Genomic DNA, 114,949 nt, shown 5'->3' on the forward strand with positions numbered 1-114,949 from the left:
ATGGTAATAAGGAACCGTCGCCAGTGGTGTATTTGCGCCGACGTAGCAGCACCAATCTAGGGGTCTCCACAGCCGATCCTATGGAAGCGGCATGCGTACACCTGAATTGGAATCGACATGAACAAGCACTTGAACATTAATTCTAGCCAAATCTCTTTCTCTCGCCACTTCCCTCTAGCCTAGTTATTCCTGTAGGAATCATCCCTCAGCCTCCAGGACCATGCCTGCCTCCCTTGTATCAGATCCAGGGTGGGGTAAACAAGCCAAGCCTGTCACAGTGAGAAATCAAGTTTCAGTTGGTATTTTTCAGCTGGGTACCTGACACCTGCTATTAAGTTGTGTCAATAGATAATCACTGCCATCTGTTGCAAGCAAACAAGCCCTAGCCTGTTGGTTTTTTTAATGGTAAAAGCCACAGAACAGAGCTGAAATGAGAAGGATATTGAGTTGCTCGTGATAGGTTATGAAGAGATTGTACTATGTAGAGATGTTGTAACAAAAAAGACTGCACCTCTGGAACAGATAGACAGCTACATCAAATCTATCTCTGCTATGGTGGCCAGATCCTACAGTTCTTACTTAAACAGAACTCCCATTAAAGTGGAATGATTAGAGGGAGAATTAAATCTGGGAAAAGACAAAGCAAGTCAAATTTACAAAGGAGGACTTGTTGTTAAAGGTTAATTCTTTAATGTAAGTGTGTATCAATAAGAGTGCTGCTATATTAAATTTTGACCAGGATAATCATTGCTTACCTGACTTAATTGTGTATTAACATTTAACTTTATAGTATTTAAATCAGGGGGTGGGGAACCTAAGGCTCAGGGGCCAGATGTGGCCCCCGAGGCTCAGGGCTCTCCCTCCCACAGCATTGGGGAGCCCACACTGGAACTCCAGTCCTCCGCACTCCTGCCACCTCCACACGGGGCTGGAGTGCACAAAATGTATTAGCCTGGCCCACTTTGGCTCTGGTGTGTGAGGGGAATGTGGGGAGTGTCTTTCTCCTTCTCAGTTAAAGGCCATAGCACTGTGCGCGTGTGTGTTTGTTTTGCTTCTTACTTATGTGTGGCCCCCAACTGATTTTTCTGTGTATCAGCAGCCCCTGACCCAAAAAGGCTCCCTACCCCGATTTAAATCCATAAAAAATATTGTGCTTGTTTATGAGAGAGACTCTGTACCAACCTAAGCTGTGGAGTTATATTTACCTGATTTCATCTCAGGAAACTTAAGGGAAAAAGCCTGTTACCTATGTTACACTTTGATCCAACTTGTAATGATGGTTATGTCCCTTTGGCTATTGGTTAGTTAGAATGTTGAATATTCAAGAGCCATGCATCAGAGGGGTAGCCGTGTTAGTCTGAATCTGCAAAAGGGACGAGGAGTCCTGTGGCACCTTATAGATGACGGGTATGTCTACACTAGCCCCCTTGTTCTCCTCATTCCTCCTGCAATGAGGTTTACCAGATTTAGGGCTTTAATTCGGAATCCCGTTTCACTGCCGCGTGTAGACGCGGGCAGTTACTTTGGGCTAGTCAATTTCTAAAATGGCGACTGGCCGGGAACATGCTAATGAAGCATAGAATATTTAAATCTTGCGCTTCATTTGCAATTTCGGTCGCCCTCATTAGGCTCCCTAGATCGAACTAGGGGGCTAGTATAGACATACCCAAACAGATTTATTGGAGCAAAAGCTTTCATGGGAAAAAACCCACTTTGTGAAAGCCTTTGCCCACAAAAGCTTTTGCTCCAATAAATCTGTTGGTCTATAAGGTGCCACAGAACTCCTCGTTGCTATTAAAGAGCCATGTGATCTTCAGGAAAACCTGCTTCAGTCCAAAAACGAGTGAATCAAATTTACTTAGTGTGACTACATTGGTTTCATTGGATTTAGCCAAAGCTGTATGAAATAATGCATCAGTTTACATATCAAATATTGTGTCCAAAAATAGTACAATAGGTTGAGATATAAATAGTATCAATCATCAGCTTGTGGTTTTTTTAGTTATGCCTCCTTTTCCCCTGTATTAGCAAAGCTAGTATTAACTTGTATCTTACACAGAGTAAATGTAGCAATTAATTCCATTGGGGCATGTTCCAAGGGACTTGCTGTACCATAGTTTACCATAAAAATATCCAAGTTAAGTTCACATCCACTTATTATTTAAGCAGTACAAAGCATGTCAGGGAGAATGGTTATTAAAAGCTAGTTTTATACAGTTTCCATGGGGATTTTTCAAACAGCAATAACAAAAGGCATAGATTTGTTTTCACTTAGGATGATCTTTAAGTGCATTTATGGATTAGAAAGTACTATGTTTAAACTGTAATTTGTCCCAAATGACCAAACAGCATAAAATAACTACATGTAAAATCTATAGGGCAGTATTGTTCAGACATTTCAGAAGACCACCAAAAGAGTTCTGAACATGTTGCTCAATTTTTTTTCACAGTCAACATACGCACTAGAAAGCAAAAATAGTTCTGCTCATTTAATATTGCTTGTAATCTACAGATGGCACTACAATTTTTGCATTAGACTACCTTCTGGAATGCATTTTGGCGTTGCTGTTTCATAACAAAAGTTCAGAAGTTTATCATGAAGCACTTAAAACTTCCTGACAATGAAGACTAGACGTTTGGCAACTGTCCAAGAACCCCACAGCCAGTTGGAGTTATAATCTTACAGTTTAAAGGAAGAAATCAGTGCATGCAATCATACTATTTGCTCATACGTCTGGCTAAATAAACATTGAATTGCTTCTTGTTTGAGTTCACCAGCAACTGATAGCTTCAGACAATAATGTTTCTGTAGTTATAAACAAGGGATGACTATGGGCCATCTTATACAGGCTACATGTTACAACTTTCCAGGCTGAACTTTGAGGTCGCAGGCTTAATCCATCCATGTTAGCCATTACACATTGTAGAATGAAGACCTTTCCACTTTGTGGGGTATTTGACTATGGTAAATGTGAGTAAACCCATTTGTGTCAAAGGAACTGCACAAGAGTTTAAAATTTTTCACATGCTTAAATGGTTTCCTGGATGAGGACCTAAGTATTGATGGATCTAGCACACACCAGTGAAATTCATCTTTCTCTCCATTTACTACATGCTGTACCAAGAGGGTTTGCTGTCTTCATTTACACAGACGTGATTTGTCATATGCTTAGGATATTTGGGACTTAATCCTTTAAAGTGCTAATTGTTCTTCATCTCTGCCTTAGCACCTTGCAAGATTGGCCCCTTGAGCCCTCATCCTCAAAGGTAGGTGTCTAACTTCTATTGAAATTAATTGGAGTTAAGTGTCTAAATACCTTTTGAGGATCAGGGCCTTAGTTGTCAGGAATTGCCTTAGGTTTGCACCCTATGTACCAAAACCCTATAAAACCTTTTCTAAAATGGGACCAAATATTTATTTGTTCTTTAGCTGTGAATTACAAATATTGCAGCTGGACTTTTTTCTATAGTTAGACTCCTTGAGAAGCTGTAAGTATGTACTGAGATTGACATTTATTTCTGATTTTGGCCTTTGGGTTTGATGTAGCCTACCAGTGTCAAAGCCTGCATCTCTGCTAAACCCCTGCCTATTCCCTTTCCTTTGGAGACTGCTCCTACACAAACCTTTTAAGTGTACTCAGAACTGCGAATTGGCACAAAGGGTTTTCTTTTGTTGTATAATATGTTTTATTTTGGATGACTGAGGTAAGGCTAGGAGGGTATGATACTCGTATTAAAATTTTTTTCTGGATGCCTTTCTTTGTCAGGAAAAACATAGCCTCACATTCCAGCAGAACTATGGGGGCAAATCGTAATCCACCTCAGATGAGTGCATAAGAACAGCAGTTCTGCTGGTGTGGAGAGGATACACAGAAAACTCTACGCTGCACTGTGATGGTTCATTCCATGGCACCACAAAGGAAAGACTAGAGATATTAGTATACCAGGAAGAGACTAGGTGACTACAGAGATCCTTAATCAAAAATCTCCATGTGGAGGACTGTGTAAGGAGAATTATTTCCCCCTTCTCAGCCTGTAAAGGTCTGTTTTTCAAATCTCACTTACTCAGACTTCAGCCAAGATATGGCCCTGGACATTATGTGGGTGGCATATAGGTCTTAAGTGTGTCCAGAAGTAAAAGCTCCCTGCACCTGTTTTTTTTCCTCAATGTGTTTCTGCTGATTGCACTAGACTTGCACTTGTATAAAACAAGTGTAACAGAAAGTTACAGAAATTTTGGCAAATCATGTGTATAGCTAGCACCTGCGTGGAAAGTCCCCATTCTCACAGGCAAATTTCAAGCAGTAATATATGGGGATTTTGCTAAAACTTTTTTTTTTAAGGCACATTCTCACCAAGGGAAAGTGAGCGATGAGCATGACTGTTTCCCCTTTAGTTAGCTGCTCCATCAGGGTGCCTCTATACTGCACCATTAGTTCAAAATAAGCTACACAATTTGAGCTACACAAATTCAACTGCTATTCTGAAATATCCCTTAATTCTCATGGGCACACTCAAAAGACGTGGAATAGCTATTTTGAGATACTTCCAGTATCCCAAAATAGCTCAGCAAGGTAGATGTAGCCTCACTCTCCTCAGTAACCAGCTGCAGCTGGGTATAAAATTTGTGTGGATCCTGGGACTAAAAAAACCCAATGGGAATTGACAAGATACTTTACATTTGTTCATGGAATCATCTTTAGAATGCTCCATCTTTTTGTTTTGAGCTGGCTTTATTGAAGCACTGTATAAATGTCAACAATATCTGTCTATTTCATCTATTCGGTTGCATGTCCAATACGACCATCTTAATATCAAAATGCCATACACAGAATTAAAATGCACATCATGTGCAATCCAAAATAGTCCTAAACTTTGTATTTCTCTCATTATAGCTGCTCCCCTGAAATCATCTTAGATTAAGGGGACTGGAACAAAACAAGGAATTGTAAATACATTGGTCTTAGTGGTAACAATAAGTCCATGAAAATCAATAAATAGTATAATCCTCCTTGGCTCAGAAGAGAGGTATTGCCATAAGGAGGTCAAATATTACATCTAGGGAAATTTTGTCCTTGTACATATTGTGGCTGGCCTGGTTTAAAATGTCTCACTTAATCATTCCCCTTGAGTCTTCTTCTGCCTAACAGTTCTCACTGCGAGGAAAGACTTCCCAATATTCAGTTTAGGTTGCACTCTTATGGATTATTCATAATCCATAAGGGTGGTTTGTTTACTTGTTTTTAGTTGGCCTTACCTAATTACTTCTTGATGTCAAGTTTTGCTTTTCTGGTGCATCTGTTTGTAATTTGACTTCATTCTCTATTTTATAAGCTTCTCAATCAGCACCATCTTCTAAGGTTTGAACAACAGTGGCCTCTGCAGAATCGGACACTTCTGCTGTTGTATTTAAAAAAGCACCAACTGAGCAGCGATGTATGTTTCCACTGCAAATGTCACTGTTTTCCTCCACCCACTTAATGAAAGAAGGGGGGCAATTCTTCAAATCTCCTCCCCCCACCACCACATTACCTTGAGGCATATATACATTAGCAATGGGGGAGGGAAACAATTATTTTTATTCATGTTTTTAAATTGGACCGACATGGTCCCTCTCACTACAACATCTGTTGTAAATTAAAGCTGAAGGATGTCTCTGAAATCATGCCCTTACATAGAGTTCATAGCTGCAGAACTAACCAAGTCTACTAATGTTCGGTCAGTCCAAAGAGATTTTGAAGTGTTTTGAATTACATATCAGAAATACATATTTCTCAAACATACCTGTTTCCCTGTAAATGAATTACATGTTCAGCCTAGAAGTTTTGAACAAGTCCACTTCTTTGCCTTATGAAGATTCTGCTACGTCTGTATGTAAAGAAAATGTGTTCATTTCCTGTATCAGTTACTTTAGTTAAGCCATTTTCTATAGCATTTCACTGGAAGTTTACTTTTGCTATTTGCCTGAAAGTCTGTCACTATGCCTTGATTTATGCTTTTTTAATACTTTTTATGGAGCACAGGATATGTCTGGACACTTCCTCCCACCCCGACCCCCAAAAAGACTAAATATTTTACAGCTGTCTAGAAAGCTTTTGGCACTGTGCATTGAATTTACATCAGTTATAAACCATCCTAATGCACCCATTGTAGTAAGATAGCATTCATGTGTAGTCCCACTAAAATTAAGAGACCTGCTTGTGAGCAAAATTAAGCACACACAAGTATTTACAGGATCTTGGCCAAGGTTTGGAATACACACACACACAGTATGATTGGGACAGATAGCTGAGTAGTAAGGTATAGTCAGTCATGTCTGTGCTAACTGCCACAAGCAAACCTGTCCTCTTTTTCCATAGAATTTATGAAAGATCCTTCCATCAGAATAATAGAATAAATTTAATGTGGGTATATGATTTTTAAAGTTTAGATGCTCTGGGCAATATTTTGGATACTATTAATGAATGTTCATATGTATTTAAAATGAAAATACTATATTTTAAGATAAAGTTTTGTCATTAACTAGGTAATTGATTTATGGCATGATCCTATTCCCAGTAAAGGCAAAGGAAAATAGTGACTTTAATGGGAGTAGAATTGAGCCATTATAGACAAACATACCAGTCCATCATCAATATAGCCAATTCTCTGTACACTTGCATCCCCAGCATGTTTCTCTAGTGTGTGTTTACATATTTCTTTCCTGTTAAGTAGAGAGAAAAACATTAGGGCTACGTCTAGACTCCATCCCTTTTTCATAAAAGGGATGTAAATTAGACGTATCGCAATTGCTAATGAAGCGGGGATTTAAATCTCCCCCACTTCATTAGCATAAAAATGGCTGCCACTTTTTTTCGGCATGGAGCTTTGCCAGAAAAAAGCGCCAGTCTAGACGCTGATCTTGTGGAAAATAAAGCCTTTTCCGAAAGATCCCTTATCCCTCTCTGAAATAAGGGATAAGGGATCTTTCGGAAAAGGCTTTATTTTCCGCAAGATCAGCATCTAGACTGGCGCTTTTTTCCGGCAAAGCTCCATGCTGAAAAAAAGTGGCAGCCATTTTTATGCTAATGAAGTGGGGGAGATTTAAATCCCCGCTTCGTTAGCAATTGCGATATGTCTAATTTACATCCCTTTTACAAAAAAAAGACGTAGCCAATGTGTAGGATAGTGGATTCTCTCAACATACCAAAGCAAAACACTAATTCTCACCCTGGAAATTTCTATGCATTACCTAAGAATGCCCTGGAGGAACCAATTTTTTCCCTCATTTTACATTGTCATATTCCTGTGCAATCTCAAACTTTGATTTGTTGTAGGATAAAATGGGTTTGAACAACATCCTGATTTTTGTCTTTCTGTTTCTTGGTGTTATATGCTTCCTAATAGGAGGAAAATCCAGTTTATTGTTGATACTTTCACATTTCCCACCATGTAGGCTAGTTGTTCTACATTCCAAAATTATTCCCAGATTAATCACTTGTATACTGGAAGGACTCTATTTATTTCTAATGCATTATCTATTTTTATTATAAAAAGTCTTGCTTTTCATTTTTAAAAATCTACAATAGTTATTTGAACATTCTGTTATATGGATGGGGGTTTGAATCTCCAAACTATAAAAAAGAGGGTCTTTAAAATCAGATCTTGTTTTCTGGATAAAATCATAACATTAATTTGAAGAACCATTTCAGAAAAAATATATGAATGATCGATCGCAGGGATTTCTATGGGGATATGAGCAATTCTGAGCAGCAGTAAGGTGATAAGATCAATATATGGGGCAGGGGGTGAAGAGGAAAACGGAATCCAGATTACTCCCCTGGGAGAAGTAGTATCAAAGGCAGCGTTGGAGGTAGCTAATTCAGTAATGATAGAGCAATGGGGAACAGTTTAACATGGAATTAATTATAAAAGTGAAAACAAGAACATGACACCCATGTTGCAACATTTAAACAGAGACTCATTCATTCTCAGTATACACCAATATAAGCACAAAAACAGGGCAGCTGGAGCTGGTGTTTAACTTAATTTACCTACCCCATTGATAAGTATATATTTTGCCTTGCAGACATACAGTTCTCAAAGGGTACATCTAGACTGCACTCTAAAACCAAAATAAGAGATGCAATTTGTGCTACGTAAACTGTGTATCTTATTTCGATTTTATTTCGAAATAGGCTATTTCAAGATTTGGCGCATCTACATGGTGCCAAATTTCAAAATAAAGCACTATTTCAATTCATCCCTTATTCCTTGTGGAACGAGGTTTACAGGGATGCTAAAATAGTGTGTCCATTATTTGCTGCAAAGATCTTTGTGCTTGAATGAATCTGGGATGAGTGTTGGCCAATGCTCAAGTTGGCAGTGCTCAGCAGAGTGGACCACATTTTATATTCTTCATATAGCACTGTGTGTCCAAGAACCTACTTTTACACAACTGTTTACTAACCTTGTGAGCAACACAGCAGCAGCTCCTAACAAATTTCTAGAACATATGGACTGTCTCTGACAAGCTGCCAAAGACATATTTTTAAATGGCATAGGAAAAAAAATGGTAGTCACTGAAAGCAGAGTGAAAGAAATGTATAAGGGGGATTAAAAGTTCTTTAACCACTCATCTATCTAGTTTTGTACAAAATGAAGGAGCAGAGTGGAGAAAACAGCTTTGGTTTTGTTTCCAGTGGTTACTGCCCACCATTTGTTAATTATCAAATGAGCATTTCCTTCAGCTGGGACATTTCATTTTGTGCTTCATGGCTCAGTACAAGAAAGTACCAAAGGCAAGTGTTAGTCTTTGGTGAGCAGATAGAAGTCACTTCTACAATCACAGAATATGACAGGGAGAAAATCACACAGACTATGACAGGGACAAGAGTCTGGCAAAGCATTTGTCTGACATCAGAGTCCTATACATGGTATGAGAGGATAGATATTCAGGTATATGAAAAACAATGAGGAGTCCTGTGGAAACAGGACCACAGGACTCCTCATTGTTTTTGCAGATACATAATAACATGGCTATCTATCCCTCTGAGAATTTTCAGGCATATGAAGTCACCTGAGAACCAGGGTGTAGCAGAAAATATAACAACATACTTGCCTTTTGGGGAGGTATAGGAGTGTAAATTTATGCCTATTTTTGGCAGCTATGAGTGATCAGAATAATAATGTGACTGAAGTAATATTATTTCAGGTCTCCTAAATTACCAGGAGGACAGGTGTGTGAAACACAGTGGTTTCTAAATGTTAATCTTGTGACCCTAGCAATCAGACACCATAAAGCTTTGTTGTAAGATGATGTGAGGGCTGGGACGAAAGATAAAATAACAAACTGTGACTAAACTGAACACCGCCTAGTGTCTCTAGTTACTGCCTCCAGGAACCAGGGTCCATAAGGTAATATTAATTGAAAAGACAGTTCATGCTAAGACTAAAATTGATGCCTGAAGTCAGTTACTACAAGAAGTTGATTCTTTAGAATAAAATAGCTTGATATGTTCTGACTGTATTCTATTGTCAGTCTGGGCATTTGCAATAAAACTTGATATGTTCTGACTGTATTCTATTGTCAGTCTGGGCATTTGCAGCACTGGGCATTTGCAATAAAACATATAGCCCTTGCCCCCTCCCAATCTGAAAAACACTGTTTATGTAAAGCATTTACAACTATTTGAAAAATTAAAGTTATATGAGTGGATTCTAGATATCTTCTAGAAATGCCTAACCTATGGTACATACATTCATTAGAAAAAAATGCACAGCATATTATTATTGCATACATGCCATAATATAAAACACATGACCTATTGTTCATTCTATGGTGGTATTAAACTTCTTGTCTTTATGGTTTATTTCTGGCTCTGAAAATTGTCAAACCTACAGTCTACGTTGGGCTCTTGTCAGTGACCGTCTCCTGTCCCAGCTGCTTTGCCACCCCAGATGTTACCTGGAAAACAATACTCTGAATCTCTAGTATATAAATGATCTGTCCAATGGAAGTCTTGCAGAAGCCAGCGTTGCTTCTCATCCTCCTCTTAAATTGCTATGTGCATTCTTTGGATGAAGCTGAAAGTCTGGGCCACTTTCTTTTTCTTTCATTTATAACACCTTTGTTTATAAAACAGTTCCTCTCTTCCAAACACAAAACCCCCTCTTTTAAAATGCACCAAAATTAATTTATTATTATTTTTACTTTCATGAAGAAGTCCCTAGCCTTCTACCTGTGAACACAAAATACAATGAAACTTGTCTTAAACAATCAGTTAGACTAAAATGTGCTTAAATAAGGTGTTCTTCTATTAGATGTAAAGCAGAATTGTATACAGAAATTTTGGGGGTATGCTTGTATGGAGTCAGCTAAAATAGAAGAGTGTCTAATAATCATGGCCTGTATCATTTCTCTGTCTAAGAAAGAAGTATAAGATTGGGATTGTCATGAGTATTTATTTTTCTTAACCGCAAAACAGCTAGATTTTTATGAAATTTCAAGATTACAGACATGTCTAATCTTGAGGTCTCTACTGAGACAAAATTCCTATTGATTTCAATGAAACTACTTAGATGTTTAAAGTTAAGCACGCACTCATGCTAAAATGGATTGGGGGTCTTAATTTTTTTCTATTATATCTACTAGTTTATCTACATTTTCTCAGTGTATTCTTTAATCTAAGACACATTTTTTAACAATACTAACCAATAAAAACTTTAATTAGAAAATACACTTGTTGATCTTTTTTGTGAAGTTTTTTGTTAATATAGTATGTTTACAAAAATGCCTTTCAACTCTACAAAGTGTTTCTAGAAGTCGAAAATAGACCTTTTGAAAGCTGTTTACAAAATGGCGCTGACAGGGGAGCAGAGGGTGAGGTGTAATATAATATATTCTAAAAATGTCCAGGCATAAAACAAAACAAAATTATCAAGGGTGGTGTGTGTGAGAGAGAGAGATCTAATACCCAGTCAGTATTAATCATCCAGCAGGAATTAAATCGGTTACAAAGTGCTGCATGACATGTTTGTTTTTCTTCTAATTCTGATGACCCATACCACCATTCTGATTGGCTCTTTGCATGGCAGCCACTACTTTAGACAGTTTGGGAAGCATGTGTGTTCCCTTGGAGTTCTCAATCTGAACAGTGAAATATTTTGAATTGTTGGTAGACTTAGGCAAAGGCTGCCAAGCAAACAGTGACTCGGAAACAGAAAAATCATGTAAAGATGTGGCAAGCTTAGGCTCTTGGAAGACTCCTTATCTCAGTCATCTCTCCATATAAAGTGGAGTGTACCAACCTTCATATCACCTGAATACAAAAAAAAAAGGAATAGGTCCACACTAGTCATAGCCCATCATCAGGTTAATGGTTTCTTGTTAGCAAGTGCCAGTCAGAACTAATCCTTGGCTTGTGTGAAATTTGATCCTTAGTGCAAAGCCCTACCTTTATAATGACTGCCTCACATTGCTGAAAGCTGGGAATGTGGATGGAAATCTCCTTTCTGTGATTGAGATGGTTAATATAGTTTAATAATTTCTGGATAATGGCTTTGGTAGGACGTGTAGCTTCTTCTTATATATACAAAGGGCAGTCACTCTTTCCTTTTGACTCCCTGTACCTGAAATGTTCTGCTTCTCTTTCTAGTTGAAGCTTTAATCTTCCTTTTTATTTATAAATGTTCAGTAGTTGTGGCAAGGAAAAAAAGCAAACCCCAACACATTTCTAATGCATTTATTTTAGTGTTTTTATTTTATTTTTTCCTTACCCTGTCCACTATTTTAAGAACAAATATAATGTAAAGGTTCAAGTAGAAAATGGGGGGAAACAGGCATTATCATTTCCAGCCAATACATATAGGCTACGTCTACACTGGCCCCTTTTCCGGAAGGGGCATGTTAATTTCAGAGATCATAATAGGGAAATCCGCGGGGGATTTAAATATCCCCCGCGGCATTTAAATAAAAATGTCCGCCGCTTTTTTCCGGCTTGTAGAAAAGCCGGAAAAGAGCGTATACACTGGCCCCGATCCTCCGGAAAAAGCGCCCTTTTCCGGAGGATCTTATTTCTACTTTGAATAAATATCCTTTGAAGTAGGAATAAGATCCTCCGGAAAAGGGCGCTTTTTCCGGAGGATCGGGGCCAGTGTAGACGCTCTTTTCCGGCTTTTCTAAAAGCCGGAAAAAAGCGGCGGACATTTTTATTTAAATGCCACGGGGGATATTTAAATCCCCCGCGGATTTCCCTATTACGATCTCTGAAATTAACATGCCCCTTCCGGAAAAGGGGCCAATGTAGACGAGCCCATCATGTATTGCTCATCCCCACTGTAATGTTTTCTTTTCACTATCTATAGTATTTACCTAGAGCAAGATTTTAACTGGCCATAGATCTGTTCCTGAGATACTCTACATCAGTGGTAGGAAACCTGTGGTCTGAAGGCCACATATGGCCTATTGGGGTACTATGCATGGCCCATGGACATTTTGTTTTTCATTGCCCATGTGCAGGGTTGCCAGGTTCCTCTGGTGTCCATACACTTTTTTCCTACCAGTATTACTAAAGTGACACACACGTAAAGCAAGAACGTGTGAAGTGAGATGCATGCGGATTGCATGAAACATTGAGAGAGCCAGGCACTCCCCCTGCATCCAATCAAAGCACTGCTAGGGTTCAATCTGCACACCCTGCAAATTCTAGGCACGCAAGTGCCGTTAGCAAAACTACCCTATCCTGGGAGACTGTTTTGATTGCTACAATCTTGCAGCCCACTGAGAATAAAGGAGGGCCACTCATGCAGCCCATTCACTAGTATAGGTTGCCCATCGCTGCTTTACATGAAACTTCAACTGTAATCGCTGGGAGTTTTGCACACAGAAAAAAATTAAGGATTTTCTCCTTCTTCATTATTTTTGGTGGGTATTTGCTTTTTTGTTTTCTGAATCAAAATAGGCTAGATCTTCATCTGCTCTATATCAGCGCAGCTCTGCTAACTTTTTTGGGCTGAGCTCTTCAACTGATGTAAACTGGAATAGCTCAATTGGCTTCTTTGGCTGGATTCTTTGCTAGTGTCGTAAATTGGCATAGGTCTAGCAGAGGCAAAGATCTGAATTTTAAAATATCCATTTCTGTTGACATTGGATTGTACCATCACAGCAGTTCAAACATCTCAAACTGGGGGGCATTTGGGTCTGGATCAAAATTTTGTCCCTTGAGCCCATCGCTAAATTAAACAAAACTTTGTGGAAGTGAATTACTTTTCCCCCTAGAACCATTCTTCATTTAATTTCAGATTCTAATTCTTTGTTATTTATCAAAATGCTTGACCTGCATACTTTCTTATGACATTTCCATCTGTCTCTAATAAAGCACCAACTCCCTTCTGGGACAGAATACAGTTGGGGTTTTGAGACAAACTATTTGTCTTCTAAGCTAGTTAGAAGAAGGTATCAGAACAAAGGTGTTTCCTTGCTTTTAGGTTAACAAAGTTAAAACTTTCTTCATAAACTTGATGTAAAAGCAAAACTTGTTGCTCTTGCAAAGCCCTTATTAAAGTGAAAACAACAGAAGTATTGCTGACCTTGTTTAATAAATCCCAACATGTTCTAGGGGAAAACATACTTAGAAAGATAGTCTGGTTTTGAGGAAAGGAGCAAGGAGAATAAATTAAAGACCTTTCATTTGTACCAACTAGAGAAGGAATGTAAAAGACTGGGTTTAATTGAAGTATATGAAAATGTTAAATGGTTTAAGATAAGATCAGCAAGGAGAGAACTGCTTTCAACACATACAATATAATCTGAGTACACCCAGAAGTTCAAAAGAAAAAATTCAGAACAGACTTAAATAGGGGAACAGTCCCAAGAACAGTGAAACTCTGGAAACCCTGCTGCACCAAGAATCTTAAGAGAAAAATACCAGTTTCTCAAAAAACTGTCTGCTATCAGATGGACAAAAAGTGAATTAAAATGGGATCAGAGAACAAACGCCAAATGGTTCTTTCTTAAAGAAAGCATAAATTTCACCCAATGTTTTAAATTCTATCGAGATACCTTGAGGGTCATTTAAAACTAGTCACATTAATAGCAAAACCTTGCAACACTAGGAAAGATAAATACACAACCCTCAGTTTCACCAACCTAAAATTTCTTGGGCTATACTGGATGGATATTTTTGTAGCAAGTTACATAAAAGTGTTTTCATCAAATCAAATATGCTTTTAATTGCCTTTCATTGTGATTGCAGAAGGAAGGTAAAAAAGAAAGCAAGATGACTAAAACTATTTCATCTTCAAAAGAATATACTGTTCCATTACCAGCAAAAGAAGTCAGAGAGAGGGGTTTCTACAAAGAATCATTCACACATGCATGCACCTCAAGACTAGTCCAGACAATTGCGCTGTCATATATACTGATGCTTCTCATCAGAAGAACAGGAAATCAAATCCTTTTCCTCTCTGGATCAACAACATAGCAGTTACCTTGAGATCTAAATCAAGGTAGCTCGTCCACATTAGGGAAGCCTGCTTTGGTCTAATTTTGAGGCTTCCCTGTAGTGTAGATGCACTATTTCGAAATAAGCTATTTCAGACTATTTCTTCCGAAATAGCTTATTTCAGAATAAGCGTGCAGTGTAGATGTACCCTAAGGGTACATCGACACAGCAACATTAATTCAAAATAACTAGTGTTATTTCAAAATAACGTAGTCCTTGTCTACACAGCAGGCCGTTATTTTGAAATAATGTGGAAATACAGTCAAGCTGGAGGACTTCTTGCTCTAACTCCTGTAACCCTCATTGTACGAGGAGTAAGGGAAGTGAGAGGAAGAGTGCTCTATTTCGAAATAAGTGTTGTGTAGAAATGAGCTATTTTGGAAATAAGCTACGCAATTGATGTAGCTCAAGTTGCGTAGCTTATTTTGAGTTAAGCCCTGCTGTGTAGATGCACCCTAAGTGTGTCCTTTATCTGCTGTCTCATTTTGACATTCAATTATTTCTTACTGTATAATTGTTTCTGTCATGTTAACTGATTCCCCTCTCTGTCTGACTGATCCGCCATTTATCTTTTACTGTGTTTAACCACTTTATATATTGATTATTGCCATTTCATCACTTTTGTCAATGAAATGATTTTGCCATTTATTCTTTAACCCTGCCATCAGCTCCCTTGAAACCCATGAAATTGTAGCATAACTCAGACTGTCTCTTGAACTGATCCTATCCTCAATTCCATATTCTAATCTCTCTGTTCTCATTCCTGGTTGCCAACATCTTAACAAACATCTTTAACAGCTTATGTTATGCTCTTGTCTCTGAATCCTAGCTTCTATCTTTACTTGCCCTATTCACTGCTTATACCTTCAGTGTATTAAAAACATTGCAGCTAATGTAATAACCTCTCTCATTCACTGCTTGGCCCATGCTTGTTATCTAGAGATTTCAAAGCTGTTGTGTAGATTGTAAACCATCCCCCTGGTGATCTGGAATAACACAAGGCCTATCACAGGAAAAGAAGGGTTGTTGCAGGTCAGGTTTTAGGAGCACTGGTAGAATTATGTGAGGAAGGTTACAAGGTGCCTGTCTGTGCTATGTCTGGCATTTTTCTAGTGCCCAGGGTCCATTTATTTCATTAGCTTCTTTTAAAGTATTTATACATCTTTATTGGGTGTTTCTAAGAGACACACATTATACAATTGGTCTTAAAATAAACTTGCTACAATATGTTTATAAATGTTGGCTTTAGCGTCTCTAGAAATATCCTCTTGGAAGACAGGAGTTTATACTGAGGTAGAAATACAAAATAAAATAAGAAGAAATTCTATTTTAGTTTGAAATAAACTAAACACAGTGTGCTTTAATTAGGAAAGGATTGCTAAACCAATGTTTTTTCTTTCGTTTCAATATGTAGCTTAGGCAGAAGCTTATTGATGAACATTATGTGCCCTGCTGCTTAGTTTCCATTTTTTTCCCCATCTAGACATGCCGAATGGCAATGCCTGAAGATTCACCTCTGGATCCTGCAAGATCTTATCACTTTGACCATAAAGTATAGGGGGTTCATCTCTGGGGGTTAGCATAAAACTATCTCTAGTTTTTTATTCAGCAAGTTTTAAAATACATCCATTCCTAGAAAAGTTCACAACTGATGGTTTTACCCAAATCCTTTTTGCTTCCAGTCCTTATACATACTGGCTATGTCTAGACTGGCATGATTTTCTGGAAATGCTTTTAACGGAAAAGTTTTCTGTTAAAAGCATTTTCAGAAAAGCGCGTCTAGATTGGCAGGATGCTTTTCCGCAAAAGCACTTTTTGCGGAAAAGCATCTGTGGCCAATCTAGACGCACTTTTCCACAAAAAAAGCCCCGATCGCCATTTTCGCAATCGGGGCTTTTTTGTGGAAAACAAATCTCTGCTGTCTACACTGGCCCTTTTGCGCAAAAGTTTTTTGGAAAAAGAATTTTGCCCGAATGGGAGCAGCATAGTATTTCCACAAAAGCACTGACAATCTTACATGAGATCGTCAGTGCTTTTGCAGAAATTCAAGCGGCCAGTGTAGACAGCTGGCAAGGTTTTCCACAAAAGCAGATGATTTTGCGGAAAAACTTGCCAGTCTAGACACAGCCACTTTGAATAATGTTCTGAAAAGTAATTTGGTGCAGTAGGTGACAGTCTGTTTTAAATTGCAGTGATAGGGGCTCTCAATTCAGATAGTTAGCACCATCCACCTCTTGAACACGAGGGTGAGGTGCAGTGAGAAATAGGCAAAATCTGTAGTTGCTGGCCAACACCACTATGTATGCTAATATAGATACCAGCAGTAACCCCCCAACTGTTTCAGCTTGCCTCCCAAGGGAGACATAGCTACTCAGCTTGTCTGAGTCCTCCCAGGGCAGTTTGTGCACCACCCTTACTCAAAGCTGTACCTAAAGTCACAGTCTTTCCCCAAAGTAGCTGTAAACTGCTATTGCATAGATTTTCTATGTATAGGTTGTCCTGCTATGTCCAACCATGATGGAGTTTCCACATCTATCTCAGCCTTAATCTTCTTTCACTGCTCATTTTTCATAGGGGTTTCTTATTTGCTTTTGATTCAACTGTTTTAGAAATTTAATTAAGAAGTCGGGGGAATAATTTTTGTCTTTCTCAATTGCTTTAAATATTCAAACCCTGCCCTGAACAAAAGGATAATTCACAGGGAGCAGTGGGGGAGCATTGACTATTACAAGCAGATAAAAAGACTAGTCAGTGGAGTATGATATATTCACTTTCTGTGCATAACATCATCATCTGCTGGCTCTAAAATGCTGATAATAGGCAATTTAGAGAGATAACATGCCCGTGATAATGCAACTCTTATGGGCCAGATTCTGTTATGGTTATATTGATTCGGCAACTTTAATTTCAGAGGGACAAGTCATAGCGTAACAGTACTACTCAACATGAATGTTTGGCAGACTAAGTAGCTCCATCATCAATTTGGGCTGCAGGAGTTAGATCAAGAGCAGAGCCACAAAAATTACACAAGCCTTGTTGAGTAAGAGTAGGTAGAGAGAGTTGAGAGAGATATCTGTATACATAGGGAGTGGTGAACTCGTCTTGTGGGGAGTATAGAGCAGTTCACAGGAGGAAATTAATATCACAGTTTTGTTGGCTACGTGGTATTGTTAAATATTTTATTTAATAAAGATTACATGCATTTAAAATCAGTATTTGGTGGGGTCCGATTGAAAAGGCCTTTTGGTGTTTTAAGGGAAAGTAGCCTGAACTTCAGATGGAAAGGAATTTGAAAAGGTATGTGATATGGTCCTAGATCAGGGTGGAGACCGAGAGGCTGACTGACTGGCTTACTAGAAGCAGTGTTTTGGGTAAGCTAGATGGGAACAAGATGAAAGAGGTAATAGTGACAATATAGGAAGATTATTCCTGAATGGGGGCAGAACAGTAACACCAATAAAATCTGAGGTTAGTGGAACTCAGAGTCTCCCACAGAGATATATAAAGATTTGCTTTTGAAGAATGAGCAGAAATGAAATCCTGGGTAGCACTATAGCAACTATCACCAGGGATACCAACACAAATCAGAAACATACTTATTCAGAAGAATTACAAGCTGTGTAGAAGGATGACAAACTCAGAAACAATATTTAAAGACAAAATATTATTACCTGGTAATGCTTATGGTATGTGAATGTGATGCTTGTGTCTCAGAACTGAAACAAAGTTGTTGTGTTCTTTTTAAAGATACTGTGTTCAACAATCCCATGCCGTAAAATGAGTCTGACAGAAAAAATAGGTGGATGTACAGAACTGCCAACCAACAGAGGCTATGGGTGTTACACCAGCATAGTACGAGTTGCTATGTATTTTTGTAAGACAGCAACATTTAGGATTGTATGAAATAATATACCAGTGATAAAATAAGAGCGATCACTGTGCTTGTACTGACACCAACTCAGCTATCACTGCTAATAATAATCCTCCTAATGCAGAATCTAATATATAACCAATAACTTGGACACTATAAGAGCTACCGCAACCAAACTTTGCGTGGGGTAACCTTTCCTCCAGGAGAAGGTTTTAAGGTACTTTTGGCAGTGTGGGGGAAGCAGTGGGGACAGTCACTCACTAAGGCCGGTGGCAGAGGAGCGCTCCGAGCAGCAGCTGCCTCACTCGCCTCTACCAGGCCGTTTCACTGCGCAGGTACGTCTGGGGCAGGGGAGCCCCCTCCTCCCTCCCGCCCATGATGTCACTCAGCCTGGGCCCCTCCCCTCTGGCAGTAGCCAAAGGTTGCTGAGTGGTGGGTTGGAGCTTGCAGCCACCGCTAGGGGGCGGTTGCGGGTGCATTGGAGCGAGCCCAGCGGGGAGGCAGCAGTGTTGGCAGCGGTGCTGGGAGCAGACTAAAACAGGAAGTCCAGTGCAGCTTCCTGGTTGCGTGGCAGGGAGCCCGACACCTGCTCACTGCGGCCCGCGGGGAGCCCCTGGCATGGCCCCATGGTGCAGCAGGTAGCAGGGCAAAAGTTTTGGGGTGGAGTCGTTGTCCCTCGTGCCACCTGCAGTCCCAGGTGTGAGCTTGGCTGCCCTGCCCACCATAAGTCCTGTGCTTGCCTTCTCCCGCCCGCCCCGAGCAATGCCGGGTATTGTAACTCCAGCTAGTTCAGACTAAAACAAAATTGAATAAACTCTCTTCAGCCCTCCATTCCCAAGACCAAAGATGATCCCCTGCCTTCCTTCCTTCCTTCCTATTGTGTTGTCCCTTCTGGAGCATGCAAAGACATGTTTAATCCAAGTTCAGCTGCACTTCTGAACGGCAAAACCTCTCAATAATATACACATTTACATTAGACTGTTTTCTTCTATTTAAAATATAGTTATGGCCCAAAACTTACCTGATAAGAAGTATATTTTCATAACATACTGTATGGTGTTCCCTAGTTGGTTGGTTTGCTTGTTTTGTTTTGCTGCTTACTTTGTGGACTTTATTTACTTTGAAATAAATTCTTACTACTTCTGAGACAACACAGGTATTGGAAACCAAGTGAGGTTTCCTTTTGCTAGATGCACCAGTAAATTCTGATGATCTAGCAATAGGACTTGACACTTTATACAGAACCTTTAATTTGAGGATCTCAAAGCACTTTACAAAGGCACTTATGCACTTGGTTCTTCTTTTACAAACAGAAAATGGAGACACAAAGCATTTATGTGATCATCTGTATATCATACAGTAACTCAGTCACAGTTCTGGGAATAGAACTGAAGTCTCTTGATTCCTAATTCCAGGAGTCTACTGTAGTCACGGAGAAATCATTCATTTTTCACAGGTTGGTCATGGCATCAATAGCACATTTCATGGATATGTTCATACCAAGCCACCCTTATTCCTGTGCTGCTGGCAGTGGCACAGTCTTCCAATCTTGAGGCCTCGCTAGCAGCTGCCAGCTCTGCAGGTAGTGCAGAAGTAAGAATGACAATATGCCACATCCTCCACAACAGGCTTGCAAACGCCTTTCAAGATGGAATTCCCAGTTTAAGAAATGCTGTGTACTGTTGGTACATGCATTTGGTAGGGCCTTACCAATTCCTTACTCTAACCACTAGATGACATTGCCCAAATTTGTTAAAAATTGAATCTTGGTTGAGACCTTCTATAGCAAGTACCAACAAAAGAGGTTTACTTTGTGTTCAGGTTGCACATTTCTGAAGAGTGAAAGTAGTGACACAGAATATTACATGTTCCAACATAATTATTTTATCGCTGAGTTTAAATACTTGTACTATTAATTTTTTATTTCCCTCATCCAATTTTTCTTGAAAAGCTATTTAATTTTGACTGTATTGTCAGCTAAGATACAGTGAAACTCTGACAGGATATCCATTAGTTTAATACCTTTCATTCTATTATCAAGTCATCACTAGAATAGACAAGGAATTGTGTATAATCAGGTTTCATTTGCAAGAGGCAAAAAAGATTCAAGGTTGAGTTTGTACTTGAGAAAACAATCTTTTCACTTCAAACTGTGCAAAATTTGACATGAAAAATAATTAAAATAGAATAAATGTGAACTCTAAAATATTTTCTAGAGAATTACTTTTCTGACTTATAATTGCCTGTTACCCTATGATACTCTAATATTTTAAATCAAATCAGCATTTTGGTGAAGCCCATCTTTTTTTCAGTGTTTTGAACTCAGTCCTGTTCCCACTGAAATCAATAGAAAGCTTATCATTGGCTTCAGTGTGAGCAAGATCAGATCCATGGTCTAGGGGATTAAATGAAATCCCTAGATATGACAGGTCTTGGGCAGTGTAAAGATGCTCACTTTGTAACATTGTTAAATGGAGAGATCCAATGATTATATTAATGCACATTAATGTTTCTTTATGCAAAAGTTCATATCTCTGGTATTTATGTGATTAGGATTTCTAAACTTTCTAAATAAAGAAATACTTTAAAAATAAATAGTTCTGGAATATAGGAGTTTTGGATTCTATTGCTGTCCATCATTAACACACCATGTGACCCGGGCAAGTTATTTATTGTGTCTGCTTCTGTTTCACCATCTATCGAAAACTTACCTACCTCCCAGCTCTGAGGTGGAATGAATTCATACTTGTAATAGTCATGTTATTTTAATAAGACATGCTAATATACAGTACTTTTAGAGGTACTGTCACTTCCACTGAATGGTCTAAATGCAAAGAATTATATCTAACCCAACTGCCATGGAACCCTGTTGCCTTAATCCCCTACAGCTGAGTTTTTAATGTAGGATTCAGCCCTCAGTGTTTTTCCTCTAGTTGAAGATACTGCAACAGCTGCTGTCTTTGTCTAAAAGATAGTTAATGAAGGTGACCTGCCTAACGTGCTACTGTATAAAAACACAGGTTTATACTGAAAATTCACAGTTAAAACTAAAGATTTTGTTTCTTTGAATGTTGCTACAGAGATGTGAACAAAAGACCCTTGCAAAAGATATTTTTGGTGGTTAGTTTACAGGCATGTGCTTTAGTTGGTATGTGAAAATAGTTATAAAATAACCAGAGGTTAAAGATTTAGATATTAATTTGAGTATAAATATTTGGATTTCCAATACCACACTAACAAAAACTGGAAATGTAACCAACTGGGGAGAGAAATGCAGGATAATAAAATAGAAGACTCAAACTAAGAAGGATTTATTTGTGTATGCATTTGTCAGTGGGAAATAAACATACTATCTCAGAACAGAAAAAGCTTGGTATAGTTTGTGAAAGTTTAATGCCAATTTCTTCGAAACTTTCATCAGTCTTCCCCATTCCCTAAGATCAATGAAGATCCCTGCATTAAGCAGATTCTTGACTAAAAGCATGCCACTTTTAGTCAAGAAAGGTCAAAATGATCCAAAAATACTGACCTCCAAAACCAACTGCTCCATGATGAGCTGAACTGCTCTTTCAAATGACATTTCCTCCAGAACCTTTATTCCTTTATTCTTTTCACACTCTAGTTCTCTGGAACTTGTCATAGAATATGCCGGGAGAAACGATAAAATGTTTATAACCTGCCAAAAGCCTTGCTCTACTGAGGTTCAAAATCTTCTGATTACTTTATGGGTTTCAATTTACTGACATACACGCAGTTTTGAGCTCACATAGCCAGTTCTGGCACTACAATGTGATAAATTGTGCCCACGGTTACACTACCGTATTGAAGACAAAGGCTTCTGCTGTGTTTTTTGGCCCAGTGTCTGTTTACTTTTGTCAAATAAACATTACATGAGTGCAAGAGACCAAACAGACTAGTGCAATGTTTTTGGATTTGAGGTTCTAGTTTGGTCCCTTCTTTAACCATCACATGCTCATCAAAACTGCCAGATATATTTTGTCCCTTGATGTTATGAAGTTAAGATTACAAAGCCTGGGCCAGTTAGCTCCTGAATGAAAGAAACATTGAAAACAAACCATAAAGATGGTGAAAATACATTTTTTACTATATATTTTAGAAATGTCTGTCTATCTGTCCAGCTGCCTGAGTCCATTTAAGGACTCCTAAATGGTAAGAATTAGGACCACCACTTTTGGTATGCAGCTTACACTTCTCATAGCTTAAAGCAATGTAGAGGTTTGGTTGTGCCAGGATAATGGGATGTGCCTGGAATTTGACTGTTTCTCATAAAATGGAAGGAGAAGGGTCTGGCAGGAGGGACAGTAATACTGCCCACTGTGGTCATTCTGCAGTAAGGGACCAGAGACGGGGACTAGGACAGCTATAACCCCATTGGGCCAGCAGGAGGCAGAGGTGGAGAAATGGACAGCTACATACTATTTCAGAAAGTGTGTCTCTGTCTGTGTCTCTGTCCCCAGCAGGGGGACACAGATCTCTTCCCCAACTGTATCCTCTGCAGTTGTATTTGCCATGAACAACTGCTTCTCACCTGGCTCCAAGCTGCTGTGGTGAGAGAGGACTGGAGTTGTCCTCTCTCCCTCAGGGCAGCCTGGATACTGAACCCCTCATCCCTGGTCCCACCCCAGAACAATGATTTAAATGAAGAAAAAACTTATTTGGATTAAGAAGGACCTGAACAACACCAGGTAAATCTTCTAGTTAAGAATATGAATTACTTAGACCAATATTAAAAAAAAATAATTGATAAATCTCCCACTAAGAAAATATACTGCATTGCACAGATAGGACTGCAGTTTTTCCTACAATTATTGTTCTTTTTGATTGACATGCACAATCCAGAGGAAACCAACAGCGTATTGGACTCAAACTATGTATTATTTGAATAGAGACTACTAAGCTTTTCTTCATAGAGGGCCAGATCATGTAGCTGCTTAATTTGAGGAACTGCTGTTTACTTCAATTGAAGATCTATGCACAGAGATGGCCGTTGTGCACGGGATAGGTTTGTTCATTATTTATTCAAGTTCCAAATTTATCAGAAATCCTCATAACAATATTTAGAGACATTCTTAATAAAGTAATGCTCTCAATGGAGATGTAGTCTTAGAAATACTGTATGTTTTCCCCAATTCTTATTTTATGTCATTAGAGAAAATCAATTTGAAAACTACCTGGCTATGTCTATACTGCAGGCTTTTTGCGCAAGAACAGCTGTTCTTGTGCAAAAACTTGTGGAGCGTCTATACTGTATGTGTGTTCTTGTGCAAGTAAATTAACAGTAAAGCTTCAGAAGAGAGGGCTTCTTGCACAAGAGTTATTCCTGTCCCCATGAGGAATAAGCCCTCTTGCACAAGAGGTCTTGCAAGAGCTCTTGTTCAAGAAGGCAGTGTGGATGGGCAACAGGGGTTTCTTGCACAAGAAACCCCTGTGGCTAAAATGGCCATCAGAGCTTTCTTGCGCAAGAGAGCGTCCACACTGCCATGGACACTCTTGTGCAAAAGCACATCTCTTGCACAAAAGCACATGGCAGTCTGAACACGCTCTTGCGCAAGACCTTTTGCGCAAAACAGTTCTTGCGCAAGAAGCCTGCAGTGTAGATGTAGCCCCTGATATTCGGGGATCTAGCATTTAGTTCAGGCAAACACTCCATTGCAGAGTGGATTCAACTCTGTAGTGTTGTGAGGGAGTGAGAGGAAGGCCTGGCAGTGCAGGGGCTAAACAAGGCTTTTTTGCCCAATTAGCCCCGCCCTGTTTTACCTGCAGCCAGTGCCAGGCCTGGAGGAAGGACAAAAGGAGGGAACCTGACTCAGTTCGGGCTGACCAGCGAAGTGGCAGGAGCTGGTTCTGCCGTCCGCAGGACCTGAGCCAGAGCTGTCTGCTGAGTCAGCTGCAGGAGAACACAAGCCTTCAACTCCCCTCTCCCCCCACTCAGGTGCAAAGGGGGAGAACCAGAGGGTAACCCCCACTGAGGAGGGGAAAACTGGATTCTTGGGGCCACACCCCAAACTGAAGGAGCAGACTTTGATAAGAAGCCAAAAGTCCTACACCCCGGGCCCCCTGCTAACATGAGGACCTAACCACTTGGGAACCCCGCTGCCCAGGAGACCCAGTTACAAGCGTACATTTAGTTTCCGTGTCTTGAGGAAACACTTAAACCTGTAAAAGCATAACATAAATTAACAGACGGAACTTAATGTTGTGCAGGATCTTAAAAACTAACCATATACTTTTTTCAGAAATGTTATAAATATGGACATCACAGACTGTAAGATCTTGACAGCATTCTGTGTAAATAACCATACAATAAAATTATAATCATGTCTATATATAAAAATATATCCTGCAGGATGACAGTATGATGTCATTCTGTGTCCTGCCGCCCCTCCCTCTGCTGTGCAGACTCCCACCCCCAACCCCTCCTGAGGAGCCAGGGGAGCCACTAGCTGTGTGGCCTCTCCCCTCACCTATGGAGCTGCTGGATCCACATCCCCCTCTCTGTTTGGGGGGGACTATGAAGCCTCCTCCCTTCTGCCTCCACTCTGCTGGGGGGGTGGGAGCTGCACAACCATCCCTCTATCCCCTCCCAGGTGCTTGGCTTCTGCGGGGAGGAGAAAGCCTGGAGGCTCTGTGCCAGATCCAGCTTGCATGGAAATGCACGCTCTGTGGGGAGGTGAGCTGCCAGGATGCTCTGGTTGTCCTGGAGGTGGGTGGGGAGAGGATGCTACAAAATTTGGCTGTGACATTAAGTGGACCCTTGTGAGAGCTCTCTGGCCAGTCCATCCCCACATTGAGACTCTTGGGCTGTGTCTACATTGGCAAGATTTTGCGCAAAAGCCTCCAGTTAGTACCAGTTCTGGCAGGATTTTCAGAAGGGTATAATTTGTCTAGTGGGAAATTGGAGTGTGACCACCAAATTATTTCATCCAGGCAATCACACAGCCATGACATGATAACAACATGTGGAAACTATTGACCACTTCTTGCTTTCAACTGGCAGTCTAAAGGTGAAGGCTCTCTAACTTCTAACAAGTCTCTAGAGCCATCCAGTCTCTACAAACTAAGAACTTGATAGCAATAACCTTTGATTAAAGGTATAATCACAGTGGGCTCAGCTGTGAGTCCTGTTGCATGGCCATGCAGGGGAATAAGGGTGATTACTGCAAATCTCTAGACAGGTTAATAAGTTTGCTGAAGTACTGCCCCTTGGGTGAAATTACATAGACTGGTTCTAAGTTAGTACAGAAAGCCCAGCCACTACAGAACAGAAAATTATATAAAGTGGGCAGCCTACTACAGAAGAGCTTTGACCTTCACTTGATGCAAGAACTCACACAACTCTATATCCATGAGGGCACAATCCTTTTGGAAAGGTGTGAAGGACTTTGAAACCTACCAGGTTTTCCATGTGGAAGATGGGTGATATCAAATAGGGCAAGCATGCATCGAAACTGCATATTGTTTTCACAATATGGCTGCTCTGTAATGTTTTTATCCTAAATAAATATACTGTGCTTTGTGAGTGCTGGCTAATCACTCATCAGCCTGCCATAGCCCTTAGGAGATAACAATGCTGACGCAACCTGCTAAAGTGATCACAATGAAGAAGAGAAGGAATTGCACCCTAAATCTCAAATCTGCAGGGAGGACACATGTTCCCTCCCAGAGAAAGGTGGTGGCCAGGGACCTAAGTAGGGGTACTCTCTATGAGGCCAGGAAAAGATCAGAGGTGTAGTTACTCTGAAACTGTGAAAGCATGCATAAATGTTTGTAGGAGCAAGGCCATAGAGAGCCCACGACTGTCTATACATAAGCACATCAAAACGCAATCAGAAAAAGTTTTGAATTTAGGCAGAAGAAACATTAATACAACGTGAGTTGGTAGATACTGATACAGATACAGTCCCTCTCAGAAGTGTCCTCATTTTTGAAAGTCAAATATGGTAACCAGAGTGTGAGGGGCCTGGAAAATGATAAGTAGCTTCATGTAGTGGAGAAGAAGGAGCTAGTGTAGGCATTTGAAGACTGGGATGACCCAATCAGGACAATGGGCAAAAAAAGATAATAGCAGATGTTTTCTGTTAATGTGAGGGTACCCTTTCAGCATCAGGGAGGCTGGAGACGAGAAGGCTATAGACCATAATCAGGAAATGATGCTCCCCATCCATTCAAGCCTGCACAGACTTTTCCTGCTTTTGCTAACCTTTCAGGCTCTACTTTCCAGGCTGAGTGACAATGAGCCTTGGAAGGTGCCAATCTATATTTAATGAGCCTTCTTGTGAACATTCAGACCAGCATGGGGGCAATGGCTTATACCTGTAAAAACTGAGTCATGCATGGACAGGTGACTTGCCCATGTGACTTCAAACACCATCTTGCTGCAGTAAGAAAAATGGGTTTCCCTCACATAGCAAAGGATATGAAAAGGCCTTGGAAACTCTTTAATTTTGTCTTCAGTTTTGCTTCTTACCTCTGAAGGATCTTTGCTACAAATTGAAGCACTAAACTAAGAACTGAATGACCCACCCAAGCTGCAGATGTACTCCACAGACTTGACTTAAACCAGCAATGTATTCCATCCCTGCTACAAGCCTGAACCAAGACCTTTTGCAATTGAATTGCTGTATGTATTTAACAATTTTAACTCTTGCCTTTTCTTTCTTTTTATAAATAATCCTTTACATTTTATTTACTAAAGATTTGGCACAGCATGATTTTTGGATAAGATTCTACATTATAAATTGACCTGGGAATGTGGCTTTCAGAATGGAAGAACCTTTTATTTGATGCGACTGCTGCTGGTGGTGATACAGCGGAACTGGACTGTCTGAGGTAATTGCTTATATGACTTTTTGTTAGACAGCATGGCAAAACAGAAGTTCTCTTTTTGATTGGGTTGGTGTGTCTTATAATAGAGAAAACCCAGTCTTGGGCTGTTTCTAAGAGCTCACCCTGAATTGGAACTGTTCAGAGTGCTGGGGGGAGGGGGGGGCACACGACACTTACACCTACATACAATATGAGTGAATTTGGCCCTGAATTATCTTGTGTGAATTGCTTAGCTACTTTGTTTTATACAATACTGTGATGGGATGTCTGCCCCACACTGACCCTTTAAGGCTGAAACCCAGCCCTGATATTACCAATTAGGGCCCAGCTGGGGGCTGAATAAATAAGGGCTCCAGGAGGGAGGAAAAGAGAGACTCTTGCTGGGGAATAGGAAGGACCTTTCTGCCATGGAAGCTGGGGGCTTTCTGAGACACAGCAGTGCTGGAAAAAGGCAGGCAGAGCTGGGGAGCCCTGACCTGACCTCACTTCCAGGCTGTAGGGCCTGAAACAAGGCCTGAGAGTACCAGGGCTGCAGGGAGGCAGCCAAGGCAGCAGAAGGCAGCAGGCCCTCATCTCCATGCCAATGATGGATGGCCATTGCAGGCTGCAGTTTACCCCTCTGGCAGGGGCTTGATGAACACTGGCAGAGTGTCACTGAGGCAAGGTGGGAAAGAGAGTTCCCTGGGAGGGCAGGACCCCAGAGCACAGAGACTGATGAACACCTCTGACCAAGAAGAAGGTGATCAGAGAGGGTGTGCGTCCCCTACTGGATGAAGGAGGTAACCTAGTGACAGATGATATGGGAAAACCTGAAGTACTCAATGCTTTCTTTGCCTCTGTCTTCACGGACAAGGTGGGCTCCAGGACTAATGCGCTAAGTGACACAAGATGGGATGAAGATGGACAGACTTTGGTGGGTAAAGAACAGGTTAGGAACTATTTAGAAAAGCTAAACGTACACAAATCCATGGGTCCGGACTTAATGCATCCGAGGGTTCTGAGGGAGTTGGCAAATGTCATTGAGGAGCCTTTGGCCATTATCTTTGAAAAGTCATGGAGACTGGGAGAAATCCCGGATGATTGGAAAAAGGCAAATGTAGTGCCCATCTTCAAAAAAGGGAAGAAGGACGATCCAGGGAACTATAGGCTGGTCAGTCTTACCTCGGTTCCTGGAAAAATCATGGAAGGGATCCTTAAGGAATCCATTTTGAGTCACTTGGAAGAGAGGAAAGTGATTAGGAATAGTCAGCATGGATTCACAAAGGGAAAGTCGTGCCTGACCAATCTGATTATCTTCTATGATGAGGTAACTGACTCTGTGGATGTGGGAAAGTCAGTGGATGTGATATACCTCGATTTTAGCAAGGCTTTTGATACAATCTCCCACAATATTCTTGCCAGCAAGTTAAGGGAATGTGGATTGGATAAATGGACAGTAAGATGGATAGAAAGATGGCTAGAAGGCCGGGCCCAGCGGGTAGTGATCAACGGCTCAATGTCAGGATGGCGGTCTGTTTCTAGCGGAGTACCCCAAAGTTCGGTTCTAGGACCGATTTTGTTCAGTATCTTTATTAATGACCTGGATGAGGGGATGGATTGCACCCTCAGCAAGTTTGCAGATGACGCTAAGCTAGGGGGAGAGGTAGATACGCTTGAGGACAGAGATAGGGTCCAGAGTGACTTAGACAAATTGGAGGATTGGGCCACAAGAAATCTGATGAGATTCAACAAGGACAAGTGCAGAGTCCTGCACTGAGGACGGAAGAATCCCAAGCATTGTTACAAGCTGGGGACCAACCACTTAAGTAGTAGTTCTGCAGAAAAGGACCTGGGGGTTACAGTGGATGAGAAGCTGGATATGAGTAAACAGTGTGCCCTTGTAGCCAAGAAGGCTAATGGCATATTAGGTTGCATTAAGAGGAGCATTGCCAGCAGATCCAGAGATGTCATTATTCCCCTTTATTCGGCTCTGATGAGGCCACATGTGGAGTATTGTGTCCAGTTCTGCCACCCTCCCCCACTACAAAAAGGATATGGGCGCATTGGAGAGGGTCCAGCGGAGGCAACCAAAATGATTAGGGGGCTGGAGCATATGACCTATGAGGAGAGGCTGAGGGAGTTGGGTCTGTTTAGTCTGCAGAAGCGAAGAGTGAGGGGGGATTTGATAGCAGCCTTCAACTTCCTGAAGGGAGGTTCCAAAGAGGATGGAGAAAGGCTGTTCTCAGTAGTGACAGATGGCAGAACAAGGAGCAATGGTCTCAAGTTGTGGTGGGAGAGGTCCAGGTTGGATATTAGGAAAAACTATTTCACTAGGAGGGTTGTGAAGCACTGGAATGGGTTACCTAGGGAAGCAAACATCCCTAGAGGTGTTTAAGTCTCAGCTGGACAAAGCCCTGGCTGGGTTGATTTAGTTGGGATTGGTCCTGCCTAGAGCAGGGGGCTGGACTTGATGACCTTCTGAGATCTCTTCCAGCTCTATGGTTCTATGATTCTATGACCCCCAGAAAGGGGCTGAGAGACACTGGAATTAGCACTGGGTGGGGAGCAGGAGCAGGACCTGGGGCAGAGGGGGCATTGTTTCAGCCCTCCTCCTGGGGTTCAGGATGAATCATGGGGGAGGGGGACAGTTTCACAGCCAATATCCCCCAATCCCTCATATCCTTCTTCACCAGTTTCCCTTGGTTTGGATTCTAGTTGCTGCCCTGATGAGATAGCTTCATTCTGCCTGGTTTTCATTCTGTTCATTTTCAGTTGTTCTCAGCCAAAAAAAAAAAGTTCCTGTTGGCAAGGTCAGTCATGTGATTTGAACAGGTACTGCTAGGTGATGTAACTGTATGTCTGTTCCACTAAACAACTGAAGGGCTGCATACAAAAAACTGTTTACTTCAGACACTTCACAATCCATTAAACCACCTGGGCTATGTCTACACTGCAGGCTTTTTGCACAAGAACAGCTGTTCTTGCACAAAAACTTGCGGAGCGTCTACACTGCACGTGCGTTCTTGTGTAAGTAAACTTACAGTAAAGCATTGGAACAGAGGGCTTCTTGTGAAAGAGTTATTCCTCTCCCTACAAGGAATAAGCCCTCTTGCACAAGAGCTCTAAAATTGCCATCAGAGCTTTCTTGTGCAAGAGAGCGTCCTCATTGCCAAGGATGCTCTTGAGCAAAAGCACATGGCAGTGTGGACACACTCTTGCACAAGAACTCTTGCTCAAAACAGTTCTTGCACAAAAAGCCTGCAGTGTAGACATAGCCCTGGAGTATACTCACTCAAGCAAAGCAAGCAAGTAAAAGATATTTAAAAATCAACAGTGCTGTTGAAGGAAATATTTTTTTTAAATTAACAGGTGATTTCATATTCAAAACAGTCCATAAACAGCCTGCATTAAGGAGCGTGTTACATCTCGAATAAAGTCCATCTACAGACCCAATTTTACTCTATTGAATTTAGTGCAAGCTTTGCTATAGTCTTAAATGGAAGCAGGATCAGGGCGCTTGTTTAAAATACTTGCAAGAAACCAAGAAAAACAAGCCAAAATAACCAACTTAGGGCATTATTTTATTTACATGTTAACAAACAGAAAAAAGCCTGTTGTCCTGTGTTACAACCTTGATATCAAACCAACATGCACATCACACCTCTGAGAATTTTATAGCTTTGTAACACATGTAAACAACTAGAGTGGACAGACACAAAACATTGTTACATCAGAATTCCATCTCTAATTGATACTCCCTGGAGACACTTCCCTGGGGTATCTGCAATTGAGGTACCTTGTTGCTACCTGCCCTTAGCATGTGTGTGTCTGCCATATGTCAGTTTCCCAACCCCACCATCTACTGCCAAAACAACACTCCCCTTTAGGCCTCACACAGACCTTCTGTTACTCGATAGGTTAGCAACATCCATCTACATGTTCTCAAGCTCTCCATGCTTCTCCCTGGCCTGTCCACTCTCTGGAAAGCCACAGTACCTACTGACTCTCTGCTTCCAAAAGAACAGGACAAGCCAGCTTACCTTTCCCGTGTCAGATCCCTGCTCCATGTAACTTACAGCAATTATTTGTTTCGCTATAAACAAATTATTCAACAAAGCACAGACTGATAGCAAGTAGAAACATTGGCAACAAATAGATATATAAAAAATCATAACATATTCTGGAGCTGGAACTTTATTAAACAAGTTACTTTCATCTCTAATAGAGTATTGCTCACCTAGGATCCTTACTGCATTTTACAGCTAGGTTGGCTGTGACTCTTCTTTCATGATGCATGCACGTTGTTAGCTAGTTTCCTAAGTGAAACATTCAATGTGTTTCTTTGTACCCATATAAATCAGACCAATCTTTATTCATAAACAGGACCGCGTCCCCTCTGTTTTTTCGACATGTGGATTTTCTCTCCTGTAGATTTTGAGATTACTCAATTTGCACCAGGCTTAGTGTGCAAATAGGCATACTGCAAGCAGTGTACAATATACAAATGAGCAGACAGGGCAGGAGTGTCAGTTACCACTTGTTTGAAAAGCGCATCTCTGTGATACGTCTCCTCCTGGTGACCTTTCGGAATTCCAAGACGCTAAAGCTACATCTACACTGCAGGCTTTTTGTGCAAGAACTGTTTTGTGCAAGAGTTCTTGCGCAAAAGATTCTTGCCATGTGCTTTTGCACAAAAGCGTCCATGGCAGCGTGGACACTCTCTTGCGCAAGAAAGCTCTGATGGCCTGTTGCCCATCCACACTGTCTTCTTGCACAAGAGGAGAGGAATAACTTTTGTGAAAGAAGCCCTCTGTTCTGGCGCTTTACTGAAATTTACTTGCGCAAGACACGCGTGCAGTGTAGATGTTCCGCAAGCCTGCAGTGTAGACATAGCCTAAGAGCATAATTTTCAAAATAGCTATAGAACTCCTTAAATATTATCCATGTATGGATTTTGTGGTGATTAGGACAACAAGTGGGCTACTTGCTCTCAGGAGAGACCTCACATGCCCCCCTTCAGTGAGACATTATGCTGATATTTAACCCAGGGAAACCCTATGCACCCCCGTGCCCTTTGACAGTTGGCATCCAGAGGTCCCTTGCTTACACTGTTCTCCTGATAATACCTAGCTCTTATCAGTAAGTCCCAAAATGCTTTAATGAGAAGGCACAGAGAGGAAAAGTGAGTTTCCGATGGCCATCTAGCAAAAAGCCAGAAACAGAATCTGTGTGTCCTGAGTCCCAGTGCCATGCTTTATTGAGTAGGCATGTTGCGTACGCTCTATAAATGATATACCCGTGCATGAGGTCTCACTATACCTGCTTTTAAATGGATCATGTGTTGCCCAATATTTAGATTGTGTATTAATTACACTGATTAAGAATCCCCAGTTAATTCCTTTTGAGGGTTGGCAGATTCTTGTCACAAGATCAGGCTTTGTTTTATTTAAATTGCTATTTAGCTGGGAACCCCAATGTGCACGACTGCAATACATACACTATAGGAGCTCATTTATTTGCAAATATGATCTGTTAATACATTTAGCCAAGTCACAAACACCCAAGTTAGTAAGACAGAGATACCACAGAATGTACATCTACACATCCTTATACTCCTAGGCTGCGTCTAGACCAGCAAGATTTGCGCAAAATCTTGCCGCCTGTCTAGACTGGCAGCAAATATTTGGGCAAGAACACTGACTTTGTACTGTACAAAATCAGTGGTTCTTGTGCAAACACTCCGATGCTCCCGCTCAGGGATAAGTATTCTTGCGCAAGGGGGCCAGTGTAGACAGCCAAGTTGATTTCTTGCGCAAGAAAGGCCGATGGCTAAAATGGCCATTGGAGCTTTCTTGCGCAAGAGAGCGTCTACACTGGCACGGATGCTTTTGCACAAAAGCACATCTCTTGCGCAAAGGCACATGCCAGTATAAACGCTTTCTTGCGCAAATACTTTTAACAGAAAAACTTTTCCATTAAAAGTATTTGTGCAAAATCATGTCAGTCTAGACACAGCCCTACAATCCCTTGGAGAACAAGCTGAAGTGTTAGCCATCACCTTCCCCATTGTCACTGGTGTCCATCATTCTGGCACCTCCCAAGGACTACATCTTCTTCTCCTACTGCCCTTGTGCTGGGATGCCGCTTTTATCATATGTTATGCTAACACCATTATGTTTGATGCATATTTAGTAGGAAATTTTTTCCCTTTTCCTTAATTGTATTTTCTCAACTTACTAAAATTGGAGTGTCTTTTTTCTTATAAGCTAGACTATCCATGATCTCAACTTATTATCTTATACAGCAATATTTTACCATGGCCCTTTTATAATTAGGTACCACATTTGTTATTGCTGTCTTAATTAGTTATTTTGGTTCTTTCCAAGTTGTGGTTAATTAAGTTTTAAAGGGGTATGAACTTAAGAAAGCCCCTAAGCAAAGCTACTTTAACACAACTTCCATGTTAAAGGTTGCACCTTTAACTTTATGATCCTTATGTTTTAGCTCATCATAGGGATGTTAAATATCAGTTAATTGAATCGTCTGTTAACCTCAAGAATTCTGTTCTATAGTCCCCAGGGGTGGGGCCAGCAGCCAGTGTGCTCCAGCCCCACTCCCGAGGAGCCCCCCACCACTCCGTGCTGCTGCCTCTATATCAGAGACAGCAGCTTGGGATGCCAGGCAGAAGCTGGTCTGTGAGGGGAGCCAGTTTTAAACCAGCTTCCCTCACGGACTAACTGCCTGTGGCCCTGTGCTGTTGCCTCTGATACAGAAGCAGCAGTGCAAATGGCAGCAGGCCCTGTTGAGGGGAGCGGAAGGGGGGGCTGAGCTCCCAGACCTGGTGTGAGCCAGAACTGAGCCAGGCTACCTGCCCACCTGGCTCCTAATACACTTTAAATGCAGAGCCACAGTGGGGATAGGTCTCAGACCCGGTGTGAGCCAGAACTGAGCCGGGCTGCTGGCCAGCCTTCTGAAAAACTTACTGGCAGACCATGCTGCACCCCAGAAACAGCCAGCAGCAGATTCCCAGCCAATGGGAGTGCAGAGCTAGTGCTCAGGGCAGGGGCAGTGTGTGGAGCCCTGTGTGTTCTCCCTTCTAACTAGGACCCCGACCTGTTGCTGGCTGCTTCTGGAGTGCAGTGCAGTCTGCGATGACAGGACAGGCAGGTAGCCTGCCTTAGCTCCCCCACTGATCACCCTGAAGCAACGAGTGCCTGACATTCCATAACTCAATACTGGATAGTGACCCATAGTTTGAAAACCACTGCTCTAATATAAACCTGTAAATCTATTAATAAAACAAATAATCAAGCCCATAATAAGAAACTTAAAAGATATACAGATATAGGCAAGTAAGCAGGCTGGCCTGTAGGCTACAAATGACTACATAGTAGTACCTGAATACTGCTTATTCTATTTAGAAATTAGACAACAAGAATGTGATTATGTATCAAAAATATAAAAATAACTAATTATAGTTACTTTTCTTTTTAAAAGAGGAAAGCTCCAGAGCTAAATTTAACAGTTTCATCTCTGCTACTTTCTTGGCTTTGGCCACTCTAGATCATTCCCAAATAAATAATTCCCTTTTGTGAAAAGTATAATTATGAAATAAACAAGACAATTATGAAACAGAAGTAAAGCAAGATCAGTCTTTGAAGTAGCAGTAAAGAGTCTCATGAGGGAAATTATCTTTTGTTTTGTATCTCCATTAATATTTCATCTTGATTATAAAAACTAACCCTTCCACACCCTTGAAATATTTAATTCTGAAAAGTATTTTTCTCTTTGATATACTGAATTTTATAAATAACCCCTAAAATATCAATGCCCCCAGAAACTAGTTTTTTACAGTATACTTTGGTACATTTCCACTGTAAATATTCTTAGCTTGTCTTTATAGCATAATACATATTAATTATAATGCTCCCCACTTCAGATTTGACTAGAGATTTCCAACATTTTAAACTCATTTGCCTCATGCCCCACGTAGGTGCATGGTTTTGATAGGAGGGACAGCATGTACATACCATTTTATAACCTTCAGTCAACAATACTCTTGTCCTATCACCTTTCTCTGTAGACAAACAGTGCCTTAACTCTCAAGGCCAGCTAAGAAAAAAAGTTTGAGTATGGTAATTTCCATTGGTTAGTATTCTCTAAAGGAAACCATAATAGCAGAGTCATTTTGGTCTACAATATGGCACATGCACTATTGGAGAAGATAAATCAATTCCTAGGAGAATACTAGTAAGCTGTATGGTGTGTGAACACAAACCATATTTGAGAGAAAAACCTAATGAAGTTGTAGTGATGGCAGGTCACTGCACTCCTTAAATACAGGAATTTTATAAAGTACTTCTCAGTTCTTTATCAGGGCTGACAATTTGTTCTTTGAAGGACTGCAAGTACCTTTCTAGAGAGCCCGCTTTTAACTCCTGATAGTCCCCTTTTGGAATACATAGGAAGCACTGCCTAGTGGTTAGAGTATAGGTCTGAGTTGGGGTGAGAGACCAGAGTTCCAGGTCCTGCTTCAGACTAGCTGAGTTGCTATGGATAATTCACTTACCGTTTTTAACATTATTACATGTACTAGAGCAACCACCTGCAAGAATCCTTCAGCTAGAACGGTTACACTATTAATTTGACAGCTGTGATTGGCCTACAGCTGTTAATTTATTTTACATTGTGTGATCATCTACGCCCTGATATCCAATTAAGTGGAATGATTAAATAATTAGAGTAAGTAAGACTGTTAATGAAGGGAATCCAGTTCAGTCTCATGTCTTATCACTCAGGCAAAACCAGCAAACAAACCTTTTGGAGGGCGGGTGTCAGCCAACAGTCAGGGCAGTGAGTCCCTTATGACTGGCTGAAGTTCTTTTAAATTGTGCTTGGTTCTGTTACAGCAACTGAAGGAGTCAGGTTAAAGCTTAAACAGTTACTATTTTATTGTTACAGGGTAAACTTAGTTGTTAAATGCTACTGCTGTGTTACAGATAACACAGCCAATACAAAGGACAGGACAGAAATTAGACTAATAAGTCACTTACAGGTACCATGAAACCCTTTTGGTTCTCTGAGCTCTTATTAAATGCATGCAAAATAGACATCTAGCAGGTATATATTCTCACCCCTGCGTTCCAGACTTGGCGTGGCCAGCGCCTTTCTCTCAATCCCTCGGGAAGAAGTAGGGCGAGGTTGGGCGTCCCACAGACCTCGGGAGATAATCAATACCTGCCAGCAGGTATAGATGATTGGAGCTCAAATGGGGTGGGCCACTAAACCCTCTTTATACCCCTTGGGTCATGTAGGCTTCTTCCTGGTCTCAAGTGGCCAATTAGGAAAAATGGCTTTGAACACCAAGTTTCCCACAAAGGGTGCAAAGCATAATTCACACCTGGGAAAATGAAGACAATGGGCACCTCTGGTATATGATGGGCGAAGATTCCTCTTCTGGGACAGTGCAGGTGTGTCAATTACTGGTACTAGCCATCAGGGCGACGGGAGGCCCCGGGTCGTCAGCTAGCCCATTTACTGTCTGGTTTCTGTTTATGGTAGAGTCAGGGACAGGCAGCACACCTGCGTTCCCAGGGCATCAAAGGCTGACTGCCTTTCTCTTGCTCTCTGGCGGGGGGGGGGGGGGGGAACAAGATGGGGTTTGTGTCTGGCTACAGCGGGGCGGGAGGGGAGGGAGAAGAATCACTAACTTGTAATAAGACTCAAGATTAACCCAGCCGCCCAAACCAGGAGGGTGAATGCCATCTAATAGGTATTATCTTATATGCAAAAGGTTCCTGTTGCCAAATCGTTCCTTAGAAGTACCACTTGTTACCTGGAAAAATATTAAAAGCCTGTTAATCAAAGCTTTCTGTGCATCATTTAGATATTGAATGTTATCACAAGAAGAATTTACTCAAAGCTATTGCATCTAAGAACTAGCTTGGTCATTTACAGACCACAAAGAGGACTGCCTAAAATGGTGGTGAGGTTATTCTCACCACTGGTATATTCAATAAACCCATATCAATATGAAAAGAATTTTACAGACAAGCTTGGTAGGGGCATGTTACAAGCAACGATGCCATAGGCAGTGATCTAGAAGAAATGTAAAGTGTTTACTAGACTTCCAACTTGGTTATCTCTTGTTTTTATATGGGTACAGGGGGTGAGAACAAGCAAAGAGGTAGAGAGAGAGATGTACGTACATACTTTACATTACGTACGTACATGTAGTTACATTAAAAACTGTGAGGTGCTGGGAATTTAGGGGCCGGGAGTGATGGTGGCTTACAATATGACTGATTGAAGGGAAAGCACAAGGACCCATATAATAGGTGGGAGGGAAGAGGTATTCCTGAATTTGGGAAAACTTATCTGTACAAGGTAGTTTTGTTGTTTTTTTTTTTTAAAATATGGTAGCTATTTGTACTCCCAGCTAGACCAGTTGACAGAAAGCTGGAGAAGCTTCCAAATCTTTTTGTTTACAATATGCAATGTAGTTATAGCTATGTGGAGCCCAGGCAAAGAGAGACAAATTGGGTCATGAATTTCTTTTTATTGGACCAATTTCTATTGGTGAGCAAGACAGGCTTTCGAGCCACAGTTGGCCCAGGACACACCTACTCAAAGTAGTGCCAGATTCTGCCAGAATAACAGATGCAAAAGCTGCTGTCACATCTTCACTCCTACAATTCACCATGTTTCCCTCCTCCTGTCTCCCCGCCACAACTTGCGTTTCAAGATTCATAGGTCCTACACATTTCTGTCACAACATGTGGTGTACTCATCCGGCACACTAAATATCCCAATAACAGCTGTGTGAGTGAAATCAGACAATCACTGTGGTCTTGAATGAACTCTCACAGGAAAATGATAAAAGACAAAAGCAGCTTATCACTTGTGAGTGAACACTTTTCACAAAGCAGCCATTCTGTATCTCACCTCCCAGTCCTCTTATTCAAAGGAAACCTGCTCAACAGGTTAGGACTTCAAATTTGTTACTCTGCTAGTTACTAAAAATTATGGGTTGAACAGAGACCATGGATTTATGGTTTATTACAACAATCTGTAACCTACTAATTCCTTTTTATCCTATGACTGCAGAGATGCTAACCAGCCACTCTACCTTGAATGTTCGCTTACAATAAGTGCTTACTACTTATGGTAAGCAATCTTTTCCACTTTGCATTTTTCTGTGATGCTAGGAGTAACTTTTCCAGACCTGAAGAGCTCTGCATGGCTCAAAAGTTTGTCTTTCTCACCAACAGAAATTGGTCCAATAGCAGATATTATCTCACCTACTTTGACTCTATGTATACAATATTCCATAGACAATTCTGTAGATCGGTTTTTGTGTATGTTTGTTCTGCAAACTTTATTTAAGTGTTAAACTGATTGAAATGTCACAAGATTAACATTATTGCTTAAAGTGCTTCGATCAATTAAAAATCAAAGTACATAATTAAAACATAAGGCTAAGCAATATTAGATACACAATTAAATAATTATACAAATACAGTAAATAGTACAGTTATTGTGAGAGAAGACAAATTAAAACATAACACTGATAAAAGGTACTAGAGTAAAATAGGTATAAAGAAAGAATCTCCTAAAATTCTAATATACATTAAATTGTAAAAGATAGTGCTCAAACTCCTTGGCCACGAAACAGAAAATAAGAGACAGAATGATAATGACCTGTTGTGGAATGGTGCTGAGTCACTGGAAGTTGCAAGTGGTCAGCGCCACTCAGAATCAGGCTCCAAGTGCACAATATTGTAACACATATGGGTGCAAATTTGTATGGAAGGTACTGTGTGAAGAAAAAAGCCATGTGTAATAAAATGCCCAAATCCTTTATAATGTTGGGTAAATGCCAATTCCATCTTAGTTCATAATTATAATTGAATTGAATTGTAATAGCGCAGCATTGTAATGCAATCAGATTGTATGGCACAAATTAAAAGGTAGCTAGTTTGCATAAATGTAGTGTTCTTTTGAACAGGTCTACATTAATGCAAACAATATACCTTTTAGTTTGTGCCAAGAACACAGGGCAGTTTGACTAACATTTTCGTGCACTCTGCAATTCACACCATCGTAGGTTGCACTGCAGCATAGACAAGCCCTCAATGTCTTTGCTAAATTCAATGCATAAGAGACATCTGCTGCTTTTTAATTTTAACTGTTAAGGGAGTCCAATTTTAAAATGTTAGTTTATAGAACCACATCTGTAACCCACTGAAACACAGTACATATTGGGATGGTTATATTTTATTTTCAACTAGATATTCTGCTTTCATTGATATTCCTTTCTCACCAATCCCTTCTTTTGTCCCCATCTACTATGTTAAAAAACCAGAAAATATATAATATGCTAACAGCTTGTTGGATATGAGCTTATCAGTGCCTGATAACACTTCCTTGAGTTTAGTGGAATACCAACAAGTAAAAAATGGTCTTTTCTATAAATAAGAACATTGTAATGAAATATGGAGATGAACAAGTAACAATGTTACATAGAAAATACATCTCATGCAATGACACAAAAGACCTAATGAATTTAACTCATACTTGGACCTATCCCAGTTGAAACTCAGTAAACTAAAAAAACTAATTTTAGAGGAGCACAGAATATTGTTAAATATCTGCTACTTTCATTTCTAAAATTGCTGGCTAAAAAAGTCTTGATTGTCCTAGCCTGAACTGATGATGATGACTGCATCATCACGGCAAATTTTTTTGATTGACTAAAATAAAGGTCATAGTGACATTATGTTCTTTATAATCTTACCATGATTTCTCTAAAATTGAAATCCAACAATTTATTTTCTACTCATGTTACATTATTATAGTAACTCTTTTTTTGAGCTAGCACATCCCTCTATTTAACAACCCTGCATCATTTTCATGTAACTCCTTTGGATCTCCCTAATGTATCACAGAAATGTTGTTGGACTCTTCTCCCCCTCCATAAAGTATAAAAAAGCTTGCCATAACAATTTTATTGACAAACAACAAACTTTAATTCTCTGTATTTATTATCCAACCTAAAGTCTTGTTTTGCAGCCTGGGGAAAAACAAAAATTAACATATATTGAATCTTAGATAGTGTTATTTAACTATTGCTGCAATACTCAGACCTTATTACCACACAAACCATTTTCTAGAATCTGACTCTTTTTAAGATAATTTCTTTATGTACAATTGTTCTTTATACAAACAGCAGTCCCAAACACTCAAGTTATATATTAATGATATTTTCTTTTGTTTTGTTGTAAAAGTTTAACACGCGTCCTAAAACTAGATGGCAGCAATTTGCAAAATACATAAAATTTGTCCAACCTTGGTTAAAATTTATCTTAAAAAGTGCATTTATTCACAAATCACAACCAGAATACAGTCTCGCTAGCCAGACAAAAGACAGCCACATTAGTAAATGGAAAGATGTGAATGTTCTTAAATATTCCATTAATGAAGCCAAGTCATTTTATGCACTTTAGGGCCTGATCTAGCTCCATTAAAGTCAAGGGAAAGACTGTCATTGGACTTCAGAGATTGCTGAAGCCTCAGAAGCACAGAACACTAGAACTGGAAGGGATCTTGAGAGATCGAGTCCAGTCCCCTGCCCTCACAGCAGGACCCAGTACCATCTAGATCAATGGTCACCAACCAGTAGATCTTATGAGGCCAATCTAAAATTAAGAAATATTATCATCCTGCATGGTAAAACTTGCATCCCACTGTGAGTAAAAGAGGGGAAAAAAGGTTTTGCAATTGTATGGACTCAGTCCTCCAACCTTTACTCATGTGAATGGTCACATTAGAGCACTTGAGGCTGGGGAGGTTACAACATGAGGGGAGGTTGCTCTAAGTTCTACAACTTCAGCTACATGAATGAGGTAGCTGAAGGTGATGTACTAAGGTCACCTGCAGTGTCTTCACTGTGGTGTCGATGGAAGATGCCCTCCTGTCAATTCCCCTTTGCACTTCTCATTCTGGTAGGGGACCAGAATCGACACAAGCAATTGGTGGTCAACTTATCAAATCTATACTGGACTCAATAAATTAGCCCCCACTGAATCAATCACAGTCTGTGAATCCAGCCAGTAGTGTAGACATACCCTTGAACTACTTGCATAATAAAAGCTGTAGGTTTAGATCCTGTGTCTGAACTGTTGGATCAATATAATAGCATGATAAATAATTCACAAATCCTTGAAGATGACAAAGCTGGCTTTGTTTTTCTTCCAAGGTAAAGTGCTATACTCCTTAGGTTTCCAAATGGCCACTGTTAATTCCAAATAAACTTCAAACCATGTTATAAAAAAGGCTAACATTGCATGCTCACTATCCTGTAACAAAAACAGTTTCACTTTCACTGTAGATTGCAACACACATTTTTTTTCACTCTCCCAAGAGAAACTGAGCTATCAGTCAACATTGTTTTAAACAATATTTGTTGAAATATAAAACTCAGCAACAAAATTACAGTTGGACTTCTAAAAGAGTACTGAAAGTGACACCTTCTAATAAATACACAAAGTTAAAATATGTAATAGTAAATACTGTGAGATGATGATGTTTCTTTCTAGACTTCCTCTCCCTTCTCCTTTTCTTCCTAATAGGACCAAATTCTGGTTCTGTTAAAGACAATGGTAGTTTTACTATTGTCTCCATTGAGCTCAGGATTTGAGCCTTAAAATCCATCCACTATATGGTGAAGTATAATTGTCAAATCCACCAAGTCAGCTGTCAGAAAATTATTCTCAACATGCTATCAATCCCTTCTCATGCCCTATTGATACTTCCTTTGACTCTCCTTTGCCAAATATTTCCAGTATTAATGGCATAGCAACTTATTAGTAGAACATGACCAGTGCCGACCAGGTCTGAAAAGAAAAACATTAATGATCACATTATGCCTTTTGATGACTCTAGAACCATGTACTCTTGAACTTTTCTGATACCACAGCAATTGAGATATTGACAAGCATGACTCCATCTCATCTGATGAAGTGTGTTTATCCATGAAAGCTCATGATCCTATACCTTTGTTAGTCTTTAAAGTGTCACAGGACTACTTGTTGTTTAAGTTACAGACTAACACAACTACCCTCTAAGACTTCTTATTATGACTACAGATGCTGCAAGTTGTTACTACATTACTGCAGGTATAAACTCCAGATTATCACATAACAGATGTTCTACATTAATAAACAGTGGACCTTGTCCTAGGTACCAAGTAACTGCAGTTACCACTGATGGCATTTGGAGCTGTGGGTACTTGAGCCCAATGATGGATGTTGTACCAATAATATTTACTTAACTAGCCTGTGTAATGCTGGCTCTGTTGAAGGAAATGTTTTGTGTCCACAATATTGGAATATTTGCAGTTTCAATAATCATACACATTCCGTTGTTCCTTTTGGCTGAAACATAAGATCACACCTTAAAAAAGTACCTCATATGAGAAACCTCTCCCTCTACTCTTCCCCACAAAACCCTCAGTGCCACTTAGAATCAAAATGACTAGATCAGTTTACCTGTGCGCGCTCATCAGGATAAACAGGAAGACTGTATCATTTTGCTTCAGTGTGATTTAACTCCCTTTATGTGAACTGTGGACTTGAAGTTACCCACTGAAAGTTTTTAATAACCCAAACCTTAAAGAATTTGGGAAGAAAATCTTTTTAGCTGTGGAGAATAACATGGGACAAAATCCCCTATGCAACCACCATGCCAACAGTTATGAACTAGATTTTTTTTCCTATACTTAAAATGGATAACAGTACATTTCAGTGTGTATTTAAAGGAATGCTTCTTAAAGTGATATTCCAAAGCTATGTAGAAAGTTTAAACAATTTGCCCTAAATGCAATGCATACGTCAATAGAAAATACTATTCTAGCTCAGTTGGATTTAAAAGATGACCCCAAATCCTGTAATCTGTAAATGTTAGTCCATATAAATTTTACTAAGATTTTACTACAATTCATTCTGAGTCATACTAAAAAAAACTGCTGCATGTCAGAAATGAAGGGTTATAGTCAAGAACACATAAGCCATTTAGTAGAAGATAAGATATATCATTGTTTGACCATTCAGGATGTGCTCTGACAGTTGACAGTTGTGATCAGTTTTCTCCATTTGCAGCATTTCAGAGTTCTCCAAAGTCATTCTCTTGATTGATAGAATAAAATATAACCAGATTCTGAATTTTTTGATATATCAGAGGTCAGTCCATAGAATTCTTCAATAGCTTGAGCATCTATTTTCTGCAAAAATAAACAGTTCAACATTTTTTCATCATCAAACATTTTAAGATTGGATTAAATGAATATAAAATGGCTAAAACAAGTATGTAGTTGTTTGCCTCAGGGTAATGATTAACACGTTTTGTTAGTGATTTTAAAAATGAGTTGGCAATTTAATATCTTAGGAGCCAAATCCCGCTTGCTTTACTCCCCAATGGCAATGGGAGTAATCCCTCCAAGTAATCCACACAGGATTTGCCATAATAGAGAGAATCTTGTTTCTGTTACATAATAGCAAACATGAGTAAATGGGATTTACATTTTCTAGTAACAGTAGACTGGTGCTAAAATTGCAATGCTGATTTAACTTTTGCCTTCCCCCAAGGGTTCTCTAATTACCTCCTTTTATTTTCATTTTCCTTATCACTGCCTCTTTTTGGGACAGATTTTGCTACCCTTATATTCAAATATCAGAAATAAGTCCATTGTTTACTTTCTCACCAGTTTTACTTTGCTGTGATGACAATTAATGTATTTCTAATTTACACTGGTGTGGGAATCAGAATCAACCCCTACTCTTGGCAACAATCTGCAGTGATTTCTAGTGTCATGGGAAATGATTAGAGGTTGAACTCTGCACTCCATAAACAGAGCAAAATTGTCATAGATGTTAACTGCAGTTTTGTACAATTAAGGGCTGCACAATGAGGCCCTAGACCTTGTAGGTTTCTGTGTATTTTGAATTGACTTTATTAGATTTTGGAGAAAAAAATCAAAATAACTTAAAACCCAGATTCTTAAGGAAAAAACAGAGTATGTCTGTCTGAAAGAAAACAAACTACACGGATGTAAATGGGAGTTTCTTTGAATTAGGTGTGAAGGCTCTATTATAAATCTTATATTTTAATGGAGATAGGCCTGCACCAGAACTCTCAAAACACCTCAGACTTTACAGGGTGGCAATTAGTACAAGAATTATAAGGTATATAAACTAGCTAAAGGGAGCTCAAAAGGTGAAATATCAGAATAGAGGGAAGTTACTAATGGACTTCCTCAAGGATCTATTTAGGAACCAATCTTATTCAATATTTTTATTAATGACCTCCACTTAGGAAGGAACAATCAGTTTCACACATACAGAATGGAAAGTGACACACACAGAATAGGAAGGAGTACTGGAGGAAGGGATCTAGGGCTCATAGTGGACCACAAGCTAAATATGAGTCAACAGTGTGATGCTGTTGCAAAAACAGCAAACATGATTCTGGGATGCATTCAGAGGCGTGTTGTGAGCAAGACATGAGGGCTGTGTCTACACTGGCCACTTATTCCGGAAAAGCAGCCGCTTTTCCGGAATAACTTGCCAGCTGTCTACACTGGCCGCTTGCTTTTCCGGAAAAGCAATGACGATCTACTGTAAAATTGTCTGTGTTTTTCCAGAAAAACTATGCTGCTCCCGTTCGGGCAAAAGTCCTTTTCCAGAAAAACTGTTCCGGAAAAGGCCCAGTGTAGACAGCACAGTAGTCTTTTCCGCAAAAAAGCTCCGATCGTGAAAATGACGATCGGGGCTTTTTTGCGGAAAAGCGCGTCTACATGGCCACGGACGCTTTTCCGGGAAAAGTGCTTTTCCGGAAAAGCATCCTGCCAATGTAGACATGCTTTTTCCGGAAATACTTATAACGGAAAACTGTTCTGTTTTAAGCATTTCTGGAAAAGGGTGCCAGTGTAGATGTAGCCGAGAAGTCATTCTTCCACTCTACTCTGCACTGATTAGGCCTTACTGGAGTATTGTGTCCAGTTCTGGGGCCCACATTTCAAGAAAGATGTGGAAAAATTGGAGAAGGTCCAGAAAAGAGCAGCAAAAATGATAGAAGGCCTAGAAAACTTGAGCTATAAGGGAAGAATGGAAGAATTGGGGTTGTTCAGTTTAGAAAAGAGAAGGCAGAGAAAGGACATGATAGCAATTTTCAAATATCTAAAAGGTTGTTAGAAGGAGGAGGGAGAAAAATTGTTCTCCTTGGCCTCTGAGGATAGGACAAGAAGCAATGGGCTTAAATTGCAACAAGGGAGGTTTAGGCTGGACATTAGGAAAAGCTTCCTGACGTTCAGGGTGGTTAAACACTGAAATAAATTGCCTAGGGAGGGTTCGGAATACTAGAGTTAGTTAGATGTCTGTCCAACCTGCTCTTATCAGGAATGATCTAGACAGTGCTTGGTCCTGCTGTGAGGGCAGGGGACTGGGCTTGATGACCTCTCGAGGTCCCTTCCAGTTCTAATATTCTATGTCTATGACCTTGGCAGAAAAAGTAGAAGTATACTACTGACATTTGCTGATGATACAAAGTTATGAGGCACCGTCAATACAGAGGAGGATGAAAATATTGTAAAGGAAGATCTGGATGATTTTGAAGATTGGACTAACGAATGGGGTAAAATTCAGTAGTAAAAAAGTGCAAAGTCACATAATGAGAGTTTAATAATAAGAATTTGTGCTACAAGCTAGGGGTTTATCCAGTGGTCCCCAACATGGTGCCCGCCGGGGCATTTATGTGCACCCACTGAGTGACCAGAGCCAGCCCACGCCATTCTTGTGCCCCGGGCTCACGGCACATGCGTGGACCCGCCCCGGGGCGCGCAGCAGCCCAAAAAGGTTGGGGACCACTGGGTTTATCAGTTGGAATTGATAGAGCACAAGAGAGAACTGGGTGTACAGGTCAATCACTGAATAACTATTAGCCACTAATGTGATGCAGCTGTGAAAAAGGCAACTGCGGTCCTACAATGTACCAGGGAAGGCATTTCCAGTGGAGATGGAGAAGTATTAATCCACTGAACAAGGCACCGGTCAGACCTCATTTGGCATACTGGGCACAATTCCAGTCAGCCGTGTTAATGAAAAATTAATTCAATCAGGTGCAGAAAAGATCTATAAGGACCTCCAGCTCCTTGCCATCCTTTCTTAGGAGAGGAAACTGGAAGAGCCTGGCTTCTAGCAAAAGCTGAGAGTGTGTATGTTTGATCTCCATAAATACCTCAAGGGAGTACATATCAGGGAGGATAAAGAGCTAAAGAACCATGCTGGCACAAAACCAAATGGATATAACTGTCCATGAACAAATTCAGTCTGGAAGTGAAAAGGAGATTCTAACCATCAGAAGAGTGAGGTTGTGGAACAGCTTCCCTGTAAGAGTTCTGGGGGAAACAACTTGGTTTTAAGGGACAACTGAACAAAATTAATCAGTGTAATTATAAGATGGGGTTGCCTGTGATGGTGGGGGGCTGGGCTCAGCAGCCCTGGGGCTCAGTTCCCATTTATGTTATGTTCCCAAAGGCTACCCCTTCTTATCCCTAGCTCTTGTAGGAGGAGGCCTATTGCTGTTTATATAACTGAAAAACTAGACTGCATTTTTGTACAGCAGGCATGTCAAACAGGCCTCTGGAGGGCTGCATGTGGCCCGATCAAAATTTTTTGTGGCCTGCCACTACGTTTTTATAAAAGAATAAAGTGAGGCCTGCTGGCCGCTCGGAGCACGTGGTGGAGTGAAGATCAGAGCCGGGTGACCAGCCGATCTGCTCATGGCCATCTGGGCACTAGATTGGGAAGGGGGAGGGGGCTGGGAGTGTCTGGCTCTGGGGGAGGAGGGAGGCATTAGGTCAGGTAGGCCTGGGGGGTACCTAGCTATGGGGGAGGGAGGAGGCATTAGGTTGGGGGGGGCCTGGCTCTGAGGGAGGAGGGAGGCATTAGGTTGGGGGGGCTGGGAGTGCCTGGCTCAGGGAGAGGGGGGAAGCACTGGGTTAGAGTGGGGAGGGGGAGGGGGCTGGGGGAGCAGCAGGGGATTGGGTTAGAACGGGGGTATGGGAATGCTTGGTTCTGGGGGAGAGGAGGAGGATATTTTGTTAACATTTTGTTATTTATTTATTCCTAAATAAAATCACATAATGTATATTAATTTTATATCGATAAATATGTAAATTTTTTGTAATTGTATGAATATTATATGTTTTTAAAAAATCTCAAACTTACAAAGTATCTGAAATTTTCACAGAAGCCTGTTCTATTTGATTAACCATGGTCTATACTTGTTTTTATTTCAACAAAACAAGTTATGTATCATATAAAAATTAAAAAGTACCTTAAATTTATATTTAAATTAAAAATTATCTTATATGAGCAAAACAATTTTACGCATCAAATTATTGTATTATATTAAAACAAAACCTGAAAAATTATATACTAAAACATAATAATAAATAATTATGACTTTCCGATAGAAGTACATTTTCTTTGGTGGCCCTGAAAGCTATCAGTTTTTGTTTGTGTGGCCCTCAGTAGACTTCGAGTTTGACATGCCCATTGCAGCATGGTTTTAATTCTTTGTCTTTCTATGATGTATTTGTTTTCATAAATTGGAGCAAAAGTGAAGGGGGAAATCAAGCCAACAAAAGCTGGTGGTCTCTGAATGGTAAGCCACACCAAATGGAAACAGGAATTTACACACCAGTAATCTGCTGCATACTGACCTCTACAATGTCATCATCAAACAAAAGCCAAAATCCATGACTTTTCACAATGGTGATATAATGCCCACGATTAGGTCCACTAGAAAAAAAAAGTATCAGAGACACAAAGGAGTTGTTTTTGAAAAGTTATATTAAATGTAAATAAAATACATTTCCACTGAAGCCTTTTGTAAGCTAGAGTTAAGTAGATGTGTGCATTCTTCTTTCTCCTTTACTGGGTTATCTAAAATGGGTTAGTCAACTGAAAATCAAATGCCCTTGCATTAACTTTAATATGGTAATTTATTAACCTAGCTAAAAAGTAATTGACAATTACTTGGTGGCAGATAAACTCTGTCAAATATTTTCAAAATTGCTCAAATAAATTTAAATAGGAAGAAAAGAGGCTGATTTTTAAAATGTAAATATAATTATATTTCTTCTTCTGGGCAGAGAGAGCAATTGTTCACATTTATTTAGAGCTCTAAGAAATCTGCTATTTTTTTCAATGCTTATAATCCCTCCCATCAGAGAACTCCTTATTATGGCTAGCATTCTTAACCAATCCTTAAAATCACCCAGCTAAAGCAATCACCATTTAGTAAAAAATATATATACAACCCCAGCCTCCTGCTGGAGTCTGAATATCCTGTCTCCAGATATTTCCAGCCCAATGGAAGAAAGACACAGCAGGCCACATTCTAATCTTTGTTACATTAGCATATAAACAAAGTAACTCAGTTTAAATCACTTGGATTTACAATAGCTTCATTTATAAAAGTCTGACTGACAGGTTTATCATATGGCAATGCACATTTTTACTGCTATGGTTGTGGGCTGTTGTTTAATTATATTTTTTTTGTCCTGAGTATTTCATAATAATCCAATTTAGGTAGCTTAAAGTTGGCACAAGGACATCCTTACTTTCTTATGCTATCCCATGGTTTTCAATGTGATTTTGAACAGTAGTAAAGGTCTGTAATCCCAAATGTGTTGCAACTCTAGGCCCCGAGTCAGTTTTCTAGAAATATGTTGTGGTGATGCACCCCCATGTTTTTATGGAAAGTTTGTAATATGAATGTGCATAACTTGAATATGCATTATACAAACTGAGCATGTGACATATCATTCAAGAGCTTGCGATCTCCTGAATGTGTATATTCTATTGGTGTGCATGTGTTATTCTTGTATATGAAGTTAGAAATATGAAGTGTACGGTCTTCTAAAGAAGGCCTTAGTGGCCATGTGATAGGGTCACTTGATTCTGGAAGTCATGCTAAACACTGTACTTTTCCACTCAAGGTGGGAAAAGTTTGAACTGAACACAAACAAGGCTTCCCACCTTGAACAAAATCTGTATAAGGGCATGAAACCAAACAATAGGGTAACCACCTAAGATAACTGCTGGAAACATCTAAGAATGAACAAGGGGAAGGATCAGGCCCAAGCTAGGAGGCTGCCTAGCTTGTGAGAAAAGGTGATTAGAACTACTGTTAGGGCAAGAAATGGCATGTAACAAGTTTCTTAGAGCATTAAGCTTATCTTGTGTATTTTGTTTCATTTATGTGAGGCTTTGGTCCCATTAGAGCTGAGCTGTACTCAGTGTCTCTGTCACTCCGCTGTGGGCTGGTGTCTCAATTCTGTGCCTTGCTGGTGAAGACCAGAATGTCTAGCTTAGCAAGACAAGGTGGTGCAGCTCCCCAGAGGGCAAGCAGGTGGGCTCAGTGGTATGATTAGCCCATCAGGTTACAGTCTCCTGGGGATCTCTGTGACCCACACTGTCACACAGTTATATTGGCAGATTAATCCTTTTCCAGGTCTCATTTCTCTAGTCCTATGACACTATCATCAAATAGAGCTGGGCAGGAAACAGAATTTGACATCCGTGAACCATTTGAGGTTTTCGTAAATTGTTTGGTCTTAAATTAAGGCAAAAAGCCAAAAAACATCAGGGTATTTTTTCAGAACTGAATTTTCGTCAGATCTTGTTTGAGAACTATTAAATGTTCCCAGGAACACTTTGGTGCCTCCCAAACAAGTTTTACTTCTAAGCTCCAAACAAGTTTTACTTCTAAGCTCCTGAGCCTGCCTCCACAGCAGGTTGCTGGGAATCCTCGGGAACCTCAGCTCCCAAACCCCTTATCCGGCAGACTTCTGAGGAGTCTGGAAAAAAACTATGAAGACAAAAGAACCCAAAATGCCTTTTTTAAACCAATGTCAGTATATTCTGAGGCACGACACAGGATTTTTGAATGTTCAGAATTGCCATTCTGAACACTGACCTAATAATAGCTTGGCTATACATGAATGCACTTTACCTGCCACAGTGAACAACAACAGCCACCAAGTCATACATGCGATCCAAATTGACAGCATCGCTGGATGTGTTGAAGAGACGTAGCTCCAGAGGAAAGACCACACGGTAAGAGAGTTTGGTGTACCTGTGTAACTGCTCCATGTACTTGAATCTCTTGAGATGCAATGCAAGGATCATTGGCAGCTTTTTTACTCTCATCCTGTGAAATCATTAATAATAATGATAGGCTTTAAGAAGCACTGATCAGTAGAGTGTTGTTCTTTTCTTGCAGTCCTATGCCTGCACATTATAAATGTACGTTGTAAACATGAGTATTCGATTATCAATAACTGGGGGGCCTACGATGTGTGCAGCAGCTGTGGCTCCCTCTCTTGGCTTCAAGAGAGGCTATGTGGTGTGTGCATGTGTGGGAGAGAGTTGTAGCCATCAGAGGCCAAGAAGCTACAAACAGAGCCAGGAAGAGGTTCACAGACATGAGCCAGAAAGAGGTTCACAGACATGAGCCTGGGAATGTTATACTAATCCAGAAGTTGGGGACTGGAATGTAGTTCAATGTATGAGTAAGTGAGCAAAACTATACTTCAACACTGACTTAAATAGCTACCAAGGATATATCTACACTATGATTTTAAAAAAAACTCACATCACCAAGCAGGATCTCAGAGCCCAGGCTCTAATCTTGGCTTCAAGCCTGAACATCGACTCTGTAATTTTATAGCTGCACAAGCCCAGGTCAGCTGACCTGTGGCAGCTGTGGCCATACTGTAGGTCTTATTGTGTATCCTAAGACCGAGCTCTTACCTGAACAGGGATTGAACTGCACTATTCTTTACCAACCTTTTCTGTGCCTCTTGTTTGCTGCAGCAAGTTTCACAGTAGTACTTCTGTTCACTACATAGTGTTTCTGTGTTGCTGAAGTCTCTGTAAATACATATAAATATCAGTTCTTAAAGAGTCCTGAAATTTCCTCCAATATTACACTTGGACTGATGAGTTGTGAAGCCAATAAACCAAAATGTATGAAACCCTGGCCCACTGGAATCAATAGGAGTTTCATCCAATTTCTAAAATATGCTATTTATATCATCGCTTATACTTACAAAAGCCTTGACCCAACAAAGCACTTAAACTGTACTTGAAAACATCAGTAGTCCCATTGACTTCAATGAGACTATGGTGCTTAAACCTGAGCATGTGTTAAAGTGCTTTGCTGGTGGAATATTAAAAATTACTTTTCTTTGTGAGGACTAAAAGTTTTGTGCTGCTACTTGTTTCACCTTTGCAATTACTTCAACAAATAAGACTTTTCAATATAGTCTTCTTTTTGCATGCTTTCGTGCATATAGCTCATACTGAAGTTCATGCAGACTTCTGTGTGCATGAAGTACTTCTGAGGGAATTCTGTGCCAAAAATAAAAATTCTGGACACAAATACTTTAACTTCTTCAAATTTTATTTGCAATAAATAGAAATGGAAGCTCCAGCATGCCAGTAGGGAGAACTAGGGATATTAAAATTAGATTAATCGACTAATCGAATAGTTGATGTAATTTCCACTAACTATTCAATTAGTCGATAAGGATGCTTCTGCTTTGAAATGTAGCAAGAGCCCACCCAGTTGTTGCTACATTTCAAAGGCGGAAGTGCTGCGCGGTGTTCTACCTTTGAAATGCCCCAGTAGGGGCTCTTGTGCATTTCAAAGATTGAAACTCTGCGTGGAGCCCAGTCCCAGCGAGGACTCTTGAACATTTTCAAAGACAGAACAATGCCGCTGCACCCCTGCTCCCTCCCATAGAGCTGGACCTGGGAGGAACCAGAAACAGCCCAGGGCCCTGCCAGGTGTTACCAGGTATGGGTAGGAAGACTCAGCCCAGCAGAATTCAAGTGTGGAGGGGTTTCATATGGGGGAATCCAGGTGTGGGGAGAGAGAGTTTTTTGAGGGGCCGTCTGAGTGTGGACAGCTCAGTGGGGAAGTCCAGGTGTAATCTGGATGCACAGGTGCTCATTGAGGGGTTCCAGGTACATGGGTAATAGGACTCAGTAGGGGACTGCAGGTGAACATGGCTGTAGCTCAGCATGTGGAGTCTGAGGGATGGGACTTGGGGAGGTCCATGTGCTGGGAGAATGGAGCTTAGTGGAATGGAGGTTCAAGTTTGGAGGGCTCAGTGGGAAGCGGTTTAGGAACAGAGTGGGGTCATATGCAGCAGGGAGGTCTGGGGGCACAGAGGTTCCAGTTGGGGGTCAATGTGGGAGTTCTGGATGCAGGGGGGTTGGGCATTTGGGGAAGCTGCTCCTTGTACAATCACCTCTGTCCCTACGGAGATATGAGGACAGGAAGCAGGGATGGAATGTAGAGCTTTCCGCAGCTGGGGGAAGTTCTGGAGGTGGGTCTGACCAGGCCACACTCCTTGCAGAGGAAGTCCTGTCCACTCCTATCCCCAGGCACAGCCAGTATTAACATTTGAGCCCAGTACAGTCCCTGGCCATACTGTCCCCAGCCCCTTAATGATTTTTTTCTCTCTCTGCTGGCTTCTTCTGGTGCTCAAAACAGTAAACCCATTCTGTCAGAGAGTAATTTTTCTTCAGGGAAGCAAAGAAATCTGCAGGGGACATGAATTCTGCATGCACACAGTGGTACACAATTCCCTCAAGTGTAATAAAGGCTGCAAGACTGGGTAAGATATTCCCAAGAGCTGCAGCACTCAAGACACTCCTAATTCTCCATGTCATTGACTTTCCTCCAAAAAAATAGACTTTGAATTCTATTTGTGTGGTTTTAATAGGGAACAGGGGAATTTTTTTTAGCTGCCTACACACTTGCACACACACTGACCCACTCCCAAACTATTTATGGATTAGCCCTCTCTGGATTATTTCTTTTTAAGTTTCTTTAGTTCTCTCTGCAAGATCTATTTAACAGTCAGAAATGTGCCTTCTAAAATAGAAAATGTGTTATTTTGTTATGCAGCCAATATAAATAATATTTTAATGGGATAAAATAAATATAACAAAAAGAATGGAGTTGAAAGTTGGGATCAAATAGACTGAGTCAACTGGCCTTTACAACTCTGAATGGAAATAAAAATAATTGATACATAATTAATTTTGTTGTTAGATGAATTCCTTTTCTATTCATTGCTAGACTTTGTACTCAAGAGAGAAGGTTTATGCTGGAAGCATGTATTCTTTGGAGCACTTAAAAACCTTTTCATCTGACCAAAGACAGAAATAACTAGAAAAAGTTTCATCTGTAGTGGTGAAGACATATTTTTTACTGAAATATTGAACAATTTCTATTTACTTGTTCTTCTTTTTAGCACAGTAGTAGTCACCTGTTTGCAAAAGTAGTTATTGTCATATAAAGCAGGCAGTGAAATTTAGTATCATAATTTGATGGTCCCTGCTGAAAAAGCCTGCAGAGGTATTTGTCCATTTTATCAGGAATGAGACAGTTATGCAGCTAGGGAAGGCCCGTGTTTTAGCTTTACAAATGTTTAATTAAGAAGAGGCTTTTCTCTTTTTTCCAAGGAAGGGAGATGTGCTTCTTGTAAAAAAGACCGTCACAAAGAATGACAATTGGGGTTCTCTGCCTTGCTTGTTTTGTAGGTAACAATCTGTAGGCTCCTTCCCTTAAAAAATTTGGAGTATTTTGTTCTTGCAATGGAAAATAGGCTACTTAAAGCATGTTGCTGGGTTTTAATTATGTCAGTACAGGTTGGACTTTCTTAATCCAGCACCCCTGGGACCTGAGAGATCCCGAACCAGGAAGTTTGCTAGACCAGGGGGGATCAGTGCTCCCTTGCTAGCTGTTGGCTCTGCTCCTGGGCTCCTCTCCAGGCTGTGGGCTTCCCACTCCGGGGCTTCCCACCTTGCCACTAGCTCTGCTGCTGCTGGCCTGGATGGAGCTCCCCAGCCACTGCCAGCCCCACTGCTACTGGGGAGTCCCAGCTGGCCGGGTGCCAGAGCTTTCTGGTTAGTATTGGCACCGCTGCCGCCAAGGCTCCCCGGCTGGGGTCAGTGCTCCCCAGCCATTGCCATCCTCGGTTCCACTGCAGTTTTTCCAGCTAGGGCAGGAGCTCCTTGGGCTGGGCTGGGCTGTCCAGCTGTCACCAGGAGCTGGGATTTCTAGGGTTGCCAGATGGTTTAACCAATAATACCCAAACACCTCCCCCCCCCCCCCCAAAAAAAACACTGGGAAAAAATTCAGCTAGTGCGCCCCCATTCCCCCAGCAGACCAGGCTTTTGTTGTGGACCCTGGAGTAGAGCAGCTAGGGTGATGCCGGATTGGTCCTGCAGGGACCTACCTGGCAGCCCGGCTGTTCTGTCCCAGGCTCAAGATTCAGCCGCTGTTGAAACTGATCAGTGGCTGATTCCAGGAAGCTGGGGGCAGACCAATTCTGCCTCCAGCTTCCTGTAGTCAGCCCCTGGTCAGTTTCAGCAGCAGCGGCTGAATCTGGAGCCAGTTCCGACTTACATACAAATTCAACTTAAGAACAAACCTATAGTCCCTATCTTGTACGTAACCCAGGGACTGCCTGTATCTAGTTTCTGTTTTAGCTGAAAGACATATGACATTGGCAAAGTGTATGAGGAAAGCAATGGATTGTACAGATTCAAATTACAGTTTTAGGAAGGCTCTCAGTTCCAGACTATATCCTTTATTGGGGAACTATGTAGCCTCAAAGAACTGTGATCCATTTAAGCAATAAATTTCTTATGAGTTTAACAATCAAGAGGTCAGAAAATATTAAACTCCATTTAGAATATCTAGTAGAACTTATTCTTGCAAATTTTTTATAGATGGTTAATCACAATTCTATTTTTTGTTTAAATCAAACAGGCAAGAGTTCAGAAGTATAATTCAGGATAGTTCCACATACAGGGGATTGATAGTTTTCTTGAACAGACATTTCAAACAAGTTGATCAGACTAAGATTTATACTCTTTGTATACGCTTTAAAGTTCAGTTTGGAGAATCTTACATGCCATTGGTAGTTTGACTGCATATAGCTGAATGAGAGATGATCAATAGTGGCACATATGGCTCAAACCATAGACTACTGTCAGGAGGCTAAAGTATCAGTGACATAAGACTGAAATACCAACACCAGGGATCAAGAACATTGTTCTAAAAGAACAGAAAAAATGACATCCTGTGTTCCAAGGCAAAGTCCTTTGTAGTCCCAAACTAGCTCCATGGGTGCAGACGTACTATGCAGATGAGCATCTGTACAAAACCCTAATACACACAGACTATAAATTGAAATGGAGAATTCTCCTGACTCTAGTGTTCTGAAATGAAATGGTAGTTACTGAGCAAAGCTGTGACTATGCTGCATAAGTAACATTCTGAAATGCAATAATAATTCCCCATCTTCCGTACTCTGTGGAATGGCTCACTTGTGTCTGATTCAGGAAGCTATTGATATCTTAGCTGCTGCTCTGTGTGTTTTTAGGTGTACTATGCTATATAAGGAGGTGTCTCTAATACTCTGAAGCTTCATTTAAAATTTATTTTTAAAACATCTAAGTAACTTTGGCCCTCAAAAGATAATTTTGGTCTTCTGATATTATTTAATTAAAACAACGTATTTTAAACATAGATACCTATCTACTGTAGTCAGTGCCAGGACTTGTGATATTTCAAATCCACCCAGTGCTGTCAGTCCAGGTGAACCTGGAAATAGTTTGGGGTTTTTTTAGGTATAATGGTTGAAAAGTTGCTCATTTCTGCTGCACTGTAGCTTCAGTACACAATTGGAACTTGCAATAAAAAAGTCAAGATTCCTTTCGTTCTATAATTTTAAGATGACACAGTAGCAGATCACAACTTACAAAACAGAAAATTAGATTTTTAAAACCCTTGTTTCAAGGGTCTCTGGGCCAAATTCAGCAAAGCATAGGCTTAACTTTTAATATATGTATAAGCCCTAATCAGCAAAGCACTTGATCATGATTTTGAAGTTAAACACACACTTAAATTACACTGAAACAAACTCACATTCAGAAGCAATTGTTCAGGTGAACAGATGATCAATTTCTTTCCTCAAGAGAGAACCATACACATTTGCTCTCTGTGTCTTACACACATAAACAAAATTAATTTAAACAAAATGTCTTATTAAAGGTTCCATTGCACCATGAACATTCAATTTATTCTTTTGCTCAGCAAAAGCTCAGTTCATGTTGCACAATCTGTCTTGCATCTTATCACTCAGTTGTTCCTAAAACTTTTACTTTCAATCTTCATTGGACTGGGAGAATCCGAAAGAAAACATGATTTAGGAGATTGGGGTAGAAATGTCTCCCAAAAAGATGCATTTATGACTTCATTTTTTTTTACCTCAGACAGTGCGTAATGGATGTATTCTGTTCCACGTCAACAGAAAGGTCAAGAAAATCCTCATCTTTGCTACTAACCTGAAGCAAAAAATACATATGCAAAGATAAACACATGTCTAAATACACCTGAAACCCATACACAATGTTGGTCTTGAAACAATTACTATACGTACAAAATAAAACTAATTTTAATATTTTCTAAACTGATATCTGGCTTTGTATAAATATGTTCCCCATATCAGTCAGCAAATCCCTTAAACCACTTTTCACACCATTTCACTTCTGTTCTGGCACTTATCCCAACTCACTGACCATGACCAAGTCACAATCTTTGGTACTTAAAATAACACGGCTTTTCACCACTGTATTTTTGGAGCAGTCTAATTTTAGTTCATTTGTGGTTTCCAAATGCTTGAGCAAGGAACAGGAAAAAGAAAAATACCCTTATTCTTTATATTAAAATGTTATGTCTACATGACAAACCTAAGTCAACCTACATTAAAGTTTGAACCTCTCTAGTCCAGCAGTATCCATGGCCTGGCATGATTACAGTCAGCCAGATGTTCACTTACCCCCCATTTCCCTGAAGCTGTGGGAAGCTGCCTGGCAGGAAGCTGGCAGCCTCATGAAGGTAGCTAATGGAAAAGACAGTGTCTACCCAGACATTGCCTTGCTTTAATTACACCAACATAAGCATTATGCCTCTTGTGGAGGTGGTGTTATGAAGTCAGTGTAGCAGAACACTTATACTGATGGGAGGAAGGCTGCAGTGTAGACACTGACATAATTAGGTCAATGTAAGATACCTTATATTGACCTAACTGTGTAGTATAAGACCAGCACTAAGTGTTTCTCCTCTTTCCCCTTGAGACACTGTTAAAATGTATCCACATTGTTGCATGGTGAATTTTAAAACCATGTTAAAATATTTTGCTAGTTTTATTTTCATGTGTACATTGTACCAGACATTATTTGTGTCTTTTTATATACAACATATGCACACAGCTAAAGAGCCACATAATTATATTCACACCATGGACAGGACTGCAGTGAAAATGCAGTAGTAGGTATAAATCAAGAATGGAATGCATGGAGAAATATCATATTCATCAAAATGGATACTATGTGGTTTTGTGTTCTTTCATCTTCATGACAAGCAGAGAGGTAAGCATAGCATTTTTGTTCCAGATTTCTAGTTGCTATTTTTGATCTTTAGCCTTGCATCTAGATCTGGTTGGAAAAAATTTCAACAGAATAGTGTTCACCTCAGAAAATTCAGTTTAATAGAAAGTGAAATGCTTTGCAAAATCATGTAGCCAAGAAGGCTAATGGAATATTAGGTTGCATTAAGAGGAGCATTGCCAGCAGATCCAGAGATGTGATTATTCCCCTTTATTCAGCTCTGGTGAGGCCACATCTGGAGTATTGTGTCCAGTTCTGGGCCCCCCACTACAAAAAGGATGCGGAAGCATTGGAGAGGGTCCAGTGGAGGGCAACCAAAATGATTAGGGGGCTGGAGCATATGACCTATGAGGAGAGGCTGAGGGAGTTGGGTTTGTTTAGTCTGCAGAAGCGAAGAGTGAGGGGGGATTTGATAACAGCCTTCAACTTCCTGAAGGGAGGTTCCAAAGAGAATGGGGAAAGGCTGTTCTCAGTAGTGACAGATGGCAGAGGAGTGATGGTCTCAAGTTGTGGTGGGAAAGGTCCAGGTTGGATATTAGGAAAAAGTATTTCACTAGGAGGGTGGTAAAGTACTGGAATGGGTTACCTAGGGAAGCAGTGGAGTCTCCATCCCTAGAGGTGTTTAAATCTCGGCTTGACAAAGCCCTAGTTAGGTTGATTTAGTTGAGATTGGTCCTGCCTAGAGTAGGGGGCTGGACTTGATGACCTTCTGAGGTCTCTTCCAGCTCTATGGTTCTATGATTCTATGTCTATTTGATCAAAAATTGATATAAGACAAAAAGGAGGGAAGGAAGGGAGTTCTAATTATACTGAAATGTCCCATTTAATTTCACTATTTTAATTTCTTTTAAAATAACTTTGTTTTGAATATTTTGAATTTTTCATTTTACCATACAATAAAATTAACATTGAAATGAAATCCTATAACACTGTGGAGCAAGCTGAGAATTTTTTTCACACAGAATTTTACATATTCAGGTTTCATTTCAAGCCAAATGAAAACAGAAACAGAAATCTCAATGTTCTGTAAATTACAATTTCTATTATCTGCCCTTCTCCATTCATTGATCCTGGTAGACCACTTTAAAGAATTTCAGTCACTTACAGGATTCAAATGTGGAGACATTGTTTGGGTGGGTGATATTTAGGGTCATACCTATTTTAGATTGGGATCCTGACTTCTCCAAAATGTAGTGATAGTTAGGCCTTAGCTTTTAATTGGAACACATCAACAATGAACACAGAATATGGAACCCCCATCTTTGAATCATCCCAGATCAGCAACCATAGAGGTTCTTCAGTATGTAAACAAAGCACACGTCACATGTTAAATATTGAAAATACGCTCTTTTCAACTGGTCTCGAACATCTCTGATTTTGGCTCACTCCATAAAAACCAAATCCCTGATTGAATACTTAAACTGTTAGTAATGCCATGTGTGTCTGCGATTGATGGGAAGCGGCGTCTCGGTCCACGACACTTCCCACCACTCGCATTGGCCACGAATGGTGATTTGTGGCCAACCAGAGCTGCAATACCTCTTCCGATACCTGTGGAGGTGCAGGTAAACAGAGAAGCAGCAGCCTACGAGGGATTAACTCTGTGGGCTGCCATTTTGTTTTGTTTTTATTGCCCATCCCTAATCTGGACCATGGAGCTCTGATTCAGATCCTCAAAATTCAAGGAGGTCTGAAATCAATGTTCTGGTTTGGGCTCATCTTAGAGTAACTCCCAACCTAGTGGATATGGTGAATCCAGCTAATGCCAGCCCGGAACCCACAGTAACATGTTTGGGGATAAATTTTGGTATTCTCAAAGATGCAGGTATCCATAAAGTAAAACTAACAGCAACTCTTCATACAAAAATCCCCTCTGGGACATGATTCCATGCAAAATGACATCACAAGACTGTCAACAATTGCTGCAGTGTAAACACACAGCTAGAATTCAAAAGACTGAAGAACAAAACTTCAGAGTACATTTTTTCTCTGCAGCTGGAACTAAGAGTAAACTAAATTCTGTCTGGCTTATCAAATCTGAAAAATGTGCTTAGATAATCAGTCTTTTGGCTTGATCTTATTACTACTGAAGTCACTGGGAATTTCGCCATTGATTTCAATAGGTGCAGTTTCAAACCCTTTAGAAAAACTGTGGGGGTCCCTCTTGATCTAAAAACAGACTGATGTATAGTTAACTGAAAAAAGGGCTTGTGGTTCACGGCCCCGCCACTACTGCATTGGCTGGCAGCCACCCTGGGTTGCTGCGGCTATTTAAAGGGTTCCCAGTCGCTGTGCTATCCTGGCAGGGGCCAGAGATACGAGCCCTTTAACTAGCCAGAGCAACCCCAGCCGGTTGCGAGGCACTTCGGTAGTGGTGGGGCCGGGAGCTGTGAGCTCTTTGCTGTGTTTTTAATTCAAAGCCTCTGGCCCAAACAATTCTGTGGGGAGGCTAATCCTCAGCCCCGCTCCTTCTATCCCAGCCCCCACCCCTTCCAGGGGTGGAGCCGGCTCATGACCAAGTACCAAAATTCCTTACGTGGCGCCTCTGAAAAGATTATTACCCAACCCTGTTTTAATCCACTCTATTGCTTCACAAAAGGCATGAGACAATAAAAATTACGTAATACAAGCCAGAAAAATTACTAGATTTTCCTGCAGTCACACAAAGCTATTGGATCAATCTTCCCATAACAATAGGAATCCTCAGTAGTTAATTTTTCCTCCAGATCTTGGTTGTCAACTGCAGAGCTGACAACAGGATGAGGGAGAGGGAGACAATTGTCACAATAACTCAAGCTCTCAGGGAGCCCTCAAAACATCTGTAATTTCTGTGTAAATAGGGTGAAATGGGAAAGGATGGGGACTCAGGGAACATGATTTCTCTCAGCAGGCCTGACCCACTGTAAGATTTTACAAATAAGGTATTTTGTAGTTCTGCTCAGCTGGTTGGTGCAAAATCCTGGCTTGAGGGAGAATTTGCCTGAATAAACACTGAATACAAATGTAGGATTTAATCTCAAAAGTTTAAAGGAACACTTTCTTTTTAAAAACCATCCTTCAGTAATTTTACCTATTTTTATTAGGGTTATTATTGTAACTGAAAGATATCAGAGCAAAACACTGTTGTTCATTTTTTTTTCCTATTGGGCAAGATTTTGATATTGGTACACTCTGAAAAGAAGTTTATTTTGTCCAAGGACATTTTTTGCAAGCAAGGAAGCTAAATCTGGTCCTCTGCATTTCACAACATTTCCTATCAATTCCCATTGTTCTTCCAGAATAGCTAGTTTCCCTATTGTTTGCATGGATCTTTCACACAGCAACAAGGGGGAAAATATTCTTAAGTAGGAAAATCTGACTGAAAAATTACAAAAATTGTCAGGGAACTCATCTGGTATACTAGGTGGAACAACTGTGTACTCTTTTTTGTTTTTGTTTGTTTGTTTGTTTGTTTTGAAATTGACTAGTCTTCAAATTGACATGCTATTAAAATACTGGGGAAGGGGGGACAGAAAATGTAGAGTGTGCTGTTAGCAAATATTTTGAATGTTAATGACATTTTTAGGGATGAAATAGCAACAATTTGATTTTAACTTTGCCACTTGTGAGTTATGCAGTTATCCCTCACTCATGGAGTAAAGAGGAAAATTCATTGTCCATAGATGCAGCATCTGTATATACTTTATGGTTTATAAATAAGATGGCTTGAATAAAAAGGGTGTATCAGATTAGTTAATGAGGCATCTAATCAAATAGATATATTATAACTGCAAAGTTTGGGACAGGTTAGTCAAGTTATGCTTACATAAATGTATTTTTGGAAAATAATATACTCACTTCAAAAAGTGAAGTTATACAGGAATATCCACATTTCTCAGGTGGCAGCATAGATTCAAATTTTTATATCAATCTATTAGTGTGTAAAAAATATCAACCACCCCAATGCTTACGGTTTCACAGTTTAAACATCTAGTTTCGTTAGTCAGTGTTCCCTGAAAAATCTCATGCACCCAGGTGAGTTCTTGTTTATTGTTCTCTTCGGCTTCATTCATATTGCCATTTTTTAGTTTCCCATTTTGCTTTTCCTGCTTCTTCTCCTCTTGCAGGATGTCTGCAATGGTGTTTAGCAAGTAATTTAAAAATTCATGTGCATCTTGCTGCATGTAGTTGTCAAAGAGATCTGCAAAGGAGAAAGGCAGAATTCTGTAGTTCTGTTTCTATAGTTCCCTCAATTCATGCAGGAAAGGATGGACTGAAATTCAGGTTTTGCTCCCACATATAATTACAAGCCCCAATTCAGGAACAGACACATTTTTAAGTATAACTTAAGCTTGAGAGTAATCCCAATGTTCAATGTTTGGGATGTGCTTATAGGAGGCAATGATAAACACAGGGGTGGGAGAGTCTGACACTAAATAGTGTAGTTTTCTCTTAGTAATTTGGTGAATGCATTGCTCCTGAAAACATTTCCCGAATCTTTGTTTCTGTCAATAAATAATGGTCCAGATGGTGCACACACATGCACGGTCATAAAGCAGAAGGAAACTCATGGGAAGCATCTCTAGCTGATGTCATATGAGATACTCCCATTTCAGATATTCCCTTGAATTTTTCCATAAACAGCTTGATTTGCTCCACCCTACTGCCTGCTGTAGAAGCAGGAACTTCTGTTCCGCAAACACATGTATTTTTATCCTCTGCAATTCCCTCCAGCCAAGACACATGTGAATCTTAGGGGGTCCATTCACAATACAGTACTGAGTGCAGTCCCTTTGCCATGGCAGTTTCAGGGGCCACGCCTACTGATAAGACTCCCATGCAGAACGGAACTGTGTTACCAAGACTGCCCTCCTCTGATTCTTCTTGAACTCGGTTGGGGGAAATCTCCCCAAATAAAGTAGACACCCCTGCCTCTTTTAGCCACAAACAGGGCCCAATGCTCAGTAGTCACCATTCCTGGGAATGATATAGTTCACTGTATGCATGCACATACTGAACCCAAGGTATTTGGGGCTAGTAGATGTGTACTGCCCCCAACTCTCCTGCGCCCACTGCATTCCCAAAGTATCCATCTTCATGGTGCTGTACAGAAAGCCACTGCAGAGCACTTCTCTGCAATATGCGGAGGCCCTCATTCCTGCCCAACTGCCTGCTGCTGGTTTTCTACATTTTTTTCTGTTTTTCCCCCTGTGCAGTGGAAATATCAAGAGAGCAGCTGTGCACCCACGGGAGATTTGGCACTTACTTGCAAATTCTAGTATAGTTAATGCCAACTACAATATTACACACACATGTGTACACTAAAGAATTCATATTTAGACAACAAAAAATTAAAAGTTTATTACAAATCTATCCTACTTGAACATTATGGTCAAATTGGTGTTTTTACTTTCCTAAGGCATTACGTGAGTCTCTGAAAGGAATCAGTCTGCACTCACCATTCTCCTTTCGTAACCTTGAAATGAACTTCTTTGGTGGAATCACTCCAACTTTTTTCTTCTGAGTAGCAATACTGTGAAAAAGGTCTGCCAGGCATGTCAAGAGGTTTTCCTTCTTTTTCTGTTGGGCCTTGTATGCCAACACATTCTCCCGAAATGGCCGGCAAAAATACAATGCCTGCAGCACAGAGTTACAGTAGCAAGTGTTCCCAAACTGCCAATGTAAAAGCAAAAATATCCTGAATCACTACAAGATACTGAAAACTAAATTACTTCATCATCCAGCCTGCACAATCAGCATCCCCAGTACAATATCCCATCAGCTGTCACACAGCTGTTGACTGGAAATAGGTTCAGGACCATTTACTGATCGCCACGCAGCAAAAACAAAGTATAAATATTAAAAATTCTTAGACTAGGACTGAAAATAAAAGCACCAAATATAAGGTATTATTAAAAAGCTATTCATTGCAATGAGACTATTTTTGATAAGTGGAATGGCCCACTCCTGCTCCCACTGAAATCAATGGCAGAACTCCTAGAGACTGCACTAGGAACAGAACTTAAATCAGTTTAATTCAGGACATGAAAAACACGCTTTAGAATGGAGGCTTCCCTTCATCTGCTCTCCATCAGGTGATTAATGTTTTCTTGATGATAACACCTAATAAGCATATGCCAAATTTTAAACATGAAAATAGTTCAGTGCCATTGACTTCATGCAGCCTGATAAATATCCTCAAATGTTTGACTTGCCTGCAACCAACTTTCAATATGTGACCTAAAATTTCTCATGGAACATTATCAGCACCCTACCAAATCTTAGCCTTTAATCAATGTTTCTCTAGAGGGCATTGAAATTAAAGCAGCATCAAACCATAAAAGAATCTATATCACAATCGCTCAATATAAAATAACATATGATTCACCTCACAGAAACGGTACTTACATTGACCAACCCAAAGTAGTGTTCATTGATTGGAAACTGCTCTGGACCAATGTCTTTTTCCAGAGCAGAGGCATTGGTGCCCTGAAAGAGGGGGGAAAAGCCAATTATCCTCCAATTCAGATTCCAAAATAAAGTTATAAATAATCATTGGATAGAAGTAATTCCCCCTTTCACGGAAATAATTACTCAAGCTAAAACTGCTCTGAGGACTGGACAACTTGGGAGCTGCTTAGGCGAACAAAATATTTGCATTTCTAGGTAATGGCCTGGCAGACCTGATTCTGTAGTCTCAAATAAAGGTTGATTGGAGTTGAGCAGGACACCATATTGGTAGTCTTTCCACCTTAATTTCCCTTCACAAAGGAATTCATGCAGCATGGGCAGCAGCAGAGGAAACAATGTTCATTAGTTGTATTCCAGTGGAGATAAGTAAATGAAAAGCAGGGTGCAGGATCAGTCCTTTCTGAGAAAGGAAGCTGAAACTGACAACCACATAGTTCCCTTCTACCTTTATCTATTGCTCATTCTATCATCCAAGATCACAATCTGTCTCCCTGGTCTATATAATACGCCAATATTTTAGTCCGAGAAGAACCATTATGACTGCCTCATCTACTTGCATAGCACAGGCCATGGAATTTCACCAAGTGAAATTCTGCATCAAGCGCATAACTGCAGCATACCTTTAAGAAAGGCACACAGTCTGAATTTAAAGATTTCAAGTGATGGAGAATCTACCATATCACTAGGCAACCTTCTGCAACACTAGATTAAGCAGCCTTCAATATTAGATAAAAAGTCTTGTAATATCAGATACTTAAAGATTGTGATCCGTCACTTCTCAACCTTCTCATGATTAAACCAGTCTCACTATGACAGATTTTGTAATTATTCTAGTTTAACCCTTTCTAATTTTTCAACATCTTTTTGATAGTGTGGATACTAGAGCTAGACATAGTAAATCCAGCATGGTTTTATTAATTCCATATGACGTGATAATGCCACCTCTCGTTTTCTATTTGATAGTCCCATGTTTATAAATCCAAGGATGATATTTGCCCTCTGCACATCCTCAGATATCCACATCTGTGGATGAGGATATCTATGGCTCATTTTTGTGGATACAGTAAACTTCTGATAATCCGGCACCTTTGGGACCCAGGAGGTGCCGGATTATCAGATATGCCGGGCTATCAGAAGGGGGGGCTATGAGGGGTCTGGGATGGGGTGGGGGAAGATGCTACCCCAGATCCCTCATAGTCCCCCCTTCCGATAGTCTGGCTCTGCCCCAGGTGTCCCCAATTCAGCCGCTGCTGGTCAGTTTCAGCAGCGGCATAATCTGGGATGCCTGCGGCAGAGCAGCTGGGGTGCTGCTGGGTTGGTCCGGTAGCGCGCCCCTTGGGGCTGCGAGACCAACCCGGCAGCACCTCAGCTGCTCTTGGGGACGCCTGGAACAGAACAGCTGGGGTGCTCCCGGGTTGGTCTCGCAGCTGCTCTGCACCCGGCGTCCCCAAGTCAGCCGCTGCTGAAACTGATCAGCGACTGACTCCAGGAAGCCCAGAGCCCCTGGTTTCCCAGAATCAGCCGCTGGTCAGTTTCAGCAGTGGCTGAATCGGGGACGCTGGGGCGGAGCAGCTGGGGTGCTGCCGGGTTGGTCCCACAGCCCTGAGGGGCGGTGCTACGGGACCAACACAGCAGCAACCCACTTGCTCTGCCCCCGGCTTCCCAGATTCAGCTGCTGGTCAGTTTCAGCAGCGCCTGAATCGGGGAAGCCAGGCGCAGAGCAGCTCCAATTGTCCGGCTGCCCGGAGCAGTTCTGGGTTCCCAATGGTGCCGGACCATCAGGAGTGCCGGAGCATTGGATGCCGGACCAATGAAGTTTTACTGTACAACATTTTGTATCCACGCAGGGCTCTAATTCAGTTCATTCAATTGGCTATCCACCAGGATCTCCAAATTACTTTCTGAGTCAGTGTTTTGCCAAGTATGCTTGCTGATTCTGTACAGGTGACTTGCATGGATCTATTTTGCTTCGGAAGAGTGTCAAGCTAACTAGCCTATATTTCCCCAGATCATTCTTTTTACTCTTTTAAAATGTTGGCACAACATTAGCTTTTTTCCAAGCCTCTGGAATTTCTCAAGGATTCCAAGATTTGTTCAATATACAGCTAATACAGGCTGCCCACAACTTGCAACACAATCGGTTCCGGGAATAGCGTTGCAAGTCGGGAATGTCATAACTCGAGCCCGCATTTATGACAGGTGTCGTACACCGTCATAAATGCGGGGCTGCGGACCTAAGTCGGGGGATTTCAGCCCCTTTCACACTTATGGAAAAGGTCGTAAGTGTGAGGGGGGGTCATAAATCGAGCCATAGTAAAGTGGGGCGCCTCCTGTACCTTTAAATATGCTGGTTATAGATGTCCATGATTTTTTTTAATGTTACTTTTTTACCAAGTCTGATCTACATTTTGTTAAAACTCCTGTCATCAGCCATTTCCTTGTCATACTGGATTATTATATTCTGTCACTGACTGAAAGAAGCTGTTTCATTTCAGATGAATCAGCTGTCTGAAAATTGACACACATGCTGTTGGTGACCTGAAACCTTCCAAGTAAAATGACTTGCTTTAAGTTAGCAGTTTCCAATACAGCTTCAAGTATTTTGCATTTCACATCCTTTTTCAGACCCTTCCACCTCCCACACCTTTCAGCTTAATTCCCAGGAGGCAAGCTTTTGTTTGAGTATGTTAATATTTCCCAAGCATGCCACTTGAAAACAGAGTACTTTGCTTTGTTTTTGTCAATCCACAATAGGGCTCAGTTCTCCAGTTCCTTCTAGCAGAGCTCAGATACAAAGTGTATGTTGGGTGAATAGATGGGAGAAACAGGGTTAACTGCAATTTCTTGATTCAGACACCTGGCTGCAGCAGAAATTAGAGCAATAGGAAGTGTACTCCAATCTCTGCCACTGGCGTGCAGTCACATTATACCAGTAGAGGACGTAGAGAAGTGGCTCCCTTTTGCCCACACTCCATTCCTAACATACCCCTGTATTTCTCCAATGCTGGGGATGTTAAGAAAAGCTGGTGCAGGAAATATCAAAATGAATGAAATAGCTACAGTATATTCACTGTTGAGACACAGATTCCTGCCAGAAATTCACATTTTACCACCCAAGAAACCCCCAAAAAATCCAAAAACAAACCAGAAGCATCTATGCAAAATTGTTGTATCTCAAGGCAGATGAAAATGTCATGCTGCATACATTACAAACTCCAAGCGAGGATTAGTTTATTTGCTGAGAATGAAAGCCTCCATTTCTGAGCTACTAATCTCCAGAGATGCACCAATTCAGCAAAGCTCAAAACAGCTGTTGCTGAGAGGGAGGAAAAGGTATTAATCTAAGGTATACAAAAGGCTGGCAGAAAAGCAATCTGTCCTCATTGTTGGTCTTAAAACTCTTCCTGATAAAAGAAAATGTTCTGATATGTAAATACAGAAGTGTAATGGTGTTTCTTTTGGAACTCAGGTGTCTTCAGGTTGATAAGTTACTCAGATCAAAGCACAGGACTCAAAAAATCCTGGCAGTTTAAGATAATCTAATTGTCCAATAGACTTCTGTCTGTTATGTGACTAGCATTCAAATCATCCCTGTGCAAAGACAGTTTAGGTCATTTTTTTAGCTTTGCAGAAAAGTACTTTGTGACCCACTGTGTAAAGAGGGTATGTGTGCCTTTAAATGTGTGGCGGTCAGATACTATGTTTTATAAATTACTCCTGCACTGCCCACTTGTGAATTCTCAGAGCATGTCTACCTTGTGCCAATCAGTCCCTTGGGGGTCTATTTAGCAGGTCTTGTGAGGACTAGGGATGTTAGATAGTGTGCAATTAAACAGTCATGTAACTGCATCAATGTTAGTAGTTGCATGACTATTCAACGGTCCACAGGGCAGGGCCAGACGCCAGTGCTCTCCTGGCCCCACTGCTGAGGAGCTCCCTGACACCTGCATTGCTGCGCCTCTATCAGAGGCAACAGCATGGGGGTGGCAGTTGAGAGCTGGTCCATGAAGGGAGCAGGTTTAAAAACCAGCTTCCTGTGAAGACTTAGCTCCTGTCTGCCACTTCACACTGCTGACTCTGATACAGAAGCAGCAGCACAGGGTGGGCAGCAACCCCAATCCATAGGGGAGTCTGAGCAGCACAGCAGCAGTATGGGGGGGCAGCTGGCTCCATAGAGCTGGTGGTTGGAGGGAGCTCCCCCCCGCACATTGGCTCCTGCCTGCAGGAGGAAGCAAAGGGGGGCAGGCGGGTCCACAGAGCTGACACGCATGGACATCTGGCTTTAAAAGCCAGCTTTAACTGGCACCCGCCTGCCACCCTCACCCTCCATGCTGCTGCTTCTCTATCAGAAGGAGGCCCTGCGGATCCAGTACTCGTAGGGAACCAGCTTAAAAACCGGCTCTCCACAGGCACTGGCTCCCCCGTCTCTGCCTCTGATACAGAGGAAGCAAGGGGGCAGATGCATGTAGTTCACAGGATTAACTGATACGCCTAAACTTATCAGTTAATTGGGTAGTTGTCTACATACTGACATTCCTAGTGAGGACCGCTGGGCTCGAGGGCCAGCAGGTCAACCAGCAGAGATTCAGCGGGAGGTGGACCTGGTGGCCACTGGGCTCGCGGGCCAGCAGGTCAACCCGCGGGGATTCAGTGGGAGGTGGACCTGGTGGCTCTCTTGTCAACTCTGGTATTCCACTGAATTATAAGAGTAAGGGAAGTCAATGGGAGAGTTTCACCTGTTGACCCCACATAGTGGGGACCCCTGGCAACTTGACCTAAGGTATGTCAACTCCAGCTATGGTATTCACCTAGCTGCAGCTGCATAAATTAAGCATTGTGAGAAACAGCAGAACCAAAATGTAATAGATGAATGACCACTAAAAACAAAAGAAGTCCATAATATGCACTACCCAACTATATATTGTGCAATCTGTATTTAAGAGTCTGGACTCTGAGGCTATGTCTACACAGCAACATTATTTTGAAATAACTAGCGCTATTTCAAAATAACATAGTCCGTGTCTACACAGCAGGCAGTTATTTCAACATAATGTAAAATTACTGTCAAGCTGGAGGACTTCTTACTCCGACTCCTGTAACTCTCATTGTACGAGAAGTGTGGGAAGAAGAGTGCTCTATTTTGAAATAAGTGCTGTGTAGATGCTCCCAATCATGAAATTGGAAGACCAAGGACAGGGGAGGCCCACTGCTTAGTGAGGAGGGAGAAGCAGTAACAGGAAACTTGGAAATGGCGGAGATGCTCAATGACTTCTTTGTTTCGGTCTTCACCGAGAAGTCTGGAGGTGTGCCTAACGTAGTGAATACAAGCAGAGAGAGGGTAAGTTTAGAAGATAGGATACACAAAGAACAAGTTAAAAATCACTTAGGAAAGTTAGGGTATGTCTACACTACCCCCCAGTTCGAACTAGGAGGGTAATGTAGGCATACCGTACTTACAAATGAAGCCCGGGATTTGAATTTCCTGGGCTTCATTTGCATAAGCGGGGAGCCGCCATTTTTAAAACCCCGCTGGTTCGAACCCCGTGCAGCGCGGCTACACGGGGCTCGAACTTCGTAGTTCGGACTAGGCTTCCTATTCTGAACTACCGGTACACCTCGTGGTGGAACGATAAGGTGGGTGCATAATTGGCTGGATAACCGTAGTCAGAGAGTTGTTGTTAACGGTGCTAAATCCTGCTGGAAAGGGATAACAAGTGGAGTTCCACAAGGGTCTGTTTTGGGACCCGTACTGTTCAATATCTTCATCAATGATGTAGATATTGGGATAGAGAGTATGCTTATTAAGTTTGCAGATGATACCAAACTGGGTGGGGTTGCAACTTCTTTGGAGGATAGGGACATAATTCAAAATGACCTTAGCAAGTTAGAGAAATGGTTAGAGGTAAACAGGATGAAGTTTAACAAAGAGAAATGCAAAGTGCTCCACTTAGGAAGGAACAATCAGTTCCATACATACAAGATGGGAAGCGACTGTCTAGGAAGGAGCATGGTGGAAAGGGATCTAGGGGTCATAGTGGACCACAAGTTGAATATGAGTCAACAGTGTGATGCTGTTGCAAAAAAAGCAAATATGATTCTAGGTTGTATCAACAGGTGTATTGTAAACAAAACTCGTGAAGTCATTCTGCTGCTCTACTCTGCACTAGTTAGGCCTCAGCTAGAATACTGTGTCCAGTTCTGGGTACCACATTTCAAGGAAGATGTGGAGAAATTGGAAAGGGTACAGAGAAGAGCGACAAGAATGATTAAAGGTCTAGAGAACATGACCTATGAAGCCAGGCTTCATGAACTGGGCTTGTTTAGTTTGGAAAAAAGAAGATTAAGGGGGGACATGATAGCGGTTTTCAAATATCTAAAAGGATGTCACAATGAGGAAGGAGAAAATTTGTTCCTCTTGGTTTCTGAGGACAGGACAAGGAGTAATGGGCTTAAAGTGCAGCAAGGGAGGTTTAGATTGGACATTAGGAAAAAATTCCTGTCAGGGTGGTCAAATATTGGAATAAATTGCCCAGGGAGGTTGTGGAATCTCCATCTCTGGAGATATTTAAGAGTAGGTTAGATAAATGTCTATCAGGGATGGTCTAAGTCAGTACTTGGTCCTGCCATGAGGGCAGGGGACTGGACTCGATGACCTCTTGAGGTCCCTTCCAGTCCTATAATTCTATTATTCTATGATTCTAAGCTACTCAATTGATGTAGCTCAATTTGCGTAGTTTATTTCGACTTAAGCCCTGCTGTGCAGACACACCCTAACTGCTTTTCTTCATGGGGAGTGATGCTAATGTCAACTATTTGCACTGAAGTTGCTGAAGCACACTTCACAACATATGCTTAGTAACAGAGAGGTAGTCATGTTAGTCTTTAAAGTGCTACATGTCTGCCTTTTTTATTTTACTAAGCTCAGACTAACCTACTTCTGCCCTACGAAAGCGCATCACCTAATAAACTATCTTGTTAGTCTTTAAAGTGCTATTTTGTTTTACCAACATATACTTACTAACAGGTTGTCACTCATCCCAGAGCTACACCTCCCATTTCAAAAGTAGGCCTTGGACATGACAATTACACAGTAAAGCACTGTATAGCCCCGTCAGAGAAAATAAAACACGGAGGAAAAAATTCAGCCATTGGGTAAGCTGACACAACATTGATTCCATGGAGAGTTGTGTCAGCTTACATCAAGGGTGATTTCAGCCTGGTAGATATTACTTGAAGGTGCGTGGGTACCATCAAAATTACATGGAGAGATTGGAGGCTGTAAACTGATTTTTAAAGAGAAGATGCATTTCCCATACACAGAAAGATTTATACAATATACATTTTTTTAAAAGCACTGACTTTACATTGTAAATGTTTAGTATAGGATTTCTTTCCTAATAAGCAATGGAGCGCCAGGAAGCAGGAAAACATTTTGACATAATCCACCTAGAATGTTTACATGAGGATGTAACATGTTAAACCAATGTTTTAACTAACAGGATATTAAACATGATTTTATCCCTACAGTAGAAATAGACAAGTTATGTTTAAAAAAAACAAACAAGTTAGCTCTTGTGGCTACCCTACCCTACAGTAATCCATGACCAGTTTTAAAACATTACTGTTCTGGCCACACTCAAAACAAAAATTATATTTATTGTATTTATTAATCATATTTATTTACAAATACATTTTCCCACTGTAAACATGGCCCTTTGTAGCATTTTCACCAGGAATTTTGGAAATGTTTTCCTACCATTGCTAATGGCAGTTCAGTTCCATCGGAAGTAGCAATGGTGGGAATCCTAGTATAAGATGAGGATCCTGAACTGAGGAGGCCCTACAGAGACAGACAGTGGACTGTGATTTTAAGGAGTTAATCTCCAGACAGGAATCATGGCAACAGGTTTGGCAAGCTGAGCCTATTTAAGATCAACATCTTAAAAGAAGAGTGTGTTACAGAAGAAAATGCAAAAGGGGGTTATGGTGACCAGAATTCAGAGCTCTAGGGAAACGGAGTTACACCAGTTTGCAATCTGGGTGAAATCCTGGCTCTGCTGAAGTCAAATGGGAGTTTACATTTGAATTCACTAGACACTAGAGTTCACCATTTTTAAATATACTACTCATAAACCATCATGGAAAGAGTACAGTTAGAGACGTTTGGTTTATCCCAGAATGACACAAATTTGAGAAGACTTCTGCAATAGAACCATAGCCAATGAGTGTGCATTCAGAGCTTCTGATAATCTTTTCTCTTGTTTTGTCCCTGGCCCTATTGCCCTTCATTGAGTTTGCTGATCATCATCTCAACTCACATCTCTGATCATGATTTTCCTCTGGAAGACCATGTGAAACAAAAAATAATAGCAGATTAACTAAATTATGACAGTTCATTTCTTAAAGTGATTGTGGAAATAATGAAGCAAAGACCAGTAGTTCATGCATACATGAACTAACAACCCAGATTATCAAGATTAAAATGTAAAATCTGCAAGGCAAGGAGAGAATCTTCTCATGGGTTTGTAAATACCTAGCATAGTTTTGAGACCTGTATAGTTATTTAGCTGAAATTACATTGCCTCCTATTTTGATTTTTAAAGACTTCCAAGGAACACTATCCAAGGATGGTAATTTTTTTATAAGCACTTTTCCCAAAGAGTACATATCAGATATCCTATAGACAATAAAGTCTAGGTGATTACTGTACATATGTACAAGAAGCCAATTAGTTGAGAATCTCAAGGACAAGGAGAGATCAGGGAAGCAGGCGGCTCTGCATGTTGGGCAGGCAGGACCTGCCTGCACTGTAGCAGCCCCAAATCCCAGCCCCAGCCCTAGCAGACTCCCTTACAGTGATGCCAGTAGCCCTGATGGCCCCACACCCAGCTGCCCCAGCTCCCTGGCTCCTCACCATGCCATGCCCTGGCTCCCATTGGCCCAGCGGCCCTGCCACAGACTCGGCCCTGCCACAGACTCCAGCTCCTACAGCCCTGGCAGTTGGTTATGCTATAGTCACCAACAGCCCTGGCTCCTGGCCACACTGTGCCCCCAGCCCCTGTGGACCCAGAGGCCCCAGTGTATCCCTAGCTCCCAGACTCACCACATCCCTAGTCCTGGCCCTGACTCCCATATCAGCTCCCAGCCACACTGTGGCCTCAACTCCTGAGGATGCAGAACCAGCAGCAACAGTAAGTAACCTAACCCCACCCTAGCTGTCCTGCCACCACCAATGGTTAACTAGTTGAACAATAAAATTTGAAACATTTAACCAGTTAATGTTTTAATCAGTATTTACATCCCTAATAGTGGTAGCAATGCTGGCAAGGGCAAGCTGGGGTTTATAACAACTGAGTCGAGCTATTTGAAAAGCAGAATTCCCATCCCACAAGAAATTCCAAGAATTCCAGATTTTATGTCATTTCAAAGTGGAATGGAAAGTTGAAATTCAGAAATTTTCGTTAAACAGAAAATGTAAAAAAAAAAAAATCATTCAACTTCATAGTTGATTTGATCCAAAGGTTTTGTTTGGATCATATTTACTATCATAAATATCATATTTACTTTTATTATATAGGATATTATAAAATATAAATATAAAAGTCAAAATGATCAAGTTGAAATTAAACATTTTGATAATTTCCCATATCAAATTTTGATGAAATCAGCACATTCCAACACAATTTTTTATTCAACTAAGTTAGCCTTTTCAGATGGGAAAACATTCCAAAGGAAAAATTTCAACCAACTCTCCAGCTGAGCTATTTGGGGTTTACCCCTCTGGGAGACTGAAAAGAAATGAGATTAATATATTTTAAATGGGTGCAAGGAAGTAATAAAGCCAATGATAGATCAATAAAGTAGAGGAGCTGCATTGGGAGATGGATCTCAAGTGGTCATAGGCAGCTGAGCAGTTGTCATTACCTGGGGTCTCATAGCTCTGGTTCAAAGCAGCTGGCAGTCTGGATAACTGGTGAAGAAGTAATTATTCCAGTAAGCCTAATGCTTACCGGGTAACCAACTAACCTTTTACAGACTTAACCGCTATACCAGATCCTGTGCTCCACTTAGAACTAAATCAAAAATTGCCTCTCCTCTTGTGGGTTCTAAGACTAGCTGCTCCAAGGAGGATTCATTTAAGGTGTCAAGAAACTTTATTTCAGCATCCCATCCTGAGGCTGACATGTTCCCAGCCAATATGGGGATATTTGAAATCCCCCATTATTGCTAAGGTTTTTTATTTTAATCTCCATAAGCATTTTACAGATATCCTTCAAAAGCTTACTAAATTTTTTCCTTTCAGAAACTCCAAATTACATCTCTACCTAAAATGAAGGAGCTGAAGAGGAAAAAGTAAGATTTTAAAATAAAGTTGTGTCAAAACTTAAATAATTATTAGATGTAGTTCTTACACGAGACAGTAACATTCTCTATGCTGCAGCTGCAGCCTGAGCTTAACTCAGAGTATTAAACAGAATCAGAAGGACATCAACAGAGAAAACGCACTGCAGAGGATTTCACTAGTAGGCTAATAATTACAACATGCTTATTCATGCTTTGAACCAAACATTCTATGCTCTAGTCACATTGGCTGTCTTCAAGGAGTTTTATAGAAAAGGATTACAATGCAAGGGGGTACAATATGAGTAAGTACAGCTACTAAAAACCTAAGCCCCTAATTTTTTCTGGACTCCCTTCATCCGGAGTAACATTCAGGCATAGACAGACATTCCCTGGAGTCAAGTATGTCAAATATATCATACCATTCCTCCTCAGGCAATATTGCTAATAATAATTTTTATAACAATTTATGTGATTCCAGCACTGTTGACTAACAACTTTGCACAGCATCTGTCAGGCACATAAGAAGACCATGGGTACGTCTAGACATCAAAGGCATTTGTCGACCACCCAGGTATACCTCATCCCAGGAGGCATACCTGGGTGGTCCACAAATACCTTTGATGTCGACACCCACGCGTCCAGACTATCGCGCTGAGCCGACAAACAGCTGTTCAGTTGTTTGTCGGCTCAGTGCGGCAGCCATGTAAATTTAAAAGAAGCGGCAATTATTTAAATCGCCGCTTCATTTTCCTATGTCTGGTAGCCTAATCTACATGCCTCTGGCGACAGAGGCATGTAGTCTAGACGTACCCAAAGTTAAGCCCTGATTCTACAATGCATCTGAGCTGAGCAGGTGGATCCCACTGGACACACAAAAATCTCATTCATTTCAGTGGGGGTACCATGTGAATGCAGAGGTATACCTGTGCAGAATAAGCTGCAAGATCAGGGCTTTAGACCTCCCCTATCAGTGATGATAATTTTGTTTCTAATTGCGGGGACAAGTAAAGTAAAGGGCCTTATTGGTCTGTTTTGAAAGTTATGGGTGTAGTGTTGCCAACTCTTTGGCTCTGGGCTTAATAAATGAAGCATCCTCTATTGAATATGTAATACTAGATTTTGATATTTTTTTCAAACATGTTAACATATTCTCCTCCACACACTTGTTTCTGTACACCTGTTCTGGCTTTCCTAGAAGAGGTCAAAGCCTCACCATAACCAGGAGATCAGACTTACAATTTGACATATATTACCCTCAGGCAGTCAATTAAAACACAACAAGTATTCTTCTTACTACTCTAACCCAGTTAGATCCAGCCAATTTCACCCTGTTAATTCTCATATCATTCATTAAATCTAGAGACCAGTACATAAAAGTTTCCAAATCCTTGATCAATCAAACATTACAATCCAAAACCTATAATTTGTTATTACATTCAATACCTAAATAAGAAACATTTATGGAAGCATAGGTGAACAAACACCAGCCAAGAAAGGGGAAGGGTTTTTGTTTTTGTTATTTTTTGTCAGGGAATGATCGTTCCATACATACACTTTGAAATGGAAGGAGAACTAGAAAGGGAAAGGGAAAAGAACAGAGTGAGTTTTTTAAATTCCTTTTAATTAAGAAATAAACTCCAAATATATTTCTCATTTAACTGGTTAATTTTTAGGTCAAAGAAGAACCGTGCTAGTTAGTGTCAAGCACTGAGATATGGTCTAGGATTAAGATCTGGGCATTAATATTCCTGGCTGGAATTTATACTAATAGATCTCTAGGGTTGACTTCAACCAATTTCCATTCACCCTTCTCCAACCCCACTCTAAGTGCCTTTTCCCCTCTTTGGATGTTATGCATTTTGTTCTTGTCTTCTCCCTTTCCCCATTTTATTTGTGCCAGTCTCTCTCCTCCCTATTTCTTGCTTCTCTTGCCCCTCTTTGCGGGAAGACTTTATGATCCACTTGCCTTCACCTGCAAAAGGACGTGCACTGCAGCAGTCCTCCTATATAGGCTTTACATAGCTTCCTCTGGAGTCCACTGATAGAGCTTCTTCATTCACCTGAAAGTCATTGTTAGAGAAATAAAGTATTGTTGCCACCCCAAGCAAAGGGTGCAAGAAACCAACTGGTCCTGAACATCAGGCTTCACTAGACCATCCCCTTTTTCTGTCCTTGCATCCCTTTCCTGTTTAGATCTGATTCCCCTCTGTAGTCCTACATTCGTAAGATGTTACTTATGCAGCTGCCTACCAGTGGTGGGTAAGAGAATCAATAGCAGAGTAAAACTAATGAAAACCTAATTGGTTTTGTTCTGTGGTTCTTCTAGACCTTGGGGAAAGCACAAATGCATCACTCTAAAAGAATCTGAGTAGGTTAGGGTAGAAACATAAGATTCATGCCAATGTTAAACTCTTGTGACCCTCTAACAATCTCCAGCTTTATTTCATGCGGTGCTGTAGCATGCAGTCTAGGTGTGATCACACCCACCATTCATCAAACACTGAAAACTGAAGCCTGCCTACAGAGTAAGATAAGTAACTCCAGGTTTTCTCCCCAAATACTGTATGGCTTGCTATATATTTCTTTGCAGTATATTTGCCTTCTATTCCACAGGGTTAAAAAAATTAGAACAATGAAAACTTTAGGAAACCACATCGGGGAGGGAAGGCAAGAACCCAAATTATCTTGTTCTGGGGATTCTCAACCTTTTTTCATAATGTTATCCCTAAATTCAATCCTCCTGTAAAGCACCTCAGAAAAGGTGGTGTGTTGAAGGTGGCAATAAGGGCCTTAGAATAAGTAGGGGAGGGGATGTTCCTAGCACTTGAAACTGACTGGTTGCAAGTGACTTATCAAACTGACTTCAGCATAAAACTGGAGACATGAATGGGAGCAGGCTCACAACCCCTCACTCCTCTGAACAACTGCTGGTGACCCCCAAGGGAGTCATGAGTCACAGGTTGAGAACCACTGCCTTACCCTATAGGCAGTCTCCATTCTCCAGTGCTGATGAATGGTGGGTGTGACATCACCAGCAAAGGGTATGGTGGAGCACCACATGGGAGGAAGCTGGCGACTGCATGTAACTGTTCTTGCAGGACCTGAAAACAAGGTGGGAAAAATATAAACTACAACAACAAAGGGTGCTGAAATATGTTATATTATTTATTTGGGGCATTTATAATCTATCCCATAAATTGCTTTCTTTTGCAGGTCCATTAAAATCTGAGCCCTTAAACTATCACGAAACAAATCTTAAAAATCCAAAGGCGATGTGGTCTAATATGGTTTTCATTTTGACTCTATAGACTTTGGGGTAATTAACCCCCAAAGTCTGTAGAATCAAAACGAAAACCATATTCAAATGTGTAAAGAAACCTTGCTGCTTTCTGCCACAAGAGGATATGACAGGAAGACCCAACACAAACTGAAATGCAACATTCATGTTTCTAATTTATTTTTCTAATCTTTATACTATCATTGGGTGGGGAAAGTTAAATGTTTCAAAAATATATTCGAAACAACATCTTGGGCCAAAGTCAGTTCTTATTTACTTTATGTCCCCTGCAATCCTTTAGGGATGTAAAATTCCGGTTAATCAGTTAACCAGTTAAACATTAGGTTGACCTAATGTTTAACCAGTTAACTGACTAAGCGGGATTGGTGCCTGCAGGACTCCCATGCCCAGCCCTGTGCTGGGGCTGGTTCCTGGGGCTGCTGTTGACTCCCAGGGAAACAACCCTTACCTGCGTGGCATCCAGGCTCCCCATGGACAGAGGCTGCTCTAGACGAGAGTAACCCCTCTCTGTGGTGGGTCCCCGGTGGGGCTGGAGCAGACCCTACCCACAGTAGGAGGAAAGCTGTTCCCAACCCCTGGTTACTGGTTAACCATAGCCCCTTTAGGGTGATGCTTACTGGTTAACCAGGTAATCGGTTAACCTTTTATATCCCTAATCCCTATTGGTATATAAAATCAACACAGATTCTGATCCTGCAGCCATTTTCAAAAACGAGTACTTAAATGTACGCTCCTAAGTCCACAGGCATAAACTAGGCCTGATTTTCAAAACTGCTGAGCACATAAAGCTTCTGTTGGCTTTAGTGGGACCTTTTGGATGCTCAGCAACATTTTTAAAATCAGGCCTTGTATTTAGGTCCCCAGTATGGAGTCAGGAACCTACTTTTAGGAACTCAATTTTAGAAATATTGGCTCAAATGTTTAATTGGAACCATAAGCTGCAAACTTGCCAGCTTGTGTAAATACTACAATACAAAGGATGAGATCCTCCACTGTACTAAACTCTTTCCCATACCTTATACCTAGATAAGTGGTGGCCCATGGACCACATGGAGCCCACTGGGGTTGTATGGCTACGGCTACACTGTAGCCTTCTTGAGGAAAAGCTTATGCAAATGAAGCACAGCATGGAATATCACCGTGCTTTATTTGCATAATTAATTAGCAGCTGCTGTTATGCAAGAGGCTTTTGCACAAAAAGGAGCTTTTTCAGGAAGAACGGCTCTTCCACAAGAGGAGTTTTTTGCACAAAAAGGAGCCATCTACACAGCTCCTTCTTGCGCAAAAGGCTCTTGCGCAATAACAGCAGATAATTAATTATGCAAATGAAGTACAGTGATATTCCATGCCATGCTTCATTTGCATAAGGTTTTCCGTAAGAAGGCTACAGTGTAGCTGTACTCTTTGTGTGGCCCACAAGACATTTTGTTTACCATTGCCCATGCAGAGGGTTGCCAGATTCCTCTGGTTTCCATCCACATAGGGTTTTTTTTCCCTACCACTATTACTAAAGTGACACGCATGTAAAGCCAGAGCCTGCTGATTACATACAACATTGACTGTAAGAGCCATGTGCTCCCTCTGCATCCAATCAAAGTGCTGCTACGGTTCACTAGGCACACCCCACAAGTTCTATGTAGTTAGCAAAACTACCCTATCCTGGGAGGCTGTCTTGTTACGACAATCTTGTGGCCCACTGAAACGAAGGAGGGCCACTCATGTGGCCCACTCACTAGCCTAGGCTGTCCATTGCTCTCCTATATGCTGGGGGAAGGAGTAGATGGTTGGACAGCTGATCTCCCCCTTCTTTGGGGAGACAGAATATCCCTATATGCAGTGCAAGGAGACAGTAGATTAAGCTCCTCAGACCACTGCCTACAGTGTTTTGAATTACATCTCATGCTTATCTTCACATGGGTCTTTTAGTTCACCCACTTCCAGATCTCAGCAGCCTCCAGCGAGGGGATTAAACAGGAATAAGGATAACCCTAACTTTACTCTCCAGTGCACCTGGAGAGGAGGCTCCCCTCTTCCTTTCCCTTCCCTCCCCCCCATTCTGATCTGGCAGCAGTGGGTGTTGTTGGCTTGTGTCCCCCTCCCCTGAAGCCAGCATGCAGGTCAGCGAATACTTACCATATTACAGATGGAGGCGATGTTTCTGACAGTCATTAGTCTAAAGGTTGCAGTGATCCCACACCGCCATCTTTAGAAGGTGAAAAGAGAAACGCTCATGGTCGGAAGATCGCGGGGAGGGGGAGAGGAGGAGGGTCCGAGGTTACGCTGGGAGGGAAGCAGGCGGAAGGGGGTAAAACAGCCTCTAACACCACCCGCCTTCTCCCCGAGCAGAGAGACAACTAGCAGAAAGCGCCTGGATTCTCGCAGCCCTAGAGCCGCCGCCGCCGGCTGCTCCTGCGAAGGGCTGACCCGCAGATTTCACCGTGCGGCGCTAGCAGCGGCCCTCCCCCTCCCGCCGCTCGCTCCCCCTTAGTGCATGGGGAGATCAGCCGCGCCTCTGTGCCAGCCGGGGCCGTGTTAATCTCCCCCTTCCCCCGCCTTCCCTGGCGGCCGCTCTCCCCGCTCTCCGCTCCATTGCAGCGCAGCGCCCGGTGATCAACTTTGACAGCGCCGGGGAAGGGCAGGGCAGCGCTGGTAAGTGGCATGCAGCGGCACCAACCCGCAGCGCAGGCCCCGCCGAGGCGGCTGACGCGGCAGCCAATGCGGTGCATGGGAGGGGAAGGCGACGGGTCACGCTCCCTGCTCGGCTGCTGTTTACCCGGCTGGTGGTGTGCGGAGGGGCCGCGGGACCGGCCGTGCTGCCCTCAGCAGGCAGATGGGCCGGGGCCGCGCTCGGGCCCAACCAGATCCCTTAGCTCTGGCACGCACCAAGCGAAGCCCCCGCTGGTTTCAGAGGGGTGAAGGGCTCTGGCTGGGAGCCCCAGGAAGGGCGCCCCAATCCCCATGTGCATTGGTGCTGTGACAGCCGAAAAGCACAGGGTGGATCTGAAGCAAAATGCAGGACGATGTAGCACTTTAAAGACTAACAAGATGGTTTATTAGATGATGAGCTTTCGTGGGCCAGACCCACTTCCTCAGATCTGCTGAGCCGTGTGGGCCGGGGAAGAGGCCTTTGTTTAGATCAGGCGCTCTCAAACTTCATGGCACCAGACCGCCTTTTGACAATAACAATTATTGCAGGACCCCCGAGGGTGGAGACTGAAGCCTGAGCCCAGCTGCCCTAGGTGGCAGAGCCAAGCCTTTCCCAGTGCAGGGACCAAAGCAGAAGCCCAAGTTCTTCAGCTCAGGCAGAGGGCCTGTAACTTGAGTCTGAAGACCTTGGAGTTTGGCTTGGGTCGCAGGCAGTGAGGCTTGGTCTTTTGGCCTGGCTGGAGCCCCCGGATAGTGTGAGCCAGCTCTGGTGACCTCATTAAGGGTTGTGACCCTACTTCCTTGTCTCAGCCCACAGCTTGAGAACCACTGGATTAGATTTATTTGCAGCTTGAGCTGAGTTGTTTGTGATGTGTGCTAAAGAGAAATACTTCTTAGCTGACCTATAAGGGCCACAGAACTATACAGTCTACAGACATTTGTGTGTGAAATATCTATTATTTGCTATTGTTTTGAAGGCTGTGGGAGCAATATAGTTTGTGATGTATAGCTGTACAATGATAATTGCACAATCATTGTACTATATGTAACATTTAGCTTTACAAATTTGATAATTTAATGAGTATGCAGGTGTGCACACATTCATGTATATAAATGGCTCACATGCTTTCTAGCACATTCTATCCAAGGATCTAAGATCATTTTACAAACATCAATAAATTAAGCCTCACAACACTCAGCAAGGGAAATTAGCACTGGTATAACAACTTTGCAGATGAGATAACAGGTAAAGAATGTTAAATAACTTGCCTAGGTCCACATAGCAAGTCTGTAGGAGAAGCAAGAATGCAATTCAGTTATACAGGCACCACATCTTAGACTTTAACTCTGATTGTCCTAACACACATTGTAAACACTATCACCAGAAACTCCCACCTGTCTGTCCAAGGAGTGGTTCAAATGAAAAAGAGAACTTTTAAAAAGAAACTATACTCTGCAAACAATTGTGCTGTGAAGACATTATTCTCTATGCACTGATTCTCAATAAACAAACAAACGATCAATACCCAGGAAATTAAGTATAGCAAATTTGAACTTAGATGCCTTTTTGCCTGCATCTTGATACTGGCACTTTCAGTCTGCAGAGGCTTGAACCTTGCAGACCTTGTTTAGGCAAAACACCCTGAAAGCAAAAGGAGTTTTTCCAGAGTAGTGAGTGCAAACAGCAAAATCAGGCCTTAGATCACTAATTAAAATCTGACACCAGTCAACTGTGACTGAAAGATGAAATCTTACTATCAGAATGCCAGTAGGTGATCAAAGTAAAATAAGTTGCTGGCCTCAGTCCAGTTCCTAGTGGATAGGTGCCACACTACAAATGTCACCATCAAAATTAGCACAAATTGGCAGCCTTAGCCAAGGCCAAGGATTGGGTTATTGTGGAGACAAGGTAGAGTGAGGCAACCTACACTTGTAATCTCCACTCCGTGGATAAAGGGCCAGCACTGTGCTTTCAGGCCATCTCCTTCCACAAACACTAACTTAACCTGATAAAATGATGTCACAAACACTGAAACAAGTAATCTTAAATGTAATTCCATTGATTTTGTGTTGTTACGCTACTGAATAATTTGGCCCCTCATCGTGAATTTCATTAAACTTTGATTTAAGGATTTTCAATTGCACTAGCTCTGCTTGGCACAATTAAGGGAGGTAGAGGAGAAATAGATGTACCTTTCTGCACCCCACATCTCACTCCAAGAGCCACTGAGGCCTGAGTTAGCCTCCAATTCTCATTAGAGCAGCTGGAGTAAAGTTCTAATACATACCAGCTAATTACAGCCATTTGAGCAGCCCTAGATCCCTGGCAGGCTCTCTCTCCTTTGTCCATGCCTTTCTCCTCCAACCCTCACTCTCTCTCCTCTGCCAGCAGACTGAAGTAGTTATATAGGTTTGAAAGCAGGGTGAGACAGAGCCAGTTAGGCCAGTCCCTCAGTAAAGAGACATGAGAAGGCAGTTCTGGGTGAGAGGAACAGGTCTAGCTGATCTCATATATGGGTACATCTACACTTGCTCCCTAGTTCGGACTAGGGATGCAAATGCAGACGAGTGAAGTAGCTAATGAAGCCGGGATTTAAATATCCCGTGCTCCATTAGCATGATCTTGCCGGTGCACTAGTTCGAATCACAGCTGATTCGAACCAGGAAGTGCGCACCGGGACGCGTTAGTTCGAACCAAAGCCCTTGGTTCAAACTAACATTACTCCTCATTTTTTTGAGTAACGTTAAAAAATTAGGAGTAATGTTAGTTCGAACCAAGGGCTTTGGTTCGAACTAACACGTCCTGGCGCGCACTTCCTGGTTCGAATCAGCTGTGATTCGAACTAGTGCACCAGCGAGATCATGCTAACGGAGCGCGGGATATTTAAATACCAGCTTCATTAGCTACTTCACTTGTCTACATTTGCATCCCTAGTCCGAACTAGGGAGCAAGTGTAGACGTACCCACAGAAACCTCAGGGAAGAGAGATCTCTACTTATCACAGATCCTGATGTGAGGGTCAAAAGCACAGAGGCTATTTTAAATAGACTGTTGTATGGGGATTAAATAGTGTTTGTGGAGAGGACTCAAATAAGTGGCACTGTGAATTCACAATCAGTAGTGTCTGTGCAGTTTCTGTGGGGCAGGACATTGCACACACAGTGGCTGTGTCTACATTGGCATCCCTTTCCGGAAAAGGGATGCTAATGAGACACTTCGGAATTGCAAATATCCCCCGCGGCATTTGCATTTACATGGCTGCCGCTTTTTTCCGGCTCGGGGTTTTTGCCGGAGAAAAGCGCCAGTGTAGACGCGATTCTCCGAAAAATAAGCCCCTTTCCGGAGGATCCCTTATTCAAGTAGGAAATATCCTTGAATAAGGGATCCTCCGGAAAAGGGCTTATTTTCCGGAGAATCGTGTCTACACTGGCGCTTTTCTCCGGCAAAAACCCCGAGCCGGAAAAAAGCGGCAGCCATGTAAATGCAAATGCCGCGGGGGATATTTAAATCCCCCGCGGATTTGCAATTCCGAAGTGTCTCATTAACATCCCTTTTCCGGAAAGGGATGCCAATGTAGACACAGCCAGTGCAAATAAATTACTGATTGCCACAACTACACAGCCCAGATAGAGTGAAACATCTTTAAAAATAGAAACTACAGGTTGGAACTTTCTTAACCAGGGATGTGAAGGGCAACAAGACAGGTTTCTACAGGCATGTTAGCAATAAGAGGGTAATCAGAGAAGGCGTGGGGCCCTTACTGGATGAGGGAGGTAACCTAGTGATAGATGATGTGGGAAAAGCTGAAATACTCAATGCTTTCTTTGCCTCTGTCTTCACGGACAAGGACAGCTCCCCGACAAATGCACTAGGCAACGCAGTATGGGAAGGAGGTGGACAGCCCTTGGTGGGGAAAGAACAAGTTAGGAACTATTTAGAAAAGCTAAACATACACAAATCCACGGCCCCAGATTTAATGCATCTGAGGGTACTGAGGGAGTTGGCAAATGTCATTGCGGAGACTTTGGCCATTATCTTTGAAGATCGGGAGAGATCCTGGATGATTTCAAAAAGGCAAATGTAGTGCCCATCTTTAAAAAAGGGAAGAAGGATAATCCAGGGAACTACTGACCGGTCAGCCTTACCTCAGTCCCTGGAAAAATCATGGAGGGGATCCTCAAGGAATCCATTTTGAAGCACTTGGAAGAGGGGAAAGTGATCAGGAATAGTCAACATGGATTCAAGAAGGGCAAGTTCTGCCGGACCAATCTGATTAGCTTCTATGATGAGGTAACTGGCTCTGTGGATATGGGAAAGTCAGTGGATGTGACATGCCTTGACTTTAGCAAAGCTTTTGATAGGGTCTCCCACAATATTCTTGCCAACAAGTTAAGGGACTATGGATTGGATAAGTGGACTGTAAGATGGATAGAAAGCTGGCTAGACTGTTGGATCCAATGGGTAGTCATCAACGGCTCAGTCAGGTTGGCGGATGGTTTCTAGCGGAGTGCCCCAAAGATCTGTTCTAGGACTGGTTTTGTTCAATATCTTTATTAATGACCTGGATGAGGGGATGGATTGCACCCTCAGCAAGTTCACAGATGACATTAAGCTAGGGAGAGAGGTAGATACGCTGGAGGGCAGAGATAGGGTCCAGAGTGACCTGGACAGATTAGAGGATTGAGTCAAAAGAAATCTGATGAGGTTCAACAAGGACAAGAGTAGAGTCCTGCACTTGGGATGGAAGAATCCCAAGCATTGTTACAGGCTGGGGACTGAATGGCTAAGTAACAGTTCTGTAGAAAAGGACCTGGGGATTACAGTGGATGAGAAGCTGTATATGAGTAAACAGTGTGCCGTTGTAGCCAAGAAGGCTAATGGAATATTAGGTTGCATTAAGAGGAGCATTGCCAGCAGATCCAGAGAAGTGATTATTCCCCTTTATTTTGCTCTGGTGAGGCCACATCTGGACTATTGTGTACAATTCTGGGCCCCCCACTATAGAAAGGATGTGGACGCATTGGAGAGGGTCCAGCGGAGGGCGACCAAAATGATTAGGGGGCTGGAGCGCATGACCTTTGAGGAGAGACTGAGGGATTTGAGTTTGTTTAGTCTGCGGAAGAGAAGAGTGAGGGGGGGATTTGATAGCAGCTTTCAACTTCCTGAAGGGAGGTTCCAAGGAGGATGGAGAAAGGCTGTTCACAATAGGGATGGATGGCAGAACAAGGAGCAATGGTCTCAAGTTACAGTGGGAGAGGGCTAAGTTGGATATTAGGAAAAACTATTTCACTAGGAGGGCGGTGAAGCACTGGAATGGGTTACCTAGGGAGGTGATGGAATCTCCATCCCTAGAGGTTTTTAAGTCTCAGCTTGAGAAAGCCCTGGTTGGGTTGATTTAATTAGGATTGGTCTTGCCTTGGGTAGGGGGCTGGACTTGATGATCTCCTGAGGTCTCTTCAAGCTCTATGGGTATGTCTACACTGCCACCCTAGTTCGAACTAGGGTGGCTAATGTAGGCATTCGAAGTTGCAAATGAAGCCCGGGATTTAAATATCCCGGGCTTCATTTGCATCTTGCTGGGCGCCGCCATTTTTAAATCCCTGTTAGTGCGGACTCCGTGCCCGCGGCTACACGCAGCACGGAGTAGGTAGTTCGAATTAGGCTGTCTAATTCAAACTAGCGGTACACCTTGTTCCATGAGGAGTAACAGTAATTCGAATTAGAGAGCCTAATTCGAACTACCTACTCCGTGCCGCGTGTAGCCGCGGGCACGGAGTCCGCACTAACAGGGATTTAAAAATGGCGGCGCCCGGCAAGATGCAAATGAAGCCCGGGATATTTAAATCCCGGACTTCATTTGCAACTTCGAATGCCTACATTAGCCACCCTAGTTCGAACTATGGTGGCAGTGTAGACATACCCTATGATTCTATGATTTTATGATTCTCTGGTCCGGCAACATCCATGGTGCAGCATGGACATTGCAGGACCAGAGAGTCCCAGTGGAGGGCCAGTGGTACAGATCCCTGTGGGACTGGCAGGGCAGTGGATAGCGAGCTGATGGTGAGGCTGCCCAGTACATGGCATTGGGGCTGTCCAGCAGGGTAAGGAGACCTAGAGCAAAGCTCCCGGCAGGTCTGGGAGCCACGGTAGCTTGGTGGGACAGGGATCTGCAGCATGCGGCTGCCTGGTGGGTCTTGGAGCCCCAGTGCGGTGCGTGTGGCTGCCCTGCGGGACCAGAGCCCCAGTGCAGCATGCACAGCTGTCCTGAGGATACTGGAGCTTCAGTGTGGTGCACGCAGCTGCACGGTAAGTCCTGGAGCCATGGCAGCAATGGCTGCCCAATGGGGTCAGCAGGGCAGCAGGCCCAGCAGAAGGTGGGAAGCCACCCAGGAGGCCAGCTGGTGGCAGGAGTCCAGAAATGACCTCCCCTAGTCTGGAAAAATCCCACCTCTGGGACTGATCAGGTCCTGAGGGTGCTGGACCATGGAGGTCCAACCTGTACTGGGTATCTGTGCTATTACAATCACACTGATTCAGTCTTATTTTCTACTTTAAGAAAACAAAGCAAAACCACAAAGCTCAATAACAGCATTGCACAACTCTTGATTTAGCTTTTAACATTCAAAAGAAAAATCCAAAGCCCATCTCATGTTTCTCCCTATCGGAAGTGTTGGGTGAGGGGTGATTTTTGGGAACAGGATTTAAGATTAAAGTTAATATGAAACTTTATATAAAGTTAGTATAAAATAAAAGATACTTTGAAATAGGGCCAGTTTTATCTGAAGGTAAAGCAGGAAACATGAAAGAAATCAACATTTAAAACTTTAATAGAAATAATGGGGTAAGGGAGCAGAAGGTGTGAATGAAAGATTAAATGTAAACTGAAAACAATGTATAGCATATGGTACCAGATTAAAAATGATGGGGTGGCTGGACTGTGAAAGAAATTAGTGAATGAAATGTTTATCATTTACTAAGAAGTTATACCAAAAATGTGACTTATTTGGCATTGGGCAATTTATCAGGCTGGTGTGGTATCTCTTGAAAAGAATCCAAACTGAGCAACAACACTGCACCATTGCTGTTTTCTAAATGCAAAGGTCTTTTATTCAGTGACTCAAATCCTGTCCTCAGTTAAACCATCTGCTTTGCCCCATATTTGAAATCACTTTGCATTACTGAAACAAAGATATCACACTGGAAATTATAGATTGGATAATACACATATGAAGGAGTGGAAGGAAAATGACTGGATTGTGTAAGTGATTAAACCTGAAAAGTGAAACCAAAGATTTGATAACTGGAAAAGCCAATTACTGCAAGTGTATTCCAATGTTGTAGATATTATTCCTATAGTATGACCAAACAAAGAAACATGAAAAAAATCCAAACAATAAAAAGGAAGTAGGTACACAGCACCTTGCTTTGAGAGATTTTTAAGATTCTTTCTGCTTTCAAGAAAGCAGAATTAATTAATTTTCTAATTATTTTCACTTTGAGGCAAGACTTAAGTAAAGAGCTTTTTGAGCTTAAAGCTTCTTATTTGTTAATTGTCTGGGGGAACAGCAAGTGTTGAATGCAAAATGTCAGTGTCATTGGTAAAGGGCTATAGTCTAGATGTCAACTGTGTGAATTAGGAACATAGGAACTGCCAAACTAGATGAGAACAGAGGTCTGTCTAATCTGGCATCTGTCTCCGGCCGGTAGTGTTCCTTCGAATTTTTTCCATACATGGACAGAATAAATGTTATACCAAGGCACGTACGGATGTGCGCCACCAGTAGAAACACATGCTGCTGGCCAAGGGCTCTTTGTTAGGGTTGCCAGATGGTTTTAACAAAAATACAGGACACACTTGACATTACCTCACAATCTACATTACATCTTATTTAGTAAATACCTGACATTTATATTTTCTCATTTATATTTTCCCAATTTGTTTCCTGAACAGAAAGCTCAAATACTGGACTGTTCAGTTCAAAACCGGACACCTGGCAACCCTACTCTTTGCTAATCAGCTGAGTGGCACCTGACTCTCTCCTGGGTGGCCTTTCAAGAGCTCACCTTACAGCTAGCCAGTACTAAATGCTTCAGAAGAAAGTGCAACCCTCATCCTGGACAATTACATTATAGAGGACGTTTCTTCCTCACCCCTCACCCTGTTGCTCAGAGAGTTGTGGACTGACACATGAAGTGTATATCCCTTTCAAAATGTTTAAAATGGCTATCTAGTGTAAATATGAAAGTCCTCATATCTTATTTATGTAAATTTATCTCAAACTAATGCTTCCAATCAAAGATTAAAATTCCATATTCCAGTCTAAGGTGTGTTTATATGTGCAGTCCAGATCTTTGTTGGATATTCTATAATCATTCTGTGAACCAATCTTGCAGTGACATCAAAGGGAGTTCTATAAGCAAGATATAAGCAGAAAAATAAATAGCAACATCTGGAATATGATTCCGAGAGAAGAACTGTGATTCAGTTGAACATCTCAAACATTTTAAGCAGACATTTCACACAACACTTGTTTTGGAGAGTAGGGAATTTATTTATTTGATATTTTTATTTATTGGTGGATTTAAGCAAAAAGGAGATAATGCTTGCTTCACTTTAGCTACAGGTACCATTGACTTTATTGCTTTTCAGCTAGAGATAGTTTTTAAAAAGGAAAAAGCAAGACAATATAGTAGCTAGAGTGAGTTTCTGGCAGGTCCAATAAAGTATATTTTTGTGGTTCTTTAATAAAAAGTGGCATGTAAAGCAGCAAACACTAGTTCTTTAACAACATAAGAACCATACAAATAAAGAACAGTGAACAATGGTTTCCAGTTTTGTATTTAAAAAAACAAAGTACTGCACTATCTTCTCGTAAGGAATAACTGTTTCTTTTCTGTGGTAAAACAAAGAGCTATTTATAACCCAACAGTGCTTATGTAATTTATAAACCTCTGCATTTCTATTTAGCTCAGTCTTCGTCATCTGGCTAAAAAACTACTTAAAATGCTACTTGAACCCTCTTTGCTGTAAAAAAAAAAATGCCAGTAACAAATATCCCACCTGGCTAAAAATGCTTTGGACTTATATAACACTTTCCAGATGACTTTTGGAAGGAGTTTTACAAACGTTACGTGAATCTTACAACAGCCATGTGCAGCAAGTATTAGTCTGTTTTACAACAAAGGAGAGTGTGGAACAGAGAGATTAGTGACTTGCCCAAGATCACATAGGAATGTCTGTGATAATGGCAGGGAAAGAACTAATTTTTCATTCAGTGCTATAGAATCATAGAACACTAGAACTGGAAGGGACCTCGAGAGGTCATCAAGTCCAGACCCCTGCCCTCGCGGCAGGAGCAAGCACCGTCCAGACCAGGGCTACTCAAGATGCGGCCCGCAGGCCACATGAGGCCTGCATCCCATTTGTTTGTGGCCCACAGTGCAGTTTGGGTTTAAGAGGGGCTCAACATGTGGCTCGCGGGTGGGAGTCAAAACAGAAAAGTAGTCAGTGTAATGGTCTTCTGTTGATATGCATTTTAGTAATTAAATTCCTGGACTGTCATTACTCATTAAAAGTGCTGTCATATGGGTGGAAATCGGGTAAATATATTTTATATCAGCAGAACTGACTTAAATGGACCCTGCGCATTGTGAAGGCTTGCCTTAATCTTTGTATTCATGCCCATCAGTGTGAAAGAACCTATTTGCATATATTTGCATACATATTCACATGTATATGCAACCACACTTATGTTGTGGCCCTCAGCATGTGGTATGAGTTTCATTGTGGCCCCCGGGGCGTCCAAAGTTGAGTAGCCCTGATCTAAACCATCCCTGATTGATGTCTATCTAACCTGCTCTTAAATATCTCCAGAGATGGAGATTCCACAACCCCCGTAGGCAATTTATTCCAGTGTTTAACCATCCTGACAGTTAGGAAGTTTTTCCTAATGTCCAACCTAAACCTCCTTTGCTGCAGTTTAAGCCCATTGCTTCTTGTCCTATCCTCAGAGGCCAAGGAGAACAGTTTTTCTCCCTCCTTCGTATAATTGCAAGACTAGCCTTATCCTCTCTAGAACAATGACTTTCAACCTTATTTTTAATTTACAAACTCCTTTGGAAATCTCAGACATAGTCTGCAGAATCCCAAAGGTGTATGGTATCAACAACTTTTCATAAACCCCTTATCATAGTCTGCAAACCCCCAGTGGTCCATACACCACAGGTTTAAAACCATTGCTCTAGAGGTATTAGAATCTTCTACTGAAGAATTATAATAAAACATGGTTAAGCAACGCTCACTTGGCCTGGCTAAAAAATATTTGCTAAACAAGAAGCAAGATTAGCCCCTTTCATACTAATGGATGTTTTCAAGCTGCCAAAAGAACATTTCATTGGGAGTTAGCAGCTAAAACCATGTACAATATTTATAAGTTTCGGAGTAAAAGAAAGTGGATATTGACTCATTACACTAACAATACTGAACGTGTGTTCGGATTTTTTAAAGTTTTAAGTTTTCTTATTTTATATATCTTATCAATATAATTTCAGTTAAAATAGACAGGGTTTTTTTGGGGTGGTGGTGAAATATGTATGTTAACTGAAGTACCAGAAAGACTAAGAACACATTGGCTGCTGTTGGAAGACAAGACACTAGGTGAGATGGGCCTTGGATCTGAGCCGGTATGGCCGTTCTTATATTCATCAGTATTATCTATCTCACACTACTCAGTTCTTAGTCCTCCTGAAGTCTGTGGGAATTTAAGTAAGAGCTAAAACAGAGAAATTGGCCTTGTCTATGGAAAAAACAGAGAAGGGATGAGAGTGGAAAAATATATGATGTTCCCTTCAGATTATTTTGGGGTGGTTAGTCTCACCATGGAGCATTCTGGGAATACATTGTAGGACAGGGTCAACTTTATGGCAATCCCTAATCTTCAACTATTAAAGGGTCAGAAAACTAGATATTTTCTCTGGTGCAAAGAGTGGTTTTCTGTTAGTTTTATGTTGTCTCTTAAGCTAGTGCTACAAAAAGTTAGCAAGTCTTACTACCCCCTCTTATGTCTTCCTATATATTAGAGCACATCTGTCTCTCTGAGAGTCCGTTTGGTCAAGAACTCCTTCTAAACTGTGAGCGCTAGAACCATCAAATTTGGTATGCAGCTTACTCTTACTCTAACTGAAACCAAAGTCAAGGTTTGGCTGTACACAGAAAACAGGAAATGCTGAGAATGGAACTATTCCCCATAACATGGAAAGGGAGGGGGAGACAGAAGAAGAATGTGAAGGGGAGGTGCACAGAGATGAGAGATGTGATACTGAAAGTGACCACTGGGGGCAGCTGCAGCACCAAGAGACTGCCAGCAGGGCTCTACTATCTTGCCTACCTCTAGACTGAGCAATTAGTTCTGCAATTCACAGGGGCAGATGGAAGGGGGGACAGTCCCTGGAGCCTGCCCCCTCCAGACAACCTGCAGGCCATGGAGGGTCAGTGTGGAGGTCAGCCCCCCAGATCCTGGTCCCCTACAGACAAGCTGCAGGCCACGGGTGGCAAGCAAGAGAAGGGGGACACAGCCCCTGGACCCTGGTCCCACACCTCAACAACCTGCAGAACCTTGCCCCTGCAACAGCCTGCAGGCCATGGGGGGCACTGCAAGAGGGGACAACCCCCAGAGACTCGCACCCCCCCCCCCCAGACAGCCTGCAGATCATGAGAGAGCAACTGGGGGGGGGGCCACTGGCAGGGGAGTGCTGCTCTGGCTCCCTGGGAAGAGTCGCCACTAGACCAGCGCAACCCTTTCTGCCATGTAAGGCCCCGTAAACTCCCCCCCTACATTCCAACCCGCTATCCTGAGCCTGAGTCCTGCAGCTTCCACCTGCCTTGAGTTCTGCACCCTCTCCCCTGCCCTGAGCCCTTTACTCCCTGCTTTAAGCTCCCCCACACCTCACAACTCTCTGACCTAAGCCACCCACCTCTTGTCCCTCCTCACTCCCGAATTCTCAATCCAGCCTTCATTTTCTTTCATTTTTGAAAAATACAAACATTGAAATAAAGTATGCATATTTTTAATTTATTTAAAAAAATACTTCAGTTACAGACCTGAGCAACACCGGGTACATCTGTTAGTACCAGAATATAATGCACAGAGAATTAAACTCTACAATTAGAAACACTGTTCTAAATTAATCTCTGAATATAGTCCACTTGGTTAACTGGTGCCATAAAACTTACACAGATTGGTAGTGAGGAAATATTGGTTGCCTTTTAAATAACTAACTAATTATCTCACCCATTACAAAGATAGCTTCCCCTATTATCACCCCTATGTCATTACCTCACAGACACTAACCTTCCCCCTTCACCTCCACTCTGTTCTAAAATTTATTTGTCAATTTCACATGTTCATTTTTTTGATGAACTTTGGTATATATCACTTTGGCATGTATGGTTGTGCTGATTTTCTCCCACATATTGATCTGAGAAGTGGGTCTGGCCCACGAAAGCTCATCACCTAATAAACCATCTTGTTAGTCTTTAAAATTGCTACATAGTTCTGTCTTTTGGTTCAGCTAGACCAGACTAACATGGCTACATTTCTATCACTATTTTAAATAACTGTTCTTTTTATTCTTTCCTGTAGAGCAGGGGTTAACAACCTATGGCACGCATGCCACTTATTGCATGCAAGCCAATTTTCAGCGGCATGTGGAAGGGAACTCAGCCCTACCCCTCCTCTCCCACACAACTGCTGGAGAGCGCTCCCTCCTCCCTGCTGCAGATTAAACTGTGGTGGAAGGAGGCAGTGCTGAGGCTCTTCAGCAGTGCCTCAGCCAGGAATGGAGACGCTGCTGCTGCAGCCACACGGTCCAGGGCCAATATTTAAGGATGTTAAATATTGCTTATTTTACTAAGCGAATAGTTGATGCATTTTTGCATCGACTATCCTCTCGACTATCCGATAAGCATTTGCTTATCGGATAGTTGACTAGTCCTTAGCATCCCTACCACAGTGGTAGGAGGGCCTCTGGGGCGGCCTTGGACTGTGTCAGAAGTGGCAGCAAGGCCTCCCTCTAAGGCTATGTGAGGGGTTCAGGGTGCGATCACCCCCTCTCCACCCGAGAGGGGGGTCTGCGGACCCTCTTGCCCTCTCTTGGTCCCTCGTCGACTCCTGGGTCCCCGCTATGGGGCCCACGATTTTGGGTGCGATCACGCCCTCCCAGGAGGAAGGGGGGGTCAGTGAACCCTACAGTAGTTACCCGTCCCTGCGGGGTGGGGCCAAGGCCCCTGGTCTGGGTTTTCCCCCTGGCGGGGTTCGGCCTTGTATCTCTCCCTTGTTACGGTCGTTGGGAGCGGGATGCTCCTTTAGGGGAGGGAGGAGGACCCGGTCCCACCCTCTCTCCGGGTCCCAGCCCGGGGCCCTGAGTGTCGGGGCTTGCTAATGCCCTGGCACGGTGGACGGGGGGTCGCTCCCTCCGAAACTCATCCACCCATGGACGCCAGAAGTGTCCTGCCCCGGGCTCCTTCCTCCCTCCTGGCGGCTCTTGGCGATGCCGCCTCCAACCCCAAAACTTACCGCGGCTCGGTCGCTTGGCTCCGGGGTCGTCCGGGGGAAGTCGCCAGGGAGAGCTCCCTTGGCCGGGTCCGCCCTCGGCTTGGCCGTTCCCTCCAGGTCTGGCGCGGTGGGGTTCGGCCCTCGTCAGAGGAGGAACTGGCCGACTGCCGGTGACGACGGCTGTCCCTATGGCCCCGGGGCCAAGGTCTGGCCGCCCGCTGGCCTGGATGGCGCTCGGGGTCCATCCTTGGGGGGGGGGGGGCGGCGGGGAGACTCTCTCCTACCGCGTCGGCGGCAGGCCTTTTCAAAGTAGCCTGCCGTGCCGGCCACTGCCCGGGGCCCCGCCCCTTCCTGCAGCGTGTCTGCCTCCGCCCCCGCTGCACGCTCGCTGTGCTTCGCCCTGCCCCCTCCCCGCGGGGCTTCGAGGGAGGGGCCAACGCTCCCCTGTCGGCGCAGGCGCGGCGGCAAGTGGGCCTGCCAACTCCTCCGGCTTGCGCCGAGGTAACGCCGGGGGGCTCGGGGCTGACCGCCGGTTCCCAGTGGGGGGTCGCTCCGGCCAGCCTCCCCCCGTGGCAGTGACGGCCTGTCACAGGCTACCAGAACAGCATGGCTATGGCCGTTGCTGCAAGGGGGCACCAAGCCAGGTATGGTCCCCTTCATGTCCAGACCCCCCCCCCGAATCCCCTCACTTTCTTCCCCCACCCGCAAGACGCAGCACCCCCAGCTTGTTCCAATGCCCTCCCTTGTTCCTGCAACCTCTCCTGACCACGCACCCCACCCTGCTCCTTCATCCATGTTGCTCCTGCACCCTCTCTCCTGGCCACACACTGCACCCTCCCTTGCTCCTGCTTCCTCCACCTGGCCAGACACCCTGCTCCCGGCCTGCTCCTGCACTCTTTCCCCCCACCCACATCTCGCAACTTCTCCCCCTTCTGCACCCTTCTCCTCCTTCTGCACCCACCTCCCTCCCAGATCCTGCATCCCATCCCTATCCTACTTGCTGGCAGCCCTGTCTCGCACACTGTACCCCTCATTTTTGTCCATACCCCAGAGCCTAAGCAGGTCCATAAAATCCACTTTTCTGAAACCCCAGAAAAGTAAATCTGGTCTATGGGAAGCTCTGAACCTCATTCCCCCCCTTTCTTCCCCCCCCATCGCCTGAGGCACCAGAGGAGTGTGGTGTCCCAGTTGGGCTACATCAGTGAGTATTGGGAGGTGTGGGCAGAGTTTTTTTGCTTCTCACTTGTGTGATCCCCAGCTGATTTTTCTGTGGGTCAGTGACCCCCAACCCAAAAAGGTTTCCCCACCCTTGCCATAAATAAAGGAAATATTGAAACCTTTTGTGTTGGACATAATATTTTACTTTATTTAAAATGAAGTTTGATAAACTAACATGAGAACGTTAAAATGCTTAATCTGTTTCATAATTTAAATTAAACTGTTCTCCCTAGCTGCAGCTGATTCAGAAAATAATGTCATTGTACCCAGTCTGCCCTTGCCTCCCCTCCCTCTTCCTTCCCCCGGCCCACAGATCCGTGAATAAGTTAAATCTCGGTACACCACTTCTGAAAGGTGGCTGACCCCTGCTCTAAAAGGTAAGATCTGCATCTTAATTTATTTATTAGTGAAGCTGCTGTAAGTAAGACTATTATTGACTTTAAAAAGTATCACCGGCACTTGGACCCCTACACAGAGGTGAGTAAGTCAAATCTCAGCACTCCACCTCTGAAAGGTTGCTGATTCCTGCTGTAGAAACTGCTTTTTCAGTAAGGGTACATCTACACTCGCACCCTATTTCGAACTAGGGATGCAAATGTAGGCGACCAAAATCGCTAATGAAGTGGGGATTTAAATATCCTGTGCTTCATTAGCATGATCTCGCTGGTGCATTACTCCGAACAACAGCTGTTTTGAAAGTGAAAGTGCGCGCTCAAAAATGTGAAAGTGCGCGCTCAAAAAATGAGTAACATTAGTTCGACCCAAGATCATTTTTTGAGGAGTAACGTTAGTTCGAACCAAGGGATTTGGTTCGAACTAACACGTCCCAGCGCGCACTTTCACTTTCGAATCAGCTGTTGATCAGAGTAACACGCCGGTGAGATCATGCTAATGAAGCACAGGATATTTAAATCCCCGCTTCATTGACTATTTCGAATGCCTACATTTGCATCCCTAGTTCAAACTAGGGTGCAAGTGTAGACATACCCTAAGAAAAGAGAACACCGAAGCATCTTAGTTTCTTGTAGTTGAAATAAAACTTTTTTTTTAAATGAAAGATTACAAAATGAAGTAGATGCAAATATATTAATATCGGATATAACAAGGCCTGGCTAAGACAGTAAAGTGGGTTTATATTGTTATTATGGCAGTAGCAGTTATAGGGTTTATTCAATAAACAGTCTTGAACATCCTTTACAATCAGTTTGAAGCAATACTCTAGGGATGCAATTATCTCATAACATACCTCAGCCCACTTCTATCTTCCCGCTTAATTACATTTCATAAATCTTTGTTTCCTATGTATATTAAGAAGTTTGTACAAAATGTTTCAAGGCATTTTTTGGCATATGGAATTATGGCTTCATCAGTTTACATAATATTTATCTTTTGGTTTCACCAGGTGGAAGCTTTCATACTGTTACAAAACAGTCTCTTCACCATGTAGATTATTCATCAAAAAAAAGCACTGGTGAATTTTACAAGTTTGTTTCTTTGATATGCAAAATGTGCTTCATGAGTAAACAGTGCTTTATAAGTGCTAATTATCAGGCATTTTTCAAAAAAAGATAAGTCAAACCTTTCAAAGTCACCAAAATATTCAATTTGCCAAACAAGGAAAGGGCAAAAATAATATAAAATTAAAGTTTGTAATACGACTACAAAATGATCTTTGTCTGTGGAAAGGACATACTAACATGATTTGCCCTCCTCTCCTTCAACGTTTCTTTTTTACCCTAACCTGCATGTGCTAATTGTAGGGAATATACATTCTGGAAACAAAATTAAGAAGATATATTGACAGTATGTGAGCTGTAAATGGAACCTGGTCTATTTTTAGCATGATTTTAAAATAACTCTTTTAATTGCATGCAAACTGTGGTATAGATCCATGAAATTATTATTATTATAGTGGCATCGGGGGGGTTCAAATAAAAATCAGGGTCCCATTGAGGTGGATACTGTATATACACATATGTAATAGATGAAGTTTCTTGTAACTGAATGCCTCAGTCCTATACATTATCGCATGTGGGTAGATTCCTGTAGTCATTTTTGTGGGCATACGGTTTGCACACAAGGTGCAACTGCCCAGACAAGGCCTAAATTGAAAAAAAAATGGAACAAATGTTCATGTCAAAGTAAAGTGATGGGGAGATAATGAAAATAAGATCAATTAGTTCCATAGTTCTTGCACAACTTGGTCATCCTAACCCATTTTTTTAATATATAAAAGTCTTCAGCGCTTTCTAGTGATTATTTCATGTCAGCAATTAGGACCTATTGGATAACTTTCTGTTCTATCTAGGTTTTTGTACTATCATTGTAGTATCCGAGTGCGTTCCAGTACTGCCTTAAGCGACATAACTGCAAATCTGTCACTGTTGTTTGTTCATTCATCCTCTCCCCAGAGAAATATGAATGCCTTGTTTTAGTAGGTTTTTTTTTAATACTCCTGTGTTTATATCAGAGAAGGTGAGGCTAATAAAATATGCCTTACACATGGGCTGTGTCTAGACTGCATCCCTTTTTCATAAAAGGGATGCAAATTAGACATATCGCAATTGCAAATGAAGCGGGGATTTAAATCCCCCCCGCTTCATTAGCGTAAAAATGGCCGCCGCTTTTTTCCGGCTCGGAGCTCAGGGATAAGGGATCTTTCGGAAAAGGCTTTATTTTCCGAAAGATCCGCGTCTAGACTGGCACTTTTTTCTGGCAAAGCTCCGAGCCGGAAAAAAGCGGCAGACATTTTTATGCTAATGAAGCGGGGGGGATTTAAATCCCCGCTTCATTTGCAATTGCGATATGTCTAATTTGCATCCCTTTTACGAAAAAGGGATGCAGTCTCAACACAGCCATGGAGTAGAAAGTGATGTGGTTTATGATAGTCCTTAATTCCCAAGAAAGAAAGGTTGTTTCCCACAGATGAACTTTATTCTAATTACAAAGGTTAAGATTTTATCATGGTTATTTTTATTAAAAGTCATGAGCAAATAGTAGGCATTGAAGCCCAAGCTCTACAGAGGGGATGGGACCATGGGCAGTTGGTGAAGCTAGGACTGGTGGAGGCAGGCTCCAACCTCCCTGACCCCTGGAGCACAAGAAAGGTGGAAACTGGGGGCAACAATGCTCTGCCCCCAGAAAGCCTATAAGAGGTGTTCTGGGGGCAGAATGTGGGTAGGGCCATGCCTGGCGGTTTGGGGAGGCAGAGCCTTCCCCTGCCTAGGCTACTGGACGCCCATGGATGGGATTGAGCCCCACTGCCTGCAAGGAGCTCCAGCTTCTGCCACAGCCATTAATAGCTCCGGCCCTGCCATTGCAGGAAGGGCTGAAGCTGAAGAAGTCATGGAGATTCATTAATGTTATGAAATCCATGACCTCTGTGATTTACTCATGTCCTTATTACAGTTCCTTCACATCAAGAGAATTAGGTTTTCAATCACAGTTTTCATGTCAGAGCATTAGACTTTGAGATATCCCAGACCCAGGCCATGGAGTGCTTTGAAGATAGACACCTTAAACTTGATTCAAAATTCAATGGCAAGCCCATGTAAAAAACAGAGGGCAGTGTGATTTGCTCATGGTAATCTATGTTGCTGAGATGTGCTGCAGCATTTTGTGCTTGTCATAGTTGTGCACGTTTGAGTTTTCTAAGTGCAAAAGTTTCATGCCCACATATACTGCATTGTGGAAGTCCAGTTGAGAAGTGGCAGCATGAATAACTGAGGCCAAATCCTTGTCCACCTGGCTGAGATGGAAACTCCTAGCTTACTGGAGATGGTAGAAAGTGATAGCTTTGAACCTCTGTGGTCCGGGACTCTCAGATGCTGCTGGACTAGGGATGTTAAATATCAGTTAATTGAATAGTCAAGTAACCTCATGTATTCTTATTGGTTAGTCAACTATTCTATAGTCCCTAGGGGTGGGGCCGGCAGCCAGTGTGCTCCAGTCCCACTCCTGAGGAGCGCCCTGCCGCCTTTGTATCAGAGGCAGCAGCACAGGGTGCCAGGAGGGAACATGGTCCATGAGGGGAGCCAGTTTAAAAAACAACTGCCCTCATAGACTGGCTGCCCATCACCTTGTGTTGCTACCTCTGATAAAAATTTACTGGCAAGTTGTGTGTGTGGGGGGGGGGGGGGGAGGGGGTTAATCGACTACACTATTACCTCCCTATGCTGAACTAGAGAGCTCCAGTACAGAGGTTGCCAGTGGCAGGGAGCAGAGCTGGCCAGCAGAACATTGGAGCCCACGGGGCACTAATGTTTGCAGCCCACGGACTGAAAAGCTGATGGGGGTGCTGGAGTCCATGGGGGGGAGGGAGGCACCAAGCCCACAGCAGGTTGAGCAGGAAGTGGGGGGCTGGAGAATGCTGACAGGGGTGAATGCCCACAGGGCTGCTAGGGCCATGGAACCCACAGAGCTGTCTCAGTCAGGTGGCTGAGGGCAGTGGTGCCAGGTAGCTGGGGAGAGGAGCCCAGTGAAGAGACTGATGCCTCCCTCCCCCAACCTTTCTATCAGAAAGGGGGGGGGGGAGCTGAGGGTATACTTCAAAGCAGCAGCGCCACCTGAAGCCTGGAACCAGGGCCAGCTGGGGTGTTGCTAGGCTGCATGCAGCATTTCACACCATGTGGCACTCAAGATCAGCCGGGGACTCCCCTGCTCTGTGTGGCATTGACGCTTTGAAATGCCGCAAGGAGCCTGACACCAGTCTCCCTGCGATGTTTCAAAGCAGCAGCGCTGCACCAGGCTCAGTGGGGAAGTTGCTTTTGCCTTTGAAGGTGCCCTATATCGACTAATCAAACAGTAGATGCAAAATCCCTGCTCTGCACTAGCTCAGTAGGGTCCTGCCTGAGGCAAGGCACTGGAGGAGTAGGTCGGTGTGGTGGGAAGCACTGGGCAGGTTTGTCAATTTGGGTGCTAGTAGTGGAGGAGTCTGGGGGGGGGGAGGGAGTTGTGGTGGGACTGTGGGGAACGGTTCTGGGCAGTAGGGGGGTGTCTCTGTGGGGTACTGGGCAGTTGTGGGGCTGGAGGGTTGCTAGGGCAGGGCGGTGGTGTCCAGGGCAGTGTGCACGTGTGTGGGGTGCAGAGGGTGTGGGGGCTGTGTGCAAGGCACGGCCTCACCTGCACAGGAGCACCACAGCTGCAGGGCTGGTCGGCCGGGGTGTGCCCAGCGCCTGCCAGTTTGCACAGTGCCCGTGCACTGGGGCCGCCCTCGCCACGCCCCATTCCCCACAAATAGCTGCTCCCCCCGCCCCACGGCTAGGCTCCGGCCACGTGCCTGCTCTCCGCCAATCGCTGCGGAGACAGAGTCGCCCGCACCCACAACGCGGGTCCCCTCCTCTGCTCGCCACCCCCAGCGCGTGCAGGGGACGCGCTCGAGGTCTCGCGGTAACTGCCCGCTGCTATTTAAGCTCTCGGGCGGCCCGGGCTCGCTCTTTCCCCCGCAATGGCGCCTGGGCTGCGGGAGCCTGCGGCCGGGCCGGGGTGGGGTGCGGTGCCCGCGGCCCCGGGCTCGCCTGCAGACGCGGCGGTGACGAGGCGGCCTCCGCAGGTAGCTACGTCCAGGCTCGTGTCCGACCTGGGCCTTGCCGGCCCCACAAACCTCCGCTCAGCGCAGCCCGCCGGTGCCGCCTCCCCTCGCGCGCCTCGTGCTTTTCTCCCCCTTCCCCCATCGCTCCCGGCGCTGCGGCCCCCCCCCCCCCCCCCCAGCAGTAACCCTGGATTCCCTGTAGGACTGTCTGGGGGGAACCTAAAGCTTCAGAGAGTCTCGGGGGTGGAAAACGTTTGGAATGAAACATGCACGTTGAGTAGGTTTTTTGAAAGGTTTTTACTCTGTTGAACATCCTGTGACCTTTTACTAGATTCCTTGTGTAGAACTGTTGCCATGTGCTTTAATCCTCAGGCGTGAATGGCTCCTGGATACTTTGTTACAATATGTAGTTAAGATAATAACAAAGTCACTCCATTGTAAAAGTGAACTCTTACTCTTTCCCAGGGCTTACACTAGTTTTAATGACTGCCAGTTTGGGAAACCAAATATTTTCCCTAAACTTTTGGTTTTAGAAAACATTAACTATGTATAACCCCATTTGATCTCGCTGGTTGTTTAAATATAAGCAAGTGATTTTTATCTTTATCATTTTTTTTAAAATGCGGTGTAGATAAATGCTCATGAAGGCATCACTTAAGAATGGCTCCTCTGATGGAAGGTAAGTGTTTCTAATTGAATGAAAGTTAGCTTGGCTTGACTTGAATTTTTGCCTACAGATCAATTGTAAATTGCAGTGAGTTCTATCAAGAATACTAAAATGCTTGTTAATGCATCCCCTTTTTTGCTTTGCCCTCTTAAGGTAGACTGTGCTTTAAGTGGCCAACACAGAGGGGTATAGTAACACTCTCTAAAACCCAGAGGTGAGATGAAAACTCTTCTCTGGATCCTGTCGGGAGGCACAAACTTATGACAAATCTAATGTATTAAATTTATTCAAAAGTAAATTTGTTTTTTGGGGGGTTCATTTACTTAAATGTGACTTATGTGTACAAGAGGATCTAGTAGATACAGTATACTTAGATTTTCAAAAAGTCTTTGACAAGGTCCCTCACCAAAGGCTGGGGAAAGCGCTCTCTTATATCTGTAACTCGTTAAAAGATAAGATGGGGAAACAAAGGGGAGTTATAAATGATCTATTCTCAGAATGGAGAGAAATAGAGTAGTGTCCCCCAAGGATCTGTTCTGGGACCAGTTCTGTTCAACATATTCATAAACGATCTGGAGAAAGTAAACCGTGAAGTGGCAAAACTTGCAGGTGATACAAAGCTACCCAATGATTTTGAATGTTGATAAATGCAAAATAAGGCACATTAGATAATCCCAACTATACACATAAAATGATGGGCTCTAAATTAGCTGTTACTATTCAAAGATCTTGCCAACATTGTGGATAGTTCTCTGAAAACATCCACTCTATGCATCAGCAGTCAGTGAACAGAATGTTGGAAATTGTCTAATCTATCCCTTTCTTAATATTGCCTATATAAATTTATGGTATATCAACATCTTGAATACTGTGCAGATGTGGTCATGTCTCAAAGAAGAATTGGAAATGTTAAAAAGGCAACAAAAATGGTTAGGGTTATAGAATGGCTTCCATTTAAGGAGAGATTAATAAGATTTGGACTTCTCAGCTTGGAAAAGAGATGATGAGATATGATAGGAGTCTGTAAAATCATGACTAGTGTGGAGAAAGCTGACAAGTATTTACTCCTATGCATAACAGGAGGTCACCAAATGACAATAAAAGATAGTATTTCTTCACACTAGGCACAACTCTTGCCAGAGGATGTTGTGAAGGACAAGACTTTAATAGGGTTCAAAAAAAGAATTGGAAAAATCCATGGAGCATAGGTCCATCAATTGCTGTTAGCCAGAATGGGCAGAGAGTGTGTCCCTACCCTCTACCTGCCTGAAGCTGGGAATGAGTGACAGGGAGTGTCCTGTTCTATTAATTTCCTTTTGGGGTATCTAGCATGGCCATTGTCAGACAGATACTGGACTAGATGGGCCTTTGGTCTGACCCAGTATGAGTGTTCTTATGAACTTTTAGTGATGGCATCAGATTGCCATGCTTAACTTCATGGTGTTAAATAATTGATTTGTGATCAAGTGATGTTTTTCCTGGTTTCAGAGGCCTCAATGTATTTGCAATAATCAGATGCCTGGATGCAAGTTCTATCAAGTGCAAGATATTTGGCATAAAAATCTCCCATTTAAAAAATGACAAATTCCCAGGAACATAATATAAATAGGAACACCAGACTGAGGTGCGTGGAAATATTTTTCTGCTTTAGAAGTAAACTGGTGGAATATATATGAATTTAGAACTCCTTATGCACCTACCTGAGATGCCTTCATGAAAACTTAACTTTGCCACTGAAGAGAATAAAACACTTCAGTGTAAGATTATTTGTTAGCCCTCTACATCACTTATTTTTGTGATGGGGGAATTATAATTCTGACACTTCAGAGATAGCTGCTGTTAATCTATTTCAGGAAAAACAAGGAATCCTCTGGAACCTTAAAGATGCATAAGCTTGTTTTTTTCCCATTCAGTAGCTTGAATTTCATTCTTGGCTCCTTGTATGTTGTAGACAAAGCCTTTAGTGCCAAGCTATTGATTTGATCTGCAAAACTTGTAAAGGTATTAAATCTAACTAGTGTAAACAACTTGTGTGTGCTCTTAAATTTAAAGCTTGGCTTACATTGACTTAGTTGACCTCCACTTTAATTGGAAATGGATGAGGAAAGCTTGAGGCATACTGGAGGCATGACAAATTATTATATATTGCCATTGTGAGTTACTTTGTTAGTGTTAACTCTTGTTTTGTTTTTAAACAGGGGGAAAAACGGGATTTGAACTTGCAGCTCCTGATTGGTGGTAGTTGACTGATTCCATCCATGATCATTTAACAACTTGCTGTAATGTATCGTTTCTAGAAAAATCCTAAGAGTAAGAAAATGGCTAGAATGGTATAACCCATCTCATTGCAGATGACATTGACCTTATCTTACCTCAAACAATTTAATCCAATTTATTAGTTTCAAATAACATAAGAATTTTATGGCACATGAAGATATATTTCAACTAGTATTTAAAGTAACAACATCTTATAAAAACAGCAAAATTTCTCATAAGCCCCTAAAATTGCACTGTGTATGTAGGATGGAAAGATATACACACCTTAGAATCCCTCTGATGTGTAGATTTTCTAAAACATCTTCAGTTGGTTTCCCATAACTAGTTTATAGAAATAATAGAATGCAAAAATGACCATTTGCCTAGTGTGGTCCTTACACTTACTCTACCTCCAAATGAGAGAGGCCTGCCTTGCTTGCTTATGCAAAGAATGTCAGCAGCACTACACCAATAAATTACAAGCCTAAATGTATTTTAAAAAAAAGAGCAGAATCTTCTCCTATATTCTGCCTTTTTTGGTCTCAGACTCAGCCACACTTCAATCAGATCTATGTAATTCAGTGGACAATTGTCCATTTTTAATTTAAGGCCCCAGGAATGGGGTGGAATGTTGGCAATCCTTTATTTGACAGACCTAACCAGTGCATCTTCACCTACTTATTCCTTGGTTAAACCTGTAACTTCTGCTATAAAGTGAGTAGGTCATTTAGATGTTAAATTTTGATTTAAAAGAATGGAGAATCCACCATACCCCAAGACAGATTTTCAATGACTACCTTAGCTTCCAAACATTAATCTCAAATTTGTCAGCTATAGTAGAGTTTGAGAAACTACCTAGATATTTTTTTCTTGTATTTGCAAAAAGGGTGTATACCTGTAATAAAATGTTAAAAGACCGTGTGCGTTTGGTTTTTTTAAGTCTACATTCCATCCTGAATCAGTGATAACCAACTGGTTGATTCTGGGGGGAAGGTCCTACCCTACTCCCATGCCATTACTGTTCTAGGAAAATAGCTGTGGCGGGGAGGGGGGGGAAGAGAGTCCATTTCTGGACAATGAACACTAAGGTGCTGGTGTTGGCAGAGGGATAGTGCCTGGCATCCCTGAGGCCATATGGGCACATTGCCCCATGCTGTTCTCAGGAAGGGACAGGTAGGGTGCTAACCTTAGCCTGTCTGGGAGCTGCCCATCAGGAGGCTGCATGCCAGCTCTCCTCTATAGGTAATATTCCATGCTTCCCTTGTGGAGCTAGCACTAAATCCCCCTCCTGCACTGCAGCCCTGACCCTCCCCCAGCACCCATGCATCTGGTGTCATGCTATAAATTAGCACAAATGAGCTTAGTAACAATATATAGGTGTACAATGCTTAGGTCAAGTGGCCTGGTAAAACTATCATTAGTGTTTACTGTATTAAAAAAGATTGTAAGTGTGTTTAAAACTAAGCTTTATAAGATACTGAAAGTCCAGTTCCTCCTACAGATGTAAGCTTGACATTCATGTCATTTAATCTTAGAACCATCAGAAGCACTTTGGCAAACTCCAGCCTCAATCCCCCCAATAACTCCCAGGGTGGACAAAATATTTTGTCCTAGCAAAAGGCATGGACTTCTTGTCACACACCCCCAACCAAACTCACTAGTAGTGTACTTGATGAATTATGAGTCAAACACCCACAATTTAAGTCTACACTGCAAGACCAGGAACATAAGCTGCTAGATATCTTTAGCCACAAGATATAATCTTCCTCCAATTTAGGATAAATAGGTTGACTAGATTGCGCCCAGTATGGATCCTCATTTTCCCATCCTGCATTAGGAAGAATCTCACCTGCCTGTTGGCCTCTTGTGTCCTAGCTGCTGTTTTGCTTAATGCTTTGTAACCTATGGCCCAATGTCTTCATGGATTCTGAGTCATAGGCAGCCTTTGCTGGCTGTGCTGGAGCATTGCTGATTATGATGAATGAATGTTAGTGACTGTGGGGCTTCTCCATGCCCAGAGTAATCTTTCATGTTTATCAGTGCCAACTACAAGCTGTATTCCTGTCCCTGAAACTAACTGAGGGGTGGGGAGAATAAGCAGGTAGATAGTCAGCAACTCTTAGAATAGCAATAGAAATGTAGCCATGTTAGTCTGGTGTAGCTGAAGCAAAATGCAGAACTATGTAGCACTTTAAAGACTAACAAGATGGTTTATTAGATGATGAGTTTTCGTGGGCCAGACCCACTTCCTCAGATCAAGAAGAAAATAGTCACAACCAAATATACCAAAGGATACAATTAAAAAAAAGTGAACACATGAAAAGGACAAATCACATTTCAGAACAGGAGGAGGATGTGGGGGACAGGGGGGGAAGGAAGGAAGGTAAGTGTCTGAATTAATGATATCAGACAAGATCACAAAGAAAAAACAGTTTCTTGCCATTTCAACCAGAAAGGACACTCTTAATGATTTAACCACCTGCATTCTGCTACAAAGACCTTTTACATCTGTACTTGAAAGGGAATCCTCTGAACTGTCATTCATGTTAAAATTTGACACTCTCCGGGAGGGAATGAACAAAGACCCAAACTATCTTACCCATTACCAAGATAGCTTCCCCAGTTATCACCTCTAATACCATTAGCTCACAGACATCTAACTTTCCCCACCTCTAATATCATTAATTCACAGACACCTTCCTTCCTTCCCCCCCCGTCCCTGCATCCCCCTCCTGTTCTGAAATGTGATTTGTCCTTTTCATATGTGTTCACTTTTTTTTAATTGTATCCTTTGGTATATATGGTTGTGACTATTTTCTTCCACTATTTGATCTAAGGAAGTGGGTCTGGCCCACGAAAGCTCATCATCTAATAAACCATCTTGTTAGTCTTTAAAGTGCTACATAGTCCTGCAGTTTGCTTCAGCAACTCTTAGGACTTTCAGATTCTCTGTTGCAGGGTGAGCTTCTCTCCGTTTTCTGCAATTCCAAATGTACACTAGTAGAGGAAGGGCTGGAACAGTGTCCCTCTTCCCTCTTGTGACACAGGAGAAGTACTGCTTTTAAAGCTGAGAGCCTCTGATGCTAACAAATCCACCTTCAGCTCTTTGTTCAGAAAGCCCGCTTCAGTGGACACTACAGAGTGGGAGGTTGCAGAAGTAATCACTTCTTTGTCCCAGCTCACTGACTGTATTGAAAGGATGGTGTAGAGTGGGCATGTCAAACTGGCATTTGGAAGGCTGCATGCGGCCCGTCTGAAATTTTTTGTGGCCCCCAGAACATTTTTATAAAAGAATGAAGTGCGGCCTGCTGGCCATTTGGAGCACATGGCTGAGTCCCTGCTCATAGCCGGCAGGGCCGCTCTGCATCATAGTATCTGCTCACAGCTGGTTGGGCTGCTCTGCACATGTGCTCACGGCCGGCTGGGTGCTCTGTGATGGGCGCTCCAGCAGGCACTCACAGCTGGCCGGGCCACTCTGTGCACATGCTCAAGGCCAGCTGAGCATTCTGCACGGGGTGCTCCAGCAGTCACTCACAGCTCGCTGATGTGCTCACGCTGCCATAGTGCCTCAGGCAGCAATGTCGACCCAGGGTATGTCCGGGACCCAGGTATTAGGTTATGGGGGGCTGGGAGAGCCTGTCTCTGAGGTAGGAGGGAGTCATTAGCTTGGGGGGGTTGGGAATGCCTGGCTCTGGGGGAGGGAGGAGACATTAAGTTGGGAGGAGCTGGGAGTGCTTATTTATTCCCAAATAAAATCACAAAATGTATATTAATTTTATATCTATAAATATGTCAATTTTTGCAGTTTCATGAGTATCTTACAGAGTATCTGAAATTTTCACAGAAGGCTGTTCTATTTGATTAACTATGGCCTATACTTGTGTTTATTTCAACAAAACAAGTTAGGTATCATATACAACATTTAAAAGTACCTTAAATTTATATTTAAATTAAAAATGATGTAAAATTAATTTTAAAGGTATTTAATCTGAGCAAATAATTTTACACATCAAGTTATTGTAATAATATAAAATATATCTAAAACATAATCCATAATAATAAATAAGTACAACTTTCCGATGAAGTACATTTTCTTTGGGGCCCTTGGGTTGCCAGGCATCCTGTACTGGTGCCTTCTATCTGGCACCTTTTTTTTTTTTTTTTTTTTTTTTTCCCTCTTCAACAACAAATTTTTTTGGTCAAACCATTTGGCCCTGAAAGCTATCAGTTTTCCTTTTTGCAGCCCTCAGTAGACTTCTAGTTTGCCTGGTGAAGAGAATTGCCACCCTCTGCTGGCCTTCACTTGGCATTGTCTTCATGACTTCCAGAGCAGAAGCAGAGTGTTTTCTCTTCTCTTGCCATCTCTGTCTCACAGTTCTCCTGTTCCCAACCAGACATCTCTAGGATAAGTGGCTCTTGTAAGATTCAAATACCCCATTGTGGTTCTCAACCTCATCATGAAAATGTGTTTGGGGAGCTTTCCTCCCTTTCTGTTTGCACTATGTGTAAACTCCTTTCCCCACTGGGGGCTGCAGGATGGAGGTGACTATGGCAGAGAAGTGACTGGTGGAGATGATAATTGTTCACCCCAGCAAATCTTCCATCAGTGCTTTGGAGAAAATGTCTGCTCTGAACTTCCAGGGATCAGTAGTCAGGGTGCATGGACCATTAGAAATGATGCCACTGTCATTTCCCTGCTGTTTTTCCTGGAATGTTAATTAAATGAATTGCTTCAATATTGATTCAGATTGGCAACTTTGTGTAATTATCTCCCCTTCTATGGGGTTACTAGAGCAATAGACTAGCTTGTTTTGAGATGCAGTACTTGATAGTGTGTCTATGACTCACAGGCAAATGTACTTCAACTAGTAGGTCCCAATAAGCACTCCAGCTGCCTCCAGAAGTCACACTCCTCCCAGGCCCCTCAAACTCTTTCCAGACTCACTCCTCATCCTTCCAGTTGTCTGGAACATGCTTTGGTTTAACTGACCTATGAATATGCAGCAGATTTATCTCACACCATTATTAGAATCTCATGGTGACCACTTTTCCTCAGAAATACAAACTGCTCATTTGTTACCAGACAAAAAGCTATATGGTCTGCTAGAGTTAAGGCAGAAAGTATTTATCAGTAACTTAGTGTAACAAGCATTCCACAGATTTTGTAATTATCCCCCAAAGCAAGCATTAGAAAACCAGGACATTTAGAGATAAGGTTAAAAGTGTGAATGTCTTTCAAGGAGACGTAACTCACGTACTCTTTCAGTTTTTGGGAGTCATCAGATGATTCTGTTGCAGATGGTCTTGCAGCTACTACCATTTATCTGAAATTATAGGCATTTGTTCTTGGGTAATTGCTTGTTATCTGGGGTGCACTTCTGTTAAGAAGCTGAGCATATTCTTCATAAAGCTTGTTTCCTGCTTGGATTTCTTTTTACCAAAAAAACCCCAAACCAAACTTTCTTAGAACTAGGAGCTGCTGCCTTCTGGCTATGCCCACACAAACAAGCAAAGCTTAATATTTCATGCCCAAGTTGAGAATCAAAGTGACCACTGATAACACACATTGTACTGAGTATTTAAAATTGGTTTTGCTCAGTGAATTGTACAAAAAGGCTGAATCAAGGTGCATAGCCACTTTTGTGTGTTTAGTGTCAGAAAAAAATAAAGAATGTTTTTTGAATCATAGTCCATGAATCAAACCCTTTAATTAAAAAGCAGGCATACCTTAAAATTAAGAATAATGAAAGAAGCTCACTTACAAGATGATGTCTTGAAGAAACTCTAAGAAAGTTCAGAGGAAGAGAAGGAAAAACAATATTACCTGATAATGATAACGCATAGTCACGGTAGTAGGAGCTGCTGAAATTGCAGTACTATTTTTGTAGGTCTTGTCTGCACATTTCTGAGGTTGGAAAGCTATAAGATATTTAATTCAATTTATTTGGCATGAACCAAAAAAAGATGTTCATAGGATTGTGTGAATGATGCCAAAGAATGAAACCAGACAGCAAGCAAAGAAGTAGCAACTTCAAATAATTTACAAGGATCTTGTGTACTGGATTTGATTGCTTCTGACTTCTAAATAACGGGACGCTTCACTAACTATTGCAAACAGAATGTTTGTTTGTCTTTCTCCAATCCCCCCTCAACAAAGTTCCCTAAAAATGACCTGAAAATACAAATACACAATTCACAGTACAGGCAGTCCCCGGGTTACCTACAAGATAGGGACTGTAGGTTTGTTCTTAAGTTGAATTTGTATGTAAGTCGGAACTGGTACATATTGTAGGGGAAACTCTAGCCAAACATTTTTTTTAGTTTTGGATAGCATAGGGAAAGGTTAACTCCCCTCTAATGTTTGTTTTGCTGTCTGTTCCCCTGTTCAGAAGATTTCACATCTATTTCTGTCCCTGTGACAAACTCAGGACTAAAGGAGTAACTCATCAAATACCAAACAGCTCTGCACCATGCTTTGAGCTAATAGCTTTATTTCCACACACCACCCAGGGTTCTAGGAGGAGGGTCCTTTTTTTGCTAACACAATGAGGCCAGCACTTTGTTTGTTTTGGTGGAGTCTTTGTTTGCCCAGGGAGCCCAGCATGTATAGGGGGAGGAGGGGCGGAGAGGCTGCTTTTGTCTGCTGTTCGGCAGCCTGTTGCTCAGGGGAGGGGGCAGCCTGTTGCTGGCAGGGGGGAGGGGGGAGGCGTGCAGGATGCGAGGCCGCGGGGGGGGGGGGGGCAGCGGGCGTGGGGAGGCACTTTTCCTCTGCCCGGCAGCTCTGCGGGATCCCTGTCCCTGTGGCCAGCTGCTGCAGGCAGAGGCCAGTTGGAGCCGGCCGAAGAGGAGGAGGAGGTGGATTCTAGGACCCAGGTGAGCGAGCCCCGGGGACGCTGCTGCGCTCCGGGAGCCGGGCATGTATAGAGGGGAGGAGGGGCAGAGAGGCTGCTTTTGTCTGCTGTTCCGCAGCCTGTTGCTCAGGGGAGGGGGCAGCCTGTTGCTGGCAGGGGAGTGGGGGGGGGGGCAGTGGGCGTGGGGAGGCACTTTTCCTCTGCCCGGCAGCTCTGCGGGACCCCAGTCGGAGCCAGCCCGAGGAGGAGGAGGATCCTAGGACCCAGGTGAGCGAGCCCCGGGAATGCTGCTGCGCATGTGCGGGAGTTGCCTCTCCCCGTTCGTATCTAGGGATCCGACGTAAGTCGGATCCACGTAAGTCGGGGACTGCCTGTACATAATACATTCCCATGTTTTTGCAACTGACTGAAGCCTACAATTGGTAGGCAGTCAGTAGAGAGAGAATAGTGATAGAAATGTAGCCGTGTTAGTCTGGTGTAGCTGAAACGAAATACAGTCTTTAAAGTGCTACATAGTCCTGTATTTCGTTTCAGTAGAGAGAGAGATTGTCTGTGGTAGTCCAAATTGAAGGCTTGGAAAGAAATTGTTGATGGCCTATGCTCTCATAGGAGCTAAGGGCAAAGAAGAAGAAGTCCAAATTGCACATTCAAGTTCACCCACAAGCTGAATTACAATGTGAATTAAAACATCAAATTCCTCTTAAGAACTGATGTGGGTGAACAAAACTTATCCAAGAATAATTTATAATTATGTTTGCAAATAACCAAAGCCATATATTATATATCTTGGAATATGGACTAGATTGTGAGTCTTCTTTATATGTCTTACTACAAGTGTTCCCTGTATACAAAAATTAAACATAAAAATCAGACATCCTCTTTACATTATACAGCCACAGCTACATCAGTGTGTGTTTTCAGCAGGTGGTAAATTCAGTAACAGCAAGAGACCCAGGTGATCATCCTCTTTCCAGCAGTGGGTTAAAGTACAGAAACAGAGAATCATGCTTTGTTCACAGCCACAATCTAACAGAAATGTATTAAAAATACAATCTATCTTCAGTCTGTGTATATATATATTACTCTCTAAGTCACTACATATCTTCATTCACATCATATAATAAAGAGCTAGCAACCTCACAGTTACAGCCTCTCATAAATACATTGTTCAGGGTCTCCTATAAGCTCAGGTATGACTGAACATGTTAATTGTTAATCCATAAATCTTTTTCTAAATTCATTCAGTCATTTTGCTCACGGATTTCTCTTCCTTTCTCCCCCCTTCCCCCCCCCCCCCAATAAAACTGTTTACTGTCAGCTACTCCCAGGAAATACATTTTGATCACTTAACAATAATTACTCTCAATTTTCCAGGCAGCAGCCAACATCACACAACTGCTATTTCTTATCTGTTCTTGGAAAGAAAGAACAATGTCTTTGAGTTTTCAGTGAGATGATTTTTCTGCCTGCCTGCCTGCCTGTGTTATGTACTCAGAAACAGTTGAGATCATAGGTCCTCCTGATCCCCAATTCCTAATTCAGCTAAAATTTCTTTTGTACCTGATGGGTATTCTACCACAGTTAGGAATGTAGATTCAGACTTTTTTTCCTCTGGCATCTGTTTCCCTGAAGTAATTTGAATTAGATCCTGTAATAAGTGCTGCATGGATGGAGGCCCTGTCATTTGTAGGATTGGGTCCTGAGTGAATAATGGATCCTCTTGGAGGGTGTTTTTACACTGTAGGACTTAACTTGAAATAACCTACGCAAATTGAGCTACATCAATTGTGTAGCTTATTTTGAAATAGGGAGAATCTACATAGCAGTTATTTTGAAATAGAGCACTCTTCCTCCAACTTCCTTTAGTCCTCATACAATGAGGATTACTGGAGTTGGAGTGAAGAAGTCCTCCAGCTTGACAGTATTTTGACACTTTCGAAATAACTGTCTGTTGTGTAGACGTGGATTAAGTTATTTTGGAATAGCGCTAGTTATTTCAAAATAGTGTTGCAGTGTAGACGTACCCTGAGGGATTTATATTGCTCCCATTGGCTTCAATTTTGTGGGATCAAGGCCAAAGATTCAAAGAAATGAAAGAACAATTGCATAGTCTCTGGATTCTCCTTCTATTACAGCTTTCTCAATAGGCTTTCAAAATATTCTCTCATTTTCTGCCTCATTTTCCTCTGCTGTGTTATGTCGGGTTGTAATAGTTGTAATTGTGAGGCTTCATCCTCTGGGAAGTGGCAGGGTTTCAAGACAAGGGAAAAAGGGGAAGTAGGTTTTATCTTGATTAGCCATTCAATTTATTATTGTTGTTACATGAACACCACTATACTGTCTTGACTACCAAGGAAGGAATATACTGGTTTACTTCTAGATACTCTGTATTTCATTTATATAGAACTTTTCAGTGTTAAAAAATAATTAAAAAACAAGTGGTCCCGTAGCACGTTAGGGTATGTCTACACTACATGGCTCCGTCGACGGAGCCATGTAGATGAGCTTTGTAGACATAGGAAAATGAAGCAGTGATTTAAATAATCGCCACTTCATTTACATCAAAATGGCTGCCGCGTTGTGCCGATCAGCTGTTTGTTGGCACAGCGCGGTAGTCTGGACGCTCCGCGGTTGACATCAAAAGCCTTTGTCAACCGCCCCATTATGCCTTGTGGGACGAGATTTACCAGGGCAGTCAACAAAGGCTTTTGATGTCGACCACGGAGCATCCAGATTACCGTGCTGTGCCGACAAACAGCTGATTGGCACAGCGCGGCAGCCATTTCGATGTAAATGAAGCGGTGATTATTTAAATCACCGCTTCATTTTTCTATGTCTACAAAGCTCATCTACATGGCTCCGTTGATGAAGACATGTAGTGTAGACATACCCTTAGAGACTAACAAATACAGAGTATCATGAGCTTTTGTGGAGCTCATCCAGCCACTTCTTCAGATGAGTGGAGCAAGAGGCACAGAGAGGCATGGAAACCTCAACATTTAAAGCAGAAAAAGAGGGGAGAAGGAGAGGAGAAAGGGGAAAAAAACCTATCAATTATCAATTATAGTGGCTGTGTTAAATGAGGGGGATGTAATAATAGAGTGGGTTGTAAGTGTCCAGTATTTAGCTTTTGATGTCATTTGGGTGTTGAACAGCCCATTCAGTCAATGTCTTTGTCTGAGTATGATAATATTTCTTGCCTGGAGAGTTTTTATAACTGGATTATTATGATTTGAAGCCACATCAAGGAAGTCACATCAGTTTCAAGGAATGATAAAATCGTGGATTTCAAGACTTAATGGACTGGAACATAAAAGCTTTTAATCTCCCCAAAAATATATTTAGCATATCCAGTCCACCATATTGCCATTGCCTTCCCTAAATAAACAATAACACTTAAATCACAGGCTCCAAGATTTTCCTAACAATATATTTCATCTGTTGTGGTGATTTAATAAAAATAAAAATTAAGTTGTATATGCCTGAAGACATGCAGCCGTTCACTTGAAAGACATTTGTGCCATTATTTATGGCAGTAAAAAAGTGCCAGGTATTTAAAGAACTTTGTAGCTAGGGGGACTTATCACAGGATTAAGGGATTGGTTATGAAGCTTATGCCTGGCCATTGGATATGAATTCCAGATGTGCCTCATCTATGACCCTGTTCTTAGAGGATGGCCTAATTTAAAAGACACTGGGTAAAACAGCATATTCTGTACTATTACAAGCAAATCTAAAAGTGTTATTCAGTTTACATAAGCTTACATTTGCTGGGACTGAATGTTGCAGTGCTGGAATGTTTGGAAAGGCCCAAGTAGTTGTGTAATGCCCCATTTATTATCATTTCTGACTGAAAGGATAATGAAAAGCGGTGGGACAGGAAGAGAAGCGGGAAAATACATGGCAAAAAAGTTTATGATAATCAATTAATTTTTCCCTTAAGTATTAGAATAACAAATTAAAAGGGTACAGGAAGGCAGCAAATATGCTGTACTGATTACAGTAGTTTACCAACCAAGAAAAATGAAGAGCCTAATATTGATTGCTTTAACTTACTATAACATCAGTTTTAAGAAGGGAATATTTTCTTTGGAAAATGAAACTTTTATAATAACACTTGAATTTTCAGAATTCAGAATCTTTTGTTGAGAGGTACAAGCCAAAGTACACATAGCTGTGTGGATATTTTGGAATCTAGGAAGATCCCTTTGTGATCATAAGGCTGAAAGTGATCTGTCGAGTCTAAACCCAACATTAACAGCAATTTTGGATTAATGGTAGTTTAGATCAGAGTTTGCAAGATGATATGGCAGTAAATAATAATATTCAAAGCCCATATCCCACTTATTTTGC

At 42.1% G+C, this 114,949-nt stretch overlaps 1 protein-coding gene, 2 long non-coding RNA genes and 1 other non-coding gene across 5 annotated transcripts; 3 read left to right on the plus strand and 1 right to left on the minus strand.

Annotated features, from left to right (window-relative positions):
• Positions 1-38,526: 38,526 nt before the first annotated feature.
• Positions 38,527-80,483, minus strand: USP46 (ubiquitin specific peptidase 46). Of its 2 annotated transcripts, XM_006113475.5 has the most exons (10): positions 80,005-80,483; positions 77,553-77,674; positions 64,167-64,247; positions 63,218-63,431; positions 61,730-61,959; positions 56,599-56,675; positions 51,093-51,176; positions 50,257-50,454; positions 47,960-48,038; positions 38,527-43,459 (listed from the first exon to the last, which is right to left on the minus strand). In XM_006113475.5, the coding sequence occupies exons 2-10, from the start codon at positions 77,631-77,633 to the stop codon at positions 43,358-43,360; spliced, it is 1,146 nt and encodes a 381-aa protein (XP_006113537.1). In that variant the 5' UTR covers positions 77,634-77,674; positions 80,005-80,483; the 3' UTR covers positions 38,527-43,357. The 2 variants fall into 2 exon arrangements, with proteins under 2 accessions (XP_006113537.1, XP_006113538.1); XM_006113476.5 differs by lacking the exon at positions 77,553-77,674 and having other exon boundaries at positions 80,005-80,481.
• On the plus strand, positions 80,382-88,839 carry LOC142829648 (uncharacterized). Its single transcript, XR_012904296.2, has 2 exons — positions 80,382-80,520; positions 88,473-88,839. It is a non-coding gene; the product is annotated as an uncharacterized LOC142829648 (long non-coding RNA).
• Positions 88,840-100,686: 11,847 nt separating this feature from the next.
• Positions 100,687-104,662, plus strand: LOC102463121 (uncharacterized). Its single transcript, XR_016349407.1, has 4 exons — positions 100,687-100,843; positions 101,454-101,501; positions 102,978-103,113; positions 103,688-104,662. It is a non-coding gene; the product is annotated as an uncharacterized LOC102463121 (long non-coding RNA).
• Positions 101,630-101,747, plus strand: LOC112544194 (small nucleolar RNA SNORA26). Its single transcript, XR_003087514.1, has one exon. It is a non-coding gene; the product is annotated as a small nucleolar RNA SNORA26 (small nucleolar RNA).
• Positions 104,663-114,949: the final 10,287 nt, after the last annotated feature.

This window comes from Pelodiscus sinensis, chromosome 4 (genome assembly GCF_052426305.1).
Source record: "Pelodiscus sinensis isolate ZL-2025 chromosome 4, ASM5242630v1, whole genome shotgun sequence".
NCBI lineage: Eukaryota > Metazoa > Chordata > Testudines > Trionychidae > Pelodiscus > Pelodiscus sinensis.

Bases quoted from the DNA above. Each gene is read 5' to 3' on its own strand.
- USP46 (XM_006113475.5), bottom strand. From the start codon at position 77,633: ATGTGGTGCTCCACCATACCCTTTGCTGGTGATGTCACACCCACCATT. The intron at 51,177-56,598 runs GTAAAAAAAAAT...ATGTATTTACAG, and splicing joins TCCATTACGCACTGTCTGAG to AGACTTCAGCAACACAGAAA. The intron at 43,460-47,959 runs GTCAGTATGCAG...TTATTTTTGCAG, and splicing joins TTGATGATGACATTGTAGAG to AAAATAGATGCTCAAGCTAT.